We start from the raw sequence: 144,179 nt of genomic DNA on the forward strand, positions 1-144,179 counted from the left end.
GCAGGAAGTGGTCCCAAGCTCATAGCACAAGTGCCTTTGGAATGCTTTTTCCATAATGACACACGAGTGGGGAAAATGAAAGGAGTCCTGTTGCTAATAAAGAAAATAGATTTAGAGAATGAGGCTGACTGGTCAGTTAGTATCACTAATACTAAGTGAGGTGGTTTGCTCTTACCTTAGGTTGAGCGCGTCGGGGGAAGGCAACCTTAGGATCAATCTGTGAATGACAGAAACATTTGGAGTAAGTAAATAAGGAATGACATTGTCAACTGTGCATCAACATTCACATTTTAGCGACAGAGATAAAATGCTAAAGTTCCTCCAAAGTGACAACAACATKATTTTGATGTAGATGCGGAGAGATGTTCACAAAACGGTAACAGTGCCTTTGAAAGTTTGGAGGAAATGATTCATTCAAGATTACAGTGTTGGAAATAGGAGTCTGGAGTTTGTGACTCCAGATAATCCAAAATAAGCAGGAAGGTGCATCAGATCAACAATTTTTTTCTGTCTTCGCCTTGTCGTCTCGTTAATTTCATTTTTTCTTCTGTTTAACTGGTCTCGAGGTGTGCGGTTGCACTCTTATCAATCTTGCATTCAGAATGAATAGAAACTATTTCATGCACCGATGTCATGGTGCCTTCTCCTGACTTTAATACCAGGCTCTTAAAAGAGAAATTTCAAACAATCTCATCCAAGCAGACCTATTGAAGGGGAAAAACGTAAACAGATCGAAATTGTTCTCTTGCAGAAAATTACTTCTTCGTGTTTGGCAGGGCAAACCCTTTACGTTGCTGCATATTTCTCTGTGAGGATTTGAAGGCTTGTCTACCTAGAGGTTGAATGTAATCCACTAGAGCATCATCATAGAGATCCTGTCTCTCTCAGTGGGCCACATGTAGGCCTGAGATGTCTCTCTCAGTGGGCCACATGTAGGCCTGAGATGTCTCTCTCAGTGGGCCACATGTAGGCCTGAGATGTCTCTCTCAGTGGGCCACATGTAGGCCTGAGATGTCTCTCTCAGTGGGCCACATGTAGGCCTGAGATGTCTCTCTCAGTGGGCCACATGTAGGCCTGAGATGTCTCTCTCAGTGGGCCACATGTAGGCCTGAGATGTCTCTCTCAGTGGGCCACATGTAGGCCTGAGATGTCTCTCTCAATTTACAAAAGAAGCCAAAAAGAAGGAGTAGGTGGTCAACTGTACTGGAAGAGCATTACAACATGTCACGTCAGCTGGACAAATGTTTTCCTCTTGTAAAACCTCTGCATCTCCTTTGACGTAAAAGGCGTCTGAATCGACAGAACTGAGATCACGTATTCCTAAGAAATTAAGAACAAAACATTCCTAAATAAGGAATGCAATTGACGATTCAGTTGAAAACAAAGACAAAGCTTCCCATCTGTGCAGATCAACTCAGGCTACCGTAGGTACTATTTCACCTGTTGTGTTTTAAGTGAAATGTGAAAGAGCAGCAGGTGAGAATGAAGCAGCAACATCATTTCTCTGTTCTATTTCTATCTGGTGGCGTTATGACTGTTATCGTTGGAAATCAGGTCAATTTGAGAGATGAATTCAATAACACCTGGGTATGGCAACCCTGCTCATAATGAATTTCATGTAATGATTCGTTTTAGCAATTAGCCTCAGGCATAACCAATTCAACCTCAATTACTCAGTGGAGCCGGGCCTAGTCGTGCAAAGACAATACTATATGCTTTGAATAGCAACGCCGTCATACATGGTGCTGTGCCTTACCTTCACAAACTACACACTAGTCCCTGAATATCAACTCTTGCTGCTTGTTTTTGTTTCTCTTATACGGTACATTTTCATTTGGCATAGAGCCTATTTAAGATGTCAAAATAAATGTTTGCTACAGTTCAATTTATAACAGAACAGCAGTGAAGGTGGTACAATTTTGCCTTGCAGCATGTCAATCAAATCTACAATGGGTTTGGAGCATGAAGACTTATTCAACATACAGTCACTATCAATCCATTTTTTTTCTCGTAATGCAGACATTTAGTTTGTTTATTGAAATGGCCCCATAATGCAGTAATTTGTCCAGATTACCAGTGTAGCTGGGTTAGGTAATGATGACTTAGTGTGGGATCTGTTGAGAAAGCTTGTAGAAGCACACCTTTATGTAGGTCACAGCCTAGGAAATGAATGGTTCCTTTGAGACGTTTGCCAAAGGGGGGAAATTCTAACAATTGTTTTCATTCTGTTGAAGTACTCATGTAAATGGGACGTTTATGTGGGAATTACATTTAAAGCCTGGGCCCAGTCATATAGGCCACATATTTCCCATTACAACAGTACACTATAGCATGTCTGGAACTAAAGGTTATTCCATTTTCACACTTCCATAGGAATAGCAGTTTGCTTTTTGTGGTGTAATTGGTCTTGAGGAGTACTATTTCCCCTCACCAGTAGGAAATAAATCACAGTGTTGAATGAAGGGATCATTGCTAGAGCCATGAAATGATAACAAATCCGTCAACAAGATATATGAGCAGTATATTCAATCAATGTTTTAATTCTGGTACAAATTACAATGCATACCGGAAGCTAATCTACAATATGTAATGGATCATATGCCAAAGTTTAAAAAAAGCTTTTTCTCAAGCTCTACAGCATCTTCAAACTAGGTATGTCAGACTAATAAAAGAGAACAAACCAACACATGTTCCCCTCCTTTTATCTTCTGTTACAGCTTTTTACAGCAGGGTCTCAGAGGGCCTAGTCACTGTGCGATTGTGAAAGATCAGGGCAGGAGGCAATTGTTTACATCCTTAGTTTAGATCTTCCAACAGGATTTCCTACATTATTCCAGATTCTGGGTAAACTCTCTCTCTTAACAGATCTTCCTCTATACTGGCAGTTTAAGATTAYGTTGTTTTTAAAGCTGCCACAATTGCTTATCAAAAGGCTTGATTTCTTAATTGTTTTCTTTGTGCTTTGAATGATTTAGGAAGCATTAGTATATAATGATTTATCATCTGCTTCTTTCAGTCAATTTCCCTATGGTTCTCATACACAAACAAGTATAATCATCGATGTCAAATGCASTGCCAACAAATACCCAAATGAAATCATAATTTCACTTGAGGCCATTAGGCATGCCCTTATCAAAGAAGTATTGTTTTGGAACATTACATCATTCTAGAGCAATTTATTATCCACATTTGGAAGCCTGCTTTAGCCTGCTGTGTAAGCTATGTTATAAAAAATAATTACATGTACAGTGCTTTCAGAAAGTTTTCATWCCCCTTGACTTATTCCACATTTTGTTGTGTTACAGCCTGAATACAAAATTGATGAAATCATTTTTTTCTCACCCATCTACACACAATAKCCCATAATGACAAAGTGAAAACATGTTTTTATAAATTTTTGAAAATTTATTGATAAAGAAATACAGAAATATCTCATTTACTTAAGTATTCAKACCCCTGAGTCAAAACTTTGTAAGAGCACCTTTGGCAGCGATTACAGCTGTGAGTATTTCTGGGTAAGTCTCTAAGAACTTTCCACACCTGGATTGTGCAACATTAGTTCATTATTAATTTTAAAATTCTTCAAGCACTGTCAAATTGGTGGTTGATCTTTGCTAGACAAGCATTTTCAGGTATTGCCACAGATTTTCTAGTAAATTCAAGTAAAAATTGTAACTCGGCCACTCAAGAATATTTACTGTCTTTTTGGTAAGCAACTCCATTATAGATTTGGCCTTGGTTTTTTTAGGTTATTGTCATGCTGAAAGGTGAATGCATCTCCCAATGTCTGGTGGAAACAGACTGAACCAGGTTTTGCTCTAGGATTTTGCCTGTGCTTAGCTCCATTCCGTTTATTTTTTATCCTGAAAAACTCTCCAGTTCTTAACGATTACAAGCATACCCATAACATGATGCAGCCACCACTATGCTTGAAAATATTGAGAGTGGTCCTCAGTWGTATTGGATTTGCCCCAAACATAACACTTTGTATTCAGGGAAAAAAGTTAATTGCTTTGCCAATTTTTTGCAGCATTACTTTAGTGCCTTGTTGCAAATAGGATACATGTTTTGGAATATTTTTGGTATGTACAGGCTTCCTTCTTTTCACACCGTCAATTAGGTTAGTATTGTCGAGTAACTACAATGTTGTTGATCCATCCTCAGTTATATCCAATTAAAGTCATTAAACACTGTAAATGTTTTAAAGTCACTGTTGGCCTCATGGTGAAATCCCTGAGCGGTTTCCGTCCTCTCCGGCAACTGAGTTAGGAAGGATGCGTTTATCTTTGTAGTGACTTGGTCATCCAAGCTGTAATAAAAAACTTCACCATGCTCAAAGAAATATTCAATTATATATTTTTTTAATCTACCAATAGGTGCACTTTTTGCAAGGCATTGGAAAACCTCCCTGGTCTTTGTGGTTGAATCTGTATTTGAAATTCACTGTTTGACTGAGGGACCTTACAGATAATTGTATGTATGGGGTACAGAGATGAGGTAGTCATTCAAAAATCATGTTAAACACTAGTATTGCACACAGAGTGAGTCCATGCAACTTATTATGTGACTTTTTAAGCAAATCTTTACCCATGAACTTATTTAGGCTTGCCATAAAAAGGGTTGAATACTTACTGACTCAAGACATTTCAGCTTTTAATTTTTTATTAATTTGTGAACACATTGAAAAACATAATTCCACTTTGACATTATGGGGGAGTGTGTGTAGATCAGTTACAAAAAAACTACATTTAATCCATTTTGAATTCAGGCTGTAACACAACAAAATGTAGAAAAAYTCAAGAGGTGTGACTACTTTCTGAAGGCTCTGTATGTCTGTGTTGATTCAATTCAATTGACGTTTTGTAGTATGCCACAGGTATTCCTTTGCTCAAAATACAATCACTGTAATTATTATAAGTGCAACGAATGATGACAATGCAAAAAGTACTGCATGTTTGGATGCATAATACTGTYAAGAGAAAAGTCTGAGAAGAAGACAAAATCCATCATAGGATCTGTTGGCTCTAAGCCTGGGAAAGGTATGTATACCTTACATGATTAACTGTCGAAGACAAAGCACCTGCTAGACCTGAACCAACAAGGGGCACGGTGGAGGTGAGCTCACAGCTGACATTACTTTCAATTTATATCTGACAGAGGAGGCTTAGATTTGTTCAGAGCAGCTGCTCCTATCTGTACCAGCCCTTTCTTCTTTCTCTCTCTCTCTCTCTGTTCTTATCCCCCTCACCTCAACCAGCCATTCTGTCATTTCAAACGCTACATCAAAACAGCAAACAGGGGTTGGCCAGAGGTCATTGAATAATGGCTGAAAATATCTGTGGACAAAATAGGCTACCTTTGTCTTGGAAGAAAAAAATCACTTATTTAGCAGTACAGTACATCTCCTCTGGCAGGAGTCCAGAGTGAATAATCCCGACCTGGACATTGATACTGTGACGCAGTAATCTAACTCTACAACTCCTCACATAATGAAGAATTATAATCACTTCAAATCATGTTCGTCATCATTTCTTAAACTAACTGTACGTAAAAAAAATAACTTATACTTTTCCAAATGGGATATAGGATAATATCAAATATAACATTCTAAATATGTTCTGAATTGCTTTGTGTTTTGAAGCCTCAGGCTCTACTTGGCCATATGTCTCCATTCACATTCATCCTGGTCTGAAAGCACTCTGTTTTAATAACTGGACAGAAAGCAACCCATGCAATCAGGGTGGATTGAACAATAGCCGTGGCACATTATGATGGTGTGTGCATTATGAAAGCATACATGTGCTCATTGTCCACGTCTCTCGCTGACATCTTTCTCCACGGGGTTATCCTGCTTCCACACTGAGGCCATTAGCACTAGAGAACATCCACTACAACAAACAAAGGAGGAATATGTTGTAAAATGTCATACTGTTTGGAACTGGAGTATGCTAACTGTGAGAAATAGATCAAATATTTATAAACACTGTACCATTGAATGAGATTTTTTCTTCTTTTTTATCTCAGTTGCATTAGTTTATTTCTAAACCTGCAGCCTTGTAGGCTATTGCAAGTAAACTCTTTCACTAAGTCCCTTCAAGGTCACCACTGAGAGAGAAGAATCCATTCAAGCGTCAAAATGCTGTACTTTCAAGCTTCCTACCAACCTAGCATCTCCACAAAAACACATGAAGAGCAATCGAAGTTCAACATAATGAACATTCTCTAGTGTTGTTGTTGAAATAGCAATGTGGGAGGATGATTAGATCTTGACTCATCTCTACACAGTAAGTGTTCTATGAAAAAAAATGTCAGTACATAAACTGGTAGATTTCTTGTATTTAGTTTATGTAGTCTCACTAAGATCAAATCTCTTTTGCAAGAGCGACCTGGTACGAGACTGCATTGCGCTCTTCAACACGGTAGTTAGTACATACAGTGTAATACATACAGTCGCTAGTGAAAGTCTACACAACCCTTGCACAATCTTCACATTTTGGAGCCTTAAAATTACATCTAAAAAGGGATAACATTTGATGTTGTTTATTATTGATCTACACAACCTATTCCACACTTTGTAAGTGAAATAAAAAAATTCTAGAGCATTTTCCAAATTAGTAAMAAATACAAAATGAGGACGTATTGATTGTATTGTGGTGGCAGAATCATGTTATGGGTATGCTTGTCATCTGCAGGGATTGGGGAGTTTGTTAGGATCTAAATAATTATGGAAAAAGCAAAGCCCAGGAAAAAAGGTAAAGGAAAACCCGCCTCAGTCTTCAGAAAATGTAACCCTGGGATAGAGACAATTACACAAATGTTTATGACAAAGACACACCAGAATTGTTTTACAAGAGGGGTTGAGTGTTCCTGAGTGGTCTAGTCTCACTCCTGCCTTAAATTTGCTTGAATATCTGAGACAATGTTTGAATATTAGTGCCCATCAATGATTCCCAACCAAATTTACTGAGCTTAAGCAATTTTTACAAAAACAATATACATGTTACCCTAATAGTTGTGCAAAGTTGGTAGAATCTTATTCAAAATGATTCACAGCTGTAATGGCTGCCAAAGGTGCTTCCATCAGGTATTACCTCTGGGGTGTGAAGACATAGGCAATCAAGACYTATATATATTTTTTGTTCTACAATTTTTAATCCCTTTTGAATTTTAAGGCAGCAAAATGTGAAGACTGTGCAAGGAACTGTACATCCTACATGTGCYCTTCTGCAGAAAGACTGATGGAATGGAAAATAAGGCAGAACACTGCTGGCTCAGGTCTATGTGATGAAACAACAGTTGCTTCCTTTGCATGCCGGCAAAGTGCCCTATTTAACCTCAGTGGCACATCAGGAACTATCAAATGTTGATCTCAGCGTTGCTTAGTATTAATAGGGCCACACTTTAGGTCCTTCAATAACTCAGCTCATACAGAGAACATGACATCCTCCATCTCTTCAACTGCTAAACCACTGCGCTTTCAGAATCTTAATCCGAATGATTTTCACGGGGTATTCTCGCTTGCTTATCAAGATGCCGTCTGTCAATTTTATTAACACAACACACCTTAGTGCAAGGGAAATTTAACTAACAGTAATTAATAAATGTGTAATGTTCTGGAAAAAAATAAACAAATAAAACATTACAACGTGATTGTATGTTTCAAAAATGTTCTCGATAAAATATATCAAGCTATAACCTGCAATTTCAATTATAGCTTACTTCACTCAAAGGAAGTCTTATTCATTACACACTGTACAGACAAAATGGAAACCAAATGGCTTTATTAAGGCGAGAGCTTTATTTATACTTTACATTAAATAATCCAAACAATAAATTCAACGGAACTAATACCAATGTTTTATTTGACAATATGTCGACTTACAATGTAACTACAGGCAACTCAATTGTTAATAACTATGGTTAGTTTGTCAGACAGAATTGTTTATCTTTGAGTCGTATTAGTTGTTCGGTTATAGTAAGAAATGTGGATGAAACAAATACAGATACAGGACACACCAAGCAAAGACACCAGATGAGACTTCTCATCTCTACAGAGAACATAAAGTGCATTGGTATGAGTGCTTTGTCAATAACCAACTGTTGTACCACCTGCATTCTATCTACACCACGAGGGGCAAAACGAGTGTTATTCAATTAAGGTTACTAAAGCATATTCATTATCACAAATAAAGAGTTCTTCCCTCCCTAATGTAGATGTATCAAAAGTACTGTATATCTACAGTATACTGTACGTACCATATTCAGACATACAGTACAAGTCAAAAGTTTGGACACACCTACTCATTCAAGAGTTTTTCTTACTTTTTTACTATTTCCTACATTGTAGAATAATAGTGAAGACATCAAAACTATGAAATAACACATATGGAATCATGTAGTAACCAAAACATTGATAAACAAATCAAAATATATTTTAGATTCTTCAAAGTAGCCACTCTTTGCCTTGATGACAGCTTGGCATTCTCTCAACCAGCGTCACCTGGAATGCTTTTCCAACAGTCTTGAAGGAGTTCCCACATATGCTCAGCACTTGTTGGCTGCTTTTCCTTCACTCTGCAGTCCAACTCATCCCAAACCATCTCAATTGGGTTGAGGTCTGGTGATTGTGGAGGACAGGTCATCTGATGCAGCAATCCATCACTCAACTTCACTGGTCAAATAACCCATACAAAGCCTGGAGGTGTGTTGGGTCATTGTCCTGTTGAAAAACTAATGATAGTCCCACTAAGCGCAAACCAGATGGGATGGCGTATCYCTGCAGAATACTGTGGTAGCCATACTGGTTAAGTGTGCCTTGAATTCTAAATAAATCACAGACAGTGTCACCAGCAAAGCACCGCCACATCTCCTCCTCCATACTTCACGGTGGGAGACACACATGGGGAGATCATCCATTCACCTACTCTGCGTCTCACAAAGACACAGCGGTTGGAACCAAAAATATCAAATTTGGACTCATCAGATCAAAGGACAGATTTCAACCAGTCTAATGTCCATTGCTCGTGTTTCTTGGCACAAGGAAGTCTCTTCTTATTATTGGTGTCCTTTAGTAGTGGTTTCTTTGCAGTAATTCGACCATGAAGGCCTGATTCATGCAGTCTCCTCTGAACAGTTGATGTTGAGGTGTGTCTGTTACTTGAACTATTTAACATTTATTTGGGCTGCAATCTGAGGCTGGTAACTCTAATGAACATATCCTCTGCAGCAGAGGTAACTCTGGGTCTTCCTTTCCTGTGGCGGTCCTTATGAGAGCCAGTTTCATCATAGCACTTGATGGTATTTGCGACTGCACATGAAGAAACTTTCAAAGTTCTTGGAATTTTCCTAAGTGACTGACCTTCATATCTTAAAGTAATGATGGACTGTRGTTTCTCTTTGCTTATTTGAGCTGTTCTTGACATAATATGGACTTGGTCTTTTACCAAATAGGGCTATCTTCTGTACACCACCCCTACCTTGTCACAACACAACTGATTGGCTCAAATACATTAAGAAGGAAAGAAATTCCACAAATGAACTTTTAACAAGGCACACCTGTTAATTGAAATGCATTCCAGGTGACTACCTCATGAAGCGAGTTGAGAGAATGCCAAAAGAGTGCAAAGCTGTCAACAAGGCAAAGAGCGGCTACTTTGAAGAATCTGAAATCCTAAAATATATTTTGATTTGTTTAACACTGTTTTGGTTACTACATGATTCCATATGTGTTACTTCATAATTTTGATGTCTTCACTATTATTCTACAATGTAGAAAATAGTAAAATAAAGAAAAACCCTTGAATGAGTAGATTTGTCCAAACTTTTGACTTGTACTGTACATATAGAACACATGCTAATCGTCAGTATTTATACTGCATGTGTGTAGGCTATTTATCAATGATTTAATTCCTACATGTATGCCATATATTCTAATATGTCACAGTGCTCTAAGCGATAACATTCTGTCATGGTGTGTGTATCAAATAATCACACATTAAATGAAACACTCTGTGGCTTTCTCCCCACTATCTGCATTGTACATCCCAATATTATCTGCAACAGCTTACAGGTGCTACTTTCCTTTTATGACATGCAAAACATGAACCCGCTCCTCTTTCACTTTCAAGTATCAAGATAAAAACGGAAAGCCTTTACAAGCACCCTCCAGTGACTTGCCAGTCAGGTCAGGACAGCCTTACAACAAGTTATAGCACTGCTTTCAGCCAGGCTCCACTGTAATTGTACACTGCTTGCTGAAGTACAATAGGTTTGTCTTGCCAAATATATCTGAAAGACACTCCCCTCTGAACTTGACTTTCACAGAAGGCTGCAAACAAAGCGTTTATTTCTCGGTTTGGACTATTCCATTTCCAGAGCTGTGTGAGCATGACTGGATATCACCACCCACTGAGCAGATATCTCAGACAAATATGATTTCATCTGAACGCTGTCTAATTCACCGCTACACAGATTACTGACATGCTTAATTATTCATCTACTGCCACATTTCAAAAGGGAAGCACAACACAATAGTTCAAGGCTTGGGGATGGGGATGCCATGTGTGTGTGTGTGTGTGTGTGTGTGTGTGTGTGTGTGTGTGTGTGTATGGATGCCTTGGTCTGATGGAAAGGTACATGAGATAAACTGATGGGAGAAGCACCAGGTTTGTTGATATTATAAGAAGACAGAAAATAGGTTTTGGTAATTGGGAAGGTTTTGGCATTTTATAGATTTGACAATGTACTGTGCTTTAAACTTAGAAGCAACAGTTCTAATATTTCAAATACACTTATGTATAAGAAGCATCCACTGACGTAAAGAAATACCAAATATTTGTTGAGATTTACAGGATTAATGGACCCTTTGGACATCAACAATTATTTAATACAATCACATTTGTAACTTTCCACTTCCAATGATGTGATATACATCAAACTGACTAGAGTGACATGTATGATCTGAAAGGTCATATGCATGGACGTGGGAGGTCTGTGAGAGACAGCCCATTTMAGTGACATGGGATATGTGCACATGTGGAGCCATAATGGTAAGGGGAAAGCGGGCATGAGAGCTTCATTCATTCAGAAAAGGGAATTTGAGCAGATATGAGATTCACCTCTGAGTGGCGTTTTACTGCAAGAGTTTGCATGGAGGAGGCAGCGGTGTTATCATGGGCTTATTCCACATCTACAGCTTTGATAAAATGTATGGTTTTACCAAAGAGGTCTTTACCAAGAGGGCCGACCCAGTGACCGGTACATGGCATTCTGAGTATTCTGAGATGCCACCTGCCACACATGGATGTACTGCAGTTGTTGTTGGTTTTAATGTGGTATTATTTTTCTATGTGGAACTTATATTACAGTATTATTACAACTCAAGCATGCCTGTGAAATGAAGGCAATGATGAACATTTAAAATGTACAACACAGACAGTAAAATATCATTGCAAATGACATCAAAACACAAACATACCGTCTTTGAGTCTAATTCGTGGTGTGGTTGAGCTAAGACTTTATCTACACTGGCAGCATCTGCAAACGTAACGAACCCAAATCCTCTGCAAAACAAAGAAACACAAAGTAACATCAATTAGATTACGCATTATTTATTCAAATGGGAACATTGAATATAAGCTCAGCTGATTCTCTCAGTGCATTAACATGTATCAGGAATTTCATTAGCTTTCAAAAAATAGAACTGCACACACATGTATTTACACTATCCTAATTAACCACTATTCATTCAGATGATAGAGATACGACTATCCTGGATTATAGATTACTATAGTAATTGCGGGCACTGATATTTAAGTTATATGACGTTATTGCAGTCCCAATTCCCAAAGTCAATGTCAAATTGCATTTGCCCGCAGTTTACTGCGAGCAATACAGCTGCAGCTATCTCTGTGAAACACAACGCGGGACAAACAGCCCGGGTTAAAATGTGGCATGTACACAAGTGTAGGATATAATTTCACCTACTGGAAAGCAAAAGTAAAAACCTTTTATTTTACCTGGAACGTTTTGTCGTGGGGTCTCTCATCACCATACATTCTCTTATCTCTCCGAATTTGCTAAAATAGTCTCTAAGGCTGTCTGTAAATAGAGAAAATATATTGGGTAATTAGTCAAGTACAAATGGTCGTCATACTGTTGTCAGTGTGATTCAAACACGCCCTGCAATGCACATAGGGGTCGAATAGAGGACTTCAGATGATTGGAAATAACAAACAACCTTGCACGCACACAGGCACACACATATCCATATAGTATACTGCACACACGCACACACAGAGAACGCGTGCAAGCACGATCAATCATTGCAACAAAACAACATGAAAGATGGGACATGTAAGGGAATAATTGTCTCACCTGGTGAGGTTTGCCAACTGAGGCCACCGATAAACATTTTACTGTAAGAAGAAAACATAGCAGAAGTGAGTCCAGATGTTAGATCGGCCATTTTGAAGACTAACTACTTATAAAAGCGATCTTAAATAGAGAGAAGCAAAAAAAAAACATTCGCTCGATAGCAATAATGTATTTTGTTAAAAGGGGGAGGCCACACATGCTACTGTAATCTGCCAAAGCAAAGCAGAAGCTTCGTAGCTATCACTAACTGCATCCGGAAGGAAAGACCAATGGTTATGTGCGCACTGCAAACTGAATCCAGCACGGCACAGCGCTAAATCCTCTGCCAGATATTCTCACATGAAAAATCCAATAAATAAATAAAATTCGAAAATGTTTATAATCTTACCCCGGGTCATGTTGTGAATCATTTGGGCTTCCAGATGTGACTTGACTCCCGTCTCCTTCCATAGCTAACCAAACTATAGGCAGTAACTACAGTAACAGACACACACACACAGACACGGCAAAAGCTATGCAAAGCCCCGCTATGAGAATATTACTGAGCCGGGAATGGAATCGTCACACGTGGGATCAACTCAGTCTAGCTCCCTCCCTCTCTCTGCATACCCTCCCTTACCCCACACTGGGCGGGGCGAGGGCTCGTCACCTAACCAATCCAATTGACGTCAATACACTAAACCCGCCTATAAAATTCAGAAAACCACTCCCCATATTGGTCATAACGTTCCCATGACAATGTAACAATTGATTAGTTACAATGTCGATATAGATATTTTACATTCCCTAATGGCAACATTTTATTCAATGCATCATTTCCTTCCAGGGCACACATGCAATTAGAGAAACGATTAATGATATTTGCAAAAAATCTATTCAATTAAAATCAAAGTTTCTTGGTCGTGTACACAGATTATCGCAGGTGCAGCGAAATGCTTGTGTTTCTAGCTCCAACAGTGCAGTAATGATACCTATCAATACGCACATAAGCCAAAAAGTAAAAAAAAAAAATATACAGAACAAGCAATGTCAGATTCCATAAAAAATTATACACACACACACACACACACACACAACACACACACACACACACACACACACACACACACACACACACACACACACACCACAACACACACAACACCAAACAACCACAAACACACACACAACCACACACACCACACAACACACACAGATAGACTATATGGACAAAACAGCCAGTTTATACAATACAGTATTTACATATAAATAAAGTGGGAAAAACAGCATGTAAACATTATTAAAGTGACCAGTATTCAATGACTATGTACATAGGACAAAGCAGTCTCTAYGGTGCAGGGTAGAGTACCGGGTGGTAGCCGGCTAGTAACAGTGACTAAGTTCAGGGCAGGGTACTGGGCGGAGGCTGGCTAGTGCTGACTGTTTAACAGTCTGATGGCCTGGAGATAGAAGCTGTTTAAAAGTCTCTCGGTCCCAGCTTTGATGCACCTGTACTGTCTCAGCCTAGATGGTAGCGGGGTGAACAGGCTGTGGCTCAAAATAAGCATATTGGCTATTACAGATGTTAAACTATACTATTGATATATATTGTGAATAACTAATTGTTTGCGCCTTTAAATTACCAATATTATCATTATTTAACCTAAATAAATGCATTAATATTTGATGCATGTTTGTATGAACGTGTGCAGTAGATTGTTAATATTTAACTCTTGCAGAGACAGGTTAAAGTAGGTCTACGGTACCACAGTATTAGCCTGCATTATGTGTTGTATTATACTGTATAGAAAAGGCCTATATTTCTAATAACCACAGGTACACTGCAGAGCTATGCATAGAAGGGGGATATTTTGTTCAAATGGTGTTCAAAATTGTTTCAGAAATGTGTTACCTCACATCACTTATAATAAGAGACTATTTTAATAGGAAAACATTTTAGCATTGTATTCCATGTTGAATGTTGAAACACTACAGTACAAMAAACACAGTCCACCTGAAGATGAAAAAGGAGAGAAAAAAGAGAGGTGGATTTAATTGTAACCTCTGAATATGCATGTTCATTACTCAGTAACTGAGGGAAGCGGGCCTTGTTTTCCATTAAATCTGAACACAAGTGAGAGCTCAATTAAAGCTGGATGCTCAGTGGATTTCAAGTCATGGTACAGTGATTGCTGTTTATTTCCTTACTGCGGCCTGAGACGGAGGGAGGAAGACGCGCGCACACACAATCATTTCTCTTTTTTTTTTGAAGAACACTTTTAAGGCATGTCACACACACTCAGTTCCTGGAATGAATCGTTTTTTTTCTTCAGTAGAACCCTTGTAAGGCACTTAGAACCAGTTGCAAAGTGGTCATTGCTGACTTTGAACTGGTTTGTCTATGAGAGCTAGTTTCAGTGTCGGTCACAAGTCACACAGGTCAACCTTTCTTTTTTCWTTTTTTTTTTTACAATAAACATGATTTTATATGAAGCTATTCTAACCAATGTTGAACCTGCTCTTATTCCTAGACAGAAACCAAACGTAGAGGASGTACAACATTGGTAGGTAGAATTTATTTTCACATGTACAGTGCCTCTCGAAAGTATTCACACCCCTTGACTTTTTCCACATTTTGTTGAGATMTTTTTGTCACTGGTCTACTACACACAATACCCCATAAAATGGCTGTGATAGAAAACTGAAGATGGCTCAACAATGTTGCAGTTACTCCACAATACTAACCTAATTGACAGTGATAATAAGGAAGCCTGTACAGAATAAAAARAGTCTAAAACGTGCATCCTGTTTCCAACAAGGCACTAAAGTAATACTGCAAAAAATGTGGCAAAGCAATTCCCTTTTTGTCCTGAATACAAAGTGTTATGTTTAGGGCAAATCCAATACAACACATTACTMACTACCACTCTCCATATTTTCCAATATAGTGGAGGCTGCATCATGTTATTGGTATGCTTATAACCGTTAAGGACTGGGGAGTTTTTCAGGGTAAAAAAAATGGAATGGAGCTAAGACACTGAGATAAATTCACCTTTCAGCAAGACAATAACCTAAAACACAAGGCCAAATCTATACTGGAGTTGCTTACCAAGAAGACAGTGAATGTTGCAGTTGTCTAGCAATGATCAACAACCAATTTGACAGAACTTGAAGAATTTTGAAAAGAATGATGGGCAAATGTTGCACAAGCCAGGTGTGGAAAGCTCTTAAAGACTTACCCAGAAAGACTCACAGCTGTAATCGCTGTCAAAGGTGATTCTAACATGAATTGACTCAGGGGGTTGAATACTTATATAATCAAGATATATTAGTTTATTTTTTTTGTAAAAATATATATATTTTAAAAAAATCCACTTTAACATTAGAGTATTTTGTGTAGATCATTGACAAAAAATGGCAATTAAATCCATTTTAATTCCACTTTGTAACAACAAAATGTTTAAAAAGTCAAGGGGTGTGAATACTTTCTGAAGGCAKTGCAATTGATTATTTTTGTATGAACCACCACTCAGAGGAAAAAGCCACTTGAAATGATCAATATTACAACAACTAAATGTTGATGCTTACTCTGGTAAATGAGTCAATTTATACTGTTTATCGTATTCTCTTCTCTGTGTTTCTCTAGCAGGCACGCACACGGTTAAGKTGAGCTCTAAACAGCCAAATACATCAAAGTACTTTACACAAGGCAAGTAAACATCACAATGTGGATATATCGCAGTAATTGTGACAGCTGTTGTATTCAATGAAATGCAAACACTCCAAGCCAAGGTTTATGGAGTGGTGGAGCATTCCCTTTAATCTGAGCAGCCACTAGTGTTAAGTGAGCATGTCTGAGATGCAGTTCAGCCTTCAAACAACATGGGCGATGCTGCTTTCCAGCCTACCAGCTGAGATCCCTTTCACCAGTCATGATGATATATGATAAACCCTTCCTCTCTACATATTAATGTGATCAATCCCTACCTAGTAATTAACAATACACACAGTCAAAGGTTTGTTCAGTGCTGAAAAGTAATGGGAAAATATTGGTCTTTTACTGATCAAGGTTAGATACAATACGTAAAATGCATGGGAATACCCTTGACAACAGTGAAGAAACTGCATTATATCATTCTACGGCATGGACACTTCTGTGCGTGCTCCTGCAGTCACAATAGCATCTGTGTTTGATTAATGAACGCATAAAGTATTTAAAGGACGGTTACATTTTTATATCCTACATCTGTTACATGCTTTGAACATTTCAATTTGATACTTTTGCACATCAAAACATCTATGACTCGATTCCCTATTGAAATGTGAAACATATATGTTCCTGTTTTGCACATTGAAATACACTTTTAAAAAACTCCCAGAAGTTACTGATGCATCTTTCATTGAGGAAAAATGTGGGGACTGTATCCATCTAGTAAGATTAAAACAAGAAGCTAAGAAATGTAACACTAGCTCAATAAAGTGAACCCCTCCACCCAGAAAGCTGAGCCTAGAGACAAGGAAACATTGTCCTGAGAGCATTGATATATTGAACATAGCATTGACAAGCATTCAACATAAAGAGTTTGTTCTCACACAGCTCCTCAGTAGTGATGGCACTCAGCATGCAGGACGGCAGAGAGATAACCAGGCCTGTGGATGCTGATCGCGTGGAGCTATTGGAGATTTAAAGGGAAAGAAGGAGAAATTAGTGTGAGAGGAGAGCAGAGGGGAAGTTGAGTGAGAGGACAGCTGGGAACATCCTTGTCTGCTGCAGCTGTCACACAGTCCCTTGTCCTCCTACTGCGAGCTCCAGCAGAGATCGATGCATAGATCTCAGTGACAGTCAGAGGCTTTGCTGTTCTGTGTTAGGGTCTCTGCTGTTCTGTGTTAGGGGGCTCTGCTGTTCTGTGTTAGAGGGCTCTGCTGCTGTCTAATAATGCCTAATAATGACTTCACACATTCAACCCATATTGTAATGATGACATTTACTTCAAAACATTGCCCTGGTCTGCAGTATTCCCCAGATACAACCATGGTTTTGATGCCATGCATGTCAATTCTTAATGTTGATATTATTTATTAAAAACAAAAAGGAGTGATTCAACAACCTTTAACCTGAAAGGCCATTTTACGTAATAAATAGAGGAGCCTAAATAGCAGATATAATCTTCCTATTTGGTAGTGATTGCTCTGTCTTGCTATATTATTACTGTATTTTTAAAAGAGGAAATGTGTCAAGCCAAATACAGGGGGATATAAAAGTTATTTTTACCAGAGGATTTTAAACTGTTAAAAAGCAATACCTGTGATTGGAGGATACATTTTGTTTTTACCGTTACCACCCTCCTATTAATTCCTAGCACACCTGTGTCCTACATTAGGTTCCATAATTGACTATTCAATTGCACCGGTGTTGGTTAGCCACCCACACAACTTCACCGAAATATCCAGTACAATCATTTGCAGGATAACGTAACGTAGGCCTACAACAATATAGCAATTTGGTTAATATAGAAATAAAATATAGATATAGAAAAAAAAGAAGAAAAAAAACTATTCAACAATAAAGTTGGGAGTCATTCATAACCCTAAATAGATCACTAGTTTCTTCCATGAAAAGGCAAGCTTTGTATTCTGTTTCAACTATCACAAATTAACATTACTCTTTTAAGAAATAATATTACATTTTATAAAGAGAACTGACATGTAACATAAAATACAAATGAATCCTTGCACTCAGCAGCACAATCAAAACATGAAGTATAGCACTGACTTGAGTTGAGCATCATGACTAAAGAGAGCATTTATGGAGAGCAACGTGAGGAGACCTTTGCTAATCCTTCAATCTCTCTCCACTGTTGGTGGGTGAGTGAGTGTGCTATTATAAGCAGCGAAGATAATGGGGAATGACAGTGTGACTTCATTAATCAATAGGGGTCTTGGATGAGCCTCCTCATAGTCCTGCCCTCCGATTATCTTTTTTTTTTTTTATATATATATATATATATATTTTTTTTTACATGCCTCATGCCTTTAATTAGTCTCATCAAAGACACCAAGGAGTGCATGCTGCTGCATTATTATGGGGCCTTTGCTGGAAAATTAATGTGCACCACAGGTGATTTCTGAAATCCTCCCAACTCCCTCCCTATTATCCTATCAGCAGAACAACTCTGACTTCTGAACTGAAATGCCCAGACGGCATGCTGGAAGACACAACTGTCACTCAGTCTTCAATGTACACCACTGKCAATTATAGTGAATACAACAAAAAATAATTACCATATGTATATAATATTTTCATTCAGTTCCAACTCAAATAACYCAACAAATTTGTGGTGAAACGACCCTTAAATTAAAACAAAAAGTAATGACCCCCCCKAAAAAACTGGATAGAAGCTGATGAAAGAGAAGACTAGGAGTTGCAGAATTAAGATACAATCGAAGGATGTAAAGGCAAAGAAACAGAGAACACATCTTCACACATATATACAATTTTTTTTTTTACTGTGTTAAATTCAAACATGGGATGAATCTAGACAGAAGTGGATTACAAATTKATTTAGTTTTCCTTCAGACACTGGCATGGTTTCCTGTATACAGTATTAATTCAGAATGGCTCTAATTTGGTCCTGCAAGTGATTCATTCCATATTTCAGTTGAATGTGATGAGTAGTTAGCTGCAAAATAATAACGAAGTCTTCAGCTGCCTTGAACGATGGGCCTACCAAGTTGCCTCACAAGTAGACAATGTTTGATTACAAATGTAACTGCGGAGTTTATATATAACATTTAGTAGTCACACACGCTCATTCTTTACACAGTACTCAATTGACAAACATTTGTCTGTGCTTATCAAGACAACAGGTGCTCTCTGTATTTGTAACACTCCCGGTCTAGTGCTTGTCTAATAGGAATAGCAAAAACTAAGCCTTTGGCGCCATCTACTGAATTCACTAGGTTCTTGTTTATTCATTCCATCATTCCCCAGAACATCCACTTCAAAAACTACTCATAATATCAGAGACATACAAATAACTGAAGCTCTCCCTTAAAACATAGATACAAACACTCCGGGGATCAAAGCTGAAGCACAATAACCCTCAGTGAGTTTAACAGTCCAGACAAGTTCCTCACGGGCACTGGTTGACCAAGTCAAAATGTCCTTCTCTACAGAGCCACAATACACTGAATGTACAAAACATTAGGAAAAGCTGCTCTTTCCATGACAGACTGACCAGGTATATCCAGGTGAACACTATGACACCTTATTGATGTCACCTGTTAAATCCAATCAGTGTAGATGAAGGGGAGGAGACCAGTTAAAGAAGGATGTTTAAGCCTTGAGACAATTTAGACATGTGTTGTGTATGTGTGCAATTCAGAGGGGCAAGACAAAATGTTTAAGTGCCTTTGAACAGGGTATGGTAGCACAATCAACAGTTTCCCCATGTGTATCAATAATGGCCCTCCAGCCAAAAGACACCTGGCTAACTTCACACAACTGTGGGAAGCAATGGAGTCAACATGGGTCAGTATCCCTGTGGAATGTTAGTCCATGCTCCAATAAATTGACGATGTTCTGAGGGCAAAAGGGCGTGCAACACAATATTAGGAAAGTGTTCCTAATGTTTAGTACACTGTGTATATTTAGTTTGGACATCGAGGTCAATATACAAAAGGTTCCTGAATTTGTGTATCATCTAACAAACTCACAAAATGTACACAACATGCATTAATTTAATGAGATCTGATTGAAGTCAATACAGACTGTAGCTACATTATACTGTACATCTTACAACATAACAGTCTGTGGCTATGGTCAAAGTGGAGAACTCAGAAAGGACAGTTCATCTTTATTTAGTTTCTTAATAGGATTGGATCCATTGAAAACAAAACAGTAATTTGATTAATCATGAATAATATTGGTCAAAAATCATGTAAGCATAATTAACAAACATTTATATAAGGGTGGGGGTGTAAATAAAACTTCACAAAATAAATACATCAGAAAGTGTACATGATGATAAAGAAACAACAAGCATGAACAGTCGAGTTGAGAAGGAAGACATTGTTGTGCCCCAACAGGGCAGCAGTCCAGAGGATGGTACTGAGGGGGTAGAACGGTGAAAGACTGCAAGACAGGGGCCATGTTTGAATACTTCAGATATCCAATGTTCCTTCCTACCTTCCTTGAAGTAATCACAGATCTAAATTGGTAGATTGGTGAGGGTAATAGGGCTGGTAACCTTACTCACACATATACAATCCCTTAGAGATCTGTGCTTAAAAGGGAGAGAGGATACATTTGAAAACTATCCAAACAGGGCCAGGATTGGTCTTCACAGTCAGAGGCAGTCTACCCAGCTACACAGTCCGTTATCCACCAGAGCACGGTTCACAGACACCAACTGGAAGACCAAGAGAAACATTAGCAACATGAACCCATTAGAATACCTTTATAAATTAAGAGGTTTAACATACACATAGTTACAAACAGTGGATGCTTTAAAAAATAAAAAGTATTGCATACCTCTTCTCCTTCAGTTCTCCATATCTGTACCAAGGGAATGCCACTGGTGTGACAGTTTGTGACCTGGGGAGTGTGCAGATACAGGGTAAGAACAGAGACTACCTTTCCTTATTGTCATTGTGCTGACTGTACACCAGCAGAAGGAGACATATCCATGCACTTTCCTCTACCTGTGCAAGTAGTGGCAATCCTTGTGTCATTTCCTCCAGTGCAGATTTGGCTGCAGCGGAGAACCCTTCTTCTCCTAGTAGATAGGGAAGAGATGTCAGTGATATGAGAGCATGAACTTTAATTGATGTTTAAATACAGCTGAAACATACCTGGAAGGGGTGCAATATGTTCCAGGATCGCCTCAGATCCTTGGAAAGGCAAGGCAACAAAGTCTGATCTGTGGGAAGACCAACAGCAAAGTCAATCCCACGTTTCCATAGGAAAAAATGTGCAGATCAAAATTGAGCTTTACTGGCCATAACAAATATATCATATTCAAAATATTGGGGCTCCCAAGTGGTGCAGCGGTCTAAGGCACTGCATCTCAATGCCAGAGGCGTCCCTACAGACACCCTGGTTCGAATCCAGGCTATCAKAACCGGTCGTGATTGGGAGTTCCATAGGGCAGCGCACAATTGAACCAGTGTCGTCCGGGTTTGGCCGGTGTAGGCCGCCATTGTAAATAAGAATTTGTTCTTAACGGACTTGCCTAGTTGACGTGTAAGGTAATGCTTTCTTTAGGACTACCCACTGCCGATTCATTGACACCATATGGAAATGACTACAATAATTATGCAAGGAGGAATGAGCCTACCAAGTGAACGTTGGCTCCTTGCATAATGCATGTCTTTGTCCAGCTGGCTTGTAAATATTCTCTGTTTCAGTGTCAATCTATTTACCCACTTATCTGTGCCTCCATCCTTGGTACAGTAGCTAGTTAGCTAGATTGCTTAAATTATTTGCAGTTTAAGCAAACTACACGATGAGGCATTGGAAGTAATTTTACTTCCTCTAAATCAGCATTTTCCAACCCCAGTRCTCCAGTACCCCCAACAGCACAATTGTATTTTGTAGCACCAGACAAACTCGCCTGATTCAACTAATTGAGGGCTGGATGATTAGTTGACCAGTTGAGTGCACTTGTCCAGGGCTGTGTGCACTGTTGGGGGTACTGGAGGACTGGAGTTGGGAAATGCTGATCTAAATACTCCTCTTTGGTGGACAATTCTGTGTCAGTCACAGACTTACAGGCGAGGGAAACTTTGCTGGCCAGCACCAGTTGATACATTGAAAGTGTGTTTGCGAGAGTGTGCTCTCAAAACCGACCGGCAGAGTAGAGAGATGATGCTATTGAAAGAACCTGAACCAACCTCCATGAATAACCAATGTGATTTATAGAGAATGTTGATTATTCAATAGAATATTTTCTGCTGGACATGTTTTTATTTGGTCGGATTGTATGCATAAAAATAAATAAAATCATCCAAAAGACGGTTTTACCAGGTAATGGAAACACTGGTAAAATCCAACATCAACTTCTATTCCAGTTATATTTAGACTCCCCACAGTGAGTGTGTCACCTGATCTGGCGGAGGGTGTCGATCTTCACCATGACATAGCCTCCATAGTCCACATAGCAGAGCTCCACCTCCTTGGTTTCTTCATAGTAACCCATCACCTGCGCTCTCCACCAGGCACCCTCAGGCATCTGGGCAGCACAGATCACTCCCACTGTGTGTGTGTGTGTAAGAGAGAGTGTGTGTGTGTGAGAGAGTGTGAGAAGAAAACATTTGAGAAAGGAAATGACACTACAGAAAGAGACTATCATCTGAGGGTAAGGAGTCCCAATGCCCTGGCTGTGCATGCCTACCTTCCACTGGGGCCGGCAAGGAAGGGCACCCTGGGTGAGAGTAACACAAGCTCATCTGTTGGTCCAGGCTGCGGAGAGCATGGAAGGTGGGGTGTGTGTGCTGCTGGAGGAACACATAGTTCCCAGAGGCTACTTGGATCACGGTTACCTCAACTGTCACCCTATGGGGAAGCAGCAGCTGAGAGAGAGAGAGGCTTTTAGTCAAAGCACTACCCACAGTTCCACACTACTTCAGCCAAGCAGAAGATACTACTTACCCAGGATGTGATGGGGAGAGAGGGCAGGCTGGCCACTGGAGGATGGACATAACAGCTGGTCACATCCAGATCTTTGAACTTCTTCCTGATCAGATCCAGAGCACAATCCACCTGCTCCTTTGACCCTGGAGGAAACAGAGGGACAAAATGAGCAAGCCACAAGGGGCAATGCAGCTACCAAAGCCTAGGTGCCTGACTACAAGTGATGTTCTGTTGTGGAGAGCCAGCGTCTCATGCACTCACCCTCTATATGGCAGATCTGGAACTCCTGGGTGTAAGGCAGGGTGGCGATGAAGATGTTTGCTCCGGATGTCTCCTTCAGGTAGCTCACATATCGCCCCTGCTTCCCAATCAATCTCCCAACAAGATGCTGTCGGACAGTGAAACAGAATTCAAAGAGAGATAATCATGCATAAGTTCCTATACCATACTAGGTGTCTGTGTGTGTTTTTCTCTGAGTGGCATATAGGCTGTCCATGTCACCCTTTGCATGGCTTGCTCTGATAACATGTGCTCAGCTTGCTCAGACGTAACCAATTCCACCGAGCACCTCTCAGAGTAATTGGAAGGAGAGGTCTGTGTGTGTGTGTGTGTGTGTGTGTGTGTGTGCCACAGATCAGAGTCAGGCAGCATGTCCTTGAGTGAGAACATGAGGACAGTATGGCATCAGCAGGCTTGCAGCAGGATTCCCATTACACACTACCAGACCACAGCCCCAACCACCGTTCCCCATAGCACTACGAATCAGAGAGCTGTACCCAGTTCAGCGGAGTCGGTGACTTCTGGTATATCAAAATAAATAAATATTGCAGCACTTGAATTATTCAGCAGTTTTTGATTAAGTACAATACCATTGGAAATGAATATTGAAAGTTACATTTACATAGTTTATTCCTAAAACTTCCTGTGGACCACACATTTGGATAAATAACCCATGTCAAAGCACAGCTTTAAAAAGGTGTCCAAATCAATAACCAATATGCAGAAACAGTTTGTGATATTGAAAACCTAAAATGTAACATCTACACATGTAACAATAGTATTTCAGTCTTATTTCTTTTTTAAAGCACAAGCACCAACCACTTGTTTTGACAAATGTCAATAAGTCATTCAGATTGATTAGCGGGTGAAAATCTGGTTGTACACCCCCACAACAACAACAAAAACATGGAAACGGGAGAAATCTTTTACCTCACTGGTTAGATGACAATGATCAAAATCCAGAATGTTGGATTTTGATACGGGGGTCACCAAAACAGAAACGCAACACTTTTGRAAATGACTTCTATCGATATCACATTGAAATCAATAGAGTGACAAAAATGTTTTAAAAAGATACAGGTTGCACATCCTGTTAAAAACAAACAAAAAAAACACGGAATCTGTGAATAATTTATATATCACTGGTAAAGGACAACTTTTAGAAGACAGCCAGCTACATTTGGAAGTGTTGCATTTTGATCAAATCAAAGTGTATTGGTCGTGTACACAGGTTTGCAGATGTTATTGCAAGTGCAGCGAAATGCTTGTGTTTTTAGCTTCAACAGTGCAGAAATACCTAGCTAAATAAATACTCACAATACAGAAAAATTCTAAAATAAAAAAAATATCAGAACGAGCAATGTCATAAATATATTGTTATAATGGTGTGTAAAACAGTATATGAATAGAAACGGTGTACAGCAGTCATTATATAGGATAAGCCTTAACTAGAATACGGTATAAAGTGAAAAAAAAAAGACGTACACATTATTAAAGTGACCAATATTCAATGACTATGTACAGTGCCTTCAGAAAGTATTCATACCCCTTGACTTATTCCACATTTTGTTGTGTTACAGCCCYAACCAATACGATTCTCACCCATCTACACAATACCCCATAATAACAAAGTGAAAACATGTTCAACTTATGGAAAATTAAATACAAAAATACCTAATTTACATAAGTATCCACACCCCTGATGCAATATCATTTTTTATATTTTTCATGTTTTTCAGTCAGTCTGTTATATCTGGAGTATTTCTCCTGTCTTATCCGGTGTCCTGTGTGAATGTAAGTATGCTCTCTCTAATTCCCTTTCTCTCTCTCTCGGAGGACCTGAGCCCTAGGACCATGCCTCAGGACTATCTGGCATGATGACTCCTTGTTGTCCCCAGTCCACCTGGKAGTGCTGCTGCTCCAGTTTCAACTGTTCTGCCTGCGGCTATGGAACCCTGACCTGTTCACTGTGATTACTATTATTTGACCATGCTGGTCATTTATGAACATCTTGGCCATGTTCTGTTATAATCTCCACCCGGCACAGCCAGAAGAGGACTGGCCACCCCTCATAGCCTGGTTCCTCTAGGTTTTGGCCTTGGGAGTTTTTCCTAGCCACCGTGCTTCTACACCTGCATTGCTTGCTGTTTGGGGGTTTTAGGCTGTGTTTCTGTACAGCACTTTGATATATCAGCTGATGTAAGAAGGGCTATATAAATACATTTGATTTTTGTTTAGGGGTGGATCAGCTTTAATATTGTGGATAGATTATTGCTTCCATKAATGTAATTGTCTGCATCATTTCCAATCCCCCATATATTTGTTGGGTAAAAAAKCATTTTTTTATTTAAAAAATATATACCTTTATTATTCCCCGCAAACCCTACCACCCCTCCCTCAATTGGAGTAAACTAATAACACTTAGATTATGTATAAACTGAAAGTAGAAGCCTATTTTACAATAGTTATATTTTGTTTTTAGTCCCATTTCTATTTGCCAACTGTGCTGTGATGCTTCACAAAAGTACTGAACCTTTATATTCTCATAGTTTCTACAGATTGTAAATTAAAAGAAAAAATGTTTCTAAAATAATGTTGTTGATCGATTGACTAGGACTTTTCAAAATTACCCAGTATCTGCAGAGTTAGTTCRAGGTAAATGTTGTAATTCTTCATCCATTCCTGGACCGGTGACCAAAAACGAGCTACAGTACATATGGACTGTACCAAAATGATCTAATGACTCTGCCTCCTCACAGCAAAATCTGCAGAGCTGGGAAGATTGTATCCCCCATATAACATTCTTTTGGTTGCAAGAATTTAGTATAATACATTTAAAAATGGGAAAATTTTAAGTTTTGAATCTGGCYTCATTTTGCGTGTCAATTCATAAACCATGTGCCATGGAATCGGTACATCAAATTTCTTCCCAACTATTTTGCCATTTCAATGGCACAGCTGTCATTTTTTTGGGTCCTTAAATGAAACTAGTATATTTGTATTTATCGCAATTCTCTTCAACCATTTTTGGTCTTTAATGCAGATGAATCTCCAAAATATGTTTTATTTTTTTTATTTTTAAACAAGCCATAGAAAGTTGGTTGCAATTTCAATTTAATCCACCTAAAAAGACAAAACAAATAATACAACAAATATTGTGGTTTAAACTCAAATACAGACAAGTTCTTTACTTTTTCGCCCTTCCACTTGCCTCTTCCATTTTTGTAGTAATGCTGCAATTAGTTGTAATTTTGGGTAGAGCAGACATTTCCATATGTCTGTGTTAGCTGCATGTGTGACATACTGTAACTACACCAGTCCTATTTATGATATAATTTACAAAGATTATACCTTTTTTAAACATTTTATCAACAAAAAAAAAATCACAGATTGATTGGTCAGGCCAATGTTGAACAGTCCTTACCACGGGAGCTTCCTGTTTAACTTTCTGCCTATAGATGGGGAGGAGCAGAATGGAGGCGTGATTTGCCGAAGGGAGGGCCTTGTTTCTGTCCAGGAAGGAAAAGTAGCAATGAGCCAGGGTCCGTGTTGCACAGGAGATGTGCTGACAGAATTTCAGTAGTGTTTTCCTCAGACTTCCTTTAATAAAGTCCCCAGCTACAATAAATGTGGCCTCGGGATATGCAGATTCCAGTTGGCACAGTGCAGTGCAGTTCCTTTAGAGTAGTCGTGTCGACTTGGGGTGGGGTGGGCGGGGAATATGACCGAAGAAAATGATCATCTCGGGAGGCAATGCTGTCGGCATTTGATGGTGAGGCATTCCAGATTGGGAGAACAAAAGGACTTGAGTTCCTGTACGTTATCACAATCACACCATGAATGTTAGTAATGAAACAAACTCCTCCGCCTCTCTTATTCTGCCCAGAGTCCTTTCTGTCCATGTGATGGACGGATAACTCTGCTGGCTGAATGGATGGGGAAATATATCCGGAGAGTGCCATGATTCCATAAAACAGTATGTTACAGTGCTTGATGTCTCTCTGGAAGGAGACCCTGAGCTCATCTACTTTATTGTCCAGGGAATAAACTTTAGCCAGTAATATACTCGGAAGCAGTGGATGGTATTAAAGACGCCAGTCTGACTAGGGCCCCAGTCTTTCAACCTCTGAAGTGGGTCGCCAGCATACAATCTACCTGCAGTGAAGCCACTCAACATTTACATTACATGATCTAACTAACTCCCATCCAAAGTGACCCACAGGAGCTACCAGGGTCAAGTGTCCCACCCAAGGGCATGTCGACAGATCTCCCACCAAGTCAAAAAGGGCGACCCAAACCAGCGACCTACCAGCCACCGGCCCAAGCGCCCAAACACCAGGCAATCAACTGCCCCCCACAGTTCAGAGTTCTGCCCCAATTAACAACATTTCTAATAACTTTATTTCCAAGAAAATAATTTCTTCTTAATTCTTGTTTAAGGAGAAACCTAAGAAATAGCAACTTTGCCTAACTTTCTTCTTAAGGCTACAGTAAACTGCCATTTAAAAAAAAAGAAATTTAAGGTTTTGTGAATCTGGACCCAGTTCCCTACCTCCTCTCGCTGCCACCTGCCTCCTCCATTTTGGGGTAATGCTGTAATCAATTAGTTGTAATATATTGGATTGAGCAGACCTTACGATAACTCCATGAAAAAGACAACTACCATTCCAATTTAAAAACAAACATTTCCCATAGATACAGGTCTTTTACCAACCAGTACATTTGAGTTCAACCATAATTTGTTCTATCATTTCTGGGGGATGAAATTGAAAGCAGCTCTGCAGTACTTGTTTGAAAAATAAAGATATTTTGAAAATTAAATATTTTTCAATTAAATCGAAAATGATTTTTAAACCATGGATGAGCTTTTCTTAGTAATCTACTTGAGAGCCATTTGTGACACGATTCAAGAAACTAAGCCTATGTCGCAAGTCACAGGAGAGCTGTTTGAACGTAACAAATGTTTTATCAAAATGCTTTTTTTTGGCAGAAATGCATTCTCGAACAACTTTGATGTGCCTTAATATCAAACTTATGCCATCTGTAAATACGAATAAAATTGTTCAATTACAAGCTTAGTTTGTTTAGCCAAAGAAAAAGTGGAATTCGAGTATGATAGCTAAGGAGAAAACACCAGTCTGGATTACATGGTCAAACTAAGGCAACCATGCATGGTATCAGACCGGAGATGCGTCAAACCATGATGTATACTGGTAAGATTCAGATATTACACGTTTCTAATTTTGACACAAAGTGGTTTCATTTCAAGTGTACTGTTAGCTAGCTAACGTTAGCTGGCTGGTTCTCTAGTTAATGTTATGTATATGATCTTATTCTTCGTTTCTCAGACACTAGCTATAGCCATATAACCTAGTTGGTTAGCTACCTGCTGATTCATGCAGGGTAGTAACGTCATGAGTTGTGATTATGGTCCATTATTTAGCTAGCTAGCAACATGTCTTAACAAAAGACTCCACTAAATTTGACAAAGCATTTATGTCAAGTTAAAGTGTACTGTTAGCTAACTAACTAAAGTTACGTCATGCGTTGGGATTCATCGTTTACCTAGCTAGCTACATTTCTTAAAAGAGGCGTCTTTGCGTGCAAGAGCGCAGAATAACTGATGCATTTTTGAATGCTCAACACCCGTTGAATATGTCCGGTGTCAGTAAACGTCGGCAACAAAGCGTAATTCAATTGTTGCCTGCAGCACAGTTCGTCACCAACGCTCTAGATAACATGAAAAAAGCCTATCTAGCTCTGCTAGGGCGAGTAAAATGGTCAGAGTGGGGTGTTCTCTTATTATGTGTCTGGAAGTAGCTAGCCAATGTTAGCCAGTGCTTAACTGTAGTTGTGATGTCAGAGCTTTCCGGACAACTGTACTTATTGGCCAGAGGATTCAGTGTGTGCTCTGAGCGCAAAACCACAGAGAGCGATAGGGAGAGTAATGTTCAATGAGCTGTTCGCTCTCTGATGTCTGGAAGTAGCTGGCAAGATAGTACAGAACAGTTGGATCAACCCTTAAAGAGATGGGTGGGACTAAGGCTTAAGAGGGTGTGAAAAATACTGAATGGGTGTAAACACAGAAGGACTCTCCAAAAATTGTACCAAAACATTGAAAGACAGTTCGCAAAAGTGAGTTTAAAAGTTGTTCAACTTTCAAAGCAGAATTACTTTCCCATTGTTTCCACAAATGCAGTGTATGATATACCATTTTCTAGCTCCGAGTCTCTACTTTTATCCAATGTAAAAAAAAAAGACATTCAAATGTTGATACATAAGATCAAATCTAGGTGGTGAGTCACATTTTGGGTTCAAGTAAAACTTTTGTGAAGCTTTTAGAGAGATGTTTAGTGCTTTTATAAATTTCAACCCACCCAGTTCATATTCATTATATAGATGGGCACAAAATACGTTTTACTCACATGATTTGAAAAACAAAAAAAATCAGGAGTAGGTAGCACCATACGTAGGTGAGTAAATGGCGATATGACTAAGGAGTTAGACAGGTATTTACCTCTCCATGGCAGGATCTTGTTTATTTTACTAGTTTTCTATTCAAATTCATTGGAGAGCTCATTTATATATTTTGGGATATGAATACCAAGTATGTCTCCTTCACCATCAGCCCATTGTATAGGTAAAGTGCAGGGTAAATGCAAAAGTTGGTACACTTATCATAATTAATTTAGTCCAGATGCCCAAAAAGTTTAGATCTTCAATGAGATATTGCAGGGATCTAGCATCCAGACTTAATATAGCACTTGAGTCATTGGCATACATGGAGACCTTTGTTTTTAAGCCTTGGATTTCTAATCCTTTGTTGTTATTTGATCTGATTTTAATAGCTAGCATTTCGATCGCCATAATGAATAGATATGGTGACAGCGGACACCCTTGTTTAACTCCGACAATTAAGCTCTGAGAAATAGCCTCTATTTACTATTTTACAGCCGGGGTTGCTATACATTACTTCTACCCATTGAATAAGAGACTCCCCGAAATTGAAAAAAATCCAGGCATTTAATATACTAAGGCTGGATTTTATATATAAAGGCCTTTTCAAAATCTGCTATGAATACCAGGTCTGGCTTTTTAGATGTTTCTTGTTGTTCTATTAGTTGTCGTACATTATCTCCAATGTATCGTCCATGTAAAAAACCTGTTCTGAACAATACCTGGTAAAACTTTTGTTAAATCACTCATATCATTACACGTTGAAAACAATAGAACAGGGGCAACACATTTAACCAAAAAGTTCTGTTTAAACATACATTATACAAAAGCCACTGGGAAACTTGGAATAACCTATACAGTGCAATAGGAAAGTATTCAGACCCCTTGACTTGTTTCACATTTTGTTACAGCCTTTTTCTAAAAATGATTAAATATGAATAATTCCTACATCTACACACAATACCACATAATGACAAAGCAAAAACAAATTAAGAAATGTTTGCAAATTTAAAATAAACAGTATTCAGTCCCTTTGCTATAAGAACCAAAATTGAGTTAATGTGCATCCTGTGTCCATTGATCATTTTTTAGATGTTTCTACAACTTGATTGGAATCCACCTGTGGTAAATTCTATTGATTGGACATGATTTGGAAAGACACACACTCGTCTATATAAAAAGGTCCCACAGTTGACAGTACATGTCAGAGCAAAAACCAAGCCATGAGGTCGTAGGAACACTCCGTAGAGCTTCGAGACAGGATTGTCGAGGCACAGGTCTGGGGAAGGGTACCAAAACATTTCTGCAGCATTGAAGGTTCCCAAGAACACAGTGGCCTCAGCATTCTTAACTGGAAGAAGTTTGGAACCACCAAGACTCTTCCTAGAACTGGCCGCCCGGCCAAATCAATCAGGGAAGAAGGGCCTTGGTCAGGGAGGTATAATAATAATAATAATATTGATCTGTTTTAAGCAATTGATCGTGTGATCATGTTGACTATAAACTTTTATACCAACATCCCCAATTGGAGGTAAAAAGGGTGTAATTCCCCCCAATTTGATGTGGTCAAAAACAGCAGCTTGTGTAATGTAGTATCACATACTGTCCACATCATGGAATGTATAGCATAATAAAAATGTATTAGACATAGAAAAATAAAATATCTTAAAATTAGGTTTAGTAAGATTTTTGTAGTATGTGTTTTTAATAAACACACTTTTACATGACCAAAAGTATGTGGACGCCTGCTCGTCGAACATATCGTTCCAAAATCATAAGCATTAATATGGAGCTGGTCCCCCCTTTGCTTCTATCACAGCTTCCACTTTTCTGGGAATGCTTTCCACTAGATGATGGAACATTGCGTCGGGGACTTGCTTCCAGTCAGCCACGATCATTAGTGAGGTCGGGCACTGATGTTGGGCGATTAGACAATTCATCCCAAAGGTGTTCGATGGAGTTGAGGTCAGGGCTCTGTGCAGGCCAGTCAAGTTCTTCCACACTGATCAACAAACCATTTCTGTATGGACCTTGCTTTGTACATGGGGGCATTGTGATGCTGAAACACGAAATGTCCTTCCCCAAACTGTTGCCACAAAGTTGGAAACAAAGAATCGTCTAGAATGTCATATGTGGTAGCAAGAAGATTTCCCTTCACTGGAAATAAGTTGCCTAGCCCGAACCGTCGGACTGCCAGACAGTGAAGAGTGATTCATCACTACAGAGAACATGTTTCCACTGCTCCAGAGTCCAATGGGAGCGAGCTTTACACCACTCCAGACGACTCTTGGCATTGCGCATGGTGATCTTAGGCTTGTGTGCGGATGCTCGGCAATGGAAACCCATTTCATGAAGCTCCCGACGAACAGTTATTGTGCTGACATTGCTTCCATAGGCAGTTTGGAACTCTGTAGGGACAGATTATTTATTTTACACGCTACCGCACTCGGCGGTCCCGTTCTGTGAGCTTGTGTAGCCTGCCGCATTTCCACTTCACAATAACAACACTTAAAGTTGACCAGTGTAGCTCTAGCAGGGCAGATCTTTTACAAACTGACTTGTTGGAAAGGTGGCATCCTATGACAGTGCCATGTTGAAAGTCACTGAGCTCTTCGGTAAGGCCATTCTACTGCCAATGTTTGTCTATGGAGATGGCATGGCTGTGTGCCCAATTTTATACACCTGTCAGCAAACGAGTGTGGCTAAAATAGCCGAATCCACAAACTTGAAAGGGTGTCCACATGCTTTTGTATATATAGTGTATATTTCTCACTAGTTCAACTATGTAGAGATGTAATTTTTTTTTCCCTAAGCACAATTTAACTAGGTGCTCAAGACTATAGCGTCCAACATTTGAAGTCCCTACTACAAGCCAAAGAATTACCTACATTAGAGAACCTAACATGGCAATCAGTAGCCAGAGAAAATATATTATCAATAATGTGGTGAAGTGATGAGAGGGTTAGACAGGGGAGGTAGACTCACCTTTGGCACCTCTATGTCCCAAACAGTCGGTGGCTGGCTGCTGTTGTAACTCTGGACGTATTTTTCAATTTGCTGATCGGTGTTCAGCAGTTGACTTAGCGGACTTGGACTGTTGATATGCTGGTTGTCCCTGGCTTCGTGTTCAACGTAACGGTCTACAGAGTCCATGCTGTTCACACCAGAGCCTAGGGGCAGTACGGACCAGTCACTAAAAACAGTCACTTGTGTTGTGTACACAATGTAACCTCGCAAACACAGCAGCACACAAAACACCCACATACAGCAGTAACAGGGGAGAAAGAAAAAACATTCTGGCATGGTGAGAGTTCTCTTACCTGAAAATACTGCGCCAAGAAGGCAATACAAAAAGTTAAATTAGCATGCAGGGGAATGTTCCCTCATCATCAGCTGTAAAAACAGTCTACGGTATGGTGTCTAGCTAGTACTGGGACTAAACCAGGTTCACATTCTGTATGGGAACTCTAGCAGCTGCAGGCTAGAGTATGCAAAAGAAAGATATTTCTTCACTGCAGTAAAATCTGTCCTGAACTCATAAGGCACAGCTAAAACAGGACACCAACCACTGGTGTGTGACAGCTACACAGCAACACTAAGAAATAAAAGAGACAGGTCAGCTTGGACAGAAAGATACTGACATATTGTGAGAAATTGAAAATCTGCTATGAGGCGACTCACCTGGAACAGCCACCTCCTCTGTCATGTGACCGTTAGGGAGGGCCATGCTGGTGGCCCACAGTCCTTCAGCGGGTCCCCTGGGTGGTTGCGGGCTCACACTTGGGCTCGAGTCCTCGCCACTGGAGCTCTCCTCGGAATGACCTGAGCTGGAGCCAGAATCACTTACTGCAGAATCTTCTTCTGCTAGCTCTGCCTGCTCAGTCTCAGCTCTACTGCTGCAGTCATGTTTCACATCCTCATAGACTATAGGAGATGAACATATGTTCTCCCTGCCAGTTGTTGAACACTGATCTTCCTGCAATAGACCAGGCATCTCTCTCCCAGTCTCACTGTTACCCATTGAGATGATATCTGGGGATGTGAAGGGGTCCCTGTTACAGAGAGGCCCAACATTATGTTCTAGCAGGGTCTTTTCCTTCAGGACTTGACTCACTGCTACTGAGACCACGTCAGTAATCAGACTTGACGCCAGCTGGTTAATTTCCGCTGTGTTACTCCTGCTAAGTTCACACTCCTCAGACTGGTCTTTCTTCTGAGGTGACCTCAGAATGCCCAATGGCTGCCTTGAGGGGGACACCTGACTGGTAAGGAGGTTGATGGGGGAAGCCAGACAGGAGTCATCCTGTAGACTTGACTCACTGGTTGGTTCTTCCACAGCAGGCAGGATAGATAGGTTGTCTTTGGAGAGGAGGCAGTTCTCAGCCAGATTGGTTTGAGGCTTCATCTCTGCAAAACAAAATGTAATCTTGTCTTCTCCAACCTCTCCCTCTGGGTCCAGTCTAACCTCCCCTGGGTCTAGTCGAACCTCCTCTGCAGCCTCTTTGTTGAAAATTCTGTTTGTAGTGTCCTCCAGCGTCTCAGAGAGTGGCGGTGCGTGTGGCTTTAGGCCTGCACTCTCACCAGGGTTAGGATTAGAGCCTAGGTCAAAGATAGAGGAAACTTGTTCCTCATCAGAGGATGGCTGGTGTTTCCTTTGTAATGATAAATCCTTCTCAGGTCCCTCCTGGGCTTGGCTCTTAGGTGCAGTCACTGGGAGTACTTGAGCTGAAGACTCAGTTCTCTCCGTAACGGGTTTCACAGTAGCAGTATCGAGGCCTCTACTCAGACACTCTGCAGCCACAACCCTTTCCTCCAGTTGTGATTGGCAGAGCGGGACGTTACCCAGCTTTGCTGCCGCTTGTGTGTTTGTACAATCAACAAGCTCCTGTTCCACTAACGACCTCTGCCTCACTGCATACCTGTCCCGATCTGTCCCAGTGGAGTGTCCGTTCCCCACAACACCGATACCTCTGTCTCTGGTGGAGGAGGACAGGTGCGCCTGGTCTGTGGTCGTCTTATCCTTGTCAGTGGGTTGTTCTCTCTTCCGAGAGGTGTACCACCACAGGCCTAGGAAAGCCAACACTCCCGACAGGGAGAGGACCAGAACGGATTGAAGCCTCAGCACCATCACCTAATCTCCTGCTGCTAACAGCAACACCTGAGAAGACATACACAAGTTAACACCATAGAAACTAATCACAACACGCCCCGTCTCTTTACTTCTAGCTGGGCTAGAAAGGTGTGAAGCACTGATGATAAAACTCCATTGAGGGGAGAGCTAAGGGGGCATGGTCACACTATTCTAGTTTAGCGAGAAAAACCCCTCTGTCTCCACCACACCACCCCTCTGAGCAGCAATCCCATTACCAGCCAGGCCATAGTGACAGCATCTGGTTGCAGCGAACAAAGCACACGTGTCACGTTACCTTCTGCAGAAGTTCACTCTGGGAAGCTGGGTCTGGGGCTAAGGGGCCGGGCCCTGATTGGTGCATTACCAATAGAAACTCTCTCATTATTACCTACTGTGGGGGGAGAATCAACTATCCCTCATTATCTGTGTTATAACTAATAGGCTAAATATCAGTAATTATGTTGCCCAATAGTTTTTTGCCACAGAACAGAAGATTATACAGTGTAGCAAGCTAGAAGTATTGTTTGCAGTTTGGCCAGACCCTGACCGGCTGTCCTACATGCAGGTTGACCCAAAACCTTTTGGTAGAGAATTATAAAAAGAGGTGAGCATGAAAGGCATGCCATTCCTTCACAGATCCGGTCAGTCCAATGAAACAACGCAATGGGCTACATTGCAGTTCCACTTAAGCCTGTGACCTTCAGGTTTTGGCATACGGACAAGTTGGCTACGCCTCTCGCCAGGCATGCCAGCCCTACCGTGACATATGCAAAGTCTCAGAGGGCCGTTGTGTGACTTGACTTTGACCCTCATGGAAGAAGTGCCAGGCAGGGTGTGTTGTGGCAAATACTCTAGTACTCATCTTCAAGGAGGAAAGCTCTAATTTCCTAGAGTTCGTTTCAAGTTCCACTGAACAACGGAATAATAACCATTAATAGCATCAAACATCTGAGCCACGCAAATGTATGGTTCTGAAAACTAATGCCTATAGGCTACAGCAGTTCATTTATGAGCGTGATCTTAGAGACTGGAGAAGAGTAGCCTAAATGTTTGACAAACAAGCAGGATCATGTGACAGTCCTGTCTTAGTATTCCTCAGAGGATTTCCAAAGCTATGCTCAATATCCATTTCCATTTGCAGGGCATCCTCTCCACAACCAACAGGAAAGGGGAGTGATAGGCCTAACGTCCCATGCTCAGCAATATCTACCCTCAACTAGCCCTCTGAGTGCAGACATTGAGAGCTAGGGATTATAAAAGGTTCTATCTGCAAAAATATGGAGATAATTGGCTTTAAAGGCATACTTCAGGATTTTGGCAATGATGCCCTTTACTTCCCCAGTTAGCATGCTAGCAGATAGCGCACTGACTGGAAGTCATTGGGTAACGCACGTTAGTTAGAGGTAGTTTCGCGAGTCAATGCTAACTTCCATCATACTGGATACAGACATAAAAATGGTATCCACAAGTTCATCGGACTATGGGAAAGTAGATAAAGGGCCTCATTGCCAAAAAAGTATCCCTTTAAAGTTCAGAACCCTCATTGGTTTAATGTGTCAGCAATCTTTCATCTTGTATTCTTCTGAACATGAATCAGGGTATTTAAAGTACTATGTCAGGTAGAGAATATTGAACAGAACAAAGCTATGTCAATAACAAAAATTCAAAAAATACAGATAGAACCTTAGTCCTAAATGCATAATTTTCCCTCTGCTGCACAGCATGACCACAGCACAGTCAATAGTAATCCGACTGTGGTCTTTGACTAAAGTATGTTTGTTTATATTGAATTCTAGGCTAAACTTATGAATCGATAACATTGGTTGAATCCTTGTAAGGAATAGTAAATTATTAACATGCTCCTAGAAGTTATGTTGCTGTTCAATTTTGATAATGAATGTAACATTAAACTGAAGGTGGTGTCAGAAAAGACGAGACAGTACATGGCATAGGAAAATAGCAATGGTACACATCGAAACAGTTTCTATTTAATGCCTAGCTAATTACCCTAACAGGATTGAGGGACCTCTAGCTATTTGCATTAGGTCAAAAAGTCAAGTCAGCAAGCATGGACCCACTGAAATAACTAGCTTTAAAAACATTGGCTAGTCAGACCATTACTACTGATGGCTGATAGCCGTAGGCAGAGTAAAGCATAGCACAGAATTTCCGGCTATACTTCCTCATTTCCGGACTTGGAAAACAACGTAGTTGGGTCAGGTGGTCATTAAATAAAATAATTGTTTTGTTCCATGAAGTAAGCCAACAATGTGTATGTCGCCATCTTGTCTACTTCAAWTCTTCTCATTTGTCAAGACAGGCTAGTGTTGTTAAACGCAACGCTTGATTTCTAGATTGCTGTATGTCATGAGCACTCTTTGGTGTGGACATCCACCTGTCTCAATCAATGAGACAAACCATCTGCAACTAGCCATGGAAGTTTAGAAGACATGCATTGTCTTCCAAGTCAGGAATTGAGGAAGTATCGCCAAGTAAAGGCTGGTCGAAAATTAACTGTGCTATGCTTTACACTACCTAAGGGCCGCAGTTTCGCAAGCAGCACGGTTCGTGGTGCTCGCTCCCGTGACTTCGTGAGAAGTATCAGTAGCTTTATGAGGCTTAATTCTGGCATGTATCACCCCCCATAGCGCATGGTTGACCAATGAGCAGAGTTCATATTGTCAACCAATCAATGTTTTAATGACAACATTCAAGCTGAGCTGACAACCAGGACCGCAGGAAGGCGAATTTTCTCGCAATTCAGTTGCCATTTACTACAGCCCAGCTGTTCCTYAAGGCGCTAACAGATATCAACTGCTATTAGCCAGCTGGAACAGTATAACTTTTTTAAATTTGACCTTTATTTAACAAGGCAAGTCAGTTAAGAACAAATTGTTATTTTCAATGACGGCCTAGGAACAGTGGGTTAACTGCCTTGTTCAGGGGCATTACGACATTTTTACCTTGTCAGCTCAGGGATTCGATCGTGCAACCTTTKYGTTACAAGTCCAACGCTCTAACCTAACCACAAGGCTACCTGCCGCCCCAAATGGTCTGACTAGCCAATGTTTTAAAAGTCAAGAGAACCTGTGTTCCGAGTTTGATGGGGCTGATAAAAACTAAACATGACTGAATGGCACTCAAATTGGTGTACACAGGCAGCCCAATTCAAATATTTTTTTAAAGAATATCAGAATTGGGCTGCCTGTGGTAAACGCATCCATATTGCACTAACAGCTATCCAACTATCAGCATCACTTTTTCCCCCAAAAACGACTGACATTTCATCCTTCGTTTGCACGGCCGAAATATAACTATCACCAAATGTTAGCCTCCGCAGTTGTCATTCTGACCGGCTAATGTGTTACATGGGAATCAGGTTCGTTGGACCACTCGCTAGTTAGTTAGRTAGATTGTTACTAATTAATACAGCGCTAACCTTAGCTAGCTCCCACTTTAATTACCGCAGTTAGAAGTAACTAGCTAGTTAAATACAGATAAGTTAGCCAGTTACCAGAGCAGAGATGTTTGCGGATCATCTTTACTTGCAACAATCGAACGTTTCCTCTGGTTTCTCCCCATTGACATACAATGCATTTGAAAATGGTGCAAGATCAGGTTGATAGTTAGCCAAACAAACATGTTAAGGTAGCTAGATATCTACTCACCACGTTTTTAATATCCCGCTTAGCTATATAACAGCACACCAGTAAATTGCTCTAGCTGCCTCTTGGATATGTCCACCTGTTTCTTTCAGCACACAGTCACTCTTAGAAGTCCAGCAGCTTTGCTCCAAATACAGCAGCCAATCAACCCTCGCGATAGTATTGCCCAGGGAGGGAGACTGCATGGTTTCATAGGTTGTCACTTCCACAACCAGTCAAAATTGGGTAAAACCTACCGTAAAAATGTATGGGGAAAAAAACATTAATTTAAGGTAAGGGTTAGGCATAAGATTAGCAGTGTGGTTAAGGATAGGTTTAAAATCACAGTTTAAGAATACWATTTGTAGAAATAGGAGGGTTTGGGTTTAGTCATAATTCTGACTTTGTGGCTGTGGTAACTAGTGACGACCGGTTTCATGCGCATGCAGATGAGCATAATGGCGGAGTGGCAGGTAGTCTACACCTTTTATTTTACCATTAATGACAATGAGGTGCAGAGGTAGAGGTTAGTAATTTTTTAAATAATGAATTAAACAACCATCAAAAGCACACAAATGCTATGATCTACAAGTATGACACCAGCAGCCAAAGTTTGGACAGAAATTCTTTATTAGGGCAACATCTGTAAATGTCAGATGAGGACAGCAACCGATCATACAGTGGAGGTTTTAGAGTACACAGTCATCTATATCCTCGATTTAAACCTTTATTTTCCTCAATATATTTAATGACACAATGCAGTGACATGGTGGACAGAGGTTATCATTACTAACACTAGAATCATTCAATTTGTATGTTTTACATGTACAGCAACTAACTGCTTTACAAAAAGCTAAATAATACAATATATCATCACATGTATTTACAGTGTAGTAAATATACCTTTATCAATTTTTACACAAAATTATTTACAGAGGTGGAGCTTACTGCATAAAAAATGAGGGAAAGAAACAGTAAAACAGTGGCCAATGGTTAAACATATTTTGCATAACCTTGAGATGTGCCAAATTAGGAGATATCACACCAGCGCAAGACACAATTGACTTCAGTTGAGAATGATGAAAACCTACAATACATTTACAGAGAGCTCAGTCTACCTTTCGGAGACCGTTTCTGCTCCAAATACTTTTGTCTGTTAATGGTGTGATAACAGGTGGTAGGGTGCTCTGCATCCAGAACTTTTCAGCTTTCATTTCTATGCTTTATCATCTTAAAAGGAAGACCGATTGGCCATTACTGTATATTAAAGCAATGTTTGAGGAGAAAAGCTATTTTGACATTGTTTTATCCTTGCATTGAACAAAGTGGTTAACTGATATCTATAATACTGTCTCCCCTGAGCTACTGCTAGTACATTTTAGAGCCTTTAAGTGACCATTTTCAATTTCACATGAACAGAAAAATGTTCAATTCACTCAAATTAGGACAATTCTTTTCAGTTCTTTAAAGTGGCACATTTCCATGAAGTAAAAGCAAGGCAAACACATTCCCTCTGGCCTACTACCCTTTATGAAGAGACACTGAGAAAAAGGGATCCATTGAATATACAAAGTGTGCTCTGTCTGGTATACACTAAAATAAATACAAATAAAAACAGTTGGTTGGGTTTACCCTTCAAAGCATGAGCTAGAAACAGAGATCTGTAGTTCCTAAAGTCTGATGAGGCCAGAACTAAATAATTAATAATTTTACAATACACACATCATAGCACATTATGAAGAATGCTGTGGTTATAATTATCATTAACTGTACAAAAAGCACATACAAAAAGAAAACATTGTGGTTTGCATTGATTCATAGCTTGGTCCATCTCTTTCACTACTTGAATCATCTCTCACCCCCATATGAAAGCAAACTAAGTTGTGGATTAGTACATTAGACTTCTCTCAGAGGACTGTTTATCAAACACAGTAGTTTCCGAGTTTGTGTGTACTATATTGCAGTTCCTAAACTTTGGTTTCCTTTCATCTTTTAAAATGTTGTGTTTGGTAAACTTGTTCCATTTGACTTCTAAAAACGTAATTTTTTCCCTTTCCATGATGAGGAAGTGCTTCTTCTAGACATATAGCCTCCTGATTCAAGTATATTAACGTTTGTAAACAAAATCTAGGCATTGGAATCAACTTCATTACACAAGGTTCATTACCTCTCAACAGCACCAACACACTTTGATTTTGGAAAAAACTAAGTGRGCACATTGTTCATTTTCTTGTGGTCATCATGTCCAATCTAAACCAGATTAATAGAATAAGAAAACAAATGTAAGTTTGAGCATGGTTGTTAATTGTTCAAATGTCTGGATGTAGGTGAAAAACTAAAACTGTCAGTCTTCATATCCTCCCTTCCCCCATCTCTATACACTGACTCCTACTCAGTTTACATAATTCACTTAATGCACACGCTGGCCTTAGACATTTTTGACTTGCTTTTGCTAATGGAATTGTGTTTGACCCCAGGATTAACATCAATGTTAACAAGCACACTTACAAAAACATTCTGAAGGAGTTGGCACAAGCTTCCAAAACAACCATGACTTCAGAGAGACTCTGTGTATGGCACTGGTTGGTTTCTTGGTACACAACCTCAAACAGCAGAAACTAGGAACCAGGCTCCACGAGGAAATGGAATGGTGTGACCAGAGAACTCCTCTGCTGCCTAACAAACTGCACCATGTTGTTAGAGAAAGGAACGTCTCTGTTTGCCACACGTCTATCTGTGCAAGGCCTACTGGACCAACTGCAAAGGCTGAGAGAAAGTCAACAATGATAAAACTACCGAACAGATTTGCTAGTCTTTGGTGCAGCATCCCAGGGCCTGCCGTACTGCATCATGGAACTGACCCCTATGCCTGCCTAGACCTTTACACATGCCACACTACAGACTAATGAGGGGAAGACAATGGCAAGAGAGCCAATAACACCCTGTACAGCTGTACTCCCAATACACACAATTCTATCTGCGAACAGACAGCCTAACCATAGTCTCAATCCCGCACAAAGTTATTTTTTGGCATCATTTCCTTATGCTGATTTTAAACATGGAGAACACTATTCAGCAGGTGTGTGTCTTGAGGTGATTAATTACAACCATAGTTTCTTTAATTAATCCATATTTCAAATCTTTCAAATTAAATCAGACTTTTTGCAATGATAAAATTCAAAGCTCACTAAAACAAATCACAACTATGTCATTGTAATTACTATATAACAAATACCTTATTGTACTATTTACATCATGAACAGGGACAGATTTACTAAAGCTTTTGAACCAGAACATAATTGACACCAATTTTCCTAAAACAAAGATAAAAACAAACATAAAAGCCATCACTGTTCTGACTTCAACATTTCATTCACTCTTGAAAAAACAGGTGCACATGCACTTACTCTGCAAATCTGGTCCCTAGTGTCATGGAATTTGTGTGTGAATACTTGTTTTGACAAGAGGTACCGAATGTTAATGTTTTACATAAATATTTAACCATACAAGGCAATTATCAGGCAGCAGATTAATAATGCCTGTATGCTTGTCATTCATAAGGTATTGTTTACAATACTTATAACTGTATATATAAATATACATTTATTCAGAGTAACCATCTACAATACCTTTAATGCTGTATGAAGCAATTTTTTCATTTCTCATTTCATTATAAACATCTGAAAACCCTAGAAAAGGCACACAATGAACAAAACAACCTCCCAAGTGTATGGTTTGTATGTGTGTTTACAGTAAATTGGGACAAGAATGAAACAATTATTACTGAGAAAGACTCCCACTATAGATATATTTCAAATCTCAAAACTAAGGACAATTTCAAATGTCCAATCCAAATTTCCAACATTGGACAATATCTATTCCTGTTTTCCAGATTTTCCTCCTTTACTTTCCTTGACATAGTGTTATAAAACGTGAATAGGGTGCTGATTAAAAGCGAATGCTCTGAAACCTGCAGGGCTGCTGTTCTCCAACACCAGAGTGGCCCACCTGGCAGGTTAGCGTTTTTTACATCACAAATCTTGTTCTAGAGGCAGCCCCACAGTGGTCACTAGCTGGCACAGCCACAAAATCATAAAATCTAGCACTAACCTTAAACACACTGCTAACCCTAATCTTAAATTAAGACCAAAAAGCACATTTTTGTTTTCATGAATTTTTACAATATAGCCAATTTTGACTTTACAGCTGGGCTATCTAAGGGGAAATCGCTCAGTTCTGCCTCCAGGACAAGGCTTATGACAATAAACATCAACCTGCCGCCTAGTTGGCCCTCTCTGACTCATGTGGGAATAAAAATACTGCCTAACAGAAATCCCCACAGCTTTGACAATCACTAATCAATAAAGACACATGGCTTGGCCATCATTAGATTGTCCCTGACACAGCTCAAAACAGGGCCAATTGATAGTCCAGCCCTCAATAGCACAGTAAACCACTAATGTCTATTGTTGGTCATGCTTTTCACAGATGTTGCTACTACAGGAGGGTTTAGGGCATTCAGCGATTTCCTCCACAACGGTGTGTGTGTGTCAGGGTACTGCTCTCCCTCTGTAGCGTCTCTCTGGTGGGTGAGAGGGATCCCTTTCCTCAACGCTGGGTCCCAAGGCACAATGCCTCTTCATGGCTATGTGTCCCAATGAGATGCATCTGCAGCTTGTCCTTTGATCTAGTTCAGCCCCATTGGCAAAGCTCTCTCAGCTTGAAGAAAAATGTCCTACTAACACCACTTAGAAAAGGCAAAAAAAAAAAAAAAAAAAAACGTACAAGCATGTTGAATTACAGAAAATTGTGCAAATCACAGAAATGGTCTTCTCGTAATACTTTGTCATTATGAAACAAAATTAAAACCAGAAAGAAGCAAGACAACAAAATGGCTTCAGACACTATGTTCCCTACTTTTACTGCTGTGTTGTCAATGTCAATGCTTTCTTTCAATTTATGCTGTTTTAAAAAAAAGATTCCGATGTGGTTCAGTATGTGACACAAAAATACACAAAACATAAAAACCGCCAGACTCTTTCTCAATGACATCTCATACACTGACTGTTTCATAAACAAAACTGCATCATATTCAAAGTTCTTGATCGTCAAGCAAATATGGCTGACTGGACAGTTTAGGGTAAAAAACAAACAAAAAAACAACAGAAACTGAGGAGAATCAAGGCTGAGATAGATAGATAGAACGAGAGATAGAAAGAGAAGAGGAGAGTTGGAGTAAAAGTGCAGCATGATGACTGGCGTGGGCGACCCCAGTAAGTGGTCCTAGTGGTGGGCCTCTCTCATACGATCTTCTTGATGCTGGGCCGTTTGAAGCTGCCTGCACTGCGCTGCTTCTGCACCTGGCTGGCAGAGCCGTGGCGCGTGCGTCCGCTGTTGCAGTGACCCGTGGTTGGAGAGAGTTCCACATTCTCCTTGTCGATTCCTGCCGGAGGACACACGCCAAACACAGGCCATCAGGTATAATGTGTCACACTAATACATTAAAACTATTCTATAATTCTAAAGTAATGCAAACGCTTTTAAGTTATCTACCTGAAAAACTAAATGTAAATGTAATCTACCTTTATATGGCTATCAATACTGTAAAAAACACAGATTCTAAAGCTACAAATCCAACAGCAGGGGGAGCAGTGAACCCATGTACCAATGGCTGAAAACAAATGCACCATTTCTGACCTAAGTGCCCCGARTTCTGCAAAGGATTGCTCTGTATTTTGAACAGTGGTGAACCATGAGGGCCTTCAGGGAAGGCCTAAGGATTTATAAAAAATATATATATTCTTTGAAATATATATTTTTTATTTCTATTTAATCTTTACAATAAATATAATGATCTTCTGATTTCATCTCTTCAGTTTGTGTTTTCTTTTCAGTTTGGAAAGAGAAGTGTTAACGGTGAAGAGAAAGAAATATCCAATCAGGATTTTCTTTGGTGGTCTCTGGGTAGAAAAATCTAGCTAGCTCAGCCAGCCATTGGCTAAGTCTTAAGAAGCTGTACATAAGGCCTCTACCATTCAACTGTATCAGAGCAGAATTTTGGAGTGACAGTGGAATGAACCAATCATAATTTGGCTTGCAAATGGTGGGACCGTTGAGAAAATCTTGTGGTACAAGCAGTAGTTTCCCATAGTAATGCCTCAAACACACCTATAGTGTCATTGCACAAAATGGTATGCAGCATCATCTGGATGTGTGCAACAAAAGTTAAAAATTCAGCTTTTCTGCTACCATTTCTGTCAAGCCATCTACGCATAGAATTTGATGCATACTTTTAAAAAATCCAATGTATGCACCACACAGAACCAGTGGTGTAAAGTACTTAAGTAAAAATACGTTAAAGTATTAAAGACATTTAGGGTTCATCTGTGCTACACTATTTATATTTTTGACAACTTTTACTTCACTACATTCCTAAAGAAAATGATGTACATTTTACACCATACATTTTCCCTGACACCCAAAAGTACTCATTACATTTTGATTGCTTAGCAGGAGAGGAAAATAATCAAATTCACACACTTATCAAGAGAAAAACCCTGGTCATTCCTACTGCCTCTGATCTGGCAGACTCACTAAACACAAATGCTTCATTTGTAAATTATGTCTGAGTGTTGGAGTGTGCCTCTAGCTATCTGTAAATAAAATAAAATAAATAGAAAATTGTGCCATCTGGTTTGCTTAATATAAGGAATTTGAAATGATTTATACTTTTACTTTTGATACTTAAGTATATTTGATACTTAAGTATATTTTAGCAATTACATGTACTTTTAATAAAGTATATTTAAATCCAAATACTTTGAGACTGACTCAAGTAGTATTTTACTGGGTGACTTTTACGTGAGTCACTTTCTATTAAAGTATCTTTACTTTCACTCAAATGTGACTATTGTGTACTTTTTCCACCACTTCACAGAACGCACTGCAACTGCATCTGCAACGCAATTCTGCAAGGCAGCGTTCCATGGGAAATTAATGTACTTCTGGTGTACCAAAACGCAATAACCTGTAGGTGTGATCGAGGTGTAACACTAGTAATGTTAGCTAGCTTGTGTTGTAGTAGTGTGACAATGTTAGCTAGCTTGTGTTGTGGTAGTGTGACAATGTTAGCTAGCTTGTGTTGTGGTAGTGTGACAATGCTTAGCCTAGCTTGCTGTTGTAGGTAGTGTAACAATGTTAGCTAGCTTATGTTGTAGTAGTGTGACAATGTTAGCTAGCTTATGTTGTAGTAGTGTGACAATGTTAGCTAGCTTGTGTTGTGGTAGTGTGACAACGGCGGCTGCAGCAGCTGTTATCAACTTCAAGGTGAATGTTGTTGTTAATTCGTTACTATTCCCCATTTCAAGATTAACTCTCAAACTTCGTTGCAGTGGCACCGTTTTTGGTTGCAGCTCGCTTGCTGTTCGCTATCTATTTGAAAATAATGACTGTAAAACAGTGTTGCATTTAAACTTTAGATCACCGGTTAGTGTGATGAACGTGGAAGTAATAGCTGGTTTGTTAATTACATTTTTTAAATGAAATGGTTGTGCTTTTGTATTGTTCTGATTTCATGGGGCCTACTAGAGTGAATGGGCTGCTTATTCTTTAACATTATTTGATTGTGTGTGTGACTGCAGCCTGTCTATCAGCCGTGTCTGTGTTTCACCAAAACGAGCTCTCCTTCAGCGCCATGGAGTGCACAGGTATGACGGTCGCTGTCCTTTCAGCACCACAAGCCTTTCACCTTTGATGCGACACTGTTGTTGTCGCTATTGGTGATAGTGGTGTTAGGCTACCATAGGTTGTGTAAACAGTGTGTTTTTGGTTTTGCTGGTTACATTATTTTATGCTTTGTGTTATGTTGTGTCCACTGTCCATGCTGGTTCTGTCTCTGTGTGTGCAGGAGCCCAAAGCGCGGCCAGGCCTATTTGATTCATTCATAATATCATCAAAAAGCATTGTTCCTTCTTCACTACATCTAGAACGGTCTGACTACAAAATATATAATGTCGGGCGCATTAAGAGATGCTATGTTTTCTGTTCTTTCCTTGATTTTGATACAACGTATTGGAAGATTTTTTGTCCCTCTGAAGGCCTAGGTCCTATAGTCAAGGTTTGCCACTGGTTTTGTTCAAACAGGACATACGGTGTATGGGCATTGAAACATGATGTACATCAACTTCCATCACAAATACTCGTTGTGTTGTTGGGCTTTGTGATGGGCCTCTGCTACCCCACACACCTCTGAGAGGCTGTGTCGTGTGCCTGGGAGTGAGGAGCAGCATGGGGACGAGGGGCTGTAATACCTGGCCGGACGTGGTGTGGGGCGAAAACAGCGGACTTAGAGCAAGGCAGAGAAGCTTCACAGACACAGAGTGAGAAAGAAACAGGAGTGAGTGTCCATGGCAACCCAAAAAGAGGAATGACATCAAACAAAAACAACACTTAACCCAACTTAACAAAGGAGTGACAGAGAAATAAATCATGAGAAAAGTGATATAGAAAAAGGGGGCTCATTCTTTCATCCAAATAGCAGAAATGACAAAAATGTCTTAAATTAAGAAAACAAATAATGAAACATTTCCAAAAGTATAAAATTGAATAAATGGTTAAGACATACAGTATGACATTACAATACATAAATAAGTTGTTACCACTAATGCACATATTATAGGCTGAGACACTATTTGCCATTGCAGCTCTATAGTTTAATTGTATCCATCATTTTGGGGGGCACCACCTTGGGGGACCTCAAACGGGACAAAGTTGGAGATCGTCTATAAACTACACCGCATCCAGCACAACAAATGAGGCGAAAGAAAAGTTAACAAAAACATGAAATGGAATGTCTATGATGAACACTAAATAATAAAATATGACCTAAAAACATAATGCAAGGTTAGAGAGAGAATCAGCCTTACACATGGACCAAGTTGGTGAACCCACTATGTAACGTTACATATAAACTGGGTGGTTCGAGCCCTGAATGCTGATTAGCTGACAGCCGTGGTATATCAGACTGTATACCACGGGTATAACAAAACATTTATTTTTACTGATCTAATTACGTTGGTAACCAGTTTATAATAACAATAAGGCACCTCAGGGGTTTGTGGTATATGGCCAATATACCACGGCTAAGGGATGTATCAAGGCACTCCGTGTTGCGTCGTGCAGAAGAACAGCCCTTAGCTGTTGTTTATTGGCCATATACCACACCCCCTCGGGCCTTATTGCTTAAATATAGTGGATGGAACTTTTCAGGTGAGGTTGAATTCAGTGGGAAATGGATTGATACTTTATATTTCTCTTTAATTCTATGTATTTGTTAGTGCATGTTGATTCTCCTGATTGGTAAAATGGAAAGACTAAACAGGCCAGAATATTATTATGATGACGAGAAAACGCAAATAGGTCAAAGGTCTATTTAGTTTGCGATGGAGGCTACTGTAAAGCATCACAGCTAGTTAATTTGAAAGAATAAAACTGTTGAGACAGAAGGACTCTCCGTGTGTGTGTGTGTGTGTGTGTGTGTGTGTGTGTGTGTGTGTGTGTGTGTGTGTGTGTGTGTGTGTGTGTGTGTGTGTGTGTGTGTGTGTGTGTGTGTGTGTGTGTGTGTGTGTGTGTGTGTGTGTGTGTGTGTGTGTGTGTGTGTGTGTGTGTGTGTGTGTGTGTGTACTGTATCTGTGTGCAGACCTGGGGAGTGCTGGGAGGTGGCCAGTGAGGTCATGGAGTTGGAGAGATTGAGGTTGGCTGTGATGCTGAGCTGGCTCTGGCCCGGCGGGGGGTAGGGCGACGTGGGCGTACGCAGACACTCCTCGCTCGTCTCCTCGTCGATCCCCGGCAGATACGTGTCAATCAAAGCATCCAGGAACTTCACTATCAGCTCAGCGTAGTCCGGGATCTGGGTTTGCTGTGTGCACAGCAGAATGGAAAGGAAGTTAAACAGACAATAAACCTTCCATACTCTAAAGAGGCAAACAATTTGTCTGCTCACCTTTGAGAAGGGCCCAGCAAATCTCCATAGACCATTAAACCCAAAGCCTGAGAGAGAAAGTGAAGAAACAACTATTAATAAATCGACATTATCACCACAGAACCCATAGTTCTAACTGTAATGGTGTGTGGAGAGGGGGAGGAGTGGGTGTACTCTCACTCTGTAGGTAGGAGGGCTGGTACAGGGGTGGTGACTCCTCATGGTAAACCACACTCTGCACGATGCCATGGATGGGGTTTAGGAGGTTAGGGTCCTGGCACAGTGAGAGGAGGGTGTTGATCTTCGAGTCCAGCAGGTTGTGACTGGAAAGAAGACCACAACATGATATGAAGGCTTGTGTACACACTAACAGGAATATACAGTACCAATGAAAAGTTTGGACACACCTACCCATTCAAGGGTTTTTCTTTATTTTTAATATGTTCTACATTGTAGAATAATAGTGAAGACATCACAACTATGAAGTAACACATATGGAATCATGTATTAACCAAAACTGCTAAACAAATCAAAATATATTTTAGATTCTTCAAAGTAGCCACCATTTGCTACTGACAGCTTTGCACACTCTTGGCATTCTCTCAACCAGCTTCATGAGGTAGTCACCTGGCATGCATTTTCATTAACAGGTGTGCCTTGTTAAAAGTTAATTTGTGGAATATATTTCCTTCTTAATGTGTTTGAAACAATCAGTTGTGTTGTGACAAGGTAGGGGTGGTATACAGGAGATAGCCCTATTTGGTAAAAGACCAAGTCCATATTATGTCAAGCACAGCTCAAATAAGCAAAGAGAAACAACAGTCCATCATTACTTTAAGACATGAAGGTCAGTCAATCTGGAAAATGTCAAGAACTTTGAAAGTTTCTTCAAGTGCAGTCGCAAAAACCATCAAGTGCTATGATGAAACTGGCTCTCATGAGGACTGCCTCAGGAAAGGAAGACCCAGCGTTACCTCTGCTGCAGAGGATATGTTCATTAGAGTTACCAGCCTCAGATTGCAGCCCAAATAAATGCTTCACAGAGTTCAAGTAACAGACATCTCAACATCAATTGTTCAGAGGAGACTGCGTGAAACAGGCCTTCATGGTCAAATTGCTGCAAAGAAACCACTACTGAAGGACACCAATAATAAGAAGAGACTTGCTTGGGGGGAAAAACACGAGCAATGGACATTAGACCGGTGGAAATCAGTCCTTTGGTCTAATGAGTCCAAATTTGAGTTTTTTGGTTCCAACCGCCGTGTCTTTGTGAGACACAGAGTAGGTGAACGGATGATATCCACATGTGTGGTTCCCACCGTGATGTATGGAGATGGTGGTGTGATGGTGCTTTGCTGGTGACACTGTGATTTATTTAGAATTCAAGGCACACTTAACCAGCATGGCTACCACAGCATTCTGCAGCGATATGCCATCCCATCTGGTTTGCGTGTGTTGGGACAATGACCCAACACACCTCCAGGCTGTGTAAGCGCTATTTGACCAAGAAGGAGAGTGATGGAGTGCTACATCAGATGACCTGGCCTCCACAATCACCCAACCTCAACCCAATTGAGATGGTTTGGGATGAGTTGGACTGCAGAGTGAAGGAAAAGCAGCCAACAAGAGCTCAGCATATGTGGGAACTCCTTCAAGACTGTTAGAAAAGCATTCCAGGTGAAGCTGGTTGAMAGAATGCCAAGAGTGTGCAAAGCTGTCATCAAGGCAAAGGGTGGCTACTTTGAAGAATCTAAAATATATTTTGATTTGTTTAGCACTTTTGGATACTACATGATTCCATATGTGTTATTTCATAGTGCTGATGTCTTCACTATTATTCTACAATGTGATCAATAGTAAAAATAAAGAAAAACCCTTCAATGAGTAGGTGTGCCCAAACTTTAGACTGGTACTGTATATATTTGTTCATGGCTTTATTGTGTTGAAATGAAACACTTACACAACTGGAAAGACCCTAGGGAAGACAACACTAGCTTCAGCTAAAAACTCGTAGAGGATTCTCTGGTCAAAATCATCTGTTGTATTCTTCACCAACGTAGCCTGTAGCATAGAGGCAAGACAGGAAGGAACAGTGAGATACTTTATACCAGCATGTTAGAAATAGTCACAAACTAATGACGAGGAACTGTGAGAGAGGGAGTTTAAAAGAGAGAGAGACAGAGAAAGACAGAGGTGGTGGAGGAGAGCGAGTGGTCTCACCAGGACCGTGAGCAGCAGAGCCTGGATCTTGGGGTCTGTGAGAACCTCTTCATCCAGCAGCACGTTGGACTCCGACACAGACACCTTCCTCAGGGTGTGGTGGGAGATTCTTTGGGTCGATTCTGTGGGATGGAGAGAGACATGAGTCAGTGTCAAACCTCTAGCATCCCTGCCACAAACATGTAAGTGTCAGGTGAACAGGAGACAGACACTGACCTGGACACTCACCTATTTCATAATCGTTCTCCGCCACCCTCCTCATCTTTGGAGGCGTAGTGATGCCAGACTCCATATCTGGCCTCTTTGGTGCTTTGTTGTCTGATATCAAGTGATCAAAACTCTTCCTAGTGCCTGGTGAGCCAGCATAGAAAAATACATGATGGCCATGTTAAACACACAGGTCAATTCACTTAAACACTAACAATACCTAAACTAACACAGACCTGGCGGATCCTCTATGGATATCTAGGTCAGCATGTCTATATAGGCTAACTCCCTCTGACCAGTTCTCTCATGTTAAAATGCTTCTGTTGGTCTCTAGCAGTGCAGAATGATTGACAGGTGTCTTACCCAGCAGTTTCTTAGTGTTTGCCTGGGAAGGCTGGCCCATGTCCAGGCTCATGGACTTGCGTGTGCGGGGGCTGATCTGCCCCACCGAGGAGTAGTGAGCCACTAGGTAGCGTTCTGACACCTTGGGGGACGTCCACGGCTGACTCTCCCGAAGAGTCCTGACACAGCAGGGGGGGAAAAAAACATTCATGAAAGGTGAACACATATTGTCCGTACAATTCCTTTTTGACATTGTACAATACAGAGAGCTGAAACTAATCTTCATTCAGCTGCTCTGTCAGCCCTGTAGACTCACCTGCAGCAGGGGTCYCTGTGGTGCACAGAGTACGTGTCCATGGGAACATTCCCCATGGTAACTTCCGAGAGGAGCAGGGACTTCCTGTGCTTGAGGCTACAGCGGCTGCGGACCTCTTCTGAAACAGTGAGGAGAGCTACACACACAGACAGGCGTCATTTCACTACGAGATCAGTTTGTTTTCGACGCAGAAACCATTGGCATGCAAATTAAGAATATCAATGAAAATCTGCGCCACCCGGGAGGCCGGAACGAAAATCACTTTTGTTTAAAGTCAATATGAACATGGGCATCCTGGGTTCGAGCCCAGGCTCTGTCGCAGCCGGCCGCGACCAGGAGGCCCATGGGGCGGCGCACAATTGGCCCAGCGTCGTCCGGGTTAGGGAGGGTTTGGCCGGCAGGGATATCCTTGTCTCATCGCGCACTAGCGACTCCTGTGGCGGGCCGAGCGCAGTGCACGCTGACCAGGTCGCTAGGTGTACAGTGTTTCCTCCGACACATTGGTGCGGCTGGCTTCCGGGTTGGATGCGCGCTGTGTCAAGAAGCAGTGCGGCTTGGTTGGGTTGTGTTTCGGAGGACGCATGGCTCTCAACCTCTTCGCCTCACGGGAGTTGCAGCGATGAGACAAGACAGTAACTACTAACAATTGGATACCACGAAATTGGGGAGGAAAAGGGGGTTAAAAATAAATAAAAATCCAACAATCATGAATATTCCTAGTATGGCTTCATTGAGGATCCCTCCTGAACTCACCTGCCAGGTAGGCCACACTCTGGGTGTTCACCTCAAACTTGTCACAGTTGAGGTGTTTTCCCACCAGGGCTAGCAGTGTGTGGAGAATCCGGATGGTCCGCGCCACTGTGTTGGGGGAGGGGTGTCTGTACCCTGGACAGAGACGTGGTTGGTTAGAGAGCTCAACCATGCCGACCCAATGCTTAGACACCCCCGCCCACTTACCTTTCAACAGGTGACCCACTAGTGCAAAGTTGAAGTTGGAATTGAAGTTGAGGCCCACAAAGTGGTCCATCTGTTTACAGTGCCACTCCAGAGGCTTCCTGATCTCCATAAACACCTCCTCTGGACTCTACAGGGGAAAAGAGGCGCAGATAGGGTTTACATTTTTTGGAAATAATTAAATCAAAGTGAAACTGTGAGAAGACCTGGCCCAAAAAAAAGTATGAATGTTTGAGCTGAAGATTTGTGGAAGACCATCCTTTTGAAAAGTTGTCTGTGTGTTTAGTACCTTGTCGTTGAAGACCCTGAGGCTGTCCAGTGTGTGGAGGTTCTGCTCCAGCAGGGCGGTGCCGGCAGAGTAGAGATTGACCTCGTCCAGCTGGAGCACAGCCACGGCCACCCAGAACAGAGCCTTGTGCATGGGGGAGTCCTGGAGGAAACACAGAGGCTGTTATTTAGCCTCACCACTATTACCATCCAACACACACACGCACACAGACTCACAATCCAACACACACAGGGCCCTGTGCGTAGGCGAGTCGCCAACAAACACACTTGCAGTCAGAGCGAGTCTCACACGACCATTTACTGCCACCATCTACCATCTATCAGCAGCCTATTTACCACATACAGGCAGGCACAAAATAACTTCCCTCCTCTCTGCGTGTCAGAAGGAGCTTTGGGTTCTACTTTTTAGAATGCGGTTCATACGCACGCACACACCAATAAGTTAGCTCACCAGAACATTTAACACATCCATCTCTTAAATTATCCTTTGAGATCGGCCATCTGTGTCTTCGTGTGTGTACCTTGTTGAGGAGAGGCTGTAGCTTGGTGAGAGCGATTACTGTGGCTTCTATCAACACCTGGCTGTTGTAGTTATCAGGTCCCTTTAGACAGCTCTCCAGACCCTATTGACAGACAAGACAACAGGTCAATTCAGTCTGCGCAGCACAGGTTATGCTACACACAGCATCTTTCAACAGACAGACCCTAATGAGACAGGATCAGACACTGCTCCAGCATTCACAACTACTTCCAAAACTTGTAGCAGAATCTATTCAAAGACTTGCAACGTTCCCACGAGAGTAGCGGTCATGTCTGTAGATTTAGAACGCCAATTGGCAGATAAAAAGTGCACGAGATGGAAGCACAGTTACTTGAAGTGATAGATTCTATTTTGACAATAGCGCTGCTTTAAAAAAAAAAAAATTGCACTGACCATTGTCTTTTACAAGATACAGTACAGTCATTCAAGTGGTTTCAATGAGATGCATGTCCTGATTCTATGTATGACAGAATGTAGCGAGGAACAGGGCAGAGTGATGGGACACAGACCCGGTCTATGCTGAGCAGGGGGCTGGCCTTGCTGAGGATCCTGATGATCTGTTTGATCTGGCCGTGGGTCACCCTCTTACTGATGCAGCCAAACACCACCAGGGCTCTGGGCTGCAGGGACGGGTTGTACTGGAACGCAAACCTGACAGAGGGAGAGAAAAAGAGAGAGCACGGATGAATACACAGACTCCATTCACACGCATGCCTTATAAAAGTCAGTCAAGTTGACGGCGGAAGGTAGCCTAGCCAGTAACTGAAAGGTCGCTGGTTCGAAACCCAGATCCGACTAGGTGAAAAATATGTCTATGTGCCCTTGAGCAAGGCACTTAACCCTAATTGCTCCTGTAAGTCGCTCTGGAAAAGCGCGTATGCTAAATAACAAAAAAATATATTTTTTAAATGTAAATGATCTGAAGCCTCTCTACATTGCTCTGACATTAGCACCAATAGTAATATAAGCATCAGATAATTGATTTAGAGCAAACAGTGTGGTTGGTTCCGTTCATTAGAAAAGTGTAAATGTTGTTACCATACCTCTGAGCCAGCTCTGTCCACTGGTCCAGCCACTTACAGCCAGGGATATCCCTCATACAGGCCTTGTGGAAAAGAGGAAACAGTTTGAGCAAATTCAACAACAAAAAAATATATATATATTTTTGTTTGCTAGACTGGGCAAGTAGAATATTACATTTGGTTTGATGTTCACCCAGCATCTAAACCGGTACAGACAGTAGTTTCATAGAGACGATGGAATAATGAGTGACGATGTCAGTGTGGTTATCTCCTGACCTCCATGATCTCCAGCAGGGCCTCAGAGACTGTCTCCAGGGAGGACAGGGCGAAGGTCTCCCTGTCGTAGGACCCGGGGGAGAAGGAGCGGTCGCGGTAGCTGGAGCGGAAGGCGATGACCGCAGCAGACTTGACCTTACTGATACCGAACAGCAGGTAGAACTTAGGCAGGGAGAACTCTGTCAGGCTCAGCCTCAGGACCTGCTTGGTCTCCTCTGGAAGAGAGCAGCACACAGGGGAATAGTTATCAGTTAGTTTCAGCAAGGCTATACAGTACATCAATGAAAAATCTCCCAAAAGTGTACATCTCTAGCTATCCATCTACTTTCAAAACACTGAATCAAGACATGACACTCATCAACCCTCTGCCTTTTAAATTGTTTCACTTCTCTCTCTGTCTCTCGGTCTGTCCTCTCTCTCTACAGCCGGGGCCAGGATGTTTTGTGTGTGGCCTCCTCACCACTGAAGTTGAGCTGGGAGCAGGTACAGAGGGAGTGGATTATGTTGATGACCAGGCCGTGTGTGGAGGCGCGGAGGGACAGGGGGCCGGTGGCCACCAGCAGAGTGACCACGTGGAACAGGTAGGGCAGGTGAGTGGCCACGTCCAGAGAGTTGTTAAAGGACAGCATGAGCATGTAACGGGCCAGGATGGCGATGTCATCCCACATCAGATGTTGCTCCAGGGTGGGCGTGGGAGACAGACACGTCTTATCGATGATCTTACACATGCGGATGATCACCTGCAGACCAGACAAGGGATAGAGTTAAGGTTACATCAAAGGTCTGGTACGTAGCACATCACATTACCACATTTGACATCCCCATCTTCTATTATCTCTCCCATCCACCGATGATAAAGAGCAGGATGATTCAGGACTCTTTCATGTCATTTAGCTAGCATCACTGTCCTGTGGTTAAAGGTTACAGGCAGAATTGGTTATGCAGCAAGTAATGTTTTATATCCCAGTCTGGTGTTCATCAATTGTGCAATAACAATTTAAACCTGTGTTCAGTGTTTTGCCTTGACATACAAGTACAGATAGAAGAGAAAAGAGACGTCACCCCACACAGACTGGCCTTTGTATTCAGTGGCCATACTGTTCCTGGTACTAGATCACATGATCAGCATTTTGTGAGGTAAGTTATGGATACTTCATTGGGCAATACACTCAATGCTCTCTTTAGGAGAAAAGTAGCTCAACAGTCAAAAGGAAATGACAAGTAAAGGAAGGACACCACATGTGACATAAATAGGGTAGGCACTTAAAATGTGTCTGCTTGTATGTATGTTCGGTTTGTGAGATGTTTAAAACAGGCTTTCATACATACTCTAGTGGTATGGTTCAACATCTAACTGTAATCAGGGTATCTGCAGGTTCTATTAAGTTTAATTTAACACTTTTTTAATACAACTTGGAATGCAATTTAATACCAATTTTGAAGTATGCATGCAGCACACATCTGCTAATATTCTCCTCCAGAAATGAGCCCATGTTGGCAAAAAGTAGTATTTTTAGGGCTGGCTCTTTCCCCAAAGACTATAGCCTACATGGAGCATATTAAATCAGGCAGATGTGCTATTTTAACAATGAGCATTCACCTGTAGACTAACGGAGTAGTAGCATAGTGGCTAGGTTATAGATGGCTGAAGCATGGGGTTGCCCATCTGCATTTTTTAAGGCTACCTCAATGGGCTAATCAATAGCTGGATCACAAACTCTTAAGTGTTCAGAAAATTATACTCAATACCAAAACAATACCAATGTGAAAAAATGCCTTAAAGTCAAATTTACATCACTGTTACTGTATAAAATAGTGGTCAACTCTGGGTGTGCAGGCTTTTGATCCAGCACTGCTCAAACACACAAGGTCCTTCCCTCATTCAGTGAATCAGGTATCAAACGGATGTACTTCGAAAGCAGGGTAGCTAAGCGGGAGGGCTCTTGACTGACTTTTTCCAGTGCCAAGTAAGATATGAACAGACATTTAATCTAACAAGTTCAGGGAATGCATGATGGATATTTTTATGTGCAACATGTCAAAATAGGATCCAGAGTAATCCAATATCTTTAGAAATTAATTTGCCTGAATGTTTTTTGTGCATATTGGCCTAGGGGCTATAACGCTACATAATTTACAAATTGAGGAAGTGGGAATTTAAAACCCATTAGCTAGATTGTTAACTCTAAATATGCTATTATTGCTAGATAGCCACGCAAAAACGTTCCATTGGTAGGCCTATATAGGCCTCCTGATATATTCACCGTAAATGGCACGCTCATCTCCGTTCCGCTGGCACATCATCTCAATGACATACTCTGTAAAGTGGTGTTATTTCCTCTATATTGACATACTCACATGAAGCTCTCCTCTATTTTAACAATGGTCTTTCCTACAATTACAGTGCCTTCAGAAAGTATTCACACCCCAGGACGTCTTCCACATTATGTTACGTTACAAAGTGGGATAAAAATATATGTCATTTTTTGTAAATGATCAACACAAAATATTCTGTCAAAGTAGAAGATACATTTGAAAATTAGTAAAAAAATATATAAAAAAACATTCATATCTTGATTACAGAAGTATTCAACCCCTCGAGTCAATACATGTTAGAATAATGTTTGGCAGTGATTACAGCTATGAGTCTTTCTGGGTAAGTCTCTAAGAACATTGCACACCTGGATGATATAATATTTTGCACATTATTCTTAAAATTCTTCAATCTCTGTCCAGTTGGTTGTTGATCATTGCTGGACAGCCATTTAAGTCTTGCCATAGATTTAAGCCGATTTAAGTCAAAAACTGTAACTAGGCCACTCAGGAATATTCAATGTCGTCTTGGTAAGCAACTCCAGTGTAAATTTGGCCTTGTGTTTTAGGTTATTGCCCTGCTGAAAGGTACATTTGTCTCCCAGTGTCTGMTGGAAAGCAGACAACCAGGTTAGTTTTACACACCCATAACATSATGCAGCCACCYCAATGCTTGAAAATAGGAAGAGTGGTACTCAGTYATGTGTTGTGTTGGATTTCCCGCAAAATAACACTTTGTATTCAGGACATATGAGTTAATTGCGCATGTTTTGGAATAAAAACTATTCTGTACAGGCTTCATTCTTTTCACTGTCATTTAGGTTAGTATTGTGAAATAACTACTATGTTGTGGATCCATCTTCAGTTGTCTCCCATCACAGCCATTAAACTCTGTAACTGTTTTAAAGTCACCATTGGCCTCACGGTGAAATCCCTGAGCGGTTTCCTTCCTCTCCGGGAACGCCTATATCTTTGTAGTGACTGGGTGTATCGATACACCATCCAAAGTGTAATTAATAACGTCACCATGCTCAAAGAGATATTCAATGTCTGCTTTTTTCTTTACCCATCTACCAAAAGGTGCCCTTTTTGCGAGGCAAACTCCCTCGTCTTTGTGGTTGAATCTGTGTTTGAAATTCACTACTCGACTGAGGGACCTTACAGAGAATTGTATGTGTGGGGTACAGAGATGAGGTAGTCATTCAAAAATCATGTTAAACACCATTATTGCACACAGAGTAAGTCAAAGGGGTTGAATACTTGACTCAAGACATTTCAGCTTTTTATTTTTAATTKATTTGTAAAAGATGCAATAAAACAATTAATTGCACTTTGACATTATGGGGTATTGTGTGCAGGCCAGTGACACAAKATCTAAATGTAATSCATTTTAAKMTCAGGCTCTAACACAGCAAAATGTGGAAAAAGGGSTGTGAATACTTTCTGAAGGCACTGTACATTTTGAAATGTTGCTCAGCTGTCAGAATGCTTCTCTATTTGTTCATTTGTTTTGCCACGGTGGTATTAAGCAGCGGCACAATATAATGGAAACACTGTAGTTACTCCGTCAAGACCTTTGAAAACTGAATTTAAGACATGAAGACTTAAAGCCTTTAAATCAGATAAATTAATTTCAGACTTTTTAAGGACCCGCAGACACCCTGTGTAATGTAATCTGTAACATTGGCTAATATGTTAGCTACTCCAATTAATTCAGTGACATTACACAATCACATCTTGCCATAAAGCAGTACAATAAATGTACAGAACGGATCTTTCATGGCATTTGATAGAACAAGGGACACCTGGAAAGAATGTATACATGTGTGGAGCATCTGTATTGATGTTTTTTAGCATATTTTCTTGTCTAGACTCAAGTCACAGAATCGATCTTAAGAGTGTGAAAAATATACACAAGTATGTGGAAATCCCTTAATTTATGGATTTGGCTATTTCAGCCACACCCGTTGCTGATGTTCATAAAATCGAGCGCATAGCCATGCAATCTCCATAGACAAACATTGGCAGTAAAATGGCCTTACTGAAGAGCTCAGTGGCTTTCAACGTGCCACCGTCATAGTCAATTCATCAAATGTCTGCCCTGCTAGAGCCTCCCCGGTCAACTGTAAGTGCTGCTATTGTGAAGTGGAAACATCTTAGAGCAACAACGGCTCAGCCGCAAAGTGGTAGGCCACACAAGCTCACAGAACAGGGCCGCGAAGTGCTGAAGTACGTTGCGCGTAAAAATCGTCTGTCCTCGGATGTAACACTCACTACCGAGATCCATACTTCCCCTGGAAGCAACGTCAGCACAATAACTCCTCGTCGGGAGCTTCATGAAATGGGTTTCCATGGCCAAGCAGCCGCACACAAGCCTAAGATCACCAGGTGCAATMCCAAGCTTCGGCTGGAGTGGTATAAAGCTCGCCGCCATTGGACTCTGGAGTGATGAATCATGCTTCACCATCTGGCAGTTCGATGGACGAATCTGGGTTTGGCGGATGCCAGGAAAAGGCTACCTGCCCAATTGTAGTGCCAGCTGTATTGTTCGTTGGACTAGGAACAATGGTCTGGGGCTATTTTTCATGGTTCGGGCTAGGCCCCTTATTTCCAGTGCTTCCAACTTTGGGGAAGACCCTTTCCTGTTTCAATATGACAATGCCCCCATACACAAAGCAAGGTCCATGCAGAAATGTGTGTGTTGAGAACGGTGTGAAGAACTTGACTGGCCTGCACAGAGCCCTGACCTCAACACCTTTGGGATGAATTGGAACGCCGACTGCCAGCCAGGCCTAATCGTCCAACATCAGTGCCCGATCTCACTAATGCTTGTGGATGAATGGAAGCAAATCCCCGCAGCAATGTTCCAACATTTAGTTGAAAGCATACCCAGAAGAGTGGAGGCTGTGATAGCAGCAAAGGGGGACCAATATTAATGCCCATGATTTTGGAACGAGTTGTTCAACAAGGTGTTCACATACTTTTGGTAATGTATCGTATGTCGCACTGGTATTTATTGTGTTTGTGTGCGCGTTTCTCACCTTGCTGGACACCAGCTTGACATTCCCGGAGGCCAGCGCCACAGCTGTGTCGGCCATGACCTCAGCCTTGATGGAACCCAGGCCTCCTGTAGCGCTGGTCTTGATGAAGCTGTCCAGCACCACGTCCAGCAGGTCCGTTATCTACAGAACAGGGACAACAGGACAAACCATAAACTCATCTCCATTAATAGCCCACAGAGGTGTGATGCAACCCAGAACCTTCACCGAAGTTCCCACAGTAGACCTATAGATACTGGGACTTGCACAACGGCCGCAGCATATGCTTTTCTTTCTGTCTCAAGTAATTTCTCTTTCAGAATGACTTCTCAATACACAAAGCTTTCAGTGGCAAGCATGATAACTGGTGAGAGCTGAAAAGTACAGAGACGCAGAAGACAGAATCATTTGTAATGACTACATACATTACCTTCAGAAAGTATTCAGACCCCTTGACTTTTTCCACAATTTGCTGTGTTACAGCCTGAATTTAAAATCGATTAAATTTAGATTTTGGGTCACTGGCCTTTATACAATACCCCATAATGTCAAAGTGGAATTGTGTTTTTCAAAATGTTGAKAAATTATTTAATCATTAACAGCTGAAATGTATTTAGTTAATAAGTATACAACCCCCCTAAATAAGTTAAGCAGTAAAAATGTGCTTAAAGTCCCAAAATAAGTTGCATGGACTCACTGTGTGCAAAAGTGTGTTCAACAAAATAATACTTTTTTTGTTGGACATAAGACTGTAAAAACACCTAGAAATAAGCGCCAAGTGATTTTAATTTAAGAAATCTGTTCCCAAGTATTCCCACGCATAATAGAGAGACACGTGATTATATACAAATGTAAGCAAGGTTTTAAATTATTATGTTTTAGTCAAACATTATATCTGTTTGGGCTTCTTGCAGTCAATTTACAGTCGATAAATTATGTTCCYGGCCCCTGACCATCCGCTCAAGAAGAAAAACAGGCCATGGCTGAATCTAGTTGATGATCCCTGGCATAGGGTGTCCCTGTCCAGTGTCTATAACATCCTGAACAGTGGGTCCACTGAATCCTTCAGCCATTTCCCAGTGCATGAATCAGCAGTAGCATTAAGGCAATAACAGACACTGCACAGGCTCAGTAATATTCAATATACCACCCGGTACTCTACCCTGCACCTAAGAGACTGCTGTCCTGTGTACATAGTCATTGAACACTGGTTACTTTAATAATGTGTACATACTGGTTTTACCCACTTCATGTGTACTGTATTCTAGTCATGGCTCATCACTACTGCTGTACACTCCTTTTCTATTCATATACTGTCCATACACACTATTTTTATTGAATATTTCTTAATTTCTTATTTTTAAGATGTGTGCATGGTTTTGCTAGGTATTACTGCACTGTTGGAGCTAGAAACAAAAGCATTTCGCTGTACCTGCGATTACATCTGAAAATATGTGATTTGATTTGAAATACTGGTTGATACATGGGCTAAAACGCATACAGAGAGGAGAGAGAGACCCCCACCTGTCCTAGACTACCCCAGATCTTAGCCTGGATAGAAGGGTACATCTGCTTCTCGTTGATGGTCATGGTGATGAGCTTGTCCAGGATGGCGGTGACACGTTGGCGCTTGGCGTCGTCATTGTGCTTACAGAACCTCACCAGGTTGAGCAGCCAGGGGGTCATGTACTCCAGACACAAGTGTTTCAACTCAATACCTAAAACACACATCAGAGAGGATGTTACAGTGTGTGTGTGTGTGTGTGTGTGTGTGTGTGTGTGTGTGTGTGTGTGCATGTGTGCATGTGTGCATGTGTGCATGTGTGCATGTGTGCATGTGTGCGCATATGTGCGCATATGTGCGTGTGAGTGAACGTTTGCGTATGTGTGTGGAGGGGAGGAACAAGGATACTGACTAGATTTGCTGAAGCCAGAGATACACTCTTCCAGGAACTCCAGGGTGAGGTGTGGTTCGTTGGCGGCCAGTGTCTTGCTGATGGACACTATGAAGAGGGTGTTGTTTGCAGGGATACACAGGCCCGACGTCTCCAGCAGCTGGCCTTCTATCTTCAGGTTGAAGGTGCAGGTCAAGGCACAGAGCAGGTTGTAGGCCGCCGATCTGAAACCAGCACAGACAGAGAGGGAAGGAGAGAATAAAAAATAGTACGTAAGTAAGCATCATAGATGTATAATTCAATCATCCCTAAGAAGCCTAATGGTCTGCTCTCATAGTCCCATCAAAATCTATACCAATCACATGACTATTTTCCACAGCTGTGTTTCTGACCTGAGGCTGGGGTCAGAGCTGCCCAGGTTGAGGAGGGCAATGTTGAGCAGGGTCCCCGGCACYTCTTTGGGCCTGATCTTGGTGTGCTGGGGGATGGAGTCCGGCTGGGACAGCTCCCAACGCGTCCTGATGTGGATGATGGACTGGACGATGGCCTCACACTCCTGGTGCATGAAGGTGAGCGGCGTGCCCTGGTTGGCGATGGTAAGCGTGAACTGGTTCTCATCCACCAGGCAGATCTCCTCTATCTCTGAGGCGTAGTAGATGTCGTTGAGGAAGACCGACTGACCCAGGACCCGGGTACGCTCTGCTGACGTCACCTGGACTGCTGTGGAGCCCACCTGGGGACAACAGAGACAGCTCATTGAGACTGAGTCACTATGCTATACAGCCCACAAAAGAGTAACATGGTAAAAAAAAACATCCATTATCAGCCGGAGTCTGGTTTAGCGGTTGACCCTTCAGACCACATCTACTTCCGGGGGACAAGCATTCAATCCGTCTCAGACATTCCTGMCATTCCTGTCTGTGCCCCTAATTACTTTCAATTACATCCAACAGCCCAAAAAGTATGTAGGAATCATATAACATTATAAATCTACTGACTCCCTCATGTCCTGACCTTGATGGAGACCTTGGTGTCCTTGTGGGCCAGTTTGAGGGCGTTGTGGAACACCTTGAGGTCCTCCTCAAGGGCTAGCGTGGCCGCAGGCAGCTTCTGCTGGTCAGGCTCAACGTGCTCAGCAAGKCGCGCTGGTGAATCAATGAACAACAGCTTCTTGCTCCCCTTCAGGCCTGTCAGCAGTCTCTCGTGGTACTTGGTGTACTCCCTCACCCACGTGTTGCAGTTGTAGATGTAGATGGCAGCCACGTTCTCGTAGGCGAAGCCCGGGAACACCACAAACCACTTGGACAGGAAGTCGGTCTTGAAGCGGTTGCTGGGTCCGGCGTGGGTCAGGTCCACAACGATCTCATAGGGCTTGGCGTAGTAGGGCTTCAAGGTCAGCAGCACGTGGTAGATGAGAAGGTCACCGTTGATCTGGCCCGTCTTGAATCTGGGAGGGTAAAGAGGGAGAGGGGGACGTCACAGAAGCATTGGTGGTTTTCATTGTAATTTAAATAAGGTGCACGAGACAGGAAGTGTATGTCATGCCAACTGATTGCGTCACAGTTCAACACTTAACTCGGTTGGAAAATGACAGTGTGAACTGGATTAACAGCAGACATGGGCTCTCAAATCCTCAAAATGTTCTACAGCTGCACCATTCAGCGCATCTTGACTGGCTGCAACACTGCTTGGTATGACGATCGCATGGCGATACAGAGGGTGGTGCGGACAGCCAAGTACAGTCGTGGCCAAAAGTTTTGAGAATGACACAAATATTAATTTCCACAAAGTTTGCTGCMTCAGTGTCTAGATATTTTTGTCAGATGTTACTATGGAATACTGAAGTATAATTACAAGCATTTCATAAGTGTCAAAGGCTTTTATTGACAATTACATGAAGTTGATGCAAAGAGTCAATATTTGCAGTGTTGACCCTTCTTTTTCAAGACCTCTGCAATCCACCCTGGCCTGCTGTCAATTAACTTCTGGGTCACATCCTGACTGATGGCAGCCCATTCTTGCATAATCAATGCTTGGAGTTTGTCAGAATTTGTGGGTTTGTGTTTGTCCACCCCCCTCTTGAGGATTGACCACAAGTTCTCAATGGGATTAAGGTTTGGGGAGTTTCCTGGCCATGGACCCAAAATATCGATGTTTTGTTCCCCGAGCCACTTAGTTATCACTTTTGCCTTATGGCAAGGTGCTCCATCATGCTGGAAAAGGCATTGTTCATCACCAAACTGTTCCTGGATGGTTGGGAGAAGTTGCTCTCGGAGGATGTGTTGGTKCCATTKTWTATTCATGGCTGTGTTCTTCGGCAAAATTGTGAGTGAGCCCACTCCCTTGGCTGAGAAGCAACCCCACACATGAATGGTCTCAGGATGCTTTACTGTTGGCATGACACAGGACTGATGGTAGTGCTCACCTTGTCTTCTCCGGACAAGCTTTTTTCCAGATGCCCCAAACAACTGGAAAGGGGATTCATCAGAGAAAATGACTTTACCCCAGTCCTCAGCAGTCCAATCCCTGTACCTTTTGCAGAATATCAGTCTGTCCCTGATGTTTTCCCTGGAGAGAAGTGGCTTCTTTGCTGCCCTTCTTGACACCAGGCCATCCTCCAAAAGTCTTCGCCTCACTGTGCGTGCAGATGCACTCACACCTGCCTGCTGCCATTCCTGAGCAAGCTCCTTACTGGTGGTGCCCCGATCCCGCAGCTGAATCAACTTTAGGAGATGGTTCTGGCGCTTGCTGGAGTTTCTTGGGRGCCCTGAAGCCTTCTTCACAACAATTGAACCGCTCTCCTTGAAGTTCTTGATGATCCGATAAATGGTTGATTTAGGTGCAATCTTACTGGCAGCAATATTCTTGCCTGTGAAGCCCTTTTTGTGCAAATTAATGATGACGGCACGTGTTTCATTGCAGGTAACCATGTTTGACAGAGGAAGAACAATGATTCCATGCACCACCCTCCTTTTGAAGTGTCCAGTGTTATTCGAACTCAATCAGCATGACAGAGTGATCGCCAGCCTTGTCCTCATCAACACTCACACCCGTGTTAACTTCTTATGGCTGGGTATTGAGTAGCTTGGTTGAATAAGGTGCCCAGAGTAGAGTAAACTGCCTGCTCCTCAGTCCCAGTTGCTAATATATGCATATTATTATTAGTATTGTATAGAAAACACTCTGAAGTTTCTAAAACTGTTTGAATGATGTCTGTGAGTATAACATAACTTATATGGCAGGCAAAAACCTGACAAAAAWTCCAACCAGGAAGTGGGAAATCTGAGGTTTGTAGGTTTTCAAGTCTTTGCCTATCCAAGATAGTGTAAATTTGGTCCGATTGCACTTCCTAAGGCTTCCACTGATGTCAACAGTCTTTAGTACCTTGTTTCAGGCTTCTACTGTGAAGGGGGAACGAATAAGAGCTGTTTGAACCAGATGTCTGGCAGAATGCCATGAGCTAAGTCTCGCGCGCGGCCGTGAGAGCGAGCTCTGTTCCTTTTCATTTCTAAAGACAAAGGAATTGTCCGGTTGAAACATTATTGAAGATTTATGATAAACACATCCTAAAGATTGATTCTATACATCGTTTGACATGTTTCTACGAACTGTAATAACTTTTTTGACTTTCCGTCTAGACTTAGTGCTCGCGCGTTGTGCATTTGGATTACTGYACTAAACGCGCGAACGAAAAGGAGGTATTTGGACATAAATGGACTTTATCGAACAAAACTAACATTTATTGTGGAACTGGGATTCCCYGGAGTGCATTCCGATGAAGATCAAAGGTAAGTGAATATTTATAATGCTATTTCTGACTTTTGTTGACTCCACAACATGGCGGGTATCTGTATGGTGGCTGAGCTCTGTACTCAGATTATCGCATGGTGTGCTTTTGCCATAAAACTTTTTTGAAATCTGACACAGCGGTTCCATTAAGGAGAAGTATATCTTTAATTCTATGCATAATACTTGTATCTTTTATCAACGTTTATGATGAGTATTCCTGTAAATTGATGTGGCTCTCTGCAAAATCACCGGATATTTTGGAGGCAAAACATTACTGAATATAACGCGCCAATGTAAACTAAGATTTTTGGATATAAATATGAACTTTATCGAACAAAACATACATGTATTGTGTAACATGAAGTCCTATGAGTGCCATCTGATGAAGATCAAAGGTTAGTGATTCATTTTATCTCTATTTCTGCTTTTTGTGACTCCTCTCTTTGGCTGGAAAATGGCTGTGTTTTTCTGTGACTAGGCGCTGACCTAACATAATCAGATAGTGTGCTTTCGTCGTAAAGCCTTTTTGAAATCGGACACTGTGGTGGGATTAACAACAAGTTTATCTTTAAAATTGTGTATAATATTTGTATGTTTGAGTTATTTTAATTATGAGATTTCTGTTGTTTTGAATTTGGCGCCCTGCACTTTCACTGGCTGTTGTCAAATCGATCCCGTTAACGGGATTTCAGCCGTAAGAAGTTTTAATGAGAGAATCACTGACATGTCAGCTGGTCATTTTGTGGCAGGGCTGAAATGCAGTGGAAATATTTTGGGGGGATTCAGTTCATTTGCATGGCAAAGAGGGACTTTGCAATTAATTGCAATTCATCTGATAACTCTTCATAACATTCTGGAGTATATGCAAATTGCCATCATACTAAGTGAGGCAGCAGACTTTGTGAAAATTAATATTTGTGTCATTCTCYAAATTTTGGCCACGACTGTACATATCCCTGCCATCCAGGACATCTATATCAGGTGGTGTGAAAGGAAGGCCTGGAAATCGTTAAAGACTCCAGCCACCCAAGCCATAGACTGTTCTCTCTGCTTCCAGTCAGCAAGTGGTACCGACACCAACATGCTCCTGAACAGCTTCTATCACCAAGCCATAAGACTGCTAAATAGCTAACAAAATGGCTACACAGACTGAGTTAACCCTTGTATTTTATTTTTGCACCATCTCTATGCACACTCATAGGACTCCACACACACATTTCCCTGCACATTGTAAACAATGTATGGTATTGGAACTGACCCTGTATTTTGCTTCTTACTTTCTTGTGTTCTTATTTCGTGTGTATTTTTGTTCTCCCTTGTGTTATTTGTAGTGCTACATTGATGTTGATTACTGCATTGTTGGGTTTGGAGCTTGAGAGAAAGGCATTTCACTGTACTTGAGCACGTGACAAACTTGGAACTTGAGTCTGCAAAGACAGAAATTAGAAACAGATAGGAGGAATGACTGATGTACAGTAAAATACAGCTTTCATTTAAATATTTGGTTAATAAGAGAATTAATAAACAATTAAATTAATCTGACCATGCAAGACATTCATTTGTTGAATAACGCTTACCTACAGTAGCATTAGTATGTGATAATGGCACCGGAAGGATGACTGCCGTTTTATGGGCTCTTAACCAACAATGATATATATTATAATTTTTCTTTAATGAGTTGGACGAGAGGGAGTTACTCCAGACACCCGAACAGGCCCTCCGCGTCATTCGCAGGATATTTTTTTTTTTTTTGATATCGCGGAAGGAGATCGGTGTGCCTTGTAAGGATCCGGCGACGAGTGGCTAAACTTCCCCCCCCCCCCAAATCGGTACTATTGGCCAACGTACAATCGCTGGATAATAAAGTGGACGAACACGTATATCCTACCAACGGGACATTAAAAAAACGAACATCTTATGTTTCACCAAGTCGTGGCTGAACGACTACATGAATAACATACAGCTGGTGGGTTACACACTGTATCGGACGGTCAGAACAGCAGCCTATGGTAAGACAAGGGGTGGCGGTCTATGTATATTTGTAAACAACAGCTGGTGCACGATATCTAAGGACGTCTCGAGGTTTTGATCGCATGAGGTAGAGTATCTCATGATAATCTGCAGACCACACTATCTACCAAGAGAGTTTCCATCTYTATTCTTTGTAGCTGTCTATTTACCACRACAAACCGATACTGGCACCAAGACTGCACTCAATGAGTTGTATACAGCCATAAACAAACAGGAAAATGCTCATCCATAGGCGGCGCTCAAAGTGTCCGGGGACTTTAATTAAAAGGAAACTTAAATCCGTTTTACCTCATTTCTACCAGCATGTTAAATGTGCAACCAGAGGGGAAAAAACTTTATACCACCTTTACTCCACACACAGAGCAGTACAAAGCTCTCCCTCGCCCTCCATCCTCCTCGGTCAATAAAAAAAAGTGGTCAGATGAAGCAGATGCTAAGCTACAGGACTGTTTTGCTAGCACAAACTGGAATAGGTTCTGGGATTCTTCCAATGCCATTGAGGAGTACACAACATCAGTCACTAGCTTTATCAATAAGTGCATCGATGACGTCGTCCCCAAAGTGACTGTACGTACATACCCCAACCAGAAGCCATGGATTACAGGCAACATCCACACTGAGATATAGGGCAGAGCTGCCGCTTTCAAGGAGCGGGACTCTAACCCGGAAGCTTATAAGAAACCCCGCTATGCCCTCCGACGAACCAGCCAACAGGCAAAGCACCAGTACAGGACTAAGATCGAATCGTACCACACCGGCTCCGATGCTCGTCGAGTGTGGCAGGGCTTGTAACACGTGACACGAGCCTACCAGWTGTGCTCAATTACTTCTATGCTCGCTTCGAGGCAAGTAACGCTGAAACATGCATGAGAGCATCAGACTGTGTGATCACGCTCTCCGTAGCCGACGCGAGTAAGACCTTCAAATAGGTCAACATTCACAAGGCCGCAGGACCAGACGGACTACCAGGACGTGTACCCCGAGCATGCGCTGACCAACTTGCAAGTGTCTTCACTGACATGTTCAACCTCTCCCTATCTGAGTCTGTAATACCAACACCAAGGTAACCTGCCTAAATGACTACCAACTCGTAGCACTCACGTCTGTAGCCATGAAGTGCTTTGAAAGGCTGGTCATGGCTCACATCAACACCATTATCACAGAATCCCTAGACCCACTCCAATTTGCATACCGCCCCAACGGATCATGCCATCTCTATTGCACTCCACACTGACCTTTCCCACCTGGACAAAAGGAACACCTATATGAGAACYCTATTCATTGACTACAGCTCAGCATTCAACACCATAGTGCCCTCAAAGCTCATCACTAAGCTAAGGACCCTGGTACTAAACACCTRCCTCTGTAACTGGATCCTGGATTTCCTGACAGGCCGCCCCCAGGTGGTAAGGATAGGTAACAACACATCCGCCACGCTGATCCACAACACAGGGGCCACTCAGGGGTGCATGCTCAGTCCCCTCCTGTACTCCCTGTTCACCCAAGACTGCGTGGCCAGGCACGACTCCAACACCATCATTCAGTTTGTAGACAACACAACAGTGGTAGGCCTGATCACCGACAATGACGAGACAGCCTTTAGGGAGGTCAGAGACRTGACCGTGTGGAGCCAGGACAACAACCTCTCCCTCAACGTGATCAAGACAAAGGAGATGAATGTGGACTACAGGAAAAAGAGGACCAAACACACCCCCATTCACATCAACAGGGCTGTAGCAAAGCAGGTTGAGAGTTAAGTTCCTTGTTGTCCACATCACAAACAAACATCCAAGCACACCAAGACAGTCGTGAAGAGGGCACGACAAAACCTATTCCATCTCAGGAGACTGAAAATATTTGGAATGAGTCCTCATATCCTCAAAAGGTTCTACAGCTGCACCATCGAGAACATCTTGACTGGTATGGCAACTACTCGGCCTCCAACCGCAAGGCACTACAAAGGGTAGTGCGTACCTCCCAGTACATCACAGGGGCCAAGCTTCCTGCCATCCAGGACTTCTATASCAGGCYGTGTCAGAGGAAGGCCCTAAAGATTGTCAAAGGCTCCAGCCACCCTAGTCATTAACGGTTCTGCACAGCAAGCYGCACCGGAGGGCCAAGTCTAGGTCCAAGAGGCTTCTAAAAAACAGCTTCTACCCCCAAGCCATAAGACTCCTGAACATCTAATCAAATGGCTACCCAGACTATTTGCATTGCCCCCACCTCTTTTACAGTGCTGCTACTCTGTTTATTATCTATGCATAGTCACTTTAATAACTCTACCTACATGTACAGTTGAAGTCAAAAGTTCAKATACACCTTAGCCAAATACATTTAAACTCAGTTTTTCACAATTCCTGACATTTAATCCTTGTAAATGTTATCTTTCTTAGGTCAGTTAGGATCACCACTTTCTTTTAAGAATGTGAAATGTCAGAATAATAGTAGAGAGAATTATTTATTTCAGCTTTTATTTATTTCATCACATTCCCAGTGAGTCAGAAGTTTACATACACTCAAAATGGTATTTGGTAGCATTGCCTTTAAATTGTTTAACTAGAGTCAAACGTTTCGGGTAGCCTTCCACAAGCTTCCCACAATAAATTGGGTGAATTTTGGCCAATTTCCTCCTGACAGAGCTGGTGTCACGGAGTCAGGTTTGTAGGCCTCCTTCCTCGCACACACATTTTCAGTTCTGCCCACAAATTGTCTATAGGATTGAGGTCAAGGCTTTGTGATGGCCACTCTAAAACCTTGACTTTGTTGTCCTTAAGCCATTTTGGCACAACTTTTGAAGTATGCTTGGGGTTATTGTCCATTTGGAAAACCCATTTGTGACCAAGCTTTAACTTCCTGAATGATGTCTTGAGATGTTGCTTCAATATATCCACATAATTTTCCTGCCTTGTGATGCTGATTTAGTTTGTGAAGGGCACCAGTCCCTCCTGCAGCAAAGCACCCCCACAACATGATGCTGCCACCCCCGTGCTTCACGGTTGAGATGGTGTTCTTTGGCTTGCAAGCKTCCCCCTTTTTCCTCCAAACATAACGATGGTCATTATGGCTAAACAGTTCTATTTTTATTTCATCAGACCAGAGGACATTTCTCCAAAAAGTTACATTTTTGTCCCCATGTGCAGTTGCAAACCGTAGTCTGGCTTTTTTTTTATGGCGGTTTTGGAGCAGTGGCTTCTTCCTTGCTGAGCAGCCTTTCAGGTTATGTCGATATAGGACTCGTTTTACTGTGGATATAGATACTTTTGTACCCGTTTCCTCCAGCATCTTCACAAGGTCCTTTTCTGTTGTTCTGGGATTGATTTGCACTTTTCGCACCAAAGTACTTTCATCTCTAGGAGACAGAACGCGTCTCCTTCCTGAGCGGTATGACGGCTGCGTGGTCCCATGGTGTTTATACTTSCGTACTACTGTTTGAACAGATGAACGTGGTATCTTCAGGTGTTTGGAAATGGCTCCCAAGGATGAACCAGACTTGTGGATGCCTAGAATGTCTTGGCTGATTTCTTTTGATTTTCCCATGATGTCAAGCAAAGAGGCACTGAGTTTGAAGGTAGGCCTTGAAATACATCCACAGGTACACCTCCAATTGACTCAAATGATGTCAATTAGCCTATCAGAAGCTTCTAAAGCCATGACATAATTTTCTGGAATTTTCCAAGCTGTTTAAAGGCACAGTCAACTTAGTGTATGTAAACTTCTGACTCACTGGAATTGTGATACAGTGAATTATAAGTGAAATAATCTGTCTGTAAACAATTGTTGGAAAAATGACTTGTGTCATGCAAAGTAGATGTCCTAACCGACTTGKGGAGAGGTTGAAAAGCGAGTTTTAATGACTCCAACATAAGTGTATGTAAACTTCCGACTGTACATATTACCTCAATTACCTCGACTAACTGGTGCCCCCGCACATTGTACCAGTACCCCCTGTATATAGCCTTGCTATTGTTATTTTACTGCTGCTCTTTGTTACTTTTATTTATTTTCTTTTTAGGTATTTTTCTTAAAATTGCATTGTTGGTTTATGGGCTTGTAAGTAAGKATTTCACTGTAAGGTCTACACGTTGTATTTGGCGCATGTGACAAATACAATTTGATTAGTAATTATAACAAACACTTCTCGTCTCCAAGACAACACAGCATGTTTCCACTCCTCTCAACAGCCCACCTGTTGTAGGGTGTTAACCATAGTGCTTTCTCTCTGGCTTCTGTGTGACCAAGCTAATCATCACACACACACACACAAACTGATATACAGGTAACTTCCAAAATAAAGGAAACACTAACATAAAGCATCTTAATAGGGCATTGGGCCAGAACAGCTTCAATGCACCTTGGTAAAGTTGGCATAGATTCTACAAGTGTCTGGAACTCTATTGGAGGGATGCGACGCCATTCTTCCACGAGAAATTCCATCATTTGGTGTTTTGTAGATGGTGGTGGAAAACACTGTCTCAGTCACGGCTCCAGAATCTCCCATAAGTGTTCAATAGGGTTGAGATCTGGTGACTGAGACAGCCATGCCATATGGTTTACATCATTTTCATGCTCATCAAACCATTCAGTGACCACTCGTGCCCTGTGGATGGGGACATAGCCATGGTAGCCAAAATAATGGGAAAGATAATGGTCTGCCCAGCATTTTTATACATGACCCTAAGCATGATGGGGGTGTTAATTGCTTAATTAAATCAGGAAGGACACCTGTGTAGATTCAAGTGCTTTCAATATACTTTGTATCCTTCGTTTACTCAAGTGTTTCCGTTATTTTGGAAGTTACAGTTAGCTTCAAATAAAGCAGCAAAGGAGAAGTAAGAGCGGTACAGGAAACATATCATTACTGTGCGAGCGTGACGAAGGCTTGAATGCTTCTCACACCCCTTTTTTCCCCCCCAGACATTTCTCTTCTATAAAATTGCTCACAGATACAGGTGTTTTAAAAAAAAATCTTGCCTGGCTTCTCCTGTGTTACGAAGTACCACAAACAAACTTGTCAACTCCGTCAAGGTAAGTGATATTAACATATTTAAGAACAGAAAAAAGTTTGGAAATAGTCTTTTTTTAATTTTTTATACAAAATTGTATAGTCTATTATTTTGAGAACCTAACTATAAGGAAATTCAATAGTGAGATTTTGTTCATCATACCCAGAATGTATAGGTTACGGTCTATATTGACCAGAATCGCTTGAGCTACATTTTCTGGGAGATAGAAATTGTATAATATCAGTAAAAAAAAAAAAAAAGTGCTGGCCTAAACTGGAAGTGAACATTGATCGTCAATGATCTAAAATATATTCTGAATGATAATGGTTCAGATGAATCAAGACGTGAAATCTCAGATGAGAGCATTGATCTCCGACTGCTGATTGAATCAGACAGTATGGAAACTGACTCACATGAAATCACAATAGGAACTGTTACAAAGAAAATAAGCACAAATTGAGATCCTATTATACTTTMAGAGTCACCAGTCAACCTCACTCTTTTTCTCACTCTTTCCCGATAGAAATATGAATGGCTCCCAGGTCTGCCTCTTGCTGTACAGTGTAGTACTAATGGGATATGGGGCTAACCCTGACACAACCATGGGACCATCTGTAACTACAGGTTTAACCACAGCAACAAATCAAACCTCAACAACACACTCCACTAGGGCAACATCTGTAACCAACATCCCAGCAACCACCAACACACCATCCAGAGCCTACACTAAGGCCCATCCCAATCCCTGTGCCGACTGTCTGTTTAAYGAGATGGATGCCACCATCCTGCTGATAGTGACGGGTTGCCTGGTGGTCCTGTGTACCATCCTGCTGGTCTCCACCGTGGTGCTGTTATACCAGGTGTTCCACCTGAAACACCAGCTATGTAGCAGAACCATCAGCAGCCGCCCCACCCGCAGCAACGTAGACCTGGTGAGTGGTTCTGGGCACTGGGGCACTGGGCAGAAGACCAAGGAGAGGCCTGGCTCTGAGCCCAGTGAGACCAGCCTGATGATGCCAGAGCTCAGACAGACGCAGGAGGGGGAGAGGGGCAAGAAAGAGGAGCCAGAGAAGGAAGTCAAGGAGCAAGGGAAAGATGAGACGGCGAAAGCCACGCCCAAGAAGAAAGAGAAGGAGGCAGCCACAGCTAACGTCACGTCAGGAAGTGCTGAAAATGGAGCGTCGACCCCCAGCCAYGAGAGCCCAGTCACCAACAACCAGCCTGCAGAGCCCTCTGACCCCGCAGCCACAACAGCCTCTCCTTCCTCCCAGGCCTCCAGTGATGTGGTGGTGGGGTGAGTGGCGCACTCATGGTGACCTTCTCAGACCGCATACTGATTGGTACAGCACAGTTTTATACAACAGCTTCTATTGACATGCCCTAAAGAGACCATCTGCTTTCGCACTGACAGGTGTTTGTGTAGACAAATAGAGTGATTTTTCAATACCACAGTAGCTTTATACACCATGTTTGCATTCTCATTCAAAACTTATGAAATAATTACTGTTATGATAATGTAATACACATTCATGTACAAGAAGAAGTTGACTATAATGTGAATGTTTGATATTTGTATTAATTTGTATTTTTGAAAAACAAAAATAAATATTTGTTCAAATGTAGAGCATTCCTCGGTGTCACTGATCAGAGGACTCGTATTTTGTCTAGTGGATATATCACAGCTTGCTTGTTCTCCCATTTCCCTCACTTKTTTTTTAGACATTCTAAATGCAATAGAAATGCTGTTAATATTACAAAAGCAGAAACAACCACCACCACCAGCACTGAACTGTAGTATCAGGTCAAGTAAAGAGACTGCATTAAGAGGATTTTAAGCAACAAAGCTCCTCCAGAAACTCTCTCACAATGTATTACCTCAATTCAACATCACTTTCTTGGTCTTTTCTCTACAGTAAAGAAGAATTCACATGTTTCTACTCTAGCTCCATCTATCCTTTGTATACAACAATAAAGCATTACGACACCTTGTCAAGTGCTTCCTGAGTGCTTCTCTGCTACAGAGAGTGTGTCTGAGAGACAGCTAAATGTGTGTGAGTGTGTGTGTGTGTGTGTGTGTGAGAGAGTGTGCAAGACCATCCATTACAGAGCGTGTGAGGCTGGGCATTAGTAAGCAGAGTGAGTCCGTCTCTCTGCTGGGCAGTACCACTGGGATCTCAAAGAATGCTCTGTTTTCACTGACCAGAGGGGGGAAAAAACAACGAAGCAGCACAAAACCCCATTCTAAACTTCCACACCGCCACGGATCCCTTCTTTGTGTTCCCAGCGTCTTTCCGAGATATTTATTCAGCTACTTATGGCTGACAACATGATGAATGCGTGGATGTATTGCATGCCAAGTCTAAAATGGGTTGTCCGTGATGACATAATACTGACACTAACATCAATCCAGATGCAAAGGTTTTCCATTACAGCAATATTTGTAGGGGGGGCCTTCAAATTGGGTACATAACTATTATAGTAAATATGAAAAACATTGCTGTGCCATAACAAAATCAATTCACTTCCATGGTGCAGTGAGTCAGTGGAATTATATTGGTAGTGCTAGTTTAATACAGAGAAATGGAAAGAGGAAGGTGTGGGGAGAGAGAGAGACAGGAAGAGATTTATTTGAATGAGTGAAAGGATAGTGATTATGAAACATTGGCGTCAGCAGTCCCCAGCTCCTCAGTCATCAATAGCTATGAGCCACTCTGCATCCCTCTACTCTACTCCCCTCCCACTTTCCCCCTCCCCAAGACACACACACACTCTTCCCTGCACAGAGCCGGCAGTGGCTGCTCAAGCAGTAGGAGCTTACACTGTTTAATGCTCCCTGCATCACTGAACCTAAAGGATAGAAGAAGAGACAGATCCTCCTAACAGTCCATCCTCCAGAGAAGAAAGAGGGATGAAGGACAAAACCAGGGGACAAAACAGCCTCAAAAGGTAAGAAGGGAAAAGGAAGAGAGCGTTAAAAACAGTGAATAAGCGAAAACCGGTCAAACACAGGAAAATCCCTCATCAGCATTGCAGCAGCCACTCCAGTGTTTCAGGAGACAAAGGCAGGAGATCAGCCTGGGCTGGGGACCACAGAGGAGAGGAGAGACTGGAATGCAACGATGAGGAAAAGGTGAGTGTCTCTACTCACACACACCGATGGAATCAAATAGAAAATCAAGAAAGTAGCAATGCACACACACACAACCTTACATACATGACCGTGGTGCTACAGTAACAATATCTGCACTGCTCACAATACATCATCTCTGACTCTGGCTTGCTGTGGGACTGGCCGGTGTCTCAGTCCTCTCCATAGTAATTTATAATACCCATCTAGTCAGCCTGTTCTAGTAGGAACAACTCCCTGCTCAATAGCTGACACTCACTAACTGGGCTATATATTGAACAGGCTAATTAACATCAGTGAAATCGCACAGCAGGGAATTCCCACCTCAAGCGAACTACAACCATCTTCTAAAAGGTATCCCCTACAGACTAATAACCCAAGCCAATCAGAACATCCTCTTCAAAACAATCTACAAGCCATTGTAGTCAAAGCATGACACGGCCCACTAGTCTGTTGCTAGGGAGGATGGGGGAACTCCCTAAATAAATAGGTCCCGGACTGTAGGCGTTGAAGACAAACGTTTAAACCCTACTCACATACTGTGTTGCATGCATGAGCATGCTGGAGAAGGTATATCTGCAGCACTGTGACTGAGTGCATCTCTACACACACTGCCTGATTACTATACCTGCATAATTATAGAGGTCACAGTCATACATGTTCAGGTGTGGTGGTACAGTGCATGCACTGCCTCCATGTGCCAGATATTAGGGAGCCTCCATGGGAGAGAGAGGTGCAGAGCAGAATGGGAGAGAGAGGGGCAGAGCAGAATGGGAGAGAGAGGGGCAGAGCAGAATGGGAGAGAGAGGGGCAGAGCAGAATGGGAGAGAGAGGTGCAGAGCAGAATGGGAGAGAGAGGCAGAAGCAGACATGGGAGAGAGAGGGGCAGAGCAGAATGGGAGAGAGAGGGGCAGAGCAGAATGGGAGAGAGAGGGGCAGAGCAGAATGGGAGAGAATGAGATCTGAACTGTGGTCTCTAGTCTGTTCAGCAGCCTCTACTCCACTACTGCAGTCTGCCTCATTCATTCACACTGCTAGTTCTTGGTCTACTACCTACGTGGACTATAAGGTTTTACTACTAGATGCTGCTGATATGTAGCCTAGCTAATAAAGTGGGTTTGCCATCATGTTTCTAACCCATTCCTCCTGTGTTTCAAGGCGTGTGCTACTGATGCCCCCCAGTGGCCCTCCCCACTGTGTGGCCGTGCTCTGGCTGTTGATGCTGCTGTGTCTCCAGGCCCTGGCTGTCTGCCCCCCCATGTGTACCTGTAACCGCAGCCACAGAGAGGTGGACTGTTCCTGGAGGGGCCTGAGGACGCTGCCCCTGGGCCTGCAGCACAACCTGCACTCCCTCAACCTGTCTCACAACCGCATCCATGACCTGGACGGCCAGCTGAGTACCTTCGCCCACCTCCGAACCCTTGACCTGTCCCACAACAGGCTGGTCCGCCTGCCCACCGACCTGCCAAAGGCACTGTGGGAGCTCCACGCTGCAGCCAACCACATCCACCTACTGGACAAGAATGACACGGCCTACCAGTGGAACCTGCGGGTCCTAGACCTGTCCAACAATAAGCTGGAGCGGGCCGTGTTCATCAACAACACCCTGACCAGCCTACGCCTGCTCAACTTCAGCCACAACCACTTCTGGACCGTGCCCACCAACATGCCCGCCAGCTTGGAGACCGTAGACCTGTCCCACAACTCCCTGGTACAGATCCTGCCTGGCACGCTGAACCGGATGTCCAGGCTGACCACCTTCTACCTGCACTCCAACCGCTTCTCCTCTGTGGGCCCTGAGGCCTTCAGCCAGCTGGGCAGCCTGAGCCTCCTCTCCCTGGGGGACAACCCCTGGGCCTGTGAGCACCAGACCAACATCACCCACCTGCTGGCCTGGCTCCAGCACACTTTCACCCGCGTGCTTGGCTGCCCCTGCCACACTCACCCCGTCTGTGGAGAGCCCCACCCGGCCAGGACTGGTGGGTGGCACTTTGCCTCCTACACTCAGCCTCCCCTGGCTGCTGGTACTCAGGAGGAGCTGAGCCACCCTCCTCCCCCAGAGGCCCTCACCAGGTGGCCTTGGTACCTGTCCGAGTCTGCCCTGCTCAACACCCAGCTCCACACCAGGAGAGGCCCAGGACGCCCCAGTGGACCAGAGAACAACAACCTCTTCACAGACCACTACCCGTTCACCTCAACCCCTCTGGCCATTTCCACCCTGRCCACTGACAGGTCCCACACCGACAGCAGCACGTCAAACACAGACGACACCTACATAACAGACACAACCTTTACTACTGACAGCATCTACACCACAGATACAGCCTTCACCACTAACAACCCCTCTACCATCACAAGGAGAACGGCCACCCTCCGCACCAGGAGTGTCAAGAGGGCCAACCAGGGTGGCTCCCCGGACCACAACACCAGCCCAGCCCCCAGGTCTACACTCCCACTAGTACTGAACCTGTGGCTCCTCCTGACTCTCACCCTGTACGTTCTCTGAAAGTTAAATTAAAATGTCTGAAGTTAAATGTCCTTGTCAGTCTATTGGACAACTGCACAAACATACACGAATGAGTGTCATTAAACCAACATTCTGTTTTCTTACCATTCTGAATACTGTGTCAGACACTTACTATCTCTCAAATGCACTCTTCTGCATGACTAATCAACAACATATGACATGCACAGGTAGCATCGATGTACATTTTACACTACCAGTCTACCACTGTACACATCATTATTGGGATGTTGAAAAACTATGCTTTAGTATTCACTATCTGCATAACTCTGTTTTCATCGTTAACTTTTAATAGTTCCTTAATGGCCCTTACTTCACCTCCGAGATGTGTTTGCCTGTTTCTTGACTATTAAACAGAGTTATTTCCAAACATTCTATAGGCTATGACCTTGACTCAGCAGCAGGTGGCACCATACTGTACCTTTGTTTCTATTGGCACCACAGTGTGTGTGTGTGTGTGTGTGTGTGTGTGTGTGTGTGTGTGTGTGTGTGTGTGTGTGAGAGAGAGCGTGAATGTCTATGGGCTGTAGATGAGTGGATCTCAGGTAAAGACAGCATTGTGAACTTCAATTGGTAAGGCTCAACAAAAATACTGGCCATACCCCTGAGGTTCGCTGCCAATGGTCAACTATAATGATGTCATTAGCCAGGTACAATAAAATCCCTCATCCCAAACTGTTGGCTCTTCTACAATCGTCACCACTGCAGGTGAGAGGGTTCACTTTGTTCACAAACCACTGCAGGTGAGAGGGTTCACTTTGTTCACAAACCACTGCAGGTGAGAGGGTTCACTTTGTTCACAAACCACTGCAGGTGAGAGGGTTTACGCTGCTCATAACAACAGGTAAGTGGCAGAGATCTTTGAATGGTGCTGGTGGTCCTGTTATAATTGGTGAGATGTTAATTGCAGTAAATTTACTTGCATTCAAGTCAGTTATTTAAAATGTACAGTGACCTTAAAACTTTATAAATGTAACTATATGTAATCTACGTAATCCCTGAAAACAGCTTCATCATGAGAGGGCCATAAACAATAATTAGTAAGGCTGCACACTCAAATCTAACCTTTCTGGTAAAAATAGTTATAAATTGCTGAGGTGTAGTCACTTTTGGGGACACAAGCTCAAGTACAAATATAAAAATATCATATGATGCATTTCCTATTCAACAAAACCGTATGAATAAGTCTTGAAATGACATATGCTTTTTAAATATTGTATAATCAAAGTATAAAACCAATAACTATACGATTTCACATTCCTTATAACTATGAAATACATATTTGTATATTTAGTGTTAGAGAAAARGTGCATATTTTCTAAAGATCTCTTGATCAAAATGTCTGCCCCCATCGCTGTGAACGTCACACGGAGCTCTAGCTTGGATTCCTGAACTCATATCAATATTTTCCATCTATGACAAAGAGAAAGTGTTGGTTAAAAAAATCTATGAAATAATTTAGATGAATGGCTATAAATCGATCTCTGAGTATGCAATAGTGACCACTCTCTCCTTCTGCACTACGATGTAAGGATTGCAGGCATGTGCTTTGTCAGTGGCTGTGACGTAGGGTTTAGCCAGGAGTTGATGGACAGTCGGAAGACCAAATGAAATGGAGGGAGGGACATCCCAGCTTCAAGTGGTTTCAGACTTCACATCCTATGCCACACAGGTAAAAAAAAAATTTGACTACATACAGTGCCTTCAGAAAGTATTCATACTCCTTGATTTATTCCACACTTTGTTGCGTTACACCCCGAATTCWAAAGGGATTCAATATCCCATAATGACAAATTGAAAACATGTTTTTAGAAATAGTTACACATTTATTGAAAATGAAATACAGAAATATCTCATTTACATGAGTATTCACACCACTGAGTCAATAATTTGTAAAAGCACCTTTGGCAGCAATTATAGCTGTGAATCTTTCTGTGTAAATCTCTAAGAGCTTTCCACACCTGGATAGTGCAACATTTGCCCATTATTCTTTTCCAAAAATTCTTCAAGCTCTGTGAAATTGGTTGTTGATCATTTCTAGACAACCACTTTRAGGTCTTGCCACAAATTTTCAAGCAGATTTAAGTCAAAACTGTAACTCGGACACTCAGGAAGATTCACGGTCTTCTTGGTAAGCAACTCCAGTATAGAGTTGGCCTTGGGTTTTAGGTTATTGTCCTGCTGAAAGGTGAATGCATCTCCCAATGTCTGGTGGAAAGCAGACAACCAGGTTGTCCTCATGGATTTTGCCTGTGCTTAGCCAAATTCCATTTCCTTTTTTATCCTGAAAAACTCCAGTCCTTAATTACAAGCATACCCATAACATGAATCAGACACCACTATGCTTGAACATATTAAGAGTGGTACTCAGTAATGTGTTGAATTGGATTTGCCCCAAACATAACACTTGGTATTCAGGGGAAAAAAAGTGAATTGCTTTGCCACATTTTTTTGCAGAATCACTTTAGTGTGTTGTTGCAAACAGGATGCATGCCTTGGAATATTTTTATTCTGTACAGGCTTGCTTCGTTTCACTCTGTCAATTAAATTAGTATTGTGGAGTAACTACAATGTTGTTGATCCATCTTCAGTTTTATCCTATCACAGCCATTAAACTATTTTTTAAACTCTGTTTTAAAGTCACCATTGACCTTCCACTGAGGCAACTGAGTTGGAAGGACGCCTGTATCTTTGTAGTGACTGAGTGTATTGATACACCATCCAAAGTGTGATTAATAACCTCACCATGCTCCAAGGGACTTTCACCCACATACCAATAGGTGCCCTTCTTTGCGAGGCATTGGAAAACTTCCCTGGTCTTTGTGGTTGAATCTGTTTTAAATTCACTGCTCGACTGAGGGACCTAACAGACAATGTGTGAGGTACAGAGATAAGGTAGTCATTCAAAAATCATGTTAAACACTTATTGCACACAGAGTGAGTCCATGCAACGTATTATATATGACTTAAGCAAATTTTACACCTTAAATTATTTAGGCTTGCCAAAACAAAGGGGTTGAATACTTATTGGCTCAAGACATTTCAGCGTTTAATTTGTTATTAATTTGTCAAATTTCCAAAAACATAATTCCACTTTGACATTATGTGGTATTGTGTGTAAGCCAGTGACACAAAAAAAAATCCAGATTGACTGGCCTTCATGTGTTAAAGTAATGATGGAATGTAATTTCTCTCTGCTTATTTGAGCTGTTCTTGCCATAATAAGGGCTTGGTCTTTTACCATCTTCTGTATATCACCCCTATCTTGTCACAACACAACGGAWTGGCTCAAACACATTAAGGAAATAAATTCCACAAATGTACTTTTAACAAGGCACACCTGTTAATTGAAATGCATTCCACCTCATGAAGCTGGTTGAGAGAATTCCAAGAGTGTGCAAAGCTGTCATCAAGGCAAAGGGTGGCTACTTTGAAGAATCTCAAATATATTTTGATCTGTTTATCACTTTTTTTGCTTATTTCATGATTCCATATTGATTAACCAGACATGCTATTGATTAACCAGACATGATCTCTTATTATTGGTATTAATTTGCCATTTACCTTGAAACATTATTTTCTTACATTGTTGTGTCTAAATAGCTCATATTTATAGCCTAGTGGCCTAAGTGCAACTGTCAATTCACTGAGAAAGACATCAGCTTGACGTCGAAACGTCAGTCACCTGTTCTCATCTGTACAATGGATAAAGGTGAGCTAAAATAAATTAATCTATGCCTTTTTATGTTGAGTGCTCCAACTCAATGCCTCGTTTTAAAATGTTTCCAGCATCAATGTTTCTGAATAAATGCATCATGAAGTGAATAGAGCGTTTTGTGACTCTGTTGAAATGTGACAGTCTGCAGGCCTCACCTGCGTGTGATGTAGTAGAAGACAGGGTTGCCGTTCTTGGAGGTGCCAGCCTGGTAGAAGATGTTGAGGGTCTTCAGGGCTTTGAACTCCTCTTTCTCATGTACCTGGTGTCTGAGGCAGCAAATACAAGATTGGAGGTACTTTCAGAGTACTAATAAAACAACCCCTGCCTCAGATACTATCATATCCAGTTTTATGAGACTGGCTTGTGACAGTGAGATCTATGTGATTAATAGTAACTTGATGTGTGTACCTTGTCATAAATTCTTCAAACTTGGAGCTGGTGAGGTTGAGGCTGGACCAGTGGGTGTCAGCCACAGGTTTGTGCTCTGGGGGCCCCAGGTAGGCCAGGAGGGTAGCCATCTTGTCAAACGGCCGTCTCCCGACTGCCTTGTGATCCCTGAAGAAGAACAAGGAAGTAGTTAGCACGGCAGACGTGTACTCCCCCGCACAATGACTCTGTACCGATACCCCCTGTATATAACCTCGCTACTGTTATTTTACTGCTGCTCTATAATTATTTGTTCGTTTTTTACTTATCCATCTTTTACTAAACACGTATTTTTCTTAACTGCATTGTTGGTTTAGGGCTTGTAAGTAAGCATTTCAGTGTAACCTGTTGTATTCAGCGCATGTGACAAATAAAATGTTATTTGATCCAGTCTACTCTCTGATAAGCCTCTTCCACACGCAGCAGATACAGAGGTGTACAATAGTTTCAAACAACGCTTCCTGTGAGCTGGGCTTCTCAGATTGGTGTAAACAAAAGTGGGCTTCAGTTCATCCTAAAGATCTGGGTTATGTAAAACATCTTACATAGAAACAGATATCTCTCTTAAACATCAAAGTCYTCCCAAGCAATACAACACAACTCTGTTGGACTGTTCAGCCCACTCACCTGTTGCTGGAGAGGTACTGTCCTATCTTCTCCTGGTTGTTCCACAGCAGCCGGTGCAGGGCCAGAACATTGCCATCACTGATGAAGGACAGGCTGTGGTTGACGGAGTCACTGGCAGGGCAGTCTGATGCAATGTCCAGGAAAAACCTACAACACAAAAGGACAAATGAACAAGATTCAGCTAGGCCTGATAGGTTAATGAGTATCCAATAAAAATATCCAATAGATTTCAGTGAGGGAAGAGATCCTTATTTTATCATACCTTCTAGCTGCATCAAAGTTGCTTTTGACAAAGTCATTGAAAGGCCTCATGTGCTCCTCTTTGGTGAATAAAACATGGTTGGCAATGCTCTGCAGGATCTGTAAGAGACAAATAAAAACATGTCAACAACAAGGCAAGATCCTCAAATAGAATACACCATATGGGACTGAATTCAGGAAGGTGAGCTTACCAAAATTTTATAAACATTTTATAAAAGTGTAAAAAAAAATTAAGAACTTGAGACAAGTAGGAGAAAAAGCTCTTAAATAATATATTTTCTTAGTTTACACCCATTCAGCATCGTTCTCATCCTCTTAAGCTGTAGCCCGAAGCACTTTTTTTTAACCTTTATTTAACTAGGCAATTCAGTTAAGAACAAATTGTTAGTTACAACGACGGCCGAGGTTCAGGGGCAGAACAACAGATTATTACCTTGTCAGCTCGGGGATTCGATCTAGCAACCTTCCGGTTACTAGTCTAGCAACCTTCCGGGTAACTTTAATGATTCACACATAAACGCATGAGTCAGGATGGCATTTCATACAGTCATATCGTTTCTGTACAATACCGGGGTATACAGTATTCTTGAATGTGCACTATTTCAACAAAAAAATAACAGTAACAAGTAACAATAACAGTGCCATCGGAAAGCATTCAGACCCCTTGACTTACAACAGTATTCTGAAATTGATTAAATCGTTTTTTCCCTAATCAATCTACACACAATAACCCATAATGACAAAGCAAAAACAGGGTATTAGAAATGTTAGCTAATTTATTAAAAATAAAAAACTGAAATATCACATTTACATAAGTATTCACACCCTTTAGTGAGTACTTTGTTATAGCACACTTGGCAGCGATTACAGCATTGAGTCTTCTTGGGTGTGACGCTACAAGCTTGGCACACCTGTATTTTGGAAGTTTCTCCCATTCTTCTCCGCAGATCCATTAAACTCCGTCAGGTTGGGTGGGGAGCGTCGTTGCACAGCTATTTTGAGGTCTCTCCAGAGATGTTCGATCGGGTTCAAGTTTTGGCTCTGGTTGGGCCACTCAAGGACATTGAGACTTGTCCCGAAGCCACTCCTGCATTGTCTTGGCTGTGTGCTTAGGGTCGATGTCCTGTTGGAAGGTGAACCTTTGCCCCAGTCTGAGGTCCTGAGTGCTCTGGAGCAGGTTTTCATCAAGGATCTCTCTGTACATCTTTCCCTCAATTCTGACTTGTCTCCCAGTCACTGCCGCTGAAAAACATCCCCTCAGCATGATGCTGCCATCACCATGCGTTACCGTAGGGATGGTGCCAGGTTTCCTCCAGACGTGACGCTTGGCATTCAGGCCAAAGAGTTCAATCTAGGATTTATCAGACCAGAGAATCTTGTTTCTTATGGTCTGAGTCCTTTAGGTGCCTTTTGACAAACTCCAAGCGGGCTGTCATGTGCCTTTTACTGGGGAGTGGCTTCTGTCTGATCACTCTACCATAAAGGCCTGATTGGTGGAGTGCTGCAGAGATGGTTGTCCTTCTGGAAGGTTCTACCATCTCCACAGAGGAACTCTGGAGCTCTGTCAGAGTGACCAGCAGGTTCTTGGTCACCTCCCTGCTCCAAGGCCCTTCTCCCCCAAATGCTCAGGTTTGGCCGGGCGGCCAGCTCTAGGAAGAGTCTTGGTGGTTCCAAACGTCTTCCATTTAAGAACGATGGAGGCCACTATGTTCTTGGGGACCTTCAATGCTGCAGAAATGTTTTGGTACCCTTCCCCAGATCTGTGCCTCGACACAATTCCTTTGACCTCATGGCATGGTTTTTGCTCTGACATGCACTGTCAACTGTGGGGCATTATATAGACAGGTGTGTGCATTTCCAAATCATGTCCAATCAATTGAATTTACCACAGGTGMACTCCAATCAAGTTGTTGAAACATCTGAAGGATGATCAATGGAAACAGGATGCACCTGAGCTCAATTTCGAGTTTCATAACAAAGGGTCTGAATACTTTCACTGTATGTAAATAGGGTCTTTATTATTACATTTGCTAAAAGTTCTAAAAACCTATTTTTGCTTTGTCATTATGGGGTATTGTGTGAAGATGGCTGAGGATTTTTTTTATTGAATGCAGTTTTAGAATAAGGCTGTAACCTAACAAAATGTGGAAAAGTTAAAGGGGTCTCAATACTTTCCGAGGGCACTGTACACACCCCCCCCCCGTCATAAGTTTTAGAACACCTACTCGTTTTTCTTTATTTTACTATTTTCTACATTGTAGAATAATAGTGAAGACATCAAAACTATGAAATAACACATATGGAATCATGTAGTAATAAATCAAAGAATATTTTATATTTGAGAATCTTCAAATAGCCACCCTTTGCCTTGATGACAGCTTTGCACACACTTTCTCCTTTGCCAAGATAATCCATCCACCTGACAGGTGTGGCGTATCAAGAATCTGATTAAACAGCATGATCATTACACAGGTGCACCTTGAACTTGGAACAATAAAAGGCCACTCTAAAATGTGCAGTTTTGTCACACAACACAATGCCACAGATGTCCCATGTTTTGAGGGAGCGGGGAATTGGCATGCTGACTGCAGGAATGTCCAACAGAGCTGTTGCCAGAGAAATGAATGTTCATTTCTCTATCTTAAACTGCATCCAACGTCATTTTAAAGAATTTGGTAGTACGTCTAACCGGCCTCACAACCGCAGACCATGCCAGCCCAGGACCTCCACATCCGGCTTCTTCACCTGCGGGATGGTCTTAGACCAGCCAACCGGACAGCTGATCAAACCATGGGATTACACAACCAAAGAATGTCTGTACAAACTGTCAGAAAAAGTCTCAGGGAAGCTCATCTGCAAGCTCATCATCCTCACCAGGGTCTTGACCCGACTGCAGTTGGGCATTGTAACCAACTTCAGTAGGCACATGCTCACCTTCACTGGAGAAGTGTACTCTTCATGGATGAATCCCGGTTTCAACTGTACAGGAAACCGAGATGGCAGTACGGCATCGTGTGGGCGAACGGTTTGCTGATGTCAACGTTGTGCCCCGTGGTGGGTGGTGGGGTTATGGTATGGGAAAGCATAAGCTACGGACAATGAACCCAATTGCATTTTATCGTTGGCAATTTGAATGCACAGAGATAATGTGACGAGCTCTTGAGGCCCATTGTCGTGCCATTCACCCACCGCCATCACCTCATGTTTCGGCATGATAATGCAAGGCCCCATGTCACAAGGATCTGTACACAATTCCTGGAAGCTGAAAATGTCCCAGTTCTTCCACGGCCTGCATACTCAGACAGGACACCCATTGAGCATGTTAAGGATGCTCTGGATCGACATGGACAATAAAGCGTTCCAGTCCCCTTTGTTTTGTACACTGCTGCTACTCGCTGTTTATTATACATGTGTAGGTCACTTCACCCCTACCTACATGTACAAATGACCTCTAACCTGCACCCCAGCACATTGACCAGGTACCAKTACCCCCTGTATATAGCCTCATTACTAACCTGCACCCCAGCACATTGACCAGGTTCCCCCCGTATATAGCCTCAATACTAACCTGCACCCCAGCACACTGACCCGGTACCCCCTGTATATAGCCTCATTACTAACCTGCCACCCCCAGCCACACTGACCGGTACCGATACCCCCTGTATATAGTCTCATTACTAACCTGCACTCCAGCACACTGACCCGTCCATACCCCCTGTATATAGCCCCATTACTAACCTGCACCCCAGCACACTGACCCGGTACCGATACCCCCTGTATATAGCCTCATTACTAACCTGCACCCCAGCACACTGACCCGGTACCGATACCCCCTGTTTATAGCCTCATTACTATCCTGTACCCCCACACACTGACTCGGTACCGCTACCCCGTATATAGCCTCATTGTTATTTTAGTGTGTCACTTTTTTATATTTAAAATTTTGTTTATTTAGTGAATATTTTCTTAACTCTATTTCTTGAACTGCATTGTTGGTTAAACTTCTTATGGCTGCAGGGGCAGTATTGAGTAGGTTGGATGAAAGGTGCACAGAGGTGCCCATAGTAAACTGCCTGCTCCTCAGTCCCAGTTGCTAATATATGCATATTATTATTCACATTGGATAGAAAACACTCTGAAGTTTCTAAAACTGTTTGAATGATYTCTGTGAGTATAACATKACTCATATGGCAGGCAAAAACCTGAGAAAAAATCCAAACAGGAAGTGGGAATTCTGAGGTTGGTCGATTTTCAACCAAGACCCTATTGAATACACAGTGGGATATGGATGAGTTTGCACTTCCTACGGCTTAGACTAGATGTCAACAGTCTGTAGAACCTTGTCTGATGCCTCTACTGTGAAGTGGGGCCGAAGGAGACAGGAATTAGTCAGGTCTATCATGACCTGACCATGCTTTGACCATGCGCATTCACATGAGAGGGAGCTCTGTTCCATCGCACATCTGAAGTCAATGTAATTCTCCGGTTGGAACGTTATTCAAGATWTATGTTAAAAACATTCTAAAGATTGATTCAATACATCGTTTGACATGTTTCTACTGACTGTTACGGAACTTTTTGACATTTCGTCTGTTTTTAGTGAACGCGCTTCCTGACTTTGGATTTGTTTACCAAACACGCTAACAAAAATAGCTATTTGGACATAAATGATGGACATTACCGAAAAAAACGACCATTTCTTGTGGAAGTGGGAGTCCTGGGAGTGCATTCCGACGAAGATCAGCAAAGGTAAGTGAAGATTTATAATGCTTTTTATGAGTTTTGTTGACTGCACAATTTGGCGGGTAACTGATTATTGAATATTGTGCTTTTGCCGTAAAGCTTTTGAAATCTGACACAGCGGTTGCATTAAGAACAAGTGTATCTTTAATTCTATGTAAAACATATATCTTTCATCAAAGTTTAGTTGAAATTTTTTTCTGCAATTTTGGAGGCATTTCTGAACATGGCGCCAATGTAAACTGAGGTTTTTGGATATAAATATGAACTTAATCGAACAAGACATATATGTATTGTGTAACATGAAGTCCTATGAGTGTCATCTGATGAAGATCATCAAAGGTTAGTGATTCATTTTATCTCTATTTCTGATTTTTGTGACTCCTGTCTTTGGCTGGGAAAATGGCTGTGTTTTTCTGTGACTAGGCGCTGACCTAACATAATCAGATAGTGTGCTTTCGTCGTAAAGCCTTTTTGAAATCGGACACTMTGGTGYGATTAACAACAAGATTACCTTTAAAARGTTTGAGGAATTTTAATTATGAGATTTCTGTTTGAATTTGGCGCCCTGCACTTTCACTGGCTGTTGTCATATCATCCCGTTAACGGGAATGCAGCCATAAGAAGTTAAGGGCTTGTAAGTAAGCATTACACTGTAAGGTCTACATCTGTTGTATTCAGCGCATGTGACAAATAACATCTGATTTGATATCCAGCAACTTCGCACAGCCATTGAAGATGAGTGGYACAACATTCCACAAGACACAATCAACTCCATACGAAGGAGATGTCGCACCYCATGATGGTCACACCAGATACTGACTGGTTTTCGCCCTTACCTTTTTTTAAGGTATCTGTGACCAACAGATGCATATCTGTATTCCAATTCATGTGAAATCCATAGATTAGGGAATAATGAATATTTAAATCGACTGATTTCCTCATATGAACTGTAACTCAGTAAAATCTTTGAAGTTATTGCATGTTGCGTTTATATTTTTGTTTCGTGTATTTATACACATTTTGGGGACGCACAAAACTATTTAGGCAACAGGGATCTTGATCCAAAACGGGATTGAATGTCACTGCTGTAACCAAGAAGCTTAATCTTGACATCTCGCCACTTAGCTAGCAAGTCAGCAAACCGAAAGCGTAGCTGGAGCCCTGAGCTGGATATCATTTTCTTGATACATCTTAGATTCCTCATAGCTAAACTTAACTTATGCAGTGGTGTAGCACGCACCCCTGCAGCCTCCGCAAATAAACTAAAGTAAGTAACACAATAAAATAACAATAGTGAGGCTATATACAGGGGGGGTACTGGTATACAGGGGGGTACCGATACCAAGTCAATGCACGGCTGTACAGGTTAGTTGAGGTAATTTGTACATGTAGGTATGGTGAAGTGACTATGCATAGATAATAAATAGTGAGTAGCACCAGTGTAAAAACAAATGGGGGGGGGGGGTCAAGGTAAATAGTCTGGTGGCCATTTGATTAATTGTTCATCTATCTTATGGCTTTGGGGTAGAATCTGTTACGGTGCCTTTTAGTCCTAGACTTGGCGCTCCAGTACTGCTTGCCGTGCGGTAGCAGAGAAAACAGTTTATGACTTGGGTGACTGGAGTCTGACAATTTGTCTGACACCACCTAATATAGTCTGACACCACCTCATATATAGGTCCTGGATGTCAGAAAGCTTGGCCCCAGTGATGCACTGGGCCGTACACACTACCCTCTGTAGCGCCTTACGGTCAGATGCCGAGCAGTTGCACGGTGCAGCTGTAGAACTTTGAGGATCTGGGGACCCATGCCAAATCTTTTCAGTCTCCTGAGGGGAAAAAGGTGTTGTCGTGCACTCTTCACGATTGTCTTGGTGTGTTTGGACTATAAGTTAGTTGGTGATGTGGACACCAAGGAACTTGAAACTCTCGACCCGCTCCACTACAGCCCCGTCAATGTTAATGGGGGCCTGTTTGGCCCGCCTTTTCCTGTAGTCCACAATCAGCTCCAAGTTTGTAATTAAGGCATATTAATGCTTATTTAATTTTTTAACAGCCCTACTGTGAACTAGGAAATAGCGTCAAATGCCTACGATCCTGAATCCAGTCACATAGTGTTAAGCCATATTGTATATGAGGCATGGGTGTCCTGTCCTCTTACCTTGGACATGAGCTTCAATCCCCTCTCTATCCTGGGAGGAGGTTTCTTATCCAGGATGCCCGCCTCATAGGGTGACACTATGGCAGGGTTGATGAAACGTAGGAACATGGCACTACCCACCGCCCCTATGCTGTTCTGGGGGAAACGCTGGCTGACCACCTGAAAGTGAGGGTGTTGGAGGAGGGATAGTAAGAACAGGGGATGATTCATTGTTCGAGAGAGGGAGAGGAGGAGAGGGCATGGGTTGGAGCAGATCGAGTGTAGGAGGAGACAAAGTATTCCACAGGCTAGAGGACACAAGATGGCCACGTCACCATCAAACCACATTCACACCACTAGGCCCGCTTCAAAACTGAGTTATAGATAAAAAAGGAAAGCAAGGCGCCTGGAAATCTAGATAAAGGGGAGAGGAGAATCGTAGACCAGTCCTAACTACTAGTGTAAACTTGATACTGTACGCTACTGAGAAAGCACTGGGCAATGTTCAGGTAAATCCATCTCCTGAACTGAACAAACGTTCTACATGTCTGCATACTAAAATGTCCTCAGCTGTAACACAAGTGTGTTTTAATAGGGAGATCGCAGAATTACTAGGCTGTAAAATGAAAATAATTGTTTCATTGCTGCTGCAACACCACAAGCTGTTATTAACAGCCTGCAGTATTAGATTGCTTTGAGAAGGTCAGCCAATTACCAGGCCTCTACAGCTTACTCCTCAGTCTCATCAACACAGGATATTGACGGCTAGCAATATTAACCATGATGCCAATATGACATCTCAACCGATGAAGGAGGCACAACTACTCATGATAACAAGCTGCTAGCTCACTTCATTGTTCATTTCAGATACGGTAAATGCAGTAGAGGGGGCCTCCCGAGTGGCGCAGCAGTCTATGGCACTGCATCGCTACAGATCCTGGTTCGATCCCAGGCTGTGCCGCAGCCGGTCGCGACCAGGAGACCCATAATGCGGCACACAATTGGCCCAGCGTCATCCGGGTTAGGGGAGGTTTTGGCCGGCCGAGTTGTCCTTGTCCCATCGTGCTCTAGCCACTCCTGTGGCGGGCCGGGCGCATCGCACGCTGTATACGGTGTTTCCTGCGACACATTGGTGCGGCTGGCTTCCAGGTTAAGCAGGCGTTGTGTCAAGAAGCAGTGCGGCTTGGCGGGGTCGTGTTTCAGAGGACGCACGGCTCTCGACCTTCGCCTCTCCCAAGTCCGTTCGATGGGACAATTGGATATCACAAAATTGGAGAGAAAAAAGGGGTCAAATTAAATAAAATATTATTAAATAAAAATACCAAATAATGATTCAATAAAAAAATTWGAGGTCGACCGATTAATCAGAATGGCCGATTAATTAGGGCCGATTTCAAGTTTTCATAACATTCGGAAATCGGTATTTTGAGACAACGATTTGGCTTTTTTTTTTTTTTTACACCTTTATTCAACTATGCAACTCGGTTAAGAACACATTCTTATTTTCAATGACGCCCTAGGAACGGTGGGTTAACTGCCTTGTTCAGGAGCAGAACGACAGTGTCAGCTCGGGGATTCAATCTTGCAACCTTACGGTTAACTAGTCCAACGCTCTAACCACCTGCCTCACAAGGAGCCTGCCTGTTACACGAATGCAGTAAGAAGCCAAGGTAAGTTGCTAGCTTGCATTAAACTTATCTTATAAAAAACAATCAATCAATCATAATCACTAGTTAACTACACATGGTTGATGATATTACTAGTTTATCTAGCATGTCCTGCGTTGCATATAATCGATGCAGTGCGCATTCGCGAAACAGGACTGTTGTTGCTCCAACGTGTACCTAACCATAAACATCAATGCCTTTTAAAAATCAATACACAAGTATATATTTTTAAACATGCATATTTAGTTAATATTGCCTGCTGACATGAATTTCTTTTAACAAGGGAATTGTGTCACTTCGCTTGAGACAGAGTCAGGGTATATGCAACAGTTTGGGCCGCCTGGCTCGTTGCGAAATAATTTGCCAGAATTTTACGTAATTATGACATAACATTGAAGGTTGTGCAATGTAACAGGAATATMTAGACTGATGGATGCCACCCGTTAGATAAAATACGGAACGGTTCCGTATTTCACTGAAAGAATAAACGTTTTGTTTGAGATGATAGTTTCCGGATTCGACCATATTAATGACCTGTTATAATTAAGTCTATGATTTGATAGAGCAGTCTGACTGAGCGGTGGTAGGCAGCAGCAGGCTCGTAAGCATTCATTCAAACAGCATTTTCGTGCGTTTTACCAGCAGCTCTTCGCAATGCTTTATGACTTCAAGCCTATCAACTCCCGAGATTAGGCTGGTGTAACCGATGTGAAATGGCTAGCTAGTTAGCGGGTTGCGCACTAATAGCGTTTCAAACGTCACTCGCTCTGAGACTTGGAGTAGTTGTTCCTCTTGCTCTGCATGGGTGACGCTGCTTCGAGGGTGGCTTTTGTCGATGTGTTCCTGGTTTGAGCCCAGGTAGGAGTGAGGAGAGGGACGGAAGCTATACTGTTACACTGACAATACTAAAGTGCCTATAAGAACATCCAATAGTCAAAGGTACATGAAATACAAATCGTAGAGAGAGAAATAGTCATATAATTCCTATAATAACTACAACCTTAAACTTCTTAACTGTGAATATTGAAGACTCATGTTAAAAGGAACCACCAGCTTTCATATGTTCTCATGTTCTGAGCAAGGAACTTAAACGTTAGCTTTCTTACATGGCACATATTGCACTTTTACTTTCTTCTCCAACACTTTGTTTTTGCATTATTTAAACCAAATTGAACATCTTTCATTATTTATTTGAGGCTAAATTTATTTTATTGATGTATTACATAAATTAAAATAAGTGTTCATTCAGTACTGTTGTAATTGTCATTACTACAAATAAAATCGGCCGATTATTCGGTATCGGCTTTTTTTGGTCCTCCAATAAATCGGTATAGCGTTGAAAAATCATAAACGGTCGACCTCTAAAAAAAATACATCTATAAAAATGCAGTAGAGGGAACTGAGGGTGTGGTCATCAGATCATCCCTGGGGTGGACGTCTTTCTGCACTGCGAAACATAGCTAGTACTGAACGGCACAGAAACCTTAAGTCTTCACAAGAGTTCCAAATTCCAGGAAAGCTTTTCAAAAAGCGGAGTGGATCCCAGGACACAGAGTAGCACCACATAACTATCTGCCAAAGTGCTACGTGACCTGCAATACAAGCCCCTTATCATAGACCCCCAAACTCCTTTTAACACCAACCCCAAAAACCTCACACCAGTAAGAGACCAGAGGAGCAGTGGATAGGAACATTGTAGCTACAACAGTCCCACCAGTTTGTGGTGAGCATACATTGAAATTGAGAGAAACTTGTTTGGAAGTAAAAGTATTAGTAGTGGGATTTCAGGTGGTGATTGTAAGGAGGGCGGGAGTATAAAGTAGTTTAAGGTGATAGAACAGCAAGAGGGTGAATGACCTTCCCTTTCTTTCAACAGAGTGGCCAGGGAGAACGTTCTCTGAACTTACTGCTTTTTTGCTTTCCTTTTTCTCTTTAACTGTGGCTTTATTCAGTAGAGAGTGGCAAGTTGCCTACAGAACAGAGATGGGCACAAAAAAAGTCACCACAAACACACACCACAAACACACACACCACAAACTACTACATTCGTATACAGAACCTGCACAAATACTACTGCATGGGTTAGAGTTGGGAGTTGAGGGGTCGAATACGTACCTGGAACAGGCAGTGACAGACACTGCGCAGCTGTGGGGGGAACTCTGTGGAGGAGTTGATGATGGCCAGGAAGAAGCGGTTGGTGATCTGCAGCAGGTTCCTCTGGTTCTCCTCCAGGATCTCACTCTGCTCCAGCCTGCAGCCGGAGGCACGGAACCAGTCAGTCATAACCAGAGACACAGAACCAGTCAGTCATAACCAGAGACAGCAAGAGAGCATGGGACAACGCAACACTTCTTCCATGTTGCCGAGAATATTAGAATTTTACGAAGGTCCTAACTGAAATCAAAACAAGCAGATGATCAGTTAATTGACTAGCACTGCTGTCTTGGTTTAAAAAGCACAGCTGGAAAACAAAGCGGGTGAATGAGTTGAATAGTGTCTGTGGGGTAAGTTACCTGGTGGGATCCACCTCGAAGCTGATGAGCTGCCACTCTGGGGCGGTGATGACCCCTCTGAGGAGAGGCTCCAGCAGCTTCTGCAGGTACGTGGCCCCGTACACCTGAAACAGCAGAGGGAGGGAGGGGTGGACATACAGGCATAAACACACTGACAACCTAAACTAGAACTCATTTTAGAAAGCAGGCGCCATGTTTCTTTGAAAGCCTAAGACCATATTGTGTCATGACCCTTGTCAGAGAGCAGATATTTTGCATAGCCGTAAAAGAGCTCAACCACACTTTCGTGCCTGGGTTGATCAGGACAGGACTGGGCACCTAGCCAATCATGTTGTGTACCTTAAAGCAGAAGGTCATGATCTTGCTGGCCAGACTGTTTCCTCTGAACAGAGTCTGCATGGAGTCCGCCAGCTCCACCTCCTTAGAGAACATGTTCCACAGCAGCTGGTACAGGAGGTGGCGCGAGTCAAACAGAGTCACCAGCACCCGCGCCAGCTCATCCTGACAGGGGACAGGAGGGGAGAAAATCACTTACAGAGATCACACCGTTAGTGACACAGCTCACACTGACACCCACAGTCTATACATCAATAACACAACACTGATATTCATATTCACACCTATGAACAGTAGGAAACCATTTGCGTTAAATGTTATTCCATTTACACCGCCAGATCTAACACCAGGGTCAAGATGTCAGGTCACACATAAAGGACAGTGGGTGGTGAGTAGACTACATACCCATTGGGAGCAGGGCACTACGTTGGCCAGAGCCATGGCGATAGGCAGCTCTCCCTGGTCTCCCATCATGGTGACCAGCTCTACCAGCCTCTCGAAGCGGTCTGCCAGCACCGTCTCTGCCAGTGTGTCAAACTCTGTTCCCTGCTGCAGGATCTTAGTCAGCACCTCCATGAAGGTGGCCCGTGTCTGCAGGTCCTTATGGTAGCCCAGACCTACACACACACACACCGAGAGAACGCAAGAGAGAGCGCAATAGGTAAGATAATGCATTTCTCTCTACGTGGGACAAGAGGGAATATCATTGACCATGGGCAAGTATCGTTTTAACGACCCTACACTAAATGAGGAATTAGATGTAATTCACAGAGATCCCATTAAAGCCACTTCCACTGTTAATCTTCTTTCACATGTGCAGTGAAGCACTTTAAAAAACAGGGACACATGAAGCAGCCAACCAAAGAGCGAGCCCAAGCTTCATTCCTGATAAGTTCCGATGTTAGGTTTCCAGACTGACCGATGGAGTGCATGAGGCCGCTGTCCACGTTGGCATTGAGGAGGTTGGACATGGCCAGGACGGTGCAGTGTCTGAGGGAGGCCAGACGTCGGGACATGCCCCTCTTCCTCCCTGCCACCTGCTGCCCATCATCCTCCACCTCACTGCAGTCATTCAGCAGGTTCATGAACAGGGTGAAGTACCTGGGAGGAGGACACACACAAGCACTACAAAGCTAGTGGGAGTAATGATGCCAGACTTTGCTTTCTGTAGAATTGTGATGTACAGAAGTAATAAAATTCAATAGTAGTAGAGATTGGCTGGCGTACTTGAGGAAGAGCTGGGACTTGGCCTCCATCAGTTCCACTCCATCTCCCTCCTCAGGCTGGAGGGGCAGGCCAGCTAGCAGAGACACCACCGCCTCCATACTGGCCTGGTCCAGGTCCCTGTATATCACACAGCACAGGGTATAGATCAGGGGTTAGAGGTCACAGAGGTCATGTTCACATCAGCTGTGTGAGGGGGGTACAATCCAAGCAGGGGGTAGTAGAACAGTACCTGGTAAGACACTTGACGTCATCGTCAGCCGCTTGGTTTGAGGTGCCCATCACCCAGTCTGTCAGGTACTCCACCATCTTGTTCCTGCCAGGGATGAATGGACATTGCTTTACAGTATGTCAACTAAATGACACGGTTTTTGTATTACTCCGTATCAATATGTTGCAGTAAACCTGGACAGTARAGTTTGACAGACAGTCAAAACTCCAGGAGAACATTCACCTGAACTTCATCTCCTGGCAGAAGGACAGGTCGTCTCGTCTCTCCATCATCACCTCCACCAGCTGGCACAGCTTGGTCTTGATCTGGATGGCATGCACTATGTTGCCTAGGATACGCACGTACCTGCCAACACAACACAGGGCATGTGGAGGATGAGAGTGGGCAGTGGGCTCACAGCAGCTCACCAACATTCTCATGGTCCAGGGTCGGCATAGAGGAGAGGACAGGAGGTGTGGCATTTACCTGACCAGGTTGAGCATCATGGTCTCTATGCTGGCCTGTCCCAGGTGCTCTGAGCTGCCCTCAGTGTGGTTGTCCAGTAGGTTCTTCATGATGGCGATGGTCTGCTCCACAAACTGGGTGTTCGTGTCATTGATGGGGACCTAAACAGAAACAAAGAAAAATATATTTTACCACAAAAGCTAACAAAGACGTTCTTACCTTCTATATTCCATCAGTGACTTTGGATATAAATGTATAACCCTTTTCAGAAGCAAGAGTGATCACACCAATGTGATTATACTATGACAAACAGATAATCGATGACGTTTTCTAAGCGTGCGTGTGTTTGTGTGTTCTCTCACCGGCCCCTGTGCGTCGAAGAAGCGGCTGATGCTGTTCTTGAGTTTGTTGAAGAGCATGGGGTAGAGAGCCGGGCTGAGCTCCAGGCCAACTAAATCCTTAACATTAGTCCGGATCTGAACACCCTTCTCATGGCTGCACACCATGAGAGACAGCAGGCGATCCAGGAAGCGGCCCAGGGGCGTCTCCGTGTTCCCCTCACAGGAGCCCATGGAGATCATGGAGCCCTTTCTCTCACTGAGAGGCCCCATGGGGGGGCTGTAGGTGGCCAGGCCTGGGGCGCTGCGCTGCTGCAGACACACACCTCCCAGAGCACACAGGAAGCCCGTCATATTGATCCACTCCTGAACACAGAAGCAGAGCGAGAGGACCAATGAGAGAACAGAGAGACAACATCAATCCACAACCAAATAATATGTGAAGTGTATTTTTTTTTTGCATAACGGGAATGCATAAGAACAAGGTACTGGGTGTGTGCTTGCCTGGCCATCCTCTAGCTTAGTTTTGGGATGGGTGAGGATTAATTTGGTTGCCTGCTCCCATTTTGCATGCGTGTCTTCCCATGCCTGTGGGGAAYATCATAAAACAAATGCTGAGTTGATATCAATATCGTGCTTCACAAACATCCTTCCATTATTGAAGCATCAGGGTATGAACAGGAACACAGCAGCAGGCCACTCTTTCACCTCTTTGTTTCCTGCAGTAGGATGTTCGATCCTCCTCAACAGAGCCATCACTCTCTTCTGCAGGGCTGAGRGGCCTGAAAACACACAAACACACTATGCCAGGAGCCTTCACCTCTCTGACAGCCCCAGCACACACACACTCAACACATACGCTGCTGCTACTGTCTTATCTATCCTGTTGCCTAGTCACTTTACCCCTCCCTATATGTACATAGCTATTTGAATTACCTCGTACCCCTGCACATCGACTCGGTACTGGTACCTCGTGTATATAGCCATGTTATTTTTACCTGTTATTTGTTATTCACTGTGTATTTATTATTTTATCTTTACATCTGAATTGTTGGAAAAGAAACCGTAAGTAAGCATTTCACTGTTAGTTATCATTTGATTTGAGCATCATGACCTTCTGAGTTCTCATGGTGGGACTGTCCTCTATAGCAGTGGAGGCTCCTCAGAAGAGGAAGGGGAGGCCCATCCTCCTCAGTGAATTTCAGACAATTTAAAACATTACAAAGGTTATCCTTTTTAGATAAAACTATACTAAATATATTCACATCACAAATCATTGATTAAAACACACTATGTTGCAATGAAGGTCTACAGTAGCCTCGGCAGCACTCTGTAGGGTAGCACCATGGTATAGCGGGAGGACAGCTAGCTTCAGTCCTCCTCTGGGTACATTGACTTCAATACAAAACCTAGGAGGCTCATGGTTCTCACCCCCTTCCATAGACTGCACAGTAAGTTGTCCTCCAACCTATCAGAGCTCTTGCAGAACGAACTGACATGTTGTCCACCCAATCAAAGGATCAGAGAATTAATCTAGTACTGAAAGCATAAGCTACAGCTAGTTKGTACTGCAGTGCATAAAATGTGGTGAGTAGATGACTCAAAGAGAAAGACAACAGTTGAAGAAATGTCTTCTAAAATAAAGGAGACGTAAGAGAGCGAGCTAGCTATATTTCGTAATATTTTTTTCACTTACTTAGCTAGCGATTGCAGCTAGCTAGTTTAGCCTACTCAAACAGGGAGGGATGCTACAGTATGTTAGCAATGATGTAGGCTYTGGTTAGCGTTTATGATATGGATGTTCGGCTTGGAAAAAGCTAATGTGTTGTGCACTCTAGTCCATAAGTGAAGGGAAAAGGTGGAGGAGAGCGCGTAGGAATTACACAATGAGCAGATCATGCTGTTTGTATGTGGCAGCTATGAAAGTGAACTGTGTTTGCGTGTATTCGTTCCACCGATTCTGTTGAAAAKCATTTCTTAAACGGAAGCAAAGGGAACGAAACAGGGATAAACATACCTGAATTTGTCCAACAGAAACTCTCGTTTGCAACTGTTGGACTAATGATTACACCCTAGATCAGCTAGATGCAGGCAAGAATGTGCAAGACGGTATTGAACGTGTCACGGTCTTGATTACTTACATATTTCTCTTGACCTATGCACCTACGTTGTAAACTTTCATTCATAGTGTAGGTTGTAGCAACCTCATGACGGGTATAGGGAAAATTCGAGTATCATTTAGCTGCCTAAACCTATCAATGTTACAATGAGCTGGATGAATGGAATATGAATGACAGTCATCCAATATGCTGTAATAGAAAAAAGGCCATGCTCATAAAAATTCAATAATCGTCCTCCCTCATCTTAAACGGCACCGACCGCCACTGCTCTAGAGGTGGTACTCTATAAACTGTATGGTACAGTGCCATAATTTCTCCCCAAGGTCCCTCAGGATTATTGAACTGACCGAAATCTGACCGAAATCTTAGGAGGTCAATAGCGCGTGCGTTCATGACTAACCTGTGGACATCATGTTGCTGACGGAGGCAAACTCGATGAAGGTGTTGTAGTTGGGCAGGATGGTCTGGACCGGGACCTCGTCCACTCCACAGCGGACCTCAGCCTCCTCACACAGGTGTCTGAAGCAGGACATGGCCACCAGAACGGCCTCCATGTCAGGGCTCCACAGGAACATGTAGAGACACACCTCCAGCTTGGTCTGGGCCTGTCTGCAGATGGGGATGCCACTGCCCACCGTGGCCCGCTCCTGGGGGAGGAAGACAGGACAGACGGTTAGAACAACGGAGATCTAAACGAGGTCACGTTCAGGAGGGTGTTCAGAATGTATATAGAAATGTCATACATACAGCTGCCATTTTTCCCTACTCTGCATGACAGAAGTATATATCTGTTACACAAAGAATATTCCTGAACATTATACAATTTTGTGCCTTCCTGGATGAGACACAGAGGTATAAGGAATACATAACACACAAGGCAGGAACCTACCTTGTTCCTGAGGAGGAACTTGTTCCTGCAGATGAGGATCTCCCTCAGCCACTTGAGGATCTCTGTGCTGTTGATCATCTGGTGGCCAACCAGCTTCTTACAGATGAAGAAGAGGACCTGGGAACTGTAGGGTACAAAAGTCAATCAGAGTCAACTTGGGTGACCATCTCTGCTAACCAATCAGCATCAATCAACACTCAATTTCACCTTGCATCTAATGTAGAGGACCACGCATAAACAAAGGTGGTTAAACAATTGGGGCATTTAGGCTACCTGATCTCCCAGAAGGTTTCAATGGGAGCATCTGGGTTCCACAGCTCTATGGTCTCAGGTTGATGCAGGACCAAGAGGGCCTACAAAAGGAAGAGAACGGGAGGAGTATCTATTAGCCACTGTGGCAAATGTAACCATAATGGAGAAAAAGGGGAGAGAGAGAGAAAGAGAGATGGGGCTCACCTCCATGGCCTCCTGTGAACACTCTCCCATGTTGGCCAGAGGCACCAGCTGCACCAGGCCGGTGATCAGCTCTGCTGTACTGCTCTGGATCTCCTGACCCTGCTTACCCGGGTTCTGACACACACAAAGCAAACTTACAGTACACATGTACACGACTACACAGCCATGTACAAACATGCCAAGAGTGGCTTTTCTGGACCAGTCTGCCTATAAGTCTTTGATTTAGAAAGTCTTAAGTCTTAAGCTGGTTTGGGATTTACTGTCTCGAACCAAACACTTGGCTTATTTGTCGAAATTTAACCCTGCAAGTGGAATTAACCACGATAATCCCTTAACCCAACACAACAAATGTAGAATTAAAGGATAAGTAAAACTACTGTGTTACACAGACCATCCTCAAACAGCAAAACACACATTACTTTAGGTCTCCTGGCCAGAAATAAACAGAGTAAATACTAACATGCAGCATGAGTTTAGGGTCAGAGTGGATGAGCTTGACCAGGGCCAGCAGGAGGCTCCGCGTGTCCAGATCTGTGGTCTTCTCCTTGAACTTCAGACTGGTCATCTTCTCCTTGAAGGTCAGACTCTGAAGGGAACAAGCAGTAGAGACTGGCCGTGAGCAGGAGCATTCTTTCAAGATGAGGGGAGTGATAAAAAAAAGAGGGAGGGTAAGGACAACGTGGAAAAGGGAACTAGAAGAGACGGAAACAGATGCAGTCTCTCTACTGTAATCAGACAAACAAGTTCCCTCCGAGCAGAGACCCACAGCACAGGGATCAGGAGAGCCACCAGGAGAGAAGGGATCAGGGGTCAAAGATAGGGCCCTCATGACTGTTTCATGAGGGCCCTTCATGGGTGGGCCATGAAACAGGAGGTGGGCAACCAGACTGACAGACAGGAGCATGGGGCCATGCCTAAACCATGACGGGCTGCCCACCATGAGGGAGTCAGGCCCACACACAAACACACAACATCAGGACACGGCAAACCCAGATTATGGATGAGGAAATAATAACCAACTCTAGTAGAGGTTGAAGGAAATATTCAACTATGCAACAACACAATCTACATGCCTCCCATTTCTTCACAGGTGATGAGATCCCAACCAAGTATCCATCCATATAACCTAGTATGAAGGCATGTCAAAGCTTAAAATAAAGGAGATGAACCATCCAAAGACTGAGTGTGCGAGTGGAGGGCCCTGCCTCAACAGGCTGAGAAGCATGCTCCAGCAGCTAGCATAGCATACAGATGAGATGGAGTGGAGGACCCAGCCTCAACAGGCTGAGAAGCATGCTCCAGCAGCTAGCCTAGCATACAGAGGAGATGGAGTGGAGGAACCCAGCCTCAACAGGCTGAGAAGCATGCTCCAGCAGCTAGCCTAGCATACAGAGGAGATGGAGTGGAGGACCCAGCCTCAACAGGCTGAGAAGCATGCTCCAGCAGCTAGGCCTAGCATACAGAGGAGATGGAGTGGAGGACCCAGCCTCAACAGGCTGAGAAGCATGCTCCAGCAGCTAGCCTAGCATACAGAGGAGATGGAGTGGAGGGAGGAGCCAGAGGCAGGCTCACTTCAACCAGAGCACAGAGGAGGTGGACGACGACAGGGGCTCTCTCTTATCTGTGGTAGCCTGGGGGTGGGGTTAGGGGTTAGAGGTCAGAGGGTCAGCTGCAGAAAGTTCAGGAGGCGGCGGCTTGGGGAGTGGAAGGGGTGGCAGTTATACTTACAGCAACAGATGCCCACTGCCATGCAAAACAGTGACAAGTTGGCATCTGAGTGAGTGAGCAGCAGCCAGTTCAAAATGAAGGAGGAGAAGGAAAGAACGAGGAAAGAGAAAAGAAGCACCACCACGTCAGTGATGTCAGAGAGCTCCCTCTGCAGTCCTCCACCTCCATGAGATGACTGAACCAAACACACCGATGACAGCGAGGTGACACAGGCCCATACACATACTCACGCATTCACACAAAAGGACAGGGATGTGAGGAGTTATCAGAGATGTTCAAATATTCTCCTGCATGACTCTCCAGTAGTCTCTGGGCTGTGTCAAGTGGACAGGAGGATTTGTCTCCCGTTGCTGTGGATCTCCTGGTCTCTACAGTTCAACCATACACAGTCACTGCTGTCTGACATTCGTTAACATCTCGGCCCATTACGGAAAAAACAATCATGCACACTCACACACCGATAATATTTGGGGTTTGTTGAGCATGTTTTTGTTTCCAAGAGTGTGTAGAGCTGTGTGTGTGTGGTCAGTCTGCCCACAGACGGCGAGGGTGTTTTGCTGTGTGAACGTCTTACCGTAGTCAAGCGTAGGGGAGCGTGTGTACTGCAGCCCCTCATCACGTGGCCCAGTGTCTCAGAAAACATGACCCTCAGCTCTCCTGAGTAGCAGTACACAGCGTCAATCTTAGGCCACCAGTCCAACGGAGACTGCAACAGAGGAATGGACCGAGGGTTAAACTCAACCTGTAGGTTGATTAAGGTGGGTGTTTACGGTCTTATCCCAATCAAAACTTTCTCAGATAACATGGGGCCTTCAGCCCAGGAAGATTTGTTAGGGTGGAGAAATTGACTTCTTCAGTTAGCCTGGAGGGGAGAAAGAGGGCATCTAATGGTACCCACCCAGACATACACACAAGAATACAATCAGGAAGTGCTTTGGGTAAGGGGGGCGAGAGAGAGACCAGTAATACTCCCACTCCATCGCTCTTACACAGTCTCTCAGGCACATGGAGAGCTAATAAAAAGGGCTCTGTATGAAACCTGCCCTCAGGCACATCCCATTGAAACACACACATACCACATAAYTGTCTGCAGCACTTCCTCTCCCTGTATGGCTCAGCCAGAGTGAGATGGTAGTCCATCTAATGCTGTGTAATTAAGCCCAGTGTGTACAGAGTGTGAGCCATTCCTACAGTAGTGACATCATCTATACCGAGTCACCACAGATAAGGTCACCACTGGTCATTGTAGATGGGCACTGTGTGGTCACTTTTATATACTTTGGATGGTGCCACTGGATATTAGTATTGGCTGTGTTGATTGATCCCTTAACTCGGAGTTGGGCCACGACACCACACACTTACATTAGTGATGATTCTGTGTAGGGAGTTGACCAGGACAAAGTGAAAGGTGGGAGGGGAGGATGATGCCAGGCAGACCTATAATGGGAGAAATAAATAAGAGGGAGACGTTGAACAGAGATCAAACACAGTCCTTACTTCAACACACCAGTATGTGCACAACATCAGTTAATAATAAATGATTATCAACATTTATATGGAATACTACAGTCAAGAGGTCAACAGGAGTCCCAGACCTTAAAGTGCTGGTTGTTGTGGGGATTGATGCGGAAACAGGAGACGAAGCAGTCGATCATGAGGTCCACGTCTGCGTTCTGGCTTCCCGCCCCTCTGGAGAAAGGCTTGGCTGGGTTGAAGAGCAGGGCCTGACAGGAGAACTACGATTATAATACTGTCCCATAACAGTGATCATCAAAGGACCATCTGTGGCTGGTGCTCACCTTGAGGTCCACCACGATGGACTGCACCAGGAGGAAGATGACAGAGTGGTCTTCCCAGTTGATGTAGGTGGAGGCCTTGCAGAGTTTGACACAGGCGATGGCAGCACTCTCAGTCAGCTGTTTACTGCCCCCGTGGCCGGCCAGGGCCTTCCTCAGGTTCTCCAGGAACAGTTTCTGTGAGGCAGACAGAAGAGTACTGTACGAGAGGAGAGTAAGACATGGCTAATTAAAACACTGGTGTGTGTGTTTTGTGTCGGACCTTGTTGACCTTGGTGTCCTCCACGGTCTCTCTGGAGAGGTCCTGTGTGATGTCGGGACAGAGGATGAGGAGGATGATCTGCAGTGGCCACACGGCTGCCTTCCTCTTGGCACTCTCAGCAAAACTGTCCACCAGGTCAAACAGCTTCTCTGCACAGTCTGGGAGAGACCCGCGCCAAGCAACAACACATTCAATATCACACAGTCTGGAGAGAACCCGGCCACAACAACACACAGTCTGGGAGAGACCCGGCCAAGCAACAACACATTCAATATCACACAGTCTGGGAGAGACCCGGCCAAGCAACAACACAGTCTGGGAGAGACCCGGCCAAGCAACAACACATTCAATATCACACAGTCTGGGAGACCCGGCCAAGCACAACACACAGTCTGGGAGGAGACCCGGCCAAGCAACAACACACAGTCTGGGAGAGACCCGGCCAAGCAACAACACACAGTCTGGGAGAGGACCGGGCCAAGCAACAACACACAGTCTGGGAGAGACCTGGCCAAGCAACAACACAAGTCTGGAGAGGACCTGGCCAAGCAACAACACACAGTCTCGGGAGAGACCGGCAAGCAAACAAAACACAAAAGTCTGGGAGAGACCCGGCCAAGCAACAACACAGTCTGGGAGAGACCTGGCCAAGCAACAACACAGTCTGGGAGAGACCTGGCCAAGCAACAACACACAGTCTGGGAGAGACCTGGCCAAGCAACAACAATCTATAACACAGGATTCATCTCTGATCGTAACATTAGAAGTGTAACAGCATCCTCACCGGCCATGTCTGTCTGTGGCCTCTGGTACAGCATGGTGAACTCATCAGGGTAGTTCTCCACCCAGTTCCAGAAGGCCTGAGGGGGGAGAGAAGAGGGTTACATCAACTGCCTGGGAAGCACTGTCCCTATCCTCAACTCACAGGAAAACTATCAACACACCAACTTGCAAGGATGTTTCCCTATCCTCAGCCAACTAAACTATTCATATACTAATGTCACGCTCTGATGACGAGAAATAAAAACTGTTTAAATGTAAAACTCCATAAAACAGTTAATGTGTTTACAGGTCCTCTCAGTGGAGCCACACTCCAGCTTCATGACTGGGGTTTCTGGCGAGCCAGAGACAGTTTGTGTAAACACTAGCATCCTGACTGCACCGAGTTGTGTATCGAGATGGAAACTCAAACACTAGAGCAGGAGGAACACGGCTACAGGAGGAGAGACACCACTAGGAGGAGACAGTGAGTCTATAGACAGACACTGCAGAGGGCGACACAGAGGGCCATTCACCTTCTCTAAACTGTTGATGACACTTAGCTGGGCAGGCTTCTTGAGGGCTTTGAATTTAAACACCGTCTCTGCAGAAGATAGGGAGTCAACACCGAACATCAATAACAGAGAACAACTCCAAAGAAACAGAACGTCTGTAGCTCAATCAAAATGTGACATCTGTTGTCCTAAATAAAGCAATGTGACTGATTAGAATAGGCCTATACCTTGGATCAGTTTCTTTAGCTTGACACAGTCCACATTAATGTACTGGATGAGCTCAATGTCATGGACATCCACTGTGTCCTCCGAACACACGGTGAGCTCCTGCAACCTGAGGGGAAACACAGCAGAGATGGATATTTAATAAAGACCATCCTTTTCATCTCATCAAATATTCACGTTCAATAGAATCACATAAGTAGCATTAGATCAACATACATACACTAGCGTATGGTGAAAACCAAACCCAATGGGAAATGTAATAATTAAATGAGGTGGGTCGGTGAGTAAGACTACTAGAGCCTCCAAGAACAAGGTTAAGTAGCAAATTAAGGGTCATATAGTGCTTTGCCTTCACGTAGTACTAACTGACATCAAATAGTTTGGATGACTGGGCAATGCTTTCAAGGTAAAAGCTCTGAAGAGCAAAAGGTGAGTGACACTGGGGAGTGGTTGAGGTCAACACACTCTCCCTGTCCTAACATCACATATCAAAACCTCATGTTTTAATAACCAGCTATTTCATCAGTCTGGGGCCTGCGAGTCATGGACCAATCAGACCACAGCACAGCTTGGTTAACAAGTGCAGACTGCGACTCACAGACATGATAAATACACGAGTGGAGCAGCACTCCTCTCTTCTGCCTCAGAACCAAATAGTACACCAGTGCAACGAGAAGGGAACAAAAAGCTGTGCTTTCTAAGCTTCTATAAATAATTCATAAACCCTAGTGGTTAATGGTTACACCAGATGTTATCTCCCCACACGCCTTGTTCAGGCCCAGGTCCTTATGGAGCACGGTGCTCACAGTGGAACATTGCTCCATCAGACCCGGACAAAGACCCTCTTTATGAAGGCTGCTGACAGAGACTACCTTTATTCATCCTCCCTTCCTTTCTCTCCATTTACTCCATCTTAGGTGGGTGATAGAGCTATCTTCTCTCTTCCCCCTCACTCTCATTGAAGCTTAAAGGCCTGAACTGGTGTACAGTGCATTTGGAAAGTTTTCAGACCCCTTGACTTTTAACACATTTTGTTACGTTACAGCCTTATTCAAACATTTATAAAATTAAAAATGTTCCTCAATAATACCCCATAATGACAAAGCAAAAACTGTGTTTTTAGAAATTAACAAAGTATTATGACCCTGCTATGAGACTCAAAATTGAGCTCATGTGCATCGTTTCCATTGATCATCCTTGATGTTTCTACAACTTGATTGGAGTCCACCTGTGGTAAATTTAATTGATTGGACAAGATTTGGAAAGGCACACACCTGTCTATATAAAGGTCCCACAGTTGACAGTGCATGTCAGAGCAAAACCCAAGATCCGCAAGAACATAGTGGCCTCCATCATTGTTAAAATGGAAGAAGTTTGGAACCACCAAGACTTTTCCTAGAGCTGGCCGCCTGGCCAAACTGAGCAATCGGCACGGAGAAGGGTCTTTGCCAGGGAGGTGACCAAGAACTCTGAGAACTCCAGAGTTCCGCTGTGGAGATGGGAGAACTTTCCAGAAGGACAAGCATCTCTGCAGTCCTCCACCAAACCAGACGGAAACCTCAGTAAAAGGCACGACAGCCTGTTTGGAGTTTTACAAAAGGCATCTAAAGGACTCTCAGACCATGAGAAACAAGATTCTCTGGTCTGATGAAACCAATATTAAACTCTTCGGCCTGAATGCCAAGCGTCACATCTGGAGGAAACCTGGCACCATCCCTACAATGAAACATGGTGGCAGCATCATGCTGTGGGGATGTTTCTTAGCGGCAGGGACTGAGAAACTAGTCAGGATCGAGGGAAAGAAGAACGGACCAAAGTACAGAGAGATCCTTGATGAAAACCTGCTCCAGAGCACTCAGGACCTCAGACTGGGATGAAGGTTCACCTTCCAACAGGACAACGACACTAAGCACAGAGCCAAGACAATGCAGGAGTGGCTTCGGAACAAGTCTTTGAATATCCTTGAGTGGCCCAGCCAAAGCCCAGACTTGAACCTGATCGAACATCTCTGGAGAGGCCTGAAAATAGCTGTGCAGCAACGCTCTTCATCCTACCTGGCAGAGCTTGAGAGGATCTGCAGAGAAGAATGAGAGAAACTCCCCAAATACAGGTGTGCCAAGCTTGTAGCGTAATATCCAAGACTTGAGGCTCTAATCACTGCCAAAGGTTCTTCAACAAAGTACTAAGTAAAGGGTCTGAATACTTATGTTAATGTGATACTTGTATATATTTTTTATAAATGTGCCAAAATGTCTAAAAACCTGTCTTTGCTTTGTCATGATGGGGTATTGTGTGTAGATTGATAAGGGGGGGGAAACTATTTAATCAATTTTAGAATAAGGCTGTAACGTAACAAAATGTGGAAAAAGTCAACGGGTCTGAATACTTTCCGAATGAAATGTACATACATTTAGTAACCCATCCTCTATGTGCAGCCTGATGCCTTCCATCTTGGCCTGTTCCTGCTTAGAGCAGGTTGGGTTGAGGGGAGAGTTGTGAGGTGTTTATGGTTAATGTCACCTGGTGGAGATGCGGCTGAACACAGCGTTGAAGTTGTTGCAGCTGAGGGAGAATAGGACCCCAGAGGCGGAGTTACGGAGCTCGGCGGCGTGCTGGTGGCCCTCGCGGTAGGTATGGATGAAGTGACAGATTTCTGGCAGCAGCTGCTTCACCAGCATGGTCTCGTCCAGACGCATGCAGTCCTTCGGTTGCTGAGTGATGGAGGGAAGGGAGAAGAGGAGGAAAGGAAAGGTTAGTGGTCAAAAAGAAGAAAACCTTTAAATCTATGTCTGCACTGCCCTCTTAACCCAGAGGAGAGAAACCACTGAGGATGAGGATCAAAGCCATCCCACACAGAGAATGGTCAGTCAGYCTCCAGTGACAAGGCTGGCATCCCTGAACAACTACACCATGGACAGAGCCGAGCACCACAAAAGCAGAGAGAGCTCTGCATAAAAATTAAGTCACACATTCAGTGTTCTCTAAGCGCCTACTTTTTCCCCTTCATAAATTAACTAGGATTATTTTTCATTTAAAAGGTTCAATTCCCTCGTCAGAAAAGTCTGTATAGCCTTCTCCCGCTAGAATGAACGATATACAGTGCATCTTCTAGTAATCTATTGATAGAACAGGCACCTGTCAGTCACAAAGTGAGCGATGACAGTGAAACTGCTGGTTTGTCAGTCTGCTGTCTGTCCTGCCTCTCGGTATCCGTGTTATTTATGTGTGCTGTGGTTGGCTGCAGTCAAAATGTATTTTCACGGAGCAGGGAGAGCATGACGCTTCATCATCCCCTGTGAGTGAATTTACAAGTCCCATGTCATGTAAGTGGAAAAAATGTGTTGAAATCCACTTAATTATTGTTTTGTGGCAAATTCATTTAATTTATTTAGCGTGTTTCATATAGCCAGCCAAGGAGTCAGGGCGCAAAGGCCATTTACTGTGCTTGGATTGACGACCGAATAGCAAGTTTTAACAGCAGACTAGTTTATAAAAAGGTGTCGAACTGACTGAATAAAGTTAATATCCTATATCCCTTTGCTATTCATACAACATACAGTGAGGGAAAAAAGTATTTGATCCCCTGCTGATTTTGTACGTTTGCCCACTGACAAAGAAATTATCAGTCTATAATTTTAATGGTAGGTTTATTTGAACAGTGAGAGACAGAATAACAACAAAAATATCCAGAAAAATGCATGTCAAAAATGTTATAAATTGATTTGCATTTTAATGAGGGAAATAAGTATTTGACCCCTTCTCAATCAAAAAGATTTCTGGCTCCCAGGTGTCTTTCATACAGGTAACGAACGGAGATTAGGAGCACACTCTTTAAGGGAGTGCTCCTAATCTCAGTTTCTTACCTGTATAAAAGATACCTGTCCACAGAAGCAATCAATCCCAATCAGATTCCAAACTCTCCACCATGGCCAAGACCAAAGAGCTCTCCAAGGATGTCAGGGACAAGATTGTAGACCTACACAAGGCTGGAATGGGCTACAAGACCATCGCCAAGCAGCTTGGTGAGAAGGTGACAACAGTTTCTGTGATTATTCGCAAATGGAAGAAACACAAAAGAACTGTCAATCTCCCTCAGCCTGGGGCTCCATGCAAGATCTCACCTCGTGGAGTTGCAATGATCATGAGAACGGTGAGGAATCAGCCCAGAACTACACAGGAGGATCTTGTCAATGATCTCAAGGCAGCTGGGACCATAGTCATCAAGAAAAACAATTTGTAACACACTATGCCGTGAAGGACTGAAATCCTGCAGCGCCCGCAAGGTCCCCCTGCTCAAGAAAGCACATATACATGCCCGTCTGAAGTTTGCCAATGAACATCTGAATGATTCAGAGGACAACTGGGTGAACGTGTTGTGGTCAGATGAGACCAAAATGGAGTTCTTTGGCATCAACCCAACTTGCCGTGTTTGAGGAGGAGGAATGCTGCCTATGACCCCAAGAACCATCCCCACCGTCAAACATGGAGGTGGAAACATTATGCTTTGGGGTGTTTTTCTGCTAAAGGACAGGACAACTTCACCGCATCAAAGGGACGATGGACGGGGCCATGTACCGTCAAATCTTGGGTGAAAACCTCCTTCCCTCAGCCAGGGTATTGAAAATGGGTCGTGGATGGGTATTCCAGCATGACAATGACCCAAAACACACGGCCAAGGCAACAAAGGAGTGGCTCAAGAAGAAGCACATTAAGGTCCTGGAGTGGCCTAGCCAGTCTCCAGACCTTAATCCCATAGAAAATCTGTGGAGGGAGCTGAAGGTTCGAGTTGCCAAACGTCAGCCTCGAAACCTTAATGACTTGAAGAAGATCTGCAAAGAGGAGTGGGACAAAATCCCTCCTGAGATGTGTGCAAACCTGGTGGCCAACTACAAAGAACGTCTGACCTCTGTGATTGCCAACAAGGGTTTTGCCACCAAAGTACTAAGTCATGTTTTGCAGAGGGGTCAAATACTTATTTCCCTCATTAAAATGCAAATCAATTCATAACATTTTTGACATGCGTTTTCTGGATTTTTTGTTGATATTCTGTCTCTCACTGTTCAAATAAACCTACCATTAAAATTATAGACTGATCATTTCTTTGTCAGTGGGCAAACATACAAAATCAGCAGGGGATCAAATACTTTTTTCCCTCACTGTAGTTAAATGTCCATGGTATCGCATCGGGACAAGTAAACCAAATCTTGTTTTTATTTTCCTAAGATTTGAAGTCCATGTCGAGACTTGCCAGTGACCGCTAAAGTGACTTGTCAGTGTAGCCTAGTGATGGGTTGTTCGCAAACAGACAGCTATTTTTGAACGGATCTTTTAGGTGAATGTTGGAACTGAGTCGGAGAGAGAGCTGTTCATTTGGCTCCCTAATTTACATAGTGGTAGGCTACTACTGCTTTTTGGCATTTATCTGCAGATAAATTATGAAAACATTTAATTAAGATGTTGAATCCTCACTGCAGGAACAATAAGTAGCAGAGAGAGAGAGACTCATTCTGGTCCAAAATACTGCTGATGCTTTCTGTGTAGCAAAGCACATGTTTAACCTGCTTCATTCTTCAAGCATACCTGTAGGTCTATAGTGGGCCCCTGACTTCGTATAAAATGGGGGTGCACAATCTGTGGGTCATCCCCCTGAAAATGTTTGCCCTTTGAAAAATGTTCCTGCAATTCTATATTGTTTCTCAACAAGGAATCCATGTTTACTTTACAGAACACAAACTTTTGTCTTAAGTTTTTTGCCACAATAAATTCAAAGAGTAGACTACACTAGTTTTTCTGACTAATCTACTGCCTTACCTCAAAGTCCACCCACAGTGATTGATTGACAGGTCTGACCCCCTACCAACTCTGACTTACAAGCAACCTGCTCCCTCCCCTGACAATCCCACCCACAGTGATTGATTGACAGGCCAAACTGTTAAAAGGGATAGTTCACCCAAATTAGGGTCCACCAGTCAGAGCCAATAAAATACATAATTTGAAGAACAAACATTGTGGCAATTCATATCTTGCAGTAAAACTAGCAGAAAAGGTTTTTTTATTTTTTTAAAAAGATTATCTTACTTAGAAAACAGTCCTAAACATATTAGGGCCGGGACGATACCAGTATCACAATACTTGTTAGTATCATGGCAAGGTAACAAAACAAGAAGCGGATTTAACTTCTTTAGGAGAACAGCCCCAATGTTGGAAACAAAATCATTATGTTGTCATCCAGAGTCACAATTATTTATTTTCCAAGCTTTAGCACAATATTTTGCATACAGCAGGTTTTAAAGGACCAGAGAGTTGCCTGCTTGTTCTCATTTTTGCCATGGAAACAATAGTGATATTGGTATCGTCACAGCCCTAGAACATATATGCCTAGACCATATCCAAAACAACTTACAACACACTGAATTCTTAAATTTTCTGCTATTTTAAATGTAAAGTCAGGTATTTCTACTCAATACCACAACTAATTTCCCCAACATTGGAGGTAGTCGTTAAAGTATTCAATAATTTAGCTGTGTATTTCAGACGGAATCAAGGCATTAGAATGTACCAGAGGGCACCAAAATAGAGTTTGTTCTGCATTTTTCAACCTGGGATCTGCCATTACCCCAGCACACCGTGGGAGGACTGGGACAAAGAGGGTTCTACTTGGGGACAGTAATGGTGGATCATTAAGTTAAATATTTCATAGAAAAGATAAGGATTTTCTAATTAAGTAAGGGTTTAATGTCATGATTTTAAATTGACTGGCAGTGACATGGGAAACTGAAAGAGGAAAGCTGTATATTTAAGCCGTATATGTAACTGACGATTATGAATAAATACCATGGTAATTTTTTAAATATAATATACAAACAGCTGACTGAAGACGGGGCGGCCGGGCATTTTTGCAGTTGAGTCCGTTTCTGCAGACTCTTTACGTAATGAAATTTGGTTGCTCCTTGCTGAAACAAGCAAGGTGTTGTATAAAATAAGTATTTGTTTGCCTAGGCAGCACCCTTCTCCCTGCACAGCAGCACATGCAGTCAGGAGTGGAGGAGTGTACAAAATGTGCTTTAAAATACAAATAAATGTTTTGCTATTCAAACAATTAGAATGATGACCGCCGTCATTTGGCTGACCAATAACAGTCATCCAAACTTCTATGACCGTCACAGCCCTATGTGTAAATACACTATTTACAAAGGTAAAATAGTCAGCAAAAAGCATTCCCATTTCAAGAACAAGGAGGACTTGAAGAACCCACTAACAGCTGTCCTCCATCCGCCAGCTCCCAGTGATAAAAAAAAAAGACGGCCGGAAACTTGGAGGCTGCGAATGTGAAGTCAAGATGAGGAAGCACCTGGAAAAGCAATCTTCAGAAGTGGGCAGTGAGCACATCTTTACTGAGGAGAGGAGGGAGAGGAACCAGGGGAATACTGGCTACTAACAGAGTTCACTGAGCCTGAGAGAGAGACAGTACTCAAACACACAATTCATTTGTGTGGGGAGAGGAAAGGGCCCAGATCCAGGGCAAAGGCCACTGTCCCAACTGAAACAAAACATCTCAACCACAGACAGCCCACCACATCCTATTGTGTTATGCTGATATCCAATGGAAATCTACTGATAAAAAAAGTGTCTTAGGCCAGCATGAGAAAATGAAACAAATCAGGAAGGAGACATAGGGAGGAAAGAAGGATGAAGGGAGAGTCTGAGAAATAAAAGCGACATGTATCCATAATTTAAAAATATATATATTAAGGGGAAAGTTTAAGAGAAAAAATAAAGGGTATAAAATGTAGACAGCCTTAAGAAATGTTCCTCACCCCAGCAAGGCACTTCTCCAGTGTGTCCAGGATGATGAGCTGAGAGAGATACAGGTTCTTCTCCGCAGCCTCCCCAAATATTCGCTAGGGGAGAGGGAGACATGGTTGAGACATATGCAACACTGTACATGTCTCTATAGGCTACAACTGGCGTTGCTTGCACACACACACTTACCATGTTGTTCACATTCTTCAGTATGTTTGTGAGGCCACTGATCACCAGTGAGAACTTATACTTGGAGATGTTGATCAGACATTCCTTGTTGTGCTCCGTGCTGACTTTGGTGTGAGTGTTCTGTTGGCCCACTTTAACTGGAAGCTGCAGAGGGGACGGGGTGGGGGAGTTAGGCTTATACAGTGTGAAAACCCTTGATGTTGGTGTATTCATCGAAGTTGGTAACTTCACTTTGTGTCCAATATACATAACCCTAACCATAATGTCAAGAGCATGGAGTACAGGAATAGCCAAGTGTTGTGTATACCATTTCCTGTCAATAAGTTCATCAGAGAGCGTGGTTACATGCACACAACAATACGATTATTGCAGATAGTCTGATTAATATAATAGTTTATTTAAAACATTTACATGCCTTGCAAAAATAACAATTTTTCCTAATAATCCTGTTTACTTGGACATCTGAAACCAAGCTACCTGATGGGACTTAAATAATGCCAAAAATCGTCAATCAAAATAAACATTCTACAACAGCGACCATGTTATTTTTGCAAAGCCTATTTGATTCTGAGTTTGGACATATTAAGTTTGTATGTGAAAACTATTTCTAAGATGCATACTTTCAGTTTTTCCGAACTCACTTCACCCGCACATACGCCTCGATCACACCAACAGCGTCATTGTATACACCAGAAGCACATTCATTTTCAATGCAGCATTGCATTGCAGAGGCAGTTGCAGTGTGTTCTATGTGGTGCATATGTTGGATTTATGAAACAGTTTAATATCGAATGAATCAGTGTACATGTAAACGTACTCAATATGTTTTCAAGGAGGCCTGTTCCAGGTCTGGGGGGGTGAACTGTACAGTAGGCCTAACTAGTGCATCGCTAGAACGAGCTAACAGGGGAAAAACGGTCTAGGTAGCCAAACTGATTCTTCTTCTTATGTACTACAAAAGTGAAAAAGCATTGGATTGGTGTAAACATAAGCGATAGTTTCCTTCCATCATATTTTTTTGCACCAGCATCTGCGCAATTCCTTTTAAATCTAAGTCGCTTGAGATTGACGTTATAATTGTAACTAAACCTATGACCTGACCCATCACCTAAGGTAGCCTTTTAGTGCCCCCGACTTCCACATCCTGCTTCTTTACATCCGATCGTCTGAGCCTAGCCACCCGGACAGCTGATGAAACGGAGGAGTATTTCTGTCTGTAATAAGCCCTTTTGCAGGGAAAAACTCATTCTGAGTGGGTAGGCCTGGCTCCCAAGTGGGTGGGCCTATGCCCTCCCAGGCCCACCCATGGCTGTGCCCCTGCCCAGTCATGTGAAATCCATAGATTAGGGCCTAATGAATTCCGTAAAATCATTGAAATTGTTGCATTTATATTTTTGTTCGGTATAGTAAAACAATAACTGTTCTTATGCAATGGATAGACTGTGTCATAAGGTTGTCATAAGAAATACTATGTATATTACGTAACACTAGATACAGAACTTCCGACTTTATCATTGGCTATTAACTTCTCACGAGTCAGCAACCCTGATCCGGTAGCACCCCCCAACTCACCCCACTGATTAGCACAGATAGCATAGCGTCACAAGTAACTTGTAGCATCTAAATATCATTAAATCACAAGTCCAAGACACCAGATGAAAGATACAGGTCTTGTGAATAAAGCCACCATTTCAGATTTTTAAAATGTTTTACAGGGAAGACAGAATATGTAAATCTATTAGCTAACCACGTTAGCGGAGGACACGATATTTTTACCAGGCAGATTCGGCTAGGCGCCCACGTCCAGTTCACATGCACAACAGATATGATATAAAATCGTAAATTGGGTCTTACTATGGCTGATCTTTCATCAGAATGTTGATCAAAGTGTCCTTTGTCAAGATGAGTCGTTGGTTCCGTTCAGAAATGTTCTTTTCCCACTGCATTTAGCACAGGTACCGGCCGAGTGGCACGAATTTCTCAAACGTAAATACAATCCGACAACGGTACACCGAAAAACTCCCGGAAAAATTCAAATAATCTGATTAAACTATATTGAAAAAACATACATTACGATGATATGGTCACATGTATCAAACAAAATTCGACACGGAGATAGTTTGCATACATAACGCCAGCAAAACAGTACACCAACGCAGCTCAAATTCGAGCGATTCAGTAAACCGGAAGTTGTCGGTCACGCCAAAGAATTGGGTCCTATTTCACGTCAGTCCCAGATAAACAAAGAATTTCTCCTCTGACGTCATCTTGACAACCAGAGGAAGGAGAACGAGGTGTGTTTCTGGTCATAGGGGGCACGACCATATATAGGCAGAGCTTTGAAGCCAGCATAACACATCTTGATTTTATGTTCTTGGTCATGGAAAGTGCTGTTGAATGACTTCTGTATCACTCAGAGACAAAATTGAAACGGATTTAGAAACTAGAGATTGTCTTCTTTCCAATGGTATGATTCATATGCATATAGTAAGAGCAATGATTGAATAAGAGGCAGTTTAATCTGTAGAGCAAATTATGCTAATGCGAAAATATTACCCCCTGTATTCTCAAGAGGTTTTAAGGAACTCCCCTTTTCCCACGCATTCAGCCCCCCACTCCTCACTCCACAGACACATTCACAAATAGCAGCCAGTAGGCTACTCTATTCATACTGTAGGAACGAAAGGCTCATCTGTAGGTGAATGAGGGAAATATATTTTCTAAAGAACAATCTGCTAAGAGATCATTCATAGGTTGAAAGGCAAGCCCATTATCCTTTCTTAAATATTAACAATGAAATATTTCCTGGGAGAAAAGAGGCAGGGAGGGACATAAGGGGAAAAAAGGTTACACAAGAGCGTAGAATACCAGCACATATGGCCACAAGAAGAGACATCACAAATACACAAAAAACTAAGCTCCTAGCCCCCAATGCATGCCTTCTGTCCCCAACACTAAAACTACACCTACATAATATAAAAACGAAATAAAAATATATATTTGTACACAACTAAAAGTATATTAAACTTAACATTAATTTTAAATTAAATTAAAAAATATATATATAAAAACACAAAGCTATAATAACCTTGAGTAGAAGAGGCTAAAGGGATAGGGAGGAGTGTAGAGTACTGGGGAAGCCTGGAAGCCTGGAAGGTGGCCCCTCCCTGAGTATATAGTACCACACACACAGGGGGTGGATGGGTTGAGCTCACAGACACCCACTACGGGCCATGCTCCATGCGCCATGCTCCGCTCCGTAGGAACAAAGAGGCCTTTGGCGCTGCGCCGCTCCCATTTGGGCCACAGCTGCACACCTGCGGCAGTCTGCTGCTCGCCCACATACAAACGTGTGCGCGCGCACACACACACACACACACAATTCACAAGTAGGACTACTAATGAAAACAAACTTACTTAGTCTGCAAAGTGCAAAGAAAGTCCAACTTGACCCAGTTTTGTACTATGACTTCTTATAAGTATGCTAAACATATAAAGGTATGGAGATTGAGGTGGACACACCAATCCCAACCATCCGACAGGTCCAGAGGAGATTCCTCACCTATAGCAGGACCTAATACCATGTCATCCAGCAAAGGCCAGAGGTCACCACAACAGACCAGAGAGGGGCTGCTCCTCTCCTGGCTCAGAGACATGAGCATGAAATGAGAGTCCCGAGACTTAAGCATCTTCCCTGCGAACATGCACACAGAGTATGGCTTGTTGACATCTATATTCAGGCCAACAGACACAGGGCCACTTTGTTTCACAGGCACAGTCTGAAATTCCTCTAAGGTCAATCCCTTTCCTAATGAGTGCTTTGGCACCAGCCAACAGGGCACTGAACACAACGAGGGGACGAGAGGAAGAGTACACTTCCCTTGTCGACATAACGCCAGAAGATACACAAACGCGGTTTAAGACATTTTTCCTGAGTGCTGCCAACATAGAAACACTATTTAGGCGAGCACAGAAACACCATTAGGAGATATTTATGAGCTTCCATCTGAGATGCCATCTAAAAAAAGACATGGCTCTTCACTTGGCTGAGCTTCTCTTTCCAGGTCAGTGCTTGTAAACCAGCATCAGGGATCAACATCAGATTTTCAATGAAAAGGTCAGAAAGACTCCATCCTCTTTCCTTAGGAGCTTTGGTGTTACAAGCTCAAGCACAATACATGCAAGCACTAGTATAAGAAAGTATTATTAGATAATACATTATAGGGCATAATGTTGGAGCTAGCAACACAAGCATTTCGCTACACCTGCAATAACATCTGCTGAATATGTGTATGCGATTAATAACATTTTACAAATATGTTGTTTACACAACAGGGGAAAATAATCTGCTTGACTGGAATCCCCTTCACACATTTACACACTACATTATTCTTGAATTTTGCATGAGGAAAGTAGCCTACCTTGGATTTAGAAAAGTGAGGGTTGGATTATTTATACGGTAATAACATCAATTTTTTTATATGTACCTTTATTTAACTAGGCAAGTCAGTTAAGAACAAATTCTTGTTTTCAATGACGGCCTTGGAACAGTGGGTTAACTGCCTTGTTCGGGGGCAGAACGACAGATTTTTACCTTGTCAGCTCGGGGATAATCTTTCGGTTACTAGTCCAACACTCTAACCACTAGGCTACCTGCCGCCCCAATGCTCTGGCCTCAACGGGTCAAGCTCAAAAGGAAAGGTGATACAGCCTAACCTATAACGTCACAGTCGAGGGTTGAGCTGCTAATCTCAAAGCTGATTCTGACAGAAAGCAGTCTCAATCCAACCAGAAGCCAACATACAAAACCCTCTTTAATGATTACAAAGTGGTATCAATAGGCTTAACAGCAAATTAGGCCTAATCTCCATTAAACCTTCATCAAAGTGCAATGAGCCACACCCAGCCACTTGGCCTTCCAAGCCAGAACAGTGAGCTAATGGATAGGGGGGGCACAACTTCAACAGGATATCTGCTACAAGGGACAGGTAGGCCTATCGGCTTGATCTTAGGTGGAACAGTCCTCAGACTATCCCAACCCTGGAAGACGGAGATTACTGGGGACATTGGACTAGTTAGGACTATGCTACCGGAAACCCTGTCAAAACTATGAATAGCGGATCTCAGAAACCAAGTGTTGTGATACTGTCTCAATAACCTAGACATCCGGCCTGTTGCATACTGTCTAACCTCCTCATGTCATACCCTGTAGGAATGTCACTGATGTGTATACCAACAGCTTAGATAGAACGGTTAAAATTAACCATTCATCCGATTAGCCTGCCCTGCATGGAGGTTTGAAGTAACCACATACCCAAAACAAACCAACTTGGACACAGTAGCCTAAACATCTACAATTACTAATCTCTCATATCCACTGGAGTTTTTATACTAAAGAAATAGTTGATAGTAATTGAATGTGTAAACAAATTAGAAGTGTGTGCCAATATGGTCACACAAGTCACTTTCCTCTTGCAACAATGAACAAGCACAAAAACTAATGCTCCCAGGGCTGAGATTTCCGGTTCGCTAATCCACTAACTTGTCATTTGATAAGGTTCATTAGCCTATATTTACTTTTACATATGAAATATATGGAATTTACCATCCCATAGGTTCATCATGTAGGCATAACATATACACTGAGTTAACAAAACATTAGGAACACTTTCCTAATATTGAGTGCATCCTTTTTGCCATCAGAACAGCCTCAACTTGTAGGGGCATAGACTCTACAAGGTGTCAAAAGCATTCCATAGGGATGCTGGCCCATGTTGACTCCAATGCTTCTCAAACAATTGAGTGTGAAACCCAGCAGCATTGCAGTTCTTGTCGCACTCAAACTGGTGCGCCTGGCACCTACTACCATACCCCGTTCAAAGGCACTTAAATATTTTGTATTGCCCATTTACCCTCTGAATAGCCGCACACACACAATCCACGTCTCAAGGCATAACAATCCTTCTTTAACCTGTCTCCTACCCAACTACACTGATTGAAGGTGACATCATTAAGGGATCACAGCTTTCACCTGGTCAGTCTGTCATGGAAAGAGAAGGTGTTCCTAATGTTTTGTACACTCCGTGTATACTGCAATATACTACAAACGTCACTGATCAGAATTACACAGACTAACTAGGCCTATACATTACAATGTAAACGTCAACATGGGAAAGCAACACATGTAAGGATGATACAATGAAATCACTGCTTTGCATACAAGCCTAGTACTGTACAACCATAGCCCATACTGATACTGCATCATATAGGATAGCTATGATGAACGAGAAGGAAAATTAAGACATTGGTGAGATTTTGCGAGGGGAGTAAAGTAGATCAATAAATTCATTCAGAAACAAGTTTCGATACCCATCATCACCAATGTTTCCCAATGCAATGGATGAGACCTGATTGTCAGTCTGCATAGAAAAGTCCACACACACTGTAGGCTAAACAAACTGGACGCAGCTAAAATAACACAGGATATGACTAGCTAGCTGCTACTGTAATAGCTAACAGGCTATAAACAAACAATTTATAGTATAGACAAACAATTTGATTTGTAGTCCACGATGAGTTACTAGGTAGGTAAATGGAAATTGCATTTGCACATTAATTACTGGACACTAGCTTCAGGTTGACAAATTGGCTAGCAACAAAGCTCGCAGTGGCTAGCTAGCTAACTATAGTTAGCACAGTGTTACTGCCAGAAGCTGAATGCATTGCTAACCAAGCTAACAACTCGCTGCTTAAGTCTACATCTAGCTAGTTCTTCCTTTTAAACAGCAAAAGGCGTACTCTGTCGACTCCTTTGTTTATATAGAGAGTACATCCTCGTGGTATTATCCTTATGGATTTTAAATGGTATCTCAAATGTTTGGGATAAATTTGCCCATGTGCTATTTCGCCCTCTCTGTCGCTGTCACTTGCTCCCGAGTCCTGTGTGTGATGATGCGGCTCTGCAGGAGCGGTGTGTTGAGCTAGCTAGCTAGAGCGGCACAAAACACACCAGTCATGACATTGCAGCTTTCTTCAAATGATCCCGTCGCTAAAGCCACGACCTCCATGATGTTACAGGGACAAGGCAGAGGCACAATGTCTGATACGATGTGTTATTCTTACCTGCTCGTCGAATCTACTAATTACGGCCTGAACCCATTCCACGGGTTTATGCGCCGCCATGGCCGGCCGGGTGCGAGCCGCGATGGGCCACCTGAATTATCCGTATAAATAATGATTCCTCTGCAATTTGCAACCAGTTAATGCTCAAAATCCGATGTTGATGGGGTTATTTTTCTTTATTTTAGCAGACACACCACTATGTCGCCATGACAGTACCGGAAGTTTGAATCCTCCTTCTCAATGAAATGAAGCAGGCACTGATGCTGCTTTGAGAAACAGCTAACATTACTGCGCGTGCGTTGCAAGTATCTTTGCGGCGACTAGTATGAATGTAAAAACGGGGGATTGGACCAATGCCGTGTGTTTTCATCAATGACAGGCTTTAGATAACAAACCGGTGATGTCACACTGCCTTGTGATTTTAGATCAGAAGAAACAGAACCATAAACATTTTGCAGTTACATTATAAGAAAAATGCATGGTAACAGTAGACCAGATAGCCATTCGATCTGTGTACATCATCAATATGTACAATATAATACTCCAGTCCGTAATATGTGCTGGTATTCTACGCTGTTGTGTAACCTTTTTTTCCTGTTATGTCCCTCCCTGCCTCTTTTCTCCTAGGAAATATTTAATTGTTAATATTTAAAAAAGGATAATGGGCTTGCCTTTCAACCTATGAATGATCTCTTAGCAGATTGTTCTTTAGAAAATATATTTCCCTCATTCACCTACAGATGAGCCTTTCGTTCCTACAGTATGAATAGAGTAGCCTACTGGCTGCTATTTGTGAATGTGTCTGTGGAGTGAGGAGTGGGGGGGCTGAATGCGCGAGAAAAGGGGAGGGAGTTCCTTAATAGCTAATGATATATATATTTTTTTATGTTGTACCTATATTTATCTAGGCAAGTCAGTTAACGTCCACGGGACGGTTGAGCTAACGTAGGCTAATGCGATTAGCATGAGGTTGCAAGTCCCGTCGCTAAACAAGTAACAATAACATTTCCCAGGACATAGACATATCTGATATTAGGAGAAAGCTTAAATTCTTGTTAATCTAACTGCACTGTCCAATTTACAGTAGCTATTACAGCTATTGTTTGAGGAGAGTGAACAATTTTGAACATGAAAAGTTATTAATAAACAAATTAGGCACATTTGGGCAGTCTTGATACAATTTTTTTTACAGAAATTAAATGGTTCATTGGATCAGTCTAAAACGTTGCACGTACACTGCTAAATTGCACCTGGCTGGAATAATACATTATGGCCTTTCTGTTGCATTTTAAAGATGATGGTACAAAAAAATACAAAAGAACGGTTGGTTATTTCTTTATAGTATCTTTTACCAGATCTATTGTGTTATATTCTCCTACCATTCTTTAATATTTCCACAAACTTCAAAGTGTTTCCTTTCAAATGGTACCAAGAATTGGCATATCCTTGCTTCAGGGCCTGAGCTACAGGCAGTTAGATTTGGGTATGTAATTTTAGGCAAAAATTGGGGGGAAAAGGGCGAATCCTTAAGAGGCTAGCCACTTGACTACCTGCCGCCCCAATTGGTAAAGTCGGAAGGTCTGTATCTAGTGTTACATAATATACATAGTGTTTCTTATGACAACATTATGATACAGTCTATCCATTACATAAGAACAATTATTGTTTACCTATACAGAACAAAAATATAAATGCAACATGCAACAATTTCAATGATTTTACTGAGTTACAGTTCCTATAAGGAAATCAGTCAATTGAAATTAATTAATTTGGCCCAAATCTATGGATTTCACATGATTGGGCAAGGAGCGCAGCTATGGGTGGGCCTGGGAGGGCATAGGCCCACCTACTTGGGAGCCAGGCCTACCCACTCAGAATGCGTTTTTCCCCACAAAAGGGCTTTATTACAGACAGAAATACTCCTCCGTTTCATCAGCTGTCCGGATGGCTGGTCTCAGACGATCCCGCATGTAAAGAAGTTGGATGTGGAAGTCCTGGGCTGGTGTGGTTACATGTGCTTGTGATTGTCTACAGCACAAAGTGCAGCTGTGTAATGATCATGCTGTTTAATCATCTTCTTGATACGCCACACCTGTCAGGTGGATGGATTATCTTGACAAAGGAGAAATGCTCACTAAAATGTGTGCACAAAATTTAAGAGAAATAAGCTTTTTGTACATGGAAAATGTATGGGATATTTTATTTCAGCTCATAAAACATGGGACCAACACTTTACATGTTGCATTTATCAAAGCCAAAGCTAGATTTGCGTTGTAGTAAGTAGTTAGCTAAAATGCTAAAGTTGTCCGTGGTGAAATTCAAACACGTAACTTTTGGGTTGCTAGTAGGTTCTATCAATCTTATGTAACCACACCGAACATTACATACCCATTTGAGTGTCCCGGATTTACGTTTACTATGTTACTAGTCTATAAAATCAGAAGTGTGTTCAGTTCGCTTGCTCGTTTGCTACGTTGGAGAACGGTTTGAACTGAACAACACATTTCCCCAAAACGTTCTTGTACGTTCTTGAATAGACGTTGAGGTGCATTTGCTCCGGTTTGGTGGGTGTGGCTTGAAACAATAAGTGATGCATTTAAGGGGAAGTGACCATGCTGACAACGTTCCCCAACCTCTCTGGTTTTCAACTGGTAGTTCAGTACAGCACCGTTTCCGTTCAATTGAACATTCCAGAACATTAAAAACGTACTGAAAGCAGCCCACTCGAACACACCGACATTGCGCAAAATAGTACGCAGCATCATCTGGATATGTATGCCACAAAAGTTCAACATTCACCTTCTGCTACCATTTCTGTCAAGACGTCTACGCATACAGTTTGACGCATACGTCAACGTACGCACCACACCGAACGCACTGCAACTGCTTCTGCAACGCAATGCTGCAAGGAAAACGCAGCGTTTCATTGGAAATGAATGTAATGCTGGTGTACCAAAATGCAATGAGCTGTCGGTGTGTTCGAAGCACTCAAAACCACAAGAGGGGACGCAGTCAACAGCGTCAATTCCCATACACTGCAGCGTATGCCAATTTAAATTGTCATGAGAATCCATATAAACAGTTGTATTTGTTATGTTCGCTATGCAGCCCTTGTATATTTGACTATTTGAGCAACGTCAGCGTATTTCCAGGCACTATAGTTTAATTTCGACTAAACAGTATCCTCAATCCAGAATGACTGTGTTTATCACCACTTTAGGGCATCACTATGGTGCCACCGATAGAGGGCAGGTTGAGAACATTCATAATAACCACATGATGCGACCGAGTGACAGAGGTGCAACCTATAGACCTTTTTCCAGTACACGACACACTGACATCACGCAGAGATATGCGTGACTCTTGGCGGCAGTAACGCTTCGAACACACCGACTGCGTCATTGCATCACTGCTGCATAACATTTTGCGCAGCTAGGCAACTATACTGATGCAGGTACCTTTTGCAAATGGTCGCATGCGGTTGGACACATGGAGGAGAGAATAATTTTCGCAGTATCRTCAAAACCGTGTCTTTTTGACACAACTGCTGACAGCTACAGGGACATAAACACAAAAAAATGCTGCTTGGAGACAAGTGTCCACGATAGTAGGATTGCCAGGTCAGTTTAGTAGTGAGCTTGTGCTAGATGTGGCTAGTTAGCGTTAGCTAGCAGACCCACACAGACCTGCGCTTTCGGCGGGGCTGATCCCGGCCCAACAGCGCGATCAAGACCACCTTCCTCAATGTTGGTCTCATTGTTGAAAGAGCCTACTCTGCCTATCTTTACTATTTATTATTGCATTTCGCTCCAAAACTGCATTTGAGGGAAATTATATTATAGGCTCTCACAATTAATTTGAGGATGTCATCGAATAAATAATATACTTGGCAAATAAATTTATAAAAAATGTAAAGAAATTATGCAATCAAACTGTTTTTATGTAATCACAAATTTTTACTGAATGTGTATGCAAAAAAAAAACGACATTCATATTTTGCTACTTTCTGTCAAGTCCACTCATACAATTTGATGCATACGTTCAATTTATCGAACGTATGCACCACACAGAACGCACTGCAACTGCCTCTGCAACGCAATGCTGCAAGGCAAATGCAGCGTTCCATTGGAAATGAATGTACTTCTGGTGTATCGAAACGCAACCACGCAGTCGGTGTGTTCGAAGCGTTACGCTTCGAACACACCGGCTGCGTCATTGCGTTTCGAAACACCAGAAGTACATTCATTTCCAATGGAACGCTGCGTTTGCCTTGCAGCATTGCGTTGCAGAGGCAGTTGCAGTGCGTTCTGTGTGATGCATACGTTCGATTTATCGAACGTATGCATCAAATTGTATGCGTAGATTTACTTGACAGAAAGTAGCATAATGTGAATGTTCAAGTTTTGTTGCACACATATGCAGTAAAAAAAATGTGTGATAACATAATAAAAACAGTTTGAGTGGAGAATTTATTTAAATTTTTTATTAATTTATTTGCCAAGTATATTATTTATTTGATGACATCCACAAATTAATTGTGAGAGCCTATAATATAATTTCCCTCAAATGCAGTTTTGGAGCAAAATGCAATAATAAATAGTCAAGATAGCAGCTTAGGCTCTTTCAACAATGAGACCAACGTTGAGGAAGGTGGTCTTGATCGCGCTGTTGGGCCGGGACCAGCCCCGCCGAAAGCGCAGGTCTGTGTGGTTCCAGAGATGGTTTATTTATTATTTATTTGACTATTTCTTTCACACACACCTCATTGGCTAGGTTAGCTAGCTAGCTAACGCTAACTAGCCACATCTAGCACAAGCTCACTACTAAACTGACCTGGCAATCCTACTATCGTGGACACTTGTCTCCAAGCAGCATTTTTTTGTGTTTATGTCCCTGTAGCTGTCAGCAGTTGTGTCAAAAAGACACGGTTTTGAGGATACTGCGAAAATTATTCTCTCTTCCATGTGTCCAACCGCATGCGACCATTTCCAAAAGGTACCTGCATCAGTATAGTTGCCTAGCTGCGCAAAATGTTATGCAGCAGTGATGCAATGACGCAGCCGGTGTGTTCGAAGCATTAGAAAGCCATCGCAATCTACGCCCATTCAACATAGCCTAGATTTACGTTTTTATTACATCTAAACAAAATATGTTTTTGGGGTTCTCGTACGCTTACAATTATGTTTTGATTCTTGCTTGAACAGTCTCTAACGCTCCGATCACACCGACAGTGTCATTGCATTTTGGTACACCAGAATTGCATTAATTTCCAATGAAATGGCTGCGTTTGCCTCGCAGCATTGCGTTGCACAGGCAGTTGCAGTGCGTTCGGTGTGGTGTATAATGTATGCATCAAACTGTATGCGTAGACGTCTTGACAGAAATGGTAGCAGAAGGTGAATGTTGAACTTTTGTTGCATACATATCCAGATGATGCTGCTTACTATTTTGCACAAAAACACTGTTGGTGTGATTGAAGCATAACATTATATTTGGTTGTGATCTTTGCAAATAAACTATTTGGGATGCAGCAGTTGTTAGCTAGAATGCTAACGCTCATTGAAATTGGCTATTGCAAAAGCTAGCCAAAGAGCCATTTATTAAAAGTATAAATCAATTGATTTGGGATGATGAGACAAACATTATATTAAGCAGGACATTCATACGAGCCTTAAAATCCAATTATAATCCAAAAGAAGTGTGAAATGCACTCATAAGCAACATGAAAATASAAGCTCTTTTTGCTGCCGTTCTATAATGATGAGTGAGAACGTTACAGACGCACAAATATCCTACCGATCCAGAAATGCTACACCTTCACTGTTATTGTAGTGGTGAGAGGTTAGCATGTCTTGGGGGTATGATATTTGTGCATCTGTAACTTTCTCACTCAACATTATTCACGATTCATTCAGGACTATCCGTAACCATGGTAGCATCCACATGAATGTAAAGTGTTTAGAAACATATTCTATTCTTATTTACAATAAAAGGGACTCCAAAATGACACAATACATTATTAATCATTCATTTCTATTGGAACAAAATATTCTGAAACACAAGCAAAACAAACAGCAAATGCAACCAAACAAGTTTGTAGAGTCACAAGCTTGATGTAATCATTGCGTGCTAGGAATATGGGACCAAACACTGAATTTTTTACTACTTTAATACACATATAAGTGAATTTGTCCCAATACTTTTAGTCCCCTGAAATGGGGGACAATGTACAAAAAGTGCTGTAATTTCGAAACAGTTCACCCGCTATAGAGGAAAATACCCTCAAATTAAAGTTGACAGACTGCACTTTGACCTCATAGTTATTGTATAATTTAAAATCCAAAGTGCTGGAGTACTGAGCCAAAACAACAAAAAAATAGCCACTGTCCCAATACTTTTGGAGCTCACTGTATCTACTGCTGTACATACCATTCTTTGTATTTTGTAAATTAAATTCTGTTACAGTGCTATTTGGGTTGTTAATTAGATTCGTTTTAAATTTCTTTAATTATTTATATTATTTGTGTACTTGATTGACATTTTACTGCATCGTTAGTAGCCAGTAACATAAGCATTTCGCATAAATCCACCCTAACATCTACTAAACTGTGTATGCGACCAATAAACTTTGATTTGACATACTTTGTCATCCAAATTTGTTGACATGTAATGTTACCATGCTTTGACCCTGTGTGAAGGGGCTCTTTGTGAATAAGATGCCATTTTGGTCTCCTCAGAAAGCATATCAAATCACATGCTGCAAAATGAACTCATTTCACTAATCTAAAGAATGTTGCATAGGCATCTGTTTTAGTGAAAGAAAGGCCAACTTGTGCAGCACTGGTCTAAATCATTTTGGTACAACCAGGCAGTCATGGGCAGCTCCAGGGAGGGGCAAGACAGTGCTGAAGCCCTGTAAAGAATAGGCCTAGCACCCCCAAGAAATAATGTATTTATACATGCACGAATGCACACCATAGATTGAAAGCACCCCTACGCAACCACCAAGCGACCTCTTAAATAGCGGAGTGAAAAATGACTGGTGGCAGTTGAGTTGAGTTGATTTTATTTTTACAGGGACAGTGCACATTAATCAACGTTTCAGTAAAAGTGCCGGTTTTAGCCAGCCGGCTAATTTTCAACCGCAGTCCCTGGGCAGGTTATTAAAAACAATTACAATATAGACAATCATTGAGCAGTGAGCACACGCAGAGCAACATAGCATACAGACAGAGCAAAATAGGACAAGCAAGACGTAGCATACAGACAGAGCAACATAGAACAAAAAGCAGCAAGACAAAATTCATAAAAGCAGCAAAGTGTTTCCACACCTCACAAGCTACAGACAACAGACAACGTGGATAGTGGCAATACACAGCTAGGGATTATGTTCACAAATCTGATTGACCATTAGCCATGTCTTCATGCATTTTGTGAAAGTGTGATATGTGGTGCAGTTATGTGTGTCTGATGGCAGTGTATTCCAGACATGGGAAGCTCTCACAGAGAAAGTGGATTTACTAAAGGTGCTTTTCCTTAAGGGAACTATACAGTCACCTCTCATGGCAGACCTTGTGGATCTGCTGCCATATGTTTGGGTTTTCTGTTTAACAAAAATACTGAGTGGAGGGGGAGCCAGGCCATTTAGGATCTTGAATACAAAACATGCATCGGTGTATTGCACAAGATTTTCACAACTCAGGAGCTCATGCTTTCTGAAGATGTAACAGTGATGATGGCTATTGGGCTTCCTATCAAGCACTTTGAGAGCCTGTTTGTAGACAGACTGAATAGGTTTTAATGTTGTACAGCAAGCTTGGGCCCAACTAGTCAAGCAGTATGTTAAGTGGGGGAGTATCATAGATTTGAAGTACAGTTTTGCTACCTCTGTAGCAAACAATAGTCAAACAATTTTGTATAAATTGGAAATTAGCTAGGTTGAATTTGGTTATTTTTATTACCTTTTTCACATGCTTTTTAAAAGAGAGGTTGAACACCTACTCATTCCAGGATTTGCAAATTGATCAAATTGATTCTAAATTGATCTGGGAGAATCTAAAAAAGTTAACAGGGAAAACCCATATTAACACTGCAAAAATACTAGAAATCATGTTGAATAACAATCTAACACAGGATGCAGTCGAAATAGCAATAGCCTTCAATTCCTACTTTATTGACTCTGTCAGGGTACTGACACAGAACCCCTCCACTGGTTTCTTGGGCTCAGTGCTAGTGAATGACGCTCAACCTGTCTTCATCATAAGGGAGGCTTCTGAGTCAAAGGTGAACAAGGTGATTAGCTCACTGAAGAACTCTAAAGCCAAAGATGTGTTTGGGCTGGACTCTACCTTTCTTAAAAACTACAGAGAGTCACTCATTGGTCCCATTACTAAGGTCACCAACACATCTATTGGTCTCGGGGTGTTTCCAAGGGTATGGAAGTCGGCCATAATAACGGCCATCTTTAAATCATGCGACCCTGCTGACGTGAGTAACTACAGGCACCTATGGTGTCAAAGGTTGTTGAAGAGTGTGTAGCAGAACAACTGATTGCCCACCTCAACAGCCCCTTCACATTACACTCCATGCAGTTTGGCTTCAGAGCGAAAACACTCCACAGAAACGGCCAACTGCTTTCTTCTGGAAAATGTGAAGTCCAAGATGGACAATGGGGCGTTGTTGGGGCTGTGTTTCTGGACCTAGGGAAGGCTTTTGATACTGTTAACCATGAGATTCTCATCACAAAATTGTCCAAGTTAAACTTTTCCCCCGATGCCTTGAGATGGATGAAATCATACCTTGAAGGCAGAACTCAGTGTGTCAGAGTGAGCAATGAGCTGTCGCCCACTCTTAGCTATGATGTGGATGTTCCCCAAGGGTCAATACTGGGGCCCCTCCTGTTCAGCCTGTACATTAATGATCTGCCTTCTGTCTGTACTGGGTCTGAAGTTCAAATGTATGCAGATGATACAGTGATATATGTGCATGCAAAGAGCAAACAACAAGCTGCACAAGAACTCACTACTGTAATGGTCCAGGGTACAAAGTGGCTCAGTGACTCGTGTTTGCATCTCAATGTGAAAAAAAACTGTTTGCATGTTCTTCACAAAGCTCTGCTGCAGAGGATATGTTCATTAGAGTTACCAGCTTCAGAAATTGCAGCCCAAATAAAAGCTTACCAGAGTTCAAATAAGACACATTTCAACATCAACTCTTCAGAGGAGACTGTGAATCAGGCCTTCATGGTCGAATTGCTGCAAAGAAACCACTACTAAAGGACACCAATAAGAAAAGACTTGCGCCAAGAAACACGAGCAATGGACATTAGACCGGTGGAAATTTGTCCTTTAGTCTGGAGACCAAATTGGAGATTTTTGGTTGCAACAGCCGTGTCTTTGTAGTGTATATCACCAATTGGCCTCTGCTTGTGGCTTCAGATTTGTCAACTTGCTTGTAGCAGCAAGTGAGGGGAATCTGTAGACGATGGATTAGACCAGACATCCCAGCCAGAACAATCTGTCGACCGGCCTACTAGCCTATTTCTAACCACCTGGAACTCCCAGTCATTTGAATACACTTCATGTAATTATAATGATTCACAGCACCATTAATGTCATCAGTATTTACCTTGTCAAAATCTTCAGAATTGAGCTTTTAATAAAAAATCTGAACCCTCCCACTACAATCTAAAACAGGACAAAGTTAGTAATTTTATCAGAACCTCTGCCCCCTGGGGGTGATGTAGAATTATGACAACATCTTAGTTCCAATATTAAAGTTTATTTGCTATGGAAACATTGTCGGTACAGAGAGAACAGACACAGTAAGTATGTGGAATTTGATAAATAGAAGACAATATTTTACATAGTCTACTCTAAATTAAATAGTTTATGAAAGAGATACAAATATTGATGAAAACATCTTGCCCAACATGATATCAACATTCGCCATCAGCAACATAGCAAAACGCCACAGTTTTTCAACACAGAAAATGTCCACACAGAAGACATGACTTCACTCATCGGTTTTTATAATGTTCTGATCAGATCCTACCCCTGTTGACCTTTGACCCCAGTGTATGTAACTCAAACCATAACAGGACAGAGTCATTACTTAGACCAGCACAGAGGACAGGCTCACGTCCCCTTCCACCTCCAGGATATCTATCTCCTGGAGCAGGAAGTGGCGGTGGTTGTAGCTGAACATCTGGACTCCATTCACCATCACCCTGTAGCACTTGGTGTCACACATAATGGTCACCTGAAACAGAGAGCCTGACATGAGTGCTGAGTTCATCCAAGGAAAAGCACACGGTACCATTGCAGCTAAAACACATTCAGTACTCATTTCAGCTCAAATTGTTGTCAATGCACAAAAAAAAACCATTAAAATATAGTTAGCTTCCATAATACAGTCTACAATCAGGTATATATTTTTTTATTTTACCATTATTTACCCAGGTAGGCAAGTTGAGAACAAGTTCTCATTTACAATTGCGACCTGGCCAAGATAAAGCAAAGCAGTTCGATAATGGAGTTTATACCGTAAAAGGCTGGCCTCTGTAGAAGGGCATGCCCCCGTTCCTCTCCTCTGGACCCCACTGTCCCTTCAGGAGACTATTACGCACGACAATGTTCTCATTAAACCTGGGGTTGAAGTGGAGCGCCACCCCCGAGTTGAAACGCAGGTTAACGCAGAACCTGGAACCATAAAGACCATGATCATGGTTATAAGGCTTGGCCAGGAATATGTTAGGTGACCAAATAAATGAACGCTCTGTGGTAGATACAGGAAAGGGTGTGCAAAGGTAAGCCTACAAAGAGTATCACCCTTACCTATGTCGGCCATTGATATGCTGAAGGAATGACATAGTACTGTATAGCTCTGTAATGTACTGTTTCTAGAGAGGGAGAACTTTTCTGGCAGGTGAGTGTTACACAATCGTGAAAGAAAGAATTATGCAAATCATTTGGAGGGTGACAGACTAATCTAAAAAGGACCTTTTTCCTTACCATCTATCTGTATTGTCTGTAATGTACAGACATATAGTACCAACTCCGACCCATAGCAGGTGACAAGCAAATTAATAATGCAAGATGTGTTTAAATGTCACGATCGTGTGGAAGAGAGACGGACCAAAACGCAGCATTTGGAAAATAAGCCATCTTCTTTTAATAACACCACGAAGATGAACACGACACAAAACACTATACAAACTAACAAAACAACAAAACGACCGTGAAGCTACAAACGTTGTGCACATACATACAGGCTACAAACGTTCTACATACACAATTCCCCACAACAAACTAAAGCCTATGGCTACCTTAAATATGGCTCCCAATCAGAGACAACAGAAACCAGCTGTCTCTAATTGGGAACCCATTCAGGCAACCATAGACTTTCCTAGACAACTACACACAACATAGACACAGCTAGACAACTATACTAAACATAAAGCCAACTACTCTAAATAAACCCCCTAAACCTTACAATCACCCTGGACACTACAAAACCCACATAAATACCCATGTCACACCCTGACCTAACTAAAATAATAAAGAAAACAAAGAATACTAAGGCCAGGGCGTGACATTAAAATGAGAAAGCGTTACTTACTTATCAGCGTTGTGGTTGACCACACCCTGGACGATGATGTTTCTGCCTGGGTAAAGTCCACCTACCATTATATTATTATATGGCACAACCTGAGAACACAGGATCCATAAAATCACCTTAACAATTGGTTTCGATACCAAATAAATTAATGTAATTGTTCAGTCTACACTTAGTCTGTAGGTTAAAGAAGGGGTACTTACGAAGGATGGCTGGGGGGTGTATGGAGGGGGTGTCTATAAAATAAACCTTGTACATTACCATCTGAAGAATAGCACCTTTCAGTACAGTCTCTAAACTACTTTAAATCTTGTCAGAGTTTCATTTTCATTTCAGCTTTATATAGATCAATGATACGACTCCAATCAAATTCCTGATGTTGGCCGCTACTCTACAAATTTTGAACTCTAAAAAGTTGATTCATTTGAATGCAATGCACCTGAAAAGATCCTGGGGCGCAAAACGCAGCCGAGAAAGCCTACAAATCAAACAAACAGATCAAACAAACAGTTGTCAAACCAGTATCAAATTAAACAAGGAAACCATGAAAACAAGGAAAGCATGATCAACCCTCAAAGCTAAACTTGACTGAATGGAATGAAATGAAGTCATCTTATGAAAACACCCACCACAAGGAAAAAAGCTAAATACACCAAATGAGCCTCCAACCCAGCATGCTATAATCTACCTGTGTGGCATTACACCATTGAGGAGTTTTGGGACCTGATTTAATTTGATGAGACATGGCTTGGTTCCATTGACCCTGCAAACAAAATGTCTCTCTTGGGTTATGGGTTATGCTACTGATTTGTGAGGACAAATATGTAGTAATGTGCTTAGTAGTAATGTGCTTATTACTAAGTACAAGTGTGTCCATACAACTTCAGGCCTTATGTAAATCCAAATACTAAAACTCGTAACACTTGTATAACTAAGAATCCTGTTGATCAGTCTGTCTGGAGAATACTCACACTGTGTAGATGGACAAGATATCCTGGTTGGGGAGGAGGTGACTGGAGAAAAGAAAATACATTTCATTTCTCTGTGTAGGATATGGACAGAATCTTGGTCAGCACATGTAAGGCTGATTACTATTTATTTAAATGTTTAAAGTAGGAACTTTGATTAAAGTAGCGACTTTGATTAAAGTAGGAACTGAGGGAAATACTTTTTTTGGACACTAAAAAGATGCCCAAAACATCATTACAATCATTATACATGCCGACCATGACCATTGCAAGTTGCAACTTGTTTTGCCAACTGGGTAGCATTCCAAACAACTGACCAAGATCAGCCAAGCTGATCCTTTGGAACGCAAAGATGTACAGTATTCTCCCAAACGGAGGACCTGTCAGATACTCACTGTCACTGCAGGGTTAGCGAAGGCAATGGATTGGATCTCCACTCCACCATCCACGTTGATGGTGTCCACTCTGGAGAACGACAGCCGGTGCAGGTACTCCATGAAGTGGGAACCATTCACAATCAGCTGGGGTAAGACAGGATTTAGGAGAGACAAAAAAATAAATGGCACATGGAGGAAAAATAATGAATAAGGGTTTGAATCTTTTTGCTCTAGAACAGAGATACAATGCAATTCAATGAGTCCACAGTAAAAAAAAAAAATGTGTAGCCTAATCATCAGTGATAAAAGTCTCCTGACCGAATATGAATCTCTGTTGACCAGGAACATGAGGGTAAAGTTGGCCCCCCGTGCCATGGGTGCAGAGTAGTCACGCTCCTCTGGGCCCCACTCAGAGTGCTGCATTGTGTTGCAGATCACAACGTCTTTGGAGCCATCATATCGGGGGTTGAAGTGGAGGGCGATGTCGGGATTTCCTCTTGAGCCACATTGCAAATTCACATAAAACCTACAGAGAGAAAAAAGGGGGCCATATTTGAAAGTGATTAGGTTTAACAAGATCCCTTCTGTGCTGATAGTGAGTGACAAGACTGAGCTAAAGACGACATGGCTGTCATACAGTCAAAAAGAGACTCTACTAGAGTTCTACTAGGTAGGTCTACCTCTGGGATCCTGGCAGGACTCTCCCTGTCAGAGTGATGGTCTTCCCCTCATGCAGAGCTCCCTGGATACGGCCAGTGAATGGCACTCTCTAGGACATGAAGCAAAAAACAACACTTGACCAGGCTGGGTAGCTAATGTCGTTCACCAGCTTGTAGCTAGGTAGTCTGCCTGATAGGGCGAGGGACTTTGCAATAGACTTAGTTGAAAACTTTAAACGTTAACAATGGCCACATCAAGCATTGTGTAGCCAACAACAATCTAAACGGTTATAGTTTCCTTTCTCCTTACCTTAGTTTTTAGGTGTCAAAGGTGGATATGAAAATGACAGGAAATATAGCCAGACCTATTCAATGTTTTTCAGTCCTGTTCTAGTCCACTAAACTCATCACTAACAGACCCATTACAACTTATTTTAGTTGCACCGGATGTGCTAGTGGGTGCTGGGCTAGAAGAAAAATGTGCAATCTGTGGGTCCAGAATATAAAAATATGGTGGAACATTACACCAAAAAGAATCCCCAAAATGACTCCTGAAACTCACATATAATGGGGGCTAAAAGAATACATGTAAATACTGTCAAAGTAGAATTCTTACCGGATTGAAGAAGGGTTGCTGACAAGCCATGCTCGAGTGTGGATCTGATATGTCTGTGCGACTGTTTGGTGAATCTAGAGAGTGCAGCACAGAGGTCCGGCGGTTCTCTTCTGCCACGTTCAAAACAACTGGAAACTCGGAAAAATACAAGGGGAAATCATGACGTCAGTGATCTTCAGGTCGGAAAGTCGGAGCTCTAGAAAGAGGCACAAGTTCCCCAGTTGGAATTCCGATTTGGATGACCGTTCAAATCGATTTTCCCAGGTCGGAGCTAGTAATTTTTCCGAGTTCCGAGTTGTTTTGAACAAAATTATGCCGGAGATTTCCGAGTTCCCAGTTGTGTGAACGAGGCATTCGTAAATTATTTAGTTTTTTGTTTCCTCTTCCATTAGTTTCGTTTCTCTGAAAATGACTCATGCGGTCATCGTTGTTTTACAGTAATTGAAAGGCGGTCAAGCCATCCGCCATTCGCTCTTTAGTTTCCTGCTGAATTCAACACTTCGCGTATTTTCTGGTAGGGAGACTGAGTCGGATGCACTCTCATGCACAGATAGAGACGATAGCAATAAATAATTCCAAGCAAACAGTTTGAACCGCACTTATTCAATCTTCCATAATCAAAATTATACCAAATCGTAAATTATATTTTCGGGCCTTATCAAAAATGACTTTGATATCACAGGTGAGGTCGCAGAGGCTGCAGTAGCCTAACGGGTATCCCGTTTAGCGAATGTTAAATTGTTAAAGTAAGATGTGTTCACAGTCATGACTTACAAACACAGCACACACACAAATTGAGCAAATTGAGGTGACTAAACTGCTTGGAGTAATCCTGGATTATAAACTGTTATGGTCAAAACATATTGATACAACAGTAGCTACGATGGGGAAGTCTGTCCATAATAAAGCGCTGGTCTGCTTTCTTAACAGCACTCTCAACAAGGCATGACCTACAGGCTCTTGTTTTGTCGCACCTGGACTACTGTTCAGTCATGTGGTCAGATGCCACAAAGAGGGACTAAGGAAACTTGCTATTAGCTCAGAACAGGGCAGCACGGATGGCCCTTGGATGTACACAGAGAGCAAACATTAATAATATGCATGTTAATCTCTCCTGGCTCAAAGTAGAGGAGAGATTGACTTCATCATTACTAGTATTTGTGAGAGGTATTGTCATGTTGAAAGCACCAAGCTGTCGGTTTAAACGACTAGCACACAGCTCAGACACCCATGCATACCCCAAAAGACATGCCACCAGAGTAGAGGTAGACCGATTATGATTATTGGAGGACCAAAAAAAGCCGATACCGATTAATCGGCCGATTTGTATATATATATATATATTTGTAATAATGACAATTACAACAATACTGAATGAACAATGAACACTCTTCTTTTAACTTTATATAATACATAAATAAAATCAATTTAGTCTCAAATAAATAATGAAACATGTTCAATTGAGTTTAAATAATGCAAAAAACAGTGTTGGAGAAGAAAGTAAAAGTGCAATATGTGCCATGTAAAAAAGCTAACGTTTAAGTTCCTTGCTCAGAACATGAGAACATATGAAAGCTGGTGGTTCCTTTTAACATGCGTCTTCAATATTCCCAGTTAAGAAGTTTAAGGTTGTAGTTATTATAGGAATTATAGGACTATTTCTCTCTATACCATTTGTATTTCATATACCTTTGACTATTGGATGTTCTAATAGGTACTTTAGTACTGCCAGCCTAATCTCGGGAGTCGATAGACTTGAAGTCATAAACAGGGCTGTTTATGAGCATTGCTAAGAGCCAGCATTGCTAAGAGCTGCTGGCAAACGCAGGAAAGTGCTGTTTGAATGAATGCTTACGAGCCTGCTGCTGCCTACCACCGCTCAGACTGCTCTATCAAATATCAAATCATAGACTTAATGATAATATAATAAACACACAGAAATACGAGCCTTAGGTCATTAATATGGTGAAATCCGGAAACTATAATTTCGAAAACAAAACGTTTATTCTTTCAGTGAAATACGGAACCGTTCCGTATTTTATCGAACGGGTGGCAACCCTAAGTCTAAATATTGCTGTTACATTGTACAACCTTCAATGTTATGTCATAATTATGTACAATTCTGGCAAATTAATTACGGTCTCTGTTAGGAAGAAATGGTCTTCACACAGTTCGCAACGAGCCAAGAGGCCCAAACTGCTGCATATACCCTGACTCTATATTGCCTGCTAACATGATTTTTGAAAAACGAAATATGCAGGTTTAAAAATATATACTTGTGTATTGATTTTAAGAAAGGCATTGATGTTTATGGTTAGGTACATTGGTGCAACGATTGTGCTTTTTTCACGAATGCGCTTTTGTTAAATCATCACCCGTTTGGCAAAGTTGAAGTAGGCTGTGATTCGATGATAAATTAAGAGGCACCGCATTGATTATATGCAACGCAGGACAAGCTAGTTAACCTAGTAATATCATCAACCATGTCTAGTTAACTAGTGATTATGTGAAGGTTGATTGTTTTTTATAAGATAAGTTTAATGCTAGCTAGCAACTTACCTTGGCTCCTTGCAGCCATAAGGTCATTTTGATGCTGCACTCGCATAACAGGTGGTGAGCCTGCCACGCAGTCTTCTCGTGGATTGCAATGTAATCGGCCATAATCGGCGTCCAAAAATGCAGATTACCAATTGTTATGAAATCTTGAAATCATTCCTAATTAATCGGCCATGCCGATCAATCGGTCGACCTCTACACCAGAGGTCTCTTCACAATTCCCAAGTCTAGAACAGACTATGGGAGGCGCACAGTACTAGATAGAGCCATGACTACATGGAACTATATTCCACATTAGGTAACTGATGCAAGCAGTAGAATCAGATTTAAGAAACAGATAAAAATACACCTTATGGAACAGCGGGGACTGTGAAGCAACACAAACATAGGCACAGACACATGCATACACACACATGGATTTTGGGTTGTAGATATGTTGTAGTGGTGGAGTAGGGGCCTGAGGGCACACAGTGTGTTGTGAATTCTGTAATGAATCAATTGTAATGTTTTTAAAATTGTATAACAGCCTTAATTTTGCCGGACCCCAGGAAGAGTAGCTGCTGACTTGGCAGCAATTGGAGATGCATAATAAATACAAATACAAATACACTTACTGGACTCTACACTCTCACGGACATTCCAACACACACAACACATGCACACACATTTATACTCAATACACACACGCACAGTCGCACAAAAACTCACTTACAATCATAATTTACACTGTTGCTACTCTGTTTATCATTTATCTTGATGCCTAGTCACCTTACCCCTATATCTACCTCGATCACTCCAGTAACCCTCCACATATGGAATTGGAACTGACCCTGTACAGCACATATGTCAGAGTCAAGGCCCGCGGGCCACATCCGGCCCGCGAGAAGGTTTTTTACGGCCCCCTGCGGATGATCTGATTTATTATTAGAACCGGCCCCGCAGCCGCAAGGCAAGCCGGCAGCCCGCAGATCTTTTACACGCACCAATACTACATTTCCACAATGCAACGGTGACGCACCGAGCAGTAGGCTGCTTCATTTCAAATTATTGCACAGCAGTCGTCAGCATCACAGTAAAATAACTTTCATAGATACCCATCAAAATGGCAAAACGGAAGGTGGACACTGAGACACCGGGGGTTTCAAACAAGGGGAGTCGGAGTATGTTCACGGAGGTAGCGTGGAAACCTGTGTGTCTTCTGTGTGGAGAAGTGTGGCGTGGTACTGAAGAGTATATCTGAGACGACATTATTGAAACGAAACACGCGGACAAAAACAAGAAATGGACATGGAACAAAGCTTACAAAAGGCAGAGGAATTAAAACGAGGCCTCAAATCCGACAGGCTCTCTGTTAAAAAAGCCAAATCACAGGCCAGGCTGCTGTCAAGGCCAGTTTATTTTGGCCAGAAGAGATCGCTAATCAGCCCGGCCATTTACGGAGGGGGTTTCATCAAAACTGCGATGTAAAGTTGTTGACGAAGTTTGCCCAAAAAAAGGCCAACTCTTTTAAATGTGAGTCTGAGCAGAAACACCATTGCCAGCGAGAGTAGACCAGTGTCATCAATCTAAAAGAGCACGCTTGTGAAAAAGGGAAAAGATTTCATGCATATCCTTGGCTGTGGGATGAGAGCACCGACATTTCTGACATTGCCCAGTTGTCAATTTTCATCCGCGGAGTGGACTCCAGCTAAGCGTGACAGAGGAGTTTTGGCTTTACGTCCTGATGCATGGCACAACTACGGGGCATGATTTGTATGAAGAGGTGTCAAGATGTGTAAATGAGATGGAGCTGCCTGGGAAAAACTCGTGGTTTGACAACCGACGGAGCACCTGCGATGTGTGGACACAGGAGCGGACTGGTGGCGAAGATACGGGAAAAGATGCAAGAGGAAAACGCGACAGGTGAGTCGACAGCTTATCATTGTATCATACACCAGGAAGCGTTGTGCGGTAAAGCTTGAAAATGGAGCCTGTAATGAGCATCATCACGCGCACAGTTAACTTTATCAGAGCCAAAGGTGAATCACGCCAGTTCAAGGCATTTTTTGACGGAGTTAGAACGGAGCATGGTGATTTGCCTTATCACACAGAGGTGCGATGGCTAAGCCAGGGAAAGTGCTTCAAAGATGTTTCGAGCTTCGTGAGGAGATTTGTCTGTTCTTGGACAGCAAAGGGAAAGACAACAACACACTCCGAGACGAAATGTTTCTGTGTGAAATGGCTTTTCTGTGTGACATTACGAGTCATCTGAATGCAAGAACTTGCAGCTGCAGGGTCGGGATCATGTCATCTCTGATATGTACAGTCAGTGAAGGCATTTTAAACCAAACTGACTCTGTGGGAGACGCAGATGCGGAAGAAAATTTGAGCCACTTTCCAGCTGCCAGACCATGAAAGAGAAGCTCTCTACCAGTGCGTTCCGAGCGCAAGTTGGTGATAAAATAGTTGCTGCCGCTGACTTTCGACCCCGATTTGCTGACTTTGAAGCACAAAAAAGCAGGTTGGAACTGCTCGTAACCCATTTGCTGTTGACGTGGAAAGCTCACCACCAAACCTCCAAATGGAGTTGATTGACCTCCAATGCAATGATGCACTGAGGGCAAAATATGCGGCAGTGGGTGCTGCGGAGTTCGCCCGTTTCCTCCCCGACACAATGCCCAGCTGCGCATCCAGGCTGCTCAAACGTTGTCTATGTTTGGCAGCACAACCTGTGTGAACAACTGTTTTCTTTGATGAACCTGAACAAAACATCACACAGAAGTCGACTTACTGCTGAACACCTCCACTCAATTCCTGAGGATTTCCTCAGCTCAGAGCCTTACCCCGAACATTGATGAACTTGTGGAAAAAGATGGGACACACCAAGTATCACCCTCAACTCAAACAAGTGAACATTACTGTGCAATCACATATTTAGAGTTTTACTCAGTTCAAGTTTAAAAGTTAAAGTTTAATATTTGTTTTCACTGCATGTTACTTCTCCTTAAACAAAGTTTGTTTTTGATTAATAGATTTTTGCACTTTATTTATTGTATTTCAATCCAATTATATTTTAAAAATATTTCAGTTGAGTGGATGATAAGAAAATTGCTATTATGTTTTTTTCTTTGAAGTAAATTTAGCCCACTTTTGCTAAAATAGAAAATATAGGCTACTGATGGTGCCTTGAATACCGGTTTCTTTCATTTAATGTTCATGTTATGGGGATTTTTATATAAAGGAAATTTGTCTTTTGTGTCTGTTGAAAATTAAAGATTACTGACAGAGCCATAAGAAAATATTGCTTTATTTATCTGATCATATTGGAATATATTTGTTAGGTTTTCAGTAGGTTCAATTAGGTTCACTAGACTATATGCGTCATTTAAAAWWTTTTCAATGAACATTCGAACAGTCCGGCCCTCGGCTTGTAGCTAAATTTTTTATTTGGCCCTCCGTCCATTTGACTTTGACACCCCTGCTGTACAGAGCATTCGGAAAGTATTCAGACCTCTTGACTTTTCCACATTTTATTACGTTACAGCCTTATTATAAAATGCATTTAATCGTTTTTTCCCCTCATCAATCTACACACAATACCCCATCACGACAAAGCAAAAACAGGTGTCGACATTTTAGATAATTTATCAACTGAAATATTACATTTACATAATTATTCAGACCCTTTACTCAGTACTTTTTTGAAGCACCTTTGGCAGTGATTACAGCCTCGAGTCTTCTTGGGTATGACGCTACAAGCTTGGCACACCTGTATTTGGGGATTTTCTTTCATTCTTCTCTGCAGATCCTCTCAAGCTCTATCATGTTGAATGGGGAGCGTCGCTGCACAGCTATTTTCAGGTCTCTCCAGAGATGTTCGGTCTGGTTCAAGTCCGGGCTCTGACCCGACCACTCAAGGACATTCAGAGACTTGTCCCGCAGCCACTCCTGTGTTGTCTTGACTGTGTGCTTAGGGTTGTTGTCCTGTTGGAAGGTGAACATTCGCCCCAGTCTGAGGTCCTGAGTGCTCTGGTGCAGGTTTTCATCAAAGATCTTTCTGTACTTTACTCCGTTCATCTTTCCCTCGATGCTAACTAGTCTCCCAGTCCCAGTCGCTGAAAAATATCCCCACAGCATGATGCTGCCATCACCATGCTTCACCGTAGGGATGGTGCCAGGTTTCCTCCAGACATGACGCTTGGCATTCAGGCCAAAATATTCAATCTTGGTTTCATCAGACTAGAGAATCTTGTATCTCATGGTCTGAGAGTCCTTTAGATTTCTTTTGGCAAACTCCAAGCGGACTGTCATGTGTCTTTTACTGAGGAGTGGCTTCCGTCTGGCCACTCTACCATAAAGGCCTGATTCGTGTAGTGCTGCAGAGATGGATGTCCTTCTGGAAGGTTCTCCCATCTCCACAAAGGAACTCTGGAGCTCTGTCAGAGTGCCCATGTCCCTTAATGTTGATGTGGTTGTTACTGACAAGAAGCACATAGCTGAGCTCTTTTAATCACCACTTCATTAAGTCAGGATTCCTATTTGACTCAGCCATGCCTCCTTGCCAATCCAACATTTCCTCATCTCCTACCCCTTCTAATGCGACTAGCCCCGAAGCTCCTCCCTCTTTTTCCCTTGCCCCGCTACAAAGTTTCTCCCTGCAGGCGTCACTGAGTCCGAGGTGCTAAAGGAGCTCCTGAAACTTGACCCCAAAAACTTCCGGGTCAGATGGTTTCGACAATTTCTTCTTTAAGGTTGCTGCCCCTATCATCTCCAAGCATATCTCTGACATTTCTTTTTACCTGTCTCTACTCTCAGGGGAGGTTCCCATTGCTTGGAAGGCAGCCACGGTTCATCCTTTATTTGAAGGGGGAGATCAAGCTGATCCAAACTGTTATAGGCCTTTTTCTATTTTGTCATGTTTATCAAAAGTGTTGGAAAAACTTGTCAATAATCAACTGACTGGCTTTCTTGATGTCTATAGTATTCTCTCTGGTATGCAATCTGGTTTCCGCTCAGGTTATGGATGTGTCACTGCAACCTTAAAGGTCCTCAATGATGTCACCATTGCCCTTGATTCTAAGCAATGTTGTGCTGCATTTTTATTGACTTGGACAAAGCTTTTGATACAGTAGACCATTACATTCTTGTGTATTGGAGTATTGGTGTCTCTGAAGGGTCTTTGGCCTGGTTTGCTAACTACCTCTCTCAAAGAGTGCAGTGTATAAAGTCAGAACAACTGCTGTCTCAGCCACTGCCTGTCACCATGGTACACTGTCCTTCTCAGCACATATCAAAGCTGCAGGCTAAAGTTAAATCTAGACTTGGTTTCCTCCATTGTAATCGTTCCTCTTTCACCCCAGCTGCCAAACTAACCCTGATTCAGATGACCATCCTACCCATGCTAGATTACGGAGACATAATTTATAGATCGTCAGTTAAGGGTGCTCTCGAGCGGCTAGATGTTCTTTACCATTCGGCCATCAGATTTTCCACCAATGCTCCTTATAGGACAGGGCTGCCCAACCCTCTTCCTGGAGATCTACCGTCCTGTGGGTTTCCAGTCCAACCATAATTTAACACACCTGATTCTACTAATTAGCTGCTCTACAAGAATTTAACTAGCTGAATCAGAACTGTTAAATTAGGGTTGGAAAGAAAACCTACAGGACAGTAGATTTCCAGGAAAAGGGTTGGGCAGCCCTGTTATAGGACATACAGTGGCTTGCGAAAGTATTCACCCCCCTTGGCAATTTTCCTATTTTGTTGCCTTATCATTTGATTTACACAACAAGATGCACTTTTTTATTTTTTATTGTGAAACAAATATGAAATAAGAAGAAAAAAAACTTGAGCGTGCATAACTATTCACCCCCCCAAAGTCAATACTTTGTAGAGCCACCTTTTGCAGCAATTACAGCTGCACGTCTCTTGGGGTATGTCTCTATAAGCTTGGCACATCTAGCCACTGGGATTTTTGGCCATTCTTCAAGGCAAAACTGCTCCAGCTCCTTCAAGTTGAATGGGTTCCGCTGGTGTACAGCAATCTTTAAGTCATAACATAGATTCTCAATTGGATTGAGGTCTGGGCTTTGACTAGGCCATTCCAAGACATATAAATGTTTCCCCTTTAACCACTTGAGTGTTGCTTTAGCAGTATGTTTAGAGTCATTGTCCTGCTCGAAGGTGAACCTCCTTCCCAGTCTCAAATCTCTGGAAAACTGAAACAGGTTTCCCTCAAGAATTTCCTTGTATTTAGCGCCATCCATCATTCCTTCAATTCTGACCAGTTTCCCAGTCCCTGTCGATGGAAAAACAACCCCACAGTATGATGCTGCCACCACCATGGGGATGGTGTTCTCGGGGTGATGAGAGGTGTTGGGTTTGCGCCAGACATGGCGTTTTCCTTGATGGCAAAAAGCTCAATTTTAGTCTCATCTGACCAGAGTACCTTATTCCATATGTTTGAGAAGTCTCACAGGCCTTTTGGCGAACACCAAACCTGTTTTCTTATTTT

At 42.4% G+C, this 144,179-nt stretch overlaps 5 protein-coding genes and 1 pseudogene across 7 annotated transcripts in view; 2 read left to right on the top strand and 4 right to left on the bottom strand.

The window, feature by feature from the left end:
• The window catches only part of LOC111950941 (RNA-binding protein Musashi homolog 2-like), a 233,891-nt gene extending 220,920 nt beyond the window's left edge, over window positions 1-12,971 (bottom strand). The window contains exons 1-5 of the mRNA XM_023968898.2: window positions 12,764-12,971; window positions 12,376-12,416; window positions 12,018-12,099; window positions 11,477-11,561; window positions 176-217 (exon numbers count right to left, since the gene is read on the bottom strand). Of these exons, the coding sequence (XP_023824666.1) occupies window positions 176-217; window positions 11,477-11,561; window positions 12,018-12,099; window positions 12,376-12,416; window positions 12,764-12,825 (312 nt within the window). The 5' untranslated portion in view covers window positions 12,826-12,971. The remainder of the gene's footprint in view (window positions 1-175; window positions 218-11,476; window positions 11,562-12,017; window positions 12,100-12,375; window positions 12,417-12,763) is intronic.
• Window positions 12,972-20,076: 7,105 nt separating this feature from the next.
• Window positions 20,077-38,750, bottom strand: LOC111950725 (A-kinase anchor protein 1, mitochondrial). 2 transcript variants are annotated; one of them, XM_070434559.1, is made up of 11 exons: window positions 38,522-38,750; window positions 33,404-34,880; window positions 32,708-32,892; window positions 23,249-23,375; window positions 23,006-23,130; window positions 22,749-22,926; window positions 22,459-22,609; window positions 21,208-21,275; window positions 21,058-21,131; window positions 20,892-20,950; window positions 20,077-20,766 (listed from the first exon to the last, which is right to left on the bottom strand). In XM_070434559.1, the coding sequence occupies exons 2-11, from the start codon at window positions 34,848-34,850 to the stop codon at window positions 20,703-20,705; spliced, it is 2,478 nt and encodes an 825-aa protein (XP_070290660.1). In that variant the 5' UTR covers window positions 34,851-34,880; window positions 38,522-38,750; the 3' UTR covers window positions 20,077-20,702. The 2 variants fall into 2 exon arrangements, with proteins under 2 accessions (XP_070290660.1, XP_023824328.1); XM_023968560.2 differs by having other exon boundaries at window positions 20,077-20,765; window positions 20,888-20,950; window positions 38,522-38,748.
• Window positions 38,751-39,109: 359 nt separating this feature from the next.
• On the bottom strand, window positions 39,110-121,154 carry LOC111950158 (neurofibromin-like; annotated as a pseudogene).
• LOC111950160 (uncharacterized) lies at window positions 72,635-74,700 on the top strand. The gene is made up of 2 exons (XM_023967561.2): window positions 72,635-72,733; window positions 73,235-74,700. Exon 2 carries the CDS (start codon window positions 73,239-73,241, stop codon window positions 74,007-74,009), a length of 771 nt encoding a protein of 256 aa, XP_023823329.1. The 5' UTR covers window positions 72,635-72,733; window positions 73,235-73,238; the 3' UTR covers window positions 74,010-74,700.
• On the top strand, window positions 75,391-78,736 carry LOC111950159 (oligodendrocyte-myelin glycoprotein). The gene is made up of 2 exons (XM_023967560.1): window positions 75,391-75,841; window positions 76,997-78,736. Exons 1-2 carry the CDS (start codon window positions 75,831-75,833, stop codon window positions 78,342-78,344), a joined length of 1,359 nt encoding a protein of 452 aa, XP_023823328.1. The 5' UTR covers window positions 75,391-75,830; the 3' UTR covers window positions 78,345-78,736.
• A 9,504-nt stretch (window positions 121,155-130,658) lies between the features above and the next one.
• On the bottom strand, window positions 130,659-135,444 carry LOC111950863 (galectin-9). 2 transcript variants are annotated; one of them, XM_023968779.2, is made up of 11 exons: window positions 135,131-135,444; window positions 134,536-134,624; window positions 134,174-134,381; window positions 133,874-133,999; window positions 133,482-133,523; window positions 133,199-133,273; window positions 132,950-132,988; window positions 132,714-132,746; window positions 132,514-132,602; window positions 131,438-131,594; window positions 130,659-131,154 (listed from the first exon to the last, which is right to left on the bottom strand). In XM_023968779.2, the coding sequence occupies exons 1-11, from the start codon at window positions 135,158-135,160 to the stop codon at window positions 131,008-131,010; spliced, it is 1,035 nt and encodes a 344-aa protein (XP_023824547.1). In that variant the 5' UTR covers window positions 135,161-135,444; the 3' UTR covers window positions 130,659-131,007. The 2 variants fall into 2 exon arrangements, with proteins under 2 accessions (XP_023824547.1, XP_023824548.1); XM_023968780.2 differs by lacking the exon at window positions 133,199-133,273.
• Window positions 135,445-144,179: the final 8,735 nt, after the last annotated feature.

This window comes from Salvelinus sp. IW2-2015, linkage group LG23 (assembly GCF_002910315.2).
Source record: "Salvelinus sp. IW2-2015 linkage group LG23, ASM291031v2, whole genome shotgun sequence".
Classification (NCBI taxonomy): domain Eukaryota; kingdom Metazoa; phylum Chordata; class Actinopteri; order Salmoniformes; family Salmonidae; genus Salvelinus; species Salvelinus sp. IW2-2015.

Excerpts from the sequence above, each read along its gene's own strand:
- LOC111950725 (XM_023968560.2), bottom strand. The coding sequence starts at position 34,850 with ATGGTGCTGAGGCTTCAATCCGTTCTGGTCCTCTCCCTGTCGGGAGTG. Across the intron at positions 23,376-32,707 it reads GGGACATAGAGGTGCCAAAG|CATCTTGTTGGGAGATTGAT; the intron begins GTGAGTCTACCT and ends ACTGTCCGACAG. Across the intron at positions 23,131-23,248 it reads CCAGATCTGCCATATAGAGG|GGTCAAAGGAGCAGGTGGAT; the intron begins GTGAGTGCATGA and ends TGTTTCCTCCAG.
- LOC111950863 (XM_023968779.2), bottom strand. The coding sequence starts at position 135,160 with ATGGCTTGTCAGCAACCCTTCTTCAATCCG. Across the intron at positions 132,747-132,949 it reads GCGCCCCAGGATCTTTTCAG|ACACCCCCTCCATACACCCC; the intron begins GTGCATTGCATT and ends TTTATTTTATAG. Across the intron at positions 131,155-131,437 it reads ACAGAGGCCAGCCTTTTACG|GTGACCATTATGTGTGACAC; the intron begins GTATAAACTCCA and ends TCTCTGTTTCAG.